General features: G+C 40.2%; 8 protein-coding genes and 1 long non-coding RNA gene across 13 annotated transcripts in view; 2 read left to right on the top strand and 7 right to left on the bottom strand.

Moving 5' to 3' along the window:
* slc25a23b (solute carrier family 25 member 23b) overlaps nt 1–6,479 on the bottom strand; it is an 11,710-nt gene extending 5,231 nt beyond the window's left edge. Inside the window, exons 1-5 of the mRNA XM_053648765.1 lie at nt 5,764–6,479; nt 1,292–1,415; nt 819–906; nt 568–679; nt 327–485 (exon numbers count right to left, since the gene is read on the bottom strand). Of these exons, the coding sequence (XP_053504740.1) occupies nt 327–485; nt 568–679; nt 819–906; nt 1,292–1,415; nt 5,764–5,964 (684 nt within the window). The 5' untranslated portion in view covers nt 5,965–6,479. The remainder of the gene's footprint in view (nt 1–326; nt 486–567; nt 680–818; nt 907–1,291; nt 1,416–5,763) is intronic.
* Nucleotides 6,480–29,002: 22,523 nt separating this feature from the next.
* Nucleotides 29,003–37,529, bottom strand: LOC128622332 (uncharacterized). Its single transcript, XR_008388381.1, has 3 exons — nt 37,261–37,529; nt 33,184–33,319; nt 29,003–31,107 (listed from the first exon to the last, which is right to left on the bottom strand). It is a non-coding gene; the product is annotated as an uncharacterized LOC128622332 (long non-coding RNA).
* Nucleotides 37,530–43,226: 5,697 nt separating this feature from the next.
* Nucleotides 43,227–46,135, bottom strand: timm29 (translocase of inner mitochondrial membrane 29). Its single transcript, XM_053648746.1, has 2 exons — nt 45,660–46,135; nt 43,227–44,100 (listed from the first exon to the last, which is right to left on the bottom strand). Exons 1-2 carry the CDS (start codon nt 45,748–45,750, stop codon nt 43,439–43,441), a joined length of 753 nt encoding a protein of 250 aa, XP_053504721.1. The 5' UTR covers nt 45,751–46,135; the 3' UTR covers nt 43,227–43,438.
* A 157-nt stretch (nt 46,136–46,292) lies between these two features.
* Nucleotides 46,293–56,873, top strand: yipf2 (Yip1 domain family, member 2). Of its 3 annotated transcripts, none has more exons than XM_053648716.1 (9): nt 46,297–46,506; nt 46,700–46,757; nt 51,403–51,557; nt 51,633–51,713; nt 51,796–51,883; nt 52,004–52,120; nt 53,066–53,232; nt 55,308–55,490; nt 55,898–56,873. In XM_053648716.1, exons 2-9 carry the CDS (start codon nt 46,733–46,735, stop codon nt 55,985–55,987), a joined length of 906 nt encoding a protein of 301 aa, XP_053504691.1. In that variant the 5' UTR covers nt 46,297–46,506; nt 46,700–46,732; the 3' UTR covers nt 55,988–56,873. The 3 variants fall into 3 exon arrangements, with proteins under 3 accessions (XP_053504708.1, XP_053504691.1, XP_053504699.1); XM_053648724.1 differs by having other exon boundaries at nt 46,297–46,510; XM_053648733.1 differs by lacking the exons at nt 55,308–55,490; nt 55,898–56,873 and having other exon boundaries at nt 46,293–46,506; nt 53,066–54,077.
* A 1,260-nt stretch (nt 56,874–58,133) lies between these two features.
* carm1 (coactivator-associated arginine methyltransferase 1) lies at nt 58,134–76,242 on the bottom strand. Of its 2 annotated transcripts, none has more exons than XM_053648702.1 (16): nt 75,496–76,242; nt 70,320–70,445; nt 69,349–69,455; nt 68,406–68,510; nt 67,317–67,427; nt 67,028–67,205; nt 66,847–66,937; nt 65,040–65,121; nt 60,837–60,922; nt 60,616–60,705; nt 60,378–60,515; nt 60,193–60,282; nt 59,938–60,050; nt 59,705–59,785; nt 58,917–58,985; nt 58,134–58,726 (listed from the first exon to the last, which is right to left on the bottom strand). In XM_053648702.1, exons 1-16 carry the CDS (start codon nt 75,635–75,637, stop codon nt 58,590–58,592), a joined length of 1,746 nt encoding a protein of 581 aa, XP_053504677.1. In that variant the 5' UTR covers nt 75,638–76,242; the 3' UTR covers nt 58,134–58,589. The 2 variants fall into 2 exon arrangements, with proteins under 2 accessions (XP_053504677.1, XP_053504668.1); XM_053648693.1 differs by having other exon boundaries at nt 59,687–59,785; nt 75,496–75,908.
* Nucleotides 76,243–79,238: 2,996 nt separating this feature from the next.
* Nucleotides 79,239–86,929, bottom strand: si:dkey-204f11.64 (uncharacterized protein LOC100537752 homolog). The gene is made up of 3 exons (XM_053648680.1): nt 86,745–86,929; nt 82,465–82,591; nt 79,239–82,289 (listed from the first exon to the last, which is right to left on the bottom strand). Exons 1-2 carry the CDS (start codon nt 86,844–86,846, stop codon nt 82,466–82,468), a joined length of 228 nt encoding a protein of 75 aa, XP_053504655.1. The 5' UTR covers nt 86,847–86,929; the 3' UTR covers nt 79,239–82,289; nt 82,465.
* A 3,410-nt stretch (nt 86,930–90,339) lies between these two features.
* On the top strand, nt 90,340–98,617 carry clpp (caseinolytic mitochondrial matrix peptidase proteolytic subunit). The gene is made up of 7 exons (XM_053648667.1): nt 90,340–90,437; nt 90,679–90,780; nt 95,086–95,157; nt 95,265–95,361; nt 96,610–96,797; nt 96,882–96,987; nt 98,113–98,617. The coding sequence occupies exons 1-7, from the start codon at nt 90,426–90,428 to the stop codon at nt 98,337–98,339; spliced, it is 804 nt and encodes a 267-aa protein (XP_053504642.1). The 5' UTR covers nt 90,340–90,425; the 3' UTR covers nt 98,340–98,617.
* aldh3b1 (aldehyde dehydrogenase 3 family, member B1) lies at nt 98,613–108,419 on the bottom strand. Of its 2 annotated transcripts, XM_053648655.1 has the most exons (11): nt 108,088–108,155; nt 105,118–105,169; nt 104,842–105,014; nt 104,648–104,758; nt 104,298–104,418; nt 103,027–103,112; nt 102,679–102,760; nt 102,152–102,544; nt 101,698–101,864; nt 99,513–99,612; nt 98,613–99,176 (listed from the first exon to the last, which is right to left on the bottom strand). In XM_053648655.1, exons 3-11 carry the CDS (start codon nt 105,001–105,003, stop codon nt 98,977–98,979), a joined length of 1,422 nt encoding a protein of 473 aa, XP_053504630.1. In that variant the 5' UTR covers nt 105,004–105,014; nt 105,118–105,169; nt 108,088–108,155; the 3' UTR covers nt 98,613–98,976. The 2 variants fall into 2 exon arrangements, with proteins under 2 accessions (XP_053504630.1, XP_053504621.1); XM_053648646.1 differs by lacking the exon at nt 105,118–105,169 and having other exon boundaries at nt 108,088–108,419.
* An 11,918-nt stretch (nt 108,420–120,337) lies between these two features.
* gna13b (guanine nucleotide binding protein (G protein), alpha 13b) overlaps nt 120,338–131,042 on the bottom strand; it is a 29,745-nt gene continuing 19,040 nt past the window's right edge. Inside the window, exons 3-4 of the mRNA XM_053648609.1 lie at nt 130,356–130,406; nt 120,338–120,976 (exon numbers count right to left, since the gene is read on the bottom strand). Of these exons, the coding sequence (XP_053504584.1) occupies nt 120,404–120,976; nt 130,356–130,406 (624 nt within the window). The 3' untranslated portion in view covers nt 120,338–120,403. The remainder of the gene's footprint in view (nt 120,977–130,355; nt 130,407–131,042) is intronic.

Raw genomic sequence — 131,042 nt, 5'->3', positions numbered from 1 at the left:
AAAAGAAAACATGATTAACAGGAAACCTTAAAAGAAAAAAAAAACTAGAAAGTGCTGAAAGAAATTTGACAAAATAATCTTTACTTGAAGGAAAACATTGTGTCTGTGCAATGGAGCAGTTCTTGTTCATTGTCTGATCAATTGCTATTATTGACAAATTATCCAAACCAAAAGGAATGAACATAATTCACTTGAACATAATTAGTCAAAAGATTAGAGTATGCATAATGGGCCAAAACATGTTCATTCTCTCATCACATTTTACTATTGGTAAACTCACCAAAGCAATAGTAAGAAAGAACTGCGACCAAATGATCTGTTTTTACCTGTAGGAAAACCTTAATTCTGTCTAGCGGAGCAGTTCCAGTTCTGGATACAGCTCCTGCAATTGCGCCTGAAACTAACTGCCTCCAGACCAATCCTGCCCTCCGCTCCCGTTCAGAAAATTCATCTGGCACTGTCAGGTGTTCTCCAATATCAAGCATCTACAGCAACATGTATCAAAGTATTTTTCTTTGCCAAGAAGGATTAAAACAACAAATGATCTTGCACTTTTGAGAAACTAACCAAAGAGTGTTTCCAAAAGTGGGCAATTTCCTCCATTTTGTGGAATGGATTGAACAGGAAATGATCTCGCCATTCATTCCAGTTGATGGTCATTGAGCCATCTCTGTCCATACTGAAAATCAAGCAAACAAAACAAAGAGCGAAAATAGATTTGCCAGCGATCATAAAAACTCATCACAACTCAGATCTGTGATGAGAGATTGTTCATTACTAAAAAGATAGGATTTGTGGGTTTTTTCTTAATCACAAACCTTTGCAGTATCCTGGAGGCCTGCTCAATTGACACTTTAACACCCAGACTTTGCAAAGACTGCTGGATATCTCCTACATCTATATGACCTAAATAATGGCAAATCAGATCAACAATGTTGCACATCAAATACTATATAAAGAATATCATAGTGTATCAATGATTAAACTGCTCATCCATCAAATTAACCAAAATATTCAAGGTTTTCTTATTTGTTTGATCATTTAGGACTTTCCTCTGGGAGCATCCGGTCTACTTCTGGAAACCAGTGTCTTCTTATTATTTATCAGATCATTTGATATGGTCAAATAAACTATCAGTATCAGAATATTGCACAACATAGCTTTTGATGTCTGATATCTATGTGCCACTTTAACATTATACTTCATTATTCAGGGAAACTATACAAAGACAGTAGATAAGATTAGTGTCTAAAGTGTTTTTATTTTCCTTTGTATGAACAGCATTACAAACCATCATTGTTGTTGTCCAGACTGTGGAACATGAGTCTGAGCTCTTTCTCTTGGGTGCGCAAATACTGGGTGAATTCTTCAAAATCCAATTGTCCATCAAGATTGGTATCACTCACACGCACTATCTGCAGGAATGAGAGGCATCAGTCAGGGATGAGTGAGAAGTAAGGGTGAGGCAAGACAAAAGAAGCTTTGAAGGAAGAAGAAGCAGGACTGAAAGGCGTATGTGATATGCATATGGTGTTTTGTAAAGGACAAAGGGCTAGGCATAGTTTGACATCAGTTGTTTGAAAATATCAGCAGTATTTATATTATATAGTTAATTAGGTTTAAATTGGAATTTATATTGGCTTTTAAGCTCCTTTAATTTGTACATTTTAATATTGTATTAAAATGCTGTATTTGCACATCAACATTCATTCATAAGCAGAAATGTACCAGGAACCGGACCGAAAACATGGATGCCATAACTCATAATTCAGCCATTGTTTAAAGAAAAAAACTGTTTAATGAGTATCAAAATCAAAATTCATTTAACATGTATTCAACCGCTGTCATATAATTTAATATAAGGCCGTTTCATTATTTAATGTATGAAAGAGGAAAAGTGTATAAAAGTGGCAGACTATGAACTATGATAAGCAGCTTTCTCTTTGCAGCAGTTACCCAAGCACATTGTGCACTAGTGTTAATCTCTCCTTTTGCATTACAGCACATGACTAACACAGTCACAACCTGACAGCATGGCCACAATGTTGACACAGACGTTACCCATTTCCATCAGAGACAAACAGTCTCCAAATGATGTCCTGCAGTGAACGAGCATCCTATCTGGGGTGAACTCTCCCACCCTGTACCCGGTGTTCACAGGACAGGCTCCCGATGCCCTATGACCCTGCCCAAGATAAAGTGGTTACTGAAAGTGAATGAATGAATATAGACAATCTGTTGGTTTCTATGAACTATGTTTCTATGTTATTTGTATGTGTGTATTTAGGGTAACTTTGTATTAGCATTACACAGAGGACTAGCACTGTGGTATTCTTAAAAACGATTGAAGTATTCCTGTTTGTTTCTTTGCAGAGTACAAATAGCTAAGTCCTCATTGTATGACCTTCACGTCAAGTGTATAGCCTATAACAGTTCAACACACTTGTCCTCTGGTCATTCCCATCAACCCAAGTGACCCAGGTCGCTTGGCAGTCCACTCAGTTGTACAGCCATAGTTAGATATGTAACCTATCGTTCTATTTCCTTCTGTACTGGACAACCCCCCAGGGTGGTTTCCTTTGGAACTAGTGAAGGCCATATACCCCATTTGTTTTGTAACATCCTGATAGATGCACCTCATCAGACAATAATGAACAGCACTCATAAATTATTTACGTACCATACTGTGACAGGTTAGGGTGTGGTGTAGCAGGAGTATGCAGCGGGAGTGTGGGGGAGTTTGTAAATTAATGTGGCACACTGTCTGTACACCGTAAAAGCGATCTGCACCAGTGTTCATCATCCGCAAATGGACAGGTTAGTGGAGTGCTTTATCAAATGCTTAAGAACATGATTCTTAAGTTTGCGTACAAACGTAGCCAAAATTGGAACAAATGGTTTGAAAGCCCCATTATTTGTAGTCCGGGAGGTTCCCCAGGCCTTCATGGAGGTTTCCCCTTTTTAACTATAATATCGATTATATGGGCAGAAGCCCCGTAGAGTGTTGCACATGATTAAAAAAAAACTGGGAGGAAAGTCCAACACCTAGTAAAAATGAGATTCAATATATCTTGGACCTGCGAGTAAAACTCCACATATCATCACGAATAGGCCCAAAAACAGAGCAACACATTCAGTAACAGCTGATAATAAACATTCAGTAATAGCTGAACTCAACTCAACTCAACTGAGCTGCTGGAAAGCTGCCAATATTCCAAGAAGTCCACTGTGTCCTTGAGCTGCATAGCGTCACACATACATTTATTGAAAATGAAAATCACTCAAAGTGTTCACACTGGTCCATATTGGTGATCACACAGCTCTGACACATTTCAGATAAATATTGCTCACCATTGAGAATGAGAATCACTCGAGGTTCTGATACTGGGAAAATGTGCAGGTGTAAAATGATGTCTAAATGTAATCTGTTGCCTCACATATTTAGTTTGTGTCTCAGACAGAAGGAGAAAATCATTGAGCATGAGTGGCCTTTCCAGGTACCAGCAGTAGATGGTCCAGAGTGTTTTCACCGCTCAAATTTGTCTTATCATTTGTGTTTAGCAACCTGAGTGATTTGCAACACCCTGTTTTTAAGACTCATATAGCCCGAAGTGCTTTCTCTGTGATAACTGTGCCCAGTGCATCTATGTGCCATTGTGGTCAGTATGCATGTACTTTTATCAGATAGCAGCTTCAGTGCACTCAAATATACATAAGTGCATGTGAGGCAGCTGCACTAAGCTCCCCTGAGCTCTGCACTTAATTGCAATGTTGCATTTCGGTCCTTGCGTGTGGCCCATGCTCTCTGCCAGCTTCTCTAATTTGGGTTTGAATGCATGAAGTCACTCGCGCTTCATTTTCCACTGATGGTCCAAGTCTTCTGTCCATTTCTGTTCCTGCCACAGTAGTATTGCATAGGAGCTTACCTTTTTCTGCCTAGTGGGATCTGCAGCCATACCTGCTGCTCGCGTCACTCAGCAGCATCAGAGGAATGTAAAGAACAGCCAGCAGTATTTCTATTGCCCGTGAAGCGCAATTTTGCGAGCTGTTATCAGCATTGTGCTGTAGTTAGGGCAATGCTCTGTAAGTGCTTGTCAAAGATGCTCTATTCCCAAACAATTTGGGCATTAATCATGTCCATCATCCAATTCCATTTTGGCTGGGGAGAACAAACAGCTCGCCATCCTGCCCTGAAATACAGGAGGTCGTGAAAGTTGACAAAGCTTAACAATTTACAATCAATCATGGACTTAATTTAAGTTTATAGAGCCCACACTTCTAACAAGCCAACTCAAACAATGGGCCATATGTATTCTAATTACACAGTCAACTGTGGCAAAATAAAATCAAATACTAGAGTTATCGTCACCCAAGGTACATCCACACACTCTCGGCTGATGGCGCAGATTTAACAGTAACAGGATTAGATTTATTAGCATAAAACAGGATTAAAGTGCTATACTCAGCATCTTTAAATCCACTTCCTCACTTCTTTGACAGAAAGGAGCATGGCGACGAGCATGACGTACTGTAGTGGAGACCGTTTATAGGCTACCCACATGGGGTCATGGTCATAAATTGACAATTTTGATACTGGTTCTCTGCAAGGAAACAAACAAACTAGGAAAGTGAAAGAAAGTACAACCAAGCAAGTTGTATCAAAGGACTCAAGTGACTCAGACAAGGAAAACTGCCTTGTGTGCACAAGCATTTTCTCCAAAATAGCGCCAATAGAGCTATGGCAGAGTACATTATCCAGGACATTGTTACAACTGTGAATCTAATTCTAACAGGCAAATCAATTATACAGTTACTGTTTAAAATGTTCAAGTGAAATTTACACTTAAATCGGGTCTCAGATTGTGGGAGAACCGCATGTGAAATACACATTAAAGCTATGGTTGTTTGAACCTAAACAGAACTGGTGAGTTGAAACAAGTGAGCATAAACTCGAGCAGTGCTACTTCAGATACTGTTAATGTTAGTGTTACTTAACAAGCTATTTAACCGACATGTTTCCTCATTGAAAACAAGTTTTAAACGATGTGTCGCTTATAATATCCTTCCCCATATTATCTGTGGAAGACGAACAATTCTCTCCTTGTGTTTGAGGATTATTTACCACCTAATTGTCTAATTGTAAAATGAGTTCAATTGCATAACATTGGTTGTTCTATGTGTGTTGGGAAAATAAAAACACAACGTATATAAAACGATTACAGTAATCCCTGTTCTTGCGTAATAATGTGTATGAGGTTGGTATAAATGTGAGAAAATGAAAGGATAGAGAGAACATCTTCAAGGCAAGCTGGCAGCATGGCAGTGGTAGTGTTACTGCACAGCAGGATCGAACCTGAAACCTTAACAGTTTCACACCACTAGAACATTAGACAGTAGATCTCTGAATTATTCAGAAATCTGAGCTTGTGTTTGGGTTGCAAGTTGAGAAGTTACACATGCTCTCATCCTTCTGTTATCCAAAATAGCTTCAGGCTATTTCTAGTCTACAATCACACTACTGCTTTAAACAGATTACCTGTGGGGCCACCCCTCGACCCAGTTTTTAGTGTTAGCTAGTTCATATAAACAGAACTAGACTTTGCTGCATCCCCCCTAACACATATTTTGTTTTTTTGTTGTTGTTGTTGTTGTTTTTTTTGTTTTTTTTTTGCTGATTCCTTCGAGTCAATTAACAGGTTAATTGGCAGCCGGAAGTCTCAGCCTGGTCTTGGGTCCCGTGTTAAAAGTCTGAAGATGGCTCACCTCGTCCACGTCACTGCGGACGACCCCCCATGCTGCGAGTCCACTGCGAAGTTCGTTAATATCTATCCTCCCGTCTTTATTCCCATCGAGCTGGTCGAACAACTCAGCCCATCGCTTCTCCCGCTCAGTTTCTGAAGCGCTGTCATCTTGACAACGAGCCCGGGTCCAAGCGAAAGGCAGCCGAACCCTCGCCTCTCCCATGTGAAACACTTGAGCTTTCTCAAGTAATAGGATTTATTACCGAACCAGGGGAAATTTCGACTGCACTGATCCAAACTCTGTTTACCTGATGCCTGGTGCACGGGAATGCTCCTGTACTGTAACTCTGCTCCGATTATACGAGCTTTAATCCTGTACCCGGTCCAGTGTACACTACATGCCCCATGTAATATTAATCCCCGTATCACTTGCACTGATTCTCCTACAGAAGCGGAGGTGAGTTTACCGCAGAGACTATATGATGATGAGAGATCGCTGCATTATTGCCAGCCGGGTCTGAAGAGCGGATCCCTGACACTCAGCCATAGAGACTGTTAAAACGTAAAGATTTCTCTTCGGCTGAAACCAGTAAACGAAACCGACGTTACTGAGTCTGTTTAATCTCGTTATCTCTCATCTCCCTCCGTCCTCTGTCTTGCGCAGTGGAGTGAGTACTCTCTCCCTCTCATTCTCTCTCTCTCTCATTCTCTCTCCCTCTCATTCTCTCTCTCTCTCATTCTCTCTCTCTCTCTCTCATTCTCTCTGTCTCTCTCTCTCATTCTCTCTCTCTCTCTCTCTCTCTCTCTCTCTCTCTCAGAGCGACCTGAGGGTCGGGATTAAAAATAAGATTTCCTTATTAGTGGTGCTTGCAAATCATTTTATTGTTCTCTTGCATAGCCTACTTATAATAATAATAATAATAATAATAATAATAATAATAATAATAATTAGTAGTAGTAGTAGTAGTAGTACACCAAAATAGACCCATGAATGAGGTGTCAAATCGACCGCCTTATTGAGGAAAGGTGTGCTATGACTTTTCTGCCTAGCTTTAAAAGTATTGGCACCCTATCTGTCCAGCCCTAAAAGTATTGGCACCCTACACGGCCAGCTCTAAAAGTATTGGCACCCTATCTGTCCAGCCCTATAAGTATTGGTGCCCTATCTGTCCAGCTCTAAACGTATTGGTGCCCTATCTGTCCAGCTCTAAAAGTATTGGCACCCTATCTGTCCAGCTCTAAAAGTATTGGTGCCCTATCTCTCCACCTCTAAAAGTATTGGTGCCCTATCTGTCCAGCTCTAAGCGTATTGGCACCCTATCTGTCCAGCTCTAAAAATATTGGTACCCTAGCTGTCCAGCTCTAAAAGTATGGGTGCCCTACATGGACAGCTCTAAAAGTATTGGCACCTTCTCTGTCCAGCTCTAAAACTAATGACCCCCGACACAGTCAGCTCTAAAAGTATTGGTGCCCTACACATCCAGCTCTAAAAGTATTAGTGAAACTGCACGTCCAGCTCTAAACGTATTGGTGCCCTATCTGTCAAGCTCTAAATGTATTGGCACCCTATCTGTCCAGGTCTAAAAGTATTGGCGCCCTATCTGTCCAGCTCTAAACATATTGACGCCCTATCTGTCCAGCTCTAAAAGTATTGGTGCCCTACATGGCCAGCTCTAAAAGTATTGGCGCCTTCTCTGTCCAGCTCTAAAACTATTGGCGCCTTCTCTGTCCAGCTCTAAAACTATTGACCCCTACACGGCCAGCTCTAAAAGTATCGGGAAGTACACGTGTACCTGCTCTCCCCTTATACAGTTGTGGAAGAGTAATAATATATAATCTCACTATCCAGTATCACCCAAAAGAGAATGGGTTCCAGTTTAAGTCTGGTTCCTCTCACAGGTTGTTCCTCATGTTGTCTGCTCTGGCTTGGTCATTAGGGATCTAAACATTTCTGTAAAGCTGCTTTGTGACAGTGTCTATTGTTAAAGGTGGTATACAAATACAGTGGACTTGAACTGTGTTGAATTGAATTGTTAGGTGTACCTGTAAAAAAAAAAAAAAAAAAATTTTTAAAAATTAAAAAAAAAAAAAAAAACAAGGTATATAAATAAACCATAGTTACATTTTAGAGTAAAGATTTACTCCATGCATGTTTAGGTAAAATATGTTTCACAGGGTATCATGTAAGTGACAATCAATGAAAAGGAAAGATAAAGTTTGGTACATTTTATTCTGAGAGTGTAACATTCAGCTGTATGCCTAGTTTGTACCCTGTCTCAGATGTCAGCTGTTAAGGTGTATAAATAAATGGAAAACGCAGAATAGTTCAGTGCACTGGTTGTTATTATTAGACTGCACATGGATTAGCAGATGTAGATCTACAGTGTAGTGACGAAGTACAACTGATTGGAAACAAATGAATCAGCGCTCATGGCATTGGACAAGATTAGAAGGGGAAGCCGTGAGAAGGAGTACTGTATGAGACACTGCACTGAACTAGGAGCATTAATAGAGTGCCTGAACAAATGATTTTGTGTTATTTCAAATTAATGTTTTGACTCAGTATGTTACAGTATGTTATAATACAACCAAAGCACAGGGTATGGCAGATAGTTGAGACGTAACTGTATTATCCACACAACAGTGGGTGGATTAACAGCAATTAACGTAATAATGAAGTGGTAATTCAGAGACTGTAGTTGAGAAGCAATGAATGACATAATCTGCAAAGACAGTCCATGTACCACCAGTGTCAACTCCATATACCTGACATTACACACTGCAGTCAGTTTAGTGGAAAGAGAAATATGATTAAACCCCAGATATAGCGATTAAATACACAAGGGTATATGTCAGTCTTTGCCACATTTTTAGTTAGTACAAAAACAATAGCAATAATGGTATGTGTAAGCTCCTGTGTTAAATTATATGGATGTAACTCTACTCCCAATTTGAAATAGAAAAACACCTATTTACTACTGAAAATATCATGAACCATTTGCAGGATGTAGGCAGATACATTAAAGACAGCCAAAAAGAGAAGAATTATGTAAGCATATCTCAGAGGGTTCACCAAAAAATGCAAATAACTTTTGCATTGAAATAACAGAAAGGATAGGGTACATTTTGAACAACTGCAATGAGGACCTTTGCAACCAATCAGATGTGACATGTGACTGTGAAACCTGGGTCATATGATACAGTTTCAAGGATCACAAACATGCTTCTAAGTAACAATGGGCCTCATTTCTCAATCTTTTAATAAAGTTGTGTGTACCTTCAAACTAACTGTGTACAAATATATAAGTGAAACTATATTATATATATATATATATATATAAAAGCCAGATTCAAGAATGGACCAAACTTGGACATGGATATCAATGGCACAGGATCTTTCTGTTGGCTGAATTAGTGCTGTCCCTAGGCACCTTATATGCTGCTTAATAATCTGTGTGTTTCTCTCTCTCTCTCTCTCTCTCTCTCTTTCTCTCTCTTAGTGATCCTGACCCCTTCTGCTCTCTGGACCTGCCTAATCCATCCTGATGCCCTACTTCAAGTTGAAGTTCTCATCACCTGAAAACCATTCGCTATATGGTATTTGCTAAAGCTCTATTCCATGATTGCTTTAGGGCTGAAATCACCACAAACAGTTTTGCACTCAAGTCTCCATCAGTTGAAAACTTCAACAAAATAGAATTCACGTGTAAACTACTGTATATTGAATTTAATGGTTACAAAAATTCCCTTTCTGACTATGTAGTATACAGAGCTATAGAAGGGAAATATTTATAATTGCACTATTCATTATCACCCACATGAGGATGGGTTCCCTTTTGAGTCTGGCTCCTCTCAAGATCTCTTCCTCAGGGAGTTTTCCCTTGCTACCATTACCTCAGGCTTGCTCATTAGGGATTAATTAATAAATGTAAAATTTATATCTTGAATTTATATATTTCAATGAAGCTGCTTTGTAACAATGTCCATTGTTAAATGGGCTTATACAAATACAATTGAATTGAATTGAATTCGCTGCTGCAGAGGATGGCCTCACATGAACAGCCTAACGATCAATGAGATTACCGTGGATGGTACCACTTAAAAAAGATGGCTTAGGACTGCAATTGCTATGAACAGCTTTGTACTCAAGTCTCCATCATTGAACAGCTGATAACTTCAACAAAATAGACTTCATGTGAAAACTATAATGAATTCAGAAATAACTGATGCTTATATTCATAAGTTCCTGGTTACATAATTGCACTTTTTGACTATATAGTATACAGTTCTGAAGACAAGACATGGCTCAAGCAGCAGTATGTTTTAAGGGTCTTGGGTTGTGTACATAACGCAATTTTTTTTTCAGTCAATCACCGACATTGGATAGGAACAGTTATACTGTCTCAATCTTTAGTCAAATCTTATTTATTTATTTAGTTAGTTAGTTAGTTGTTTAACTGTTCCTAATTTCCTCTCTTCGTGTATTCATGTTGCTCCATGTTTGCCTGGCTTGCTAGCTCAAGTCTTCATTTGTCTATGTTAATTAGGCTGAGCCTTCTTTGTTCTTTGTGTACTTGTGACCCCATGAGTTTGCCCTTAACTCCTAGATATTCAAAATCACATTTTTGGTAGGCAAATTTAGAAGGCAAAATTGTGAAACACCAAAATATTGAAACATTCAGATATCTAGACAGGATTAAACTTAGATGTTTCATCATCTCCACACTGTAAAAGCGGATAAGTTCATTTAACTCAAAACATTTGAGGAAACTAATTACCTCAAAATTTTTAAGTTGATAAATCAATTTCTTTAAGCCAAATACACTTAAATATAACAAGTTTGAGTAGAATTTTTGTTATATTTAAGTGTATTTGGCTTAGACAAATTGATTTATCAACTTAAAAATTTTGAGGTAATTAGTTTCCTCACATGTTTTGAGTTAAATTAACTATCCGGTTTTACAGTGCAGGATTTGAGATTTGGGATATTCTGCTACCCTGTATTCTCACTTATCTGTCTGAACATCATATTAGCAACATATTTATGAGTACATTTTCATTAGGTTGCCTAGAAGAACACTTACCATATTGGTTATACAAAGAATCTTAAAACAGCTCATTTGGAAGTTGATATAGTGTTGGAAATGGCTATAGAATCAGTAGCACTACTGCTACTGCAGATCTGTAGTTGTATCACTCAGGCAACTCACAGCAATACACCGCTCTAAAATATAGCCCTCCAGCCCAATATCCAATGGGTCATAGAATTTTACTCTATGGTCTTGGCTAGGTTTGTAAGTGTAGTTGCAAGCACTCACGGTTCTTATAAAAGCCCAAAAGAATAAGTATTTGAGAGGGTGCCAAGTATGTGCAGACAATTGCACTGAGTTTTTGGCATGTTACACCAGACTGTGTGCAGATTGTGTTAGTGTTACATTCATTGTTGTATGATTGATTGTACTACCTGCAGCTGACAACAGAAAGAAAAGAAAAGCTTAAGAAGCCTTTCAAAAGCTATTACAGTTTTGTAGTGTATTTTATCTGGGGTTGGAAAACATCCACACAAACAATATAATCCTCTGGAATTTTCTAACACTTCAGTTTTTGAAGTCTGGCATTATTTTTGGTTTTAACAAACAGACCTAGCATTTAGCAAATGCTTTAAATATAAGTAAAACAAAAGTAAGCTACAGTCTTGTAGATATGTTTAGACAAATTACTTTCTTGATTAAATATTTAATTTGTTTGCATTTATTCATATATTTAACACAACACAGGTTTATTAAAAAATATTTGTTAAATATGTGTTCGCCACAAGTATTGGCACCACTATGAATTCATATGAGAAAAATATAATTGAAGTATATTCCCATTGATATTTTACAGGAACAGGATATTGTTCAAGGATGACTTACTGTTTCACAGGGGTATAAATATGAGGTAACTCATAGGTCAAATTCCCTTAGTCATTCATAACAATGGGTAAGACCAAGGAATATAGCTGTGATGTGTGGCAAAAGGTTGTTAAGCTTCACAAGATGGGAAGTGGCTATAAGAAAATAGCACAAACATTGAAAATGCTGTTGTTTGGAAAGGTTTCTAGAAACAATCCTCTACTCTCATCCAAAAACAAACTCAAGCATCTTCAATTTGCCAGACACTACTGGAACTTCAAATGGGATCGGGTTCTATGGTCAGATGAAACCAAAATAGAGCTTTTTGGCTAAATATGGTTAAATATGGTGGTGGCTCTTTAATGTTTTGTTTTTCTGCCAGAGGACCTGGACATTTTGTTAGGATGCATGTCATGACTCTATCAAATATCAACAGATATTAAATGAAAACCTGACTGCCGCTGCCAGAAAGCTTAAAATGGGCCGTGGTTGGATCTTCTAGCAGGACAATGATCTAAAATATACATCAAAATCAACACAAAAATGGTTTACTGACCACAAAATCAAGGTCCTGCCACGGCCATCCCAGTCCCCTGACTTGAAACCCATAGAAAACCTGTGGGGTGAACTGAAGAGGAGAGTCCACCAGCGTGGAGCTTGAAATTTAAAGGATCTGGAGAGATTCTGTATGGAGGAATGGTCCCTTGCTATGTATTCTCCAATCTCAGTGAGAGTGAAAAAAAGTGAGTGAAAAAAATTGCTGACATTGTTTAGTTTGTCAGTAGGTACAGTAATTAATGTTCATAGAAATGCAGATTAGTTTAGGGCTCCCAAGTGACACAACGGAAAATCGCTTGCCACATTGTCGGAAGATCACGAATCCCAATGATGCCATAACCATCCATGGCCAATGGACACTTCCGCATTCTTCTTAATACACTTCCTGCATTTCCAGTTCATTCACTCACAGTGGTGGTGTTTCACAGTCTGTGTCTGCAGGAGCTCCTGAAGATTAAGGTTAATGTTGTTCGTCAGATATATAAGAATACTTACTCCCCAGAAATGTGAGAGCCACACTATTTCACAATGGTAATGCTAATGCAACTAGTGCACTGGCCGTGATTTCTGGGTGGGAGGGATGGCATACTCTCTCTCCCCTGTCAATCACTGTGACGCTAGCCAGGGCCAGGCATTTGTTAGCTCATATGCTGAAGAGAGCAGATAGTGCTGCCCTGTGACATAGCATGAGCAACAGTATGAAAATATGTGTTTGGCTGGCTTCACGTGTCTCAGAGGATGTACATGTTAACCTTCACACACCCCGGTGCCAGGCGGGTGAGTGTACTGGACCCCCTGCTTGTATTGTTCAACACATAGAGCTGTGTTGCCGGAATCCCTGACCTTCAATAAAAAGAAGCAAATTATTACAAATCTTTTATGCCATTATGTCAAATTTTACCAGTGATTTCAAATCGGTTTCAAGAAATGGATAACTTGAAGTGTGTGTGTGTGAGAGCAAGAGAGAGAGAGAGAGAGAGAGAGAGAGAGAGAGAGAGATCAAGAGGTAGAGAAAGATAAGATACCAGTATATGTTATACATCAGTTTCCCATTTTGTTTGTTAATATAATCTGTTAAGAAGAAGACTTGATCCGAGTTCCTCTTGGTCCTCAGTGGTGATCCCAAAATGCTCTAAAGGCATTTTCACAAGCAAAGGACAATACTACAATCCCCCAATGTTTTGGCCTAAGTCACAGATATTTTCAACACACTACTCCTACATTCTCTATGAAATTCCACTCGCTTAGCTTCCAACATGCATTGTGGATTTGACCATAAATAAATAAGTTAAATTCATGGCACATTGCAAGTGTTGCAACAGAAAAACCATGCTTTCTGGGTGGGGGGATGGCATACTCTGTCTCTCCTATCAATCACAGCGACCATAGACAATTATAGGTGTCTGTAAGCTCATGCATGCAGAAGGAAGTGGATAGCGCTTTCCCCTGCGGGTGTTACACAGCCCTGTCATGCAGTTCAAAAAGATGCATTCGGCTGGCATTCGTCTCAGGGGAAGCACACGATAGCCTTCATCCTCCCTGATTGGTAGCTGTGGTATGATAGGTATGAGAACTAATTCCCATTCTAACTTCACTCACTTTGAAAAAGTGCTGTGTATTTTCCTGATTTCTTCTGTTTTGTGTATCTCTCATACTAAATAGTTTCAGAAATTAAAACAAAATCTAAGATAAAACAAAGGCAACCTGAGTAAACATAAAATACAAATTTTAAATGATAATGTTATTTACTGAAGCAAAAAAAGTTATCCAATACCAACTGGGCCTGTGTGAAAATATATTTGCCCCCGTAGTTACTAATAACCTATACTATTACTGCAAACCCTGTTCAATCAAATTAACACTTAAATAGAACTTTTTCAACAGCAGGAAGTTGGTTAAAAGGTCTTATCCAGTAACACAGTATGCCAAAACTGAAAGAAATTCCAGAAATGATGAGGAAGAAGGTGATTGAAATTCATCAGTCTGGGAAGGGTTACTGAAAGGAATTCTCTTATATCATGTACTCTCTTATATTATGAACTGCTATTAAGACACTTAGATATGGGGAATACTGGGTTATAGCTTCTGTTTGTGTGTCTCTGTGCTATCAAATACCTATGATGAATGTATTCATTTAATTACCTCTTTGAATAAGCTGATCAACTGCCATCCTTTATTATGGCATGTATTTTCTGTGCCTTGAGGGGACTTATTTTCGTATTGTGCTGTGTGTTTTGTCTAAATCTGTCCAGCACCTGCACAAGCACAAACCTGCCTACTAAGTAATGCTGTTATCAATATGTATAAATACTCCTGTTCTAGACGAAATAAAGGGGAAGTCTCTGTGAACTGCAATGTGTCAGTGTGTGTTCATTTAGACTCCTCCAGGCGAGCCTGAACACTCTGTGGTAATTCACACTTTCTCGTACATAGCACAGAACTAAGAATTAATAGTGAAATATAAGGCTGAAAGGGCTGACGGAGGTCTGAAAGACATAAATCTGAGATTTGAAGATCTCTAACAGTTACAAAACTATTTCAAAGACTCTGGGACTCCAAAGAACCACAGTGAGAGTCATTATCACCAATTGGAAAAAAAAAACTCAGCACAGTAGTGAACCTTCCCAGAAGTGGCCAACCTTCAAAAATTCCTCCAAGAGCACAGCAACGGCTCATCCAGGAAGTCACAAAAGAGTCAAGGACACTATCAAAGGACCAACAGGCCTCTCTTGCATCGATAAAGGCTCATGACTCCACTATCAGAAAGACACTGGGCAAAAATGGCATCCATGAAAGAGTGGTGAGGTGAAAACCACTGCTAACCCAGAAGAACATTAAGGCTCATCTGAATTTTGCCAAAACGCACCTTAATGATCCTCAAACCTTTTGGGAGAATGTTCTGTGGACTGATGAGTCGAAAGTGGAATTGTTTGGAAGACAGGGGTCCCGTTACATCTAGCGAAAACCAAACACAGAATTTCATCATACCTACAGTCAAGCATGGTGGTGGGAGTGTGATGGTGTGGGGATGCTTTGCTGCTTCGGGGCCTGGACAACTTGCAATAATTGAGGGAAACATGAATTCTGTGCTCTACCAGAAAATCCTAAAGGAGAATATCCGGTTTTCAGTTCGTAAGTTGAAGCTCAAGTGCAACTGGATTATGCAGCAAGACAATGATCCAAAATATAGGAATAAGTCCTAGTCCAAGAAGTAAGTGAAAGACTGATCTCCAGTTATCAGAAGTGTTTGTTTGCAGTTATTGCTGCTAAAGGTGGCACAACCAGATTTTAAGTTTAAGGGGGCAATTAGTTTTTCACATGAGTGATAGGTGTTGGATAGCTTTTTTTTCTTCAATAAAAAAACTGTATTGTGTGTTTGCTCAGGTTGCCTTTATTTTATGTTGTATTTCATTTGAAGATCTAAAATTATTTAGTATGAGATATACACAAAACAGAATAAATCTAAACTTTTTCACAGCACTGTACCTGTGAATCACCTTGTGAACCAAAATATAATCCAGCAAAATGCATTTATCATTAAGGAAAACATTGGGACAAATATGAATGTGAAGGGATGGCTAGAACATATGTTACTTTATTTATTTATTTATTTATTTATTTATTTATTTAGCTGATGGTCCATTTATTAATATGTCCACTAGAGAGTGACAACTTTATACTGCTCTTTGGCTAGCCATCTCATATACAATCTATGCATGCTACAATTTTCAAGGGCCCACCTAATCTTACCGAAGGTCGCCAAACTTTGTAAGGTTTTGTATTGGCATAAATATTTTACACAAACATAAAACAGTTTTAAGCTAAACCTTAAAGGTCATGCCATGTGATTTGGGTCTAATGCACATGGTGTAAAGAAGAAAGGACCTCTTGTTTTTGGTGAAGAAACTGGGTCAGCTGGGTATACTGATGTATGGTGTATGTCAGAGAAAAGAGAAGAGCTTTGTAGGGGGAGGGGTTGAAATACATCATCTGCATCCAAATCAATAGACCTGTGAGAATACGACAGGGATATAGAGAGACATAGAAAATGGTAGCTTTACTGCATGTGTAATGTATTCACATTTCTGTACATAGACATTTATGATATTCTAGTGTCAATTTGAAGACAATTTATTTTTAAAATTGCATGTCTTACTTTAATCTAGCAAATAATATCATTTAAATAACCACACACACACACACACACACACACACACACACACACACACACACATACACACACACACACATATATATATATATATATATATATATATATATATATATATATATATATATATATATATATAAAATTATTTTTATTTTTTTAATTCAGTTGGAATAACTGAAGGTGAGGTACCCATAGCAATAGAATAAAGTAATGCAGTAATGGATTTCTGTATCCTGTATGACATTTATTCATTCTATGCATGTTCTCCTTGTGTCTGCATGTATTTGCTCTGCTTTATTTCTGTTACATTTTTATTTATATAAAGCTTTTAACAGTTGACATTGTAACAAACCAGCTGTGCAGAAATCTCTGGTGAATTTCCACCCTCCAAAAATATGACATGTAGGTGTATTGGCTACACTAAATTGCCCCTAGTTGCCCCTAGAATGAGGTATGAAATTCTGAACGTGTGTGTGCATGGGCACTGCGATGGACTGACATCCCACCCAGGGTGTATTCCTGCTTCACGCCCATTTTTTTCCCCAGATCCACCACAACCCTGACCAGGATAAAGCAGTTACTGAAAATTAATGAATGAAATAATTCATTCATTCATTCAATAATTAATATGCTAGAGAAACATTTGTATCCTTTTTTAAAAGCCCGTTCTGCTTTTCATTCAGCATGCTTCCTGAATTGGAAAAGGTTTTAAAAAGCCTAAAGGCAATAGTTAGACAGGGCTATTCAGGAGCATCTGGTAGGAAATTAGGGGTTGTTGATTGTGACAGCACTCCAGTGCTCTTCTAACTGCACCACTGAGACCCAGTTCTTCAAATAATTTCTATGTACATGTAATTATTAAGTCTTGCCAGGAGGTGGCAGAAATGAACCGACATCCAGACATTCTCTGGGAAAGAGATCAAGACCAAACAAACCATTAACTTGACTTGTAACCTTCACTGTTAACTTTAATATTTTGCATGCTGATATAGTAATCTATCAAACAGGACTTGTTGCCTGGCTTGTCTGACAAAATTACAGTCGTTGCTTGGCCTGATAGACCACACGTGATATCTGACCCAGATCCATGTCCCAGTGCCCTAGGCAAGCACAAATTCACCAAGATGCTCATCCTGTTCTCACGCAAAGGGGTTGAGAGTTTGTATGTGTTTGTGTTTACGCATGTGGGAAAAAGAATGGGGGATAAATAAAGTGTGTGATTGTGCGTGTGTGTGTGTGTGTGTGTGTGTGAGAGAGAGAGAGAGAGAGAGAGAGAGAGAGAGAGATAACTAGAAAGTAGATGTGATGACAGTGACACATAGGTGGTTTCTTGTCTTGTCTGTCAGGTAGTAATGCTTGATCTTCTTTGTGTCTCCAGTCTGTTTGCCTTGAACATCAGCCAATTTCAGTTCCTTCTGTCTGCTCACCAGCATTGTGGTTTCTGGATAAAGCGATACAAACATGTATATTACACACAAACATGCAATAGGAGTAAACACATGGTGTAATGTACAGTATATGTATTTTATATAGTGTATGTATTTTATAAAATACACTACAATTATCCTGTCAACCAGTCATGTGGCAGCAGTACAAGCTTATGCAGATATAAGTAAAGAGCTTCAGTTAAATTCACATCAAACATCATAAAAGGGGAAATGTGAGGTCAGTGGTTTTGATTGTGGCATGGTTGTTGGTGCCAGGCGGGCTGGTTTGAGTATTTCAGATACTGTTGATCTCCTGGGATTTTCATGTACAACAGTCTCTATATATTACACAGAGTGGTCAGAAAAACAAAAAAACAGTGAGTGGCAGTTCTGTCAGTGTAAATGGCTTGTAAATGAGAGAGGTCGTAGGAAAATTGTCAGATTGTTTTGAGCTGACAGGAAGAATGCTGCAAAACAACTGCCACTCTTTATAAATGTGGGGAGCAGAAACACATCGCATAACATATAACATTGTGACACTTTTTCAGGTTTGACCAAAAATGAGGAGACAGGAGGAAGGCTTGGGACAACTCAAACTTAAATGGCTGAAGTGCCAAATACCAAGATGTGATCTGTGTGTTGGCATCCTTTATGCAGTGCAGCCACTGGAGTGGGGTGTGGTCCGAACAGAGCGTGAAGGTCTGTCAAAATAGATATTATCTGAGGGCTAGGACTGCCAAATTCATGGCCAGCATTCTTTATCATGCTGTACTTGCTCTCTTGCACTGTGAGTTTGATCTGATGTACAGCATGGGGTGCTACTCCACCTCCATCACCTGGGACAACACAGCCCCCAGCCCCCAGAAGAATGTATTTGTGGTCTGCCACAGGTGCATCTTTCACTTTTATAGAAGCCTGTTGGCACAGCTCCATCTGGCACTGGATTGGACTGGACAGGACCTGGCACTCCCTTTTTAGTGAGATCATTCAGTGGGTTGGTGACATCTGAATAATTAGGAACAAACCTACAATAATAGCTAGCCAGCCTCAGAAAATGTCTCCGCTCCGTTTTGGTCTTGGGTCTCTGGCAGACCGCAATCACTGCTGTCTTATCAATTTGCCGTTGGCCCAAATGGAATAAATGGAATGTACAATACTTCCACCCGTCCAATTGTACACTTCTTTGGTTAGTCCCACCCATCTCAAGGATCTCAGGACAGACCTCAGATGCTGAACATGTCACTGCCAGTCATTACTATACAGTATCTCACAAAAGTGAGTACACCCCTCACATTTTTGTAAACATTTGATTATATCTTTTCATGTGACAACACTGAAGAAATGACACTTTGCTACAATGTAAAGTAGTGAGTGTACAGCTTGTGTAACAGTGTAAATTTGCTGTCCCCTCAAAATAACTCAACACACAGCCATTAATGTCTAAACCGCTGGCAACAAAAGTGAGTACACCCCTAAGTGAAAATGTACAAATTGGGCCCAAAGTGTCAACATTTTGTGTGGCCACCATTATTTTCCAGCCCTGCCTTAACTCTCTTGGGCATGGAGTTCACCAGAGCTTCACAGGTTGCCATTGGAGTTCTCTTCCACTCCTCCATAACGACATCACGGAGCTGGTGGATGTTAGAGAGCTTGTGCTCCTCCACCTTCCGTTTGAGGATGCACCACAAGAAGTGCTAAGAAGTCTCCATCACTGAACAGCTGACTCAAAACTATAATAAATTCATGAATTCAAAAATGACTCTGATTATCATATTCATAAGTTGCTCATAAGCTCATAAGTTCCTGCTCACACAATTGCACTTTTTGACCATGTAGTATACAGTTATAGAAGGGAAATTATTTACAATCGCACTCACCAGTGTCACTCAAACTAGGATGGGTTCCCTTTTGAGTCTGGTTCCTCTCAAAGTTTCTTCCTCATGTTGTCTTTTCCTTGCCACCATCGCCTCTGGCTTGCTCATTAGGGATAAATTTCCATGGGAACCACCTCTCTCCATGGTTTAAAGAGACTGAGGTGGTATATCTGCTGCACCCTGCTTCTATCCATTTGCTTTACCTCATAGGCAATGACTCACTGTGAGACCTTGGAGGGCTCTTGCCACTTGGCAAGGGTCAATTCTCATGTTTTTGCTATACACTGAAGACATACAGACAGATGAATATGAGACGATAGATCAGAATTTCAGCTTTAATTTTCTGATATTTAAATCTATGATGTGTTAAACAACTTAGAACATGGCATGTTTATGAAAACCATGAAAAAATATTGGAACAGGTGACTGACAGGTGTTTCAAGTTGACCAGGTGTGTCCTGTTAGATTGACTGTTTAAATAGATAACAGCTCTGAATATCTACTTTTTCTTTTTGCATTTGTTGTTAAAAAAGGATAAACCAACATGAAGACCAGAAAGCTGTCTATGGGAGGAAAGGAAGCTATTTTGAAGCCGAGAAAAGAGGGGAAATTAGCATCAGGCATAGCCAATACACAAATGTCCGAATAATTTTTTAAGGGTTTGAGTAAACTGCTTGACCATCTAAAAATCTGGTACAAATCAATTAAGAGGAACAACTCACAAAAGATGCATAGCATAAACGTGATGCCCTGATCACTCAGGATCTCTTTCGGGATCCCAACCTGGGAGATAATAAAGAGGGGATTCGCAGCACTGTGTGCTGAGATGTTGCAAAGAGACAAGGTTTTGGGGTATAGCATTGTGTAATCCACCAGGACTAACACAAAGTGATGCCCTCATGCAGTCCGTTCCAGTGGCCTGACAACATGCCGCACACGACCGGCGAACATCGCTACAAACGTCTGGCCAATAGAAACGGGCTATGAGACATTTCAGTGTTTTGTCCTGACCTAAATCCTCTGCCTTAGGATTAAGTTGAGCCACGTGAAATGACATTTCCCCATGGCTCTTTGGGACCAATAACTGGGTTGTTTTTTCTTTTGTTTAAGTGCCCTGCATCAATCTATAATAACCATGAAATAGGGGAAGGAGAGCATACGTTGGGATGAACCAACTGATTACTTTCACTTGGTTGAAGGTGTGCCTGAGGGTTTTATCTTGTATCTGCTAGAAGGGGAACCCAGCAAAGGGATTTCCCTTGAGGGGTGAGGTGCTAAGGCCCTCCATGTCTTTCTTATGTGGTGCTGATGTTAGTTTTCCTATTTTGTGAGTGATTACCGCTTTGTATTTGCATTGCAGAACCACCAGTTTTTGTTTTTTTCTATTTTACTTGGTTTAATTACTACAGCCATATTTGTGTCATGACACACAACAAATTTGGGTTGTACAGCTGTTTACGGAAACCTCAATACCTCAGCTCAGGCTGGTCCTAGCTCATTGGAACAACAACTGATCTCTAGAGCACATTGCAAGGTACATGGGCATGCATAAACTGTGTGCATTATTGTTCCTTAGACATAGAACTTAAGTCCAAATATAATGCTCAAAATTCCACTTTTAGTGTCCATTTATAATGAGAAGGGTTATAACCAAAATTTGTTTTCTGCCAGGACACAATGATGTCCATCGTGGTTAAATGAAGTCAGATGTTTTTAAATGGTGGTTTTGCAATGCCAATCACTAAAAAAGCAACCAACTTTAAAATTTTTTGGACCACTTGAAATGGACTGACCCCCCCACAGACAATGTTGTGCACATCCCACACCATGCTACATTGTTGCCGGACCCATCCACACACATTCCCCTCAACAATATCTGAAATGCAGGCCAAAATCAGTGGATGGGTGAGGCGATCCACTGCTATGGTGAGGACTATTTTATGGGTTTGTCCCCAAAATTGAATGACAGCTACTACTGCATATTTGTGCACATCCCCAAACAAGCCCAGTTTGCTGTACCCAGTGCCTCAGTTTGAACCAAGGAATTGGTGAATTGAGATTTGTCACCGGTATGTGGTACATCCCATTTTGATCAGGGGAGGCTTGTGGTGCGTTGGGGACTCAGACCAACGGCCCCACATTTGTCATATGGCATTGGTCCTGGAAATGCCTGGGTTCCTCGCAATGCCAGCACACCGTACCAGGCCTTATTCCCACACTTATGACCCCAGAGTCATCAACTTGAGGTTGGGAAGAGACAGAAACAGGAGGAGAGGGAGGGGTAGAGAAAACGTGTTTCGAGGACTGGTTTTGGGGGAAATGGCCCCCATTTCCATGGCACAAGGATTGGGGTATGGCAGGAGAAAAAGGGGAAGAGAGAGAGAGAGAGAGAGAGGAAGGCCAGCTCACCTGCCCCCAGATATGCCACCAAGTGGTCCTCAGCCAATTGGACTACCTCTTCTAGCAAAAACGGACAGTGGAACTGAACACATTCCGCCATCCCCTCCAGTAGCCAGGCAGTGAACTGCTCCAGCATTACTAGTTTGACTACTTCTTTGGCTGTTGAATGTTTTTATTGTGGAACATCTGTACTAGTTACTTCCTGTTACTCTTGTTATAATAACAGTAAACAGTCCTTCCCTCACCACCCTCTCATTTTCCCTCTTTCATGATGTTAATAAGGCAAAAAAAATGAAGATTGTCATGTTACAGAGAAACCACAAAACCCTCCATCCTGAAGACTTTCCCATGGCAAAAAAATAGAGCTTTACCTCTGCTGACACTGGAGACTCCTTTCAAAAATGCTAAGTAAACATTTTCTCACAGAAAGCTTCACCATATCAGCAGTTACTCAGCTTTTTAAAATCTGTCTACATGGAGTTTCTGCCATACAAGTTCTTGTGTAGTTTGTTACTGTAGACATGATAATGTGTTAGAATGAACACAATTCAAGCATATCAGAATGTGATTTTTTTTTTCCCCCTGCTCATTTTGAAGTGACAGAAATAAAATTAAATAAAGTATTTAGATGTCTTCAGTATTATTTGCAAATTAAAAAATCTAAATACTGCTTAACTAATAAGTATTCACTCCCTCAGTGTCAGTTAAGATTTAAGTTGTCTTTGATGTGTCTTTATAAGCTTTGCACATTTTGATTTTAGCATTTTCTTCATTTCTTTCTCCATTTCTCATTGCAAATTTCTCAAACTCTGTCAGATTAGGTGGACAGCAATTTTCAGTCATGTTACAGATTTTCAGTTCAATTTAAGTCTGACTCAGCCATTCCAAAACACCAACCTTCTTCTTCTTCTCCACCCAAGTCTTTCCTTTGTAGTTTTTGCCCTGTGCGTTGGCTCATTGTCCTCTTGGAACATACTTTCACCCGAAATGCAGATGACTGGCTTACTGGAACAGGTTCTCCCCAACAATGTTCTTATATTCGACTCCATCCATGTTTCCTGTGATGGCAACAAGCTTTGCAGTTCCTCCTGCTGAAAAGCAAGAGCATGATGCTACCACCAATTGCTTGATCATAGGAATAGTTTTGCTTGGGTGTTGGGCTGTATTTGGTTTGTGCCAAACATTGTGAAAAGCTGATGATATTGTTGATAGCTGCACAGGTTCTCCTGAGTTTGGCCTGATCCTGATAGTGTCTGGGTTGTGCCATATTTTTTTCTGCTTTGCTAATGGATTTCACAGTGCTCCTAAAAAGATTGAAAGCTTTGCTGGTGTTTTAATAACGTTCTCCATCTTTTTTCCTCCTAACAAATTCATCTAAAAGTTTCACAGGCAATTCTTTGGTCCTCATTACAGCAGGACTGATATGATCTGATTTTAACTGTTAGGCCTCCCAAAGTCAGAGGTATTTATTGTGCAAGCATACAACAGGGCACAAGTGGATTTAAAAATGAACACAGGAGTACCTTGTTTAACATATTTAGTGTGAGAATACTACTCCTGATTTAGATTGCTAAAAGAAAGAGGGAAAAATACAATTATTTTATTTCTGTAGAGAGGTACTTCAAAATGAGCAGAAAAATACTTTCAATACTTTCAAATACTCTCAAACACTCATACTTTCCAGAGGCACTATACTGTATATATCTAAAGAGGAAATAACATGATTGAAATATATAAATTAAGACACTATAATTCTGTTCCTTATCCAACACTGACTTCATATTAACAACTCTAGTCTATGTGACTATGACGATCCCAGTCTCAAGATCAATAGTAAATTCACTTTTAGTCCTTAGACTAAATCCATAGTGTAATCCATAGCCTATCTATTAATCAAAATTGAATAGCAACCCTAATGTTTATATATTTATATAAAATGATTCATTATATTCATTATTGATGTGAATGGTCATTGCCAAATTGCCAATCACAAATTTGTTACATACATTATCTCTGGATTTCTGTCAAGATTTTCTTGATGCTGATGTTAATGGTGACCTCCAGTACACAGATTAAAGCCGTTTTCATTCATAAATTCATTCCTACATGGACTTAGTAATGTGGCCTTTCACTTTAAAGTAATGAATGCAGTGTTGAATGGGTAAAGCTCTGCAGTTTTTATGTCATCTCTTGTTTCATTATCAAATGAATGAATTTCTGTAACTGTTCACTGATATTTCCAGGATTAGATATGCTCATTACCAGTCAATAATAGATAATAATTTATTGCTTATAGAAAGAAGTCATCTTTGATCATGGCACCACAAGCTAACCTTTTACGGATTTTACAAAATACTAACTTTTATCAGGAAGGTAAGTCATGAAGGAAATGATTACATATAAAATTACACACTTTTAGTACTTATAAATATAGCCAAGAAGAAAGTTTAAAATGAAGAACAAAGAAGTGCTAGGGTAAGTGAAAAATGGTGATCAGTGATTGATCGTTGGAAAACATGGTGATCAGTGATTGGTCACTGGGAACGATGTGATCAGAGATCGGTCACTGGGAACAATGGTGATCAGTGATTGGTTACTGGGAACAATGGTGATCAGTGATTGGTCACTAGGAACAATGGTGATCAGTGATTGATCATTGGAAAACATGGTGATCAGTGATTGGTCACTAAGAACGATGTGATCAGAGATCAGTCATTATGAACAATGGTGATCAGTGATTGGTCACTGGGAACAGTGTGATCAGAGATCAGTCATTATGAACAATGGTGATCAGTGATTGGTCACTGGGAACAGTGTGATCAGAGATAGGTCACTGGGAACAATGGTGATCAGTGATTGGTCACTGGGAACAATGTGATCAGAGATCGATCACTGGGAACAATGGTGATCGGTGATTGGTCACTGGGAACAATGTGATCAGAGATCGGTCACTGGGAACAATGGTGATCAGTGATTGGTCACTGGGAACAATGGTGATCAGTGATTGATCTTTGGAAAACATGGTGATCAGTGATTGGTCACTGGGAACGATGTGATCAGAGATCAGTCATTGTGAACAATGGTGATCAGTGATTGGTCACTGGGAACAATGTGATCAGAGATTGGTCATCAGCTTGCACAAGTGCAACTCGCTCTGGCTTTACACACTGGTGGCAAGTCAAGTAACTCTCTCTCCACTTCTTAAAAGCTCTGCTCAAAAAGATTTGTTGCTAGGCTCTTTTTAAAAAAAAATAAAATCACTGAATGGGTCTAAAGGTGACCAAATCAAGTGACAAAATAGCATTGTTTATTTTAAAATATGTTAAAAATATCATATTTTAATACATTTTGAGAAAATATGTGTTTGCTTAAAACACTGTAAGCTGTTTTTCTTATTGAGATTTACAACAGTGGACTGATACCCAATAATATACAGCATGTACAGTAAGATGTAACATGTAGTAAGATGATTAGGTATTTCTGATACTAATTTGCATAAATATCCACCATTAAAGGCTATAAATTCATAATTTCAAATAAATCCTTAGTATAAGCACGCCTGCAGTTGACTGTATTCTGGACACTATTTGCCCTACAGATATTCTATGGACATTATCTGTATGGGGATTTGAATTTCCTCCAACCTCCCAAAAACTGATCGACTATTTGATCAGCTACTTTAAATTGCCCCAAGGTGTGAATGTGTGTATGAATGTGTGTGTAGATAGAGCTTGCAATGGACTAGCATCCCTTTCACTGTGTATTTCTACATCATAACGGTTCTGGGTGCATGCAGCCCTGACCAGGATAAAGTCGATAATGTGGTTAGTGAAGATGGGTGAATGGAATAATAAATAAATTAATGAAAATTGATGGATCATATCACCTTATGTGAGCTGGGTGTTTCATGATTAAACACAACTGATGAATTTATTAAAAAGTTTAATGAAAATTTAGCATAAGATTTAGATCGATCTTACTTACATATTTGTTTATTCCAGGGGTTTAATAATGTATTGAGTAAAGACACACTGTATGGGGTACACAGCATTTACCCTGAAAATGTGTTTATGATGTTGGAATTTAAGGTATTATGGTATTTAAGTCATTGTCAAGAATTTCAGCATCTCTTACTCACTCACTTTCAGTAATCGTTTTATCCTGGTCAGGGATCCAGAGGATCGGTAGTACACTGGGCACGAGTCAGGAATACACTCTCACAGAACATCATGCGCGTGCACACACACACACACACACACACACACACACACACACACACACAAACACCTACGGAAACCAGTCCACCAACTGGCATGATTTTGTGATATGGGAAACCAGAGAAGCTTAAAGAAAACCACAGACATGGGGAGAACATGCATAGAAACTCCAATACCCAAAGCTCAGGATCAAACCAGGGAACCTGGAGCTATGAGACAGCAATATTACCCACTGTACCACCATGCCACCCAATTAACACCGCAGTAATAAAAATACGTTCACATAACAGCTCAAATATATATATATATATATAGTCCTGGCAGGCTGTTTTTCACTGTTTTCAATCATCCCTGATTGAGCCCTGACTAATCAGAATAAACAAAAACTTTGGAATGCCTGTAGCTAACTGAATATAACCTAAAATAAACACCAGGAGTGAGAACATCTAGCATATAAAAATGAAGCATTCCTGATAACAGAACAAAACCTTCACACTTAACACTTACATCCAGGATCCATGCTTTTTTTTTAATCAGCAGGAGAACTACACACTGTATAATTTTCTCTTGGGGATATACAGTGGATATAAAAAGTCTACCCCCACCCCCTCCTGTTAAAATTGCAGGTTTTTGTGATGTAAAAAAAAATGCAGCCAAGCAAATTCAAGTAAAAACAAGTGTAAAAAAAAAAACAACAAAAAAAAAAAAACAACAAAACACAACTTCAGGTAAGCATCTACCAAATTAGAACATATTGATTCAGCAAATGTATTCCACTCCTTCTTGTAATAATGCCCCAAATCTATCAGATTGTGAGGGCATTTCCTGTGCACAGCCCTCTCAAATCATTCCACAGGTTTTCAATAGGATTTAGATGTGGGCGGTTACTGGGCCATTCCAAAAGTTTGATCTTTTTCTGAAGCCATTCCCTTGTGGATTTTGATTTGTGCTTTGAGTCATTGTGCTGGAAGGTGAACATTTTCTTCATCTTCAGCTGTATAACAACAGTCTGTAGATTTTGTGCCAAAAACAGATTAGTATTTGAAGCTATTCATGATTCCCTCTATCTTGCCTAGAGAGAAGCAGCCTCATAGCTGGCACCATCACCATGCTTCACCATGGGTATATTGTTCTTAGGGTGAAAAGTCTTGTTTTTATGGCAAACATAACTTAACAAAATGTACGCACTTTTTTATTTTTTATTTTGTGAAAGGGCTTCCATCTAGCCATCTACTCCAAAGCCCAGACATGTAAAGAAAAAAACAAAAAAACGAGAGATTGTTGTCACATTCAGGGAGTGACCAGTACTTGCCAGCAGCAAATTTAATGTTGCCATAGGTCTCTTAGCAGCCTCGCTGATAAGTTTCCTTCCTGTTCTTGGTAATGCTATTGATCCCAAGCAATACCTTTCAACAGTAAGATGCTGGACATGCTTTGTAATTTCCTTGAGGATGATGGCTTCAGCAGTCAGATGAAACCAAGATGATGTCAGTAAAATCCTACAGAAACAGCTATTATTTATTTGGGGTTAATGTGAACCACTTCATTGATGACAGATGTATGATTATTTCTTTTGAAAATGAGTTTGAATGTGATTAGTAATTTCTGAGCAGTCACATGCCCCATTATATGCCCCCCCCCCCCCCCATTAAAACCTTTCTATTTGTTTTTCACTTTAATTTTGTTGGGTGCTATATCACATTAAAGGTGGAAAATGATCTGACATGATTTATCTTGGTTTCATGTTTCACATCATAAAAACCTGGGATTTTAACAGGGGTGGTTAGGCTTTTTACATCCACTGTAAATGTTTGTCTTTCCATACGTTAGGTCTGTCTTCCCTTTTATGAAAGACATGGAATGTTTAATTTTTGTGATAATAATAGGGGAAGGTGACACAGACAGCAGGACTTATTACAGAGAGAGGCTTTATGGCAACAGTAATATTCTATACCAGATAGCCGCAGGTAAACACCTGCACTGTTTATGACAGTGTTTAATCTTGCCAGGGACTACGACACTTCAAAGAAGGAAGGGGAAGATTAGAACAAGAAGATATTTATGTTTAGAAACTCAACTTGAGGTCGGTTTTATCTTGATCAACATCGTGCTGCCAGCATGGAGACCATAAAAGCAGTAGACTTCAAACGATGAAATAACTAAATGAAAAAAGAGCCACCAGTGAACACGCAGTCATAATTATACTCAAAAAGAGACAACCTGATGTTATGATCTTTTAAAAAAAAAAGTGCTGATGCAAGCAACCATGTGATATTTGAACCAATCACAGACAAGGAGATAGGAGGTTTCAAACCACTAGCATATTGCTTGATGTTTTGCTTTTTTATTTATTTATTACAAAAGCTAGCTTCTCTTCTGCTTCTTCTGCCTAGTTACTGATACAACACTGAATGGTTTGTGAAAATTCTGTTTTATACCACAGAACTGTTGCATTCACAAGTTTAATTGGTCAGAAGGTGTTGATTTATTTTGTAGAACAGCAACTCTGAAAGTTCTGACTGTAATTTGAGTGAATTTTTATATCATTTTTATATTAACGTGCTCATTCTAATACATTATTGGTTCTATGGTAACAACTCTCTCACAGGGACTTATATGGCAGATTCTCTACATAATAAAATAATGAATAAAACTGCGTTGTTATTAAACAAGAAAAACATATAATCATTGCTACGTTGATGTTTTTTGTAAGGAAACGTTTATTTTAACATTTACAGAAGGACTCTCAAATATGTTGTACAGACAACATGTAAATATTGTAAAGATCAGTAAGTTTGCTGCAACAGGAGACTCTTCAGGATAGAGGAATTTGCACTTTTTGGTTTATTGGTAACATGACATTTTTTGTCTTATTGAATTAAGATAATTGAATTAATCACACCACCACATTATGGATTATTTTTCCTATGAAAAGCATGCCCTATTGTGTTTTATTCCTTACTTAACAAACATTCATCAAAATTTTTCTGTCTACCTTGGAACTGTAATTCTGTGATTTTAAGATGTTAAGCAATAAAGCTTTGAGATCCGATTCGGTCATTACAGGCAGCACATAGAGTAAAAGCACTCTACTATTTTTTATTACATATGCATTTACAGTATTTACAATACTTTATTTCAAGTGATAAACCATTTCACTTAATTCAACTTACAGTAGTGCTTGAAAGTTGTGAACCCTTTATAATTTAAAACAAAATATTTCTGCATAGATATGACCTAAAACATAATCAGATATTTACACACGTCCTAAAAGTAAATAAAGAGAACCCAGTTAAACAAATGAGACAAAAATATTATACAAATCATAATGCTACCACCACCATGTTTCACAGATGGGATAAGGATCTTATGCTGGAATGCAGTGTTTGTCTTTGCTCCAAACATAACGCTTCTCATTTAAACCAAAAATTCTATTTTGGTCTCATGTTAGACATTAATATTCGGCAATGTGAGAGAGGCCTTTAGTTGCTTAAAAGTTACTCTGGGTTCCTTTGTGACCTCAAGGACTATTACACATCTTGCTCTTGGAGTGATCTTTGTTGGTTGAGCACTCCTGGGGAGGGTAACAATGGTCTTGTATTTTCTCCATTTACATACAATCTGTCTGACTGTAGAGTGGTGGAGTCAAAACTCTTTAGAGATGGTTTTGTAAGCTTTTCCATCCTGATGAGCATCAACAACTCTTTTTCTGAGGTCCTTATAAATCTCCTTGGTTCATGCCACAATACACGTCCACAAACACGTGTTGTGAAGATCAGACTCTGATAGATCCCTGTTCTTTAAATAAAACATGGTGCTCACTCACACCTGATTGTCATTCCACTGGTTCACATACTTTTGCCACTCACAGATATGTAATATTGGATCATTTTCCTTAATAAATAAATGACCAAGTATACTATTTTTGTCTCGTTTGTTCAACTGGGTTCTCTTTGTCTACTTTTAGGACTTGTGTGAAAATCTGATGTTGTTTTAGGCATAAAACATCATAGGCATTGGCAAGATATGTTACTCATTAAGAGTGTTACATGTATTATAATTCCTATGGCATTATACCTCTTGTAGTTTATCTTTTAGTATTGTACATAGGCTGTAACTGTACTGTATACCATAACTGACCAATGGCTGACTAATAAGCTGGGCTTGTGAGAAAATAGTTGTAGCACACTACATTAAATTGTAAATCTTTTTGCATGCTGGGAAATGGGTATGCTAAATATCTTTTCTCTTTGCTTTGATGTATGTTACACTTGAGTGTAATGTTGAGTGTTATAGTGATAGTAAAAATGACTAGACCCTGATGATTTCTTTCTACTTTCTTCTTCTAATCATGGTTATTAATGATGTAAGAACTAAAGGTTGTATATAAAGTTCAGCTAACTGGCTGTTTGTTCAGTATAAAAATGTAGTCTAATAATAAATTCCTTTATAACATATTGGCATTTACTGAAGATCATTAAGGGCAGCACAATGGCACAGCAGGTACTTTTGCAGCTCCTGACAGTTCCAGGGCCCTGAGTTCAATCCTGAGCTCTGGTTACTGTCTGCGTGGAGTTTTGCATGTTCTCCCTGTGTTTCCCTGGATTTCCTCCAGGTTCTCCAGCTTTCTCCCACTGTCTGAAAAAAAACATACCAGACACATGCTACACTAAATTGACCATAAGTGTAAATGTGTGTGTGTGTGTGTGTGTGTGTGTGTGTGTGTGTGTTCATGGTGCCTGTGATGGACTGGCCTCCCATCCAGGGTGAGTTCTCTTGCCTTGTGCCTGATGTTCCCATGGTGGGCTCCAGATTTGTCACGACCCTGAACAGGAAATAATAAATTAAACAATAGTATTAGCACTGGAATGTAGAGATGATCTAACCATATTAAAACAAAATTAATCTGTGTATAGTTGGTTTGTGTTCCCTCTTTAGAAAAAAAAAAGTTGTATGATATTGTACTCCCACTAAAATATGATGTTCGTTTACTTATATTATTGTAATATATTCTGCAAACACAACCCTCTCAGAATACTCTGAGTTGACTTAGTTCAGTATACAGCTTTATATTGAACTCTCCTGTTATAGTTACAGTAATGTTTTTATTTTATTTTTTTTCTGTTAGTGTACATTTTTCTGAACTTGGTTTACTAATGTTTGGAACATTCCTTGGTAACTTACCATATGTTGTTTGAATAACAAAGTTTTCCTGTTGTTTCTGTTGCAATGAAACTCTTTGTGTAAACTCTGTTGATGTACCACACACACAATATGGCACTGATTTTACAATTACATTGTATAGATTTTATCTTGTTTGCTATATATGGGCAATTATGTCAGTGGGATTTTGCATTGAATACATATCTGATTGAACAAATACTCCTAGCTATGTTATTTGCAAGTATTAAAAAACATCAAGCTCATTTTTTCCCCACCATAAAAGTTACATCATATGTATGGTTTTATAAATATTAAGTTACTGATCCATAGATCCTAACAAAGGTCCTAATTTGGCCAGTGATAATATACGTTTGTTTGGATATAACTGAACATGCGTCAGATATTTGACAGAAACAAATGCAGATAGTTGTTGCTGATGTGTGTTTTCCAGCCACCATGTGGTTTTCCCCATTGTGAGCTATCAGTCAGCATTGTTTTATGTTCAGTTGACCCGTAGCAGACTGGCTGCGGGCAGTGTAAAGATACACTAGTTTACTGTGTTGAGTCTCCACGTGTGTGCGTGTGTGTCCCCGTGCGAATCCCTCTACCCACAACCATCTCACTGGTCATCACAAACTGCTAATCATTCACTACACAATAATACTGCCATCCATTTCAGTATTTTGGCTAGAAAAAAAGCCTTTTTGGGCTGGACAATATGATGATTTAATATCAAAATATTTCTGAGATATTGAGACATCTTTTTTTATTGCATTTTAAATGTTTTTTTTGTTTGTTTGTTTGTTTAATGATTGCATGAGAAGCAGTTGATTTATTTTTTAAACCTTTTTGTAATGAGTCTGTAAATTGTTAAAATGTAATAAATTTTTCCTCCTTGTTAAATAATTATGTTTTTATAAATTAAGTGTGCTAGTGAACCTATGTATACACACAGTTACAATCAAAATGATTCAACCACATTGCCAATCAGGTTTATTGTCAAAATTTACAGACTTTCAGCTGTTTGCAACAAACAAATCAAACAAAAACAATTGAAATAGTTCAACACAATGAATGCTTCAAGTGGTTTCCCAGAATTCAACTGAAAATGCAACTTATAATGATTTCTCCAGTTTCAAAAGTATTCAACTCCTTCATGGCAAGCATCTTTAGTACTTAGTAGAGCACCCTTTTGCTGTTATGACCTGCTGCAAACAAGATTCATAGCCAGACACCAGCTTCCTGAGGAATCTTAGCCCTTTCCTCATGAGCAATGGCCTCCAGTTCAGTAATATTCTTGTAATATTATATTAATTAAAAAGAGAAATCCTTCACCTATGATCTCACTTCACAAGTCTTACAGCTCGTGTGCAAATCAGTCACTCCGAAACGATTTCATCTTTGTTTATTTTCTGGAGCGCTTGTGCTGTTGGTGGAGTTTTAGAAATCGTTCTAATTTTGGTTAGTCGCTGACCTATGTAACTATATGGAGTGGCAGAGATGATTAGTGGTTAGAATTTGCAGGAGGTGATTCCAAGGGTGCGGTCTTGTTGCTTACTTTGGATAGTGGTTCACCAAACCAGGCATGTACTTTTTGTGAAAACTCTTCTCGTTGTAGAAAATGACTGTCTGTGTATTTGGTAAAGCTTATTCTACTCTAATCATTGAGCTAGGCTAGATATGGGGTTGGAGCAAAGAAAAAAGAAAGAAGACAAGAAAAGAGACAGCAGTTCCTTACTTGGTCTTTTAATTCAGAATTAGTAGATCAAGGACATCTCCAGAACCAAAGACAGAGGTGGGGTCTTGCGCTTTGAACCTTTATTATAGATGAATTTAGTGATGGTCTAAAGAGGCTTCCTCCTAGGATTTAGGCTCTGATCAGTTCAAGAGAAAAAGAAGAATACATCTGTAGACTTCCCACAAACAAAGTGTTTGGAAACCAGTGAGAGTAAGAGAGAGTAAAAAATTTATTTGAGACCAATTTAATGTCAACTAAAATGCAGTGGAATAGTAATTCATTCATTCATTCATCTTCAGTAACTGCTTTTATCTGGGTCAGGGTTGTGGTGGATCCGGAGTCTATCCAGGGAACACTGGGCGCAAAGCACGAATACTAATATATTTTTGGGTGGCCAAATGTGTAGTTAAGTCTGTACCTCCAGCTATAACAGCTAGTACATACAGTAAAGTCTGTGTATCTTTCAAGTATAGGAACTGTTACTGTCAGATTGCAGTAATATAAACACACTTGCTATGTAAGAGTAAGCTCTGTCTATGTTTCTTCGTAATAATTACAGATGATATCCTCCCCAAAATCAAAATACCCCCTGGCTTAGCTTGAGCCAAATCAGTTCTTTCCCTGAAATCCCCCTGTAATTGTGTAATAAGCCATACACATACTGCCATGCCCAGTGGAGCATAATTGAGTGTGGCAAATACTGGAACGTCTTACATCATTCGAAACTGGACAGACAGTAACTTTGTCTCGCAATACCTTAATGTGCACTGTGTGAATGTGATTATTGTTTAAGCATTCCCATTGTGTCGGTAATTGGCTAAGGAGCTTGTTTTCCCCCTTTGTTTCTGTATTTCCGGCTTGCTTTTACTCTCACACTCGAAGACCGTGTGAGTGGCTTTGGCAAAGCCCAGAGTTGTAGGGCTTCTTTCATTAAAAACCTGCACTTCATGGCCTCCATGGCTATAGGCCTGCTTACATCTCATCCTCTCCACAGGGTTCCTTGAGCACTTAATTAGTTGCATTCATCACTGCTGTCTTACAGAGTGTCCAGTATTGAGCAGAGGTACTAAATACATATAAATTTGTTTGCCTAAGTTGTATACAACACTTGCATGACTTTGTTTACCAATTCCACTAAGCACAGAACCTACAGTCTCAGAACTAAAGGTAACAAACTGTACATTTCTTTGTTGCTGGGGTGGAGTTGCCTGTGTGCATGTGGTGTACCTTTAATTAGCCCAATTACAGTATGTACGTTAAATTATTTTTCAAGGTACACACTAAAGGTACCCCAGCAATAATGAAAGCTCCAGTGTGGTTCCTTTTCTTCTGACAGTGTAGATCTGAGTACCTGTGTGATAATGGTACCGCTGTATGTAGGAGTTCTTCGGTGGTTGTGGCATGGTCACATCATTTGAACACAGCAGACTATGTTAATCTAACAACAATAGCAACAATAGAGGAGGTTTGTGGTCTGATGTACCTTTTATTTAGCATTTGTTGAAGAAAACTAAAGCGTCCAACCAAACAGAACTTTCCGGGTTTTCCATCGTGCTCTATGGCATCCCTTAAAGTACTGTCTTATCAGTGATGTTGAAACTCTTACTTTGGGCATCACAGTTCAGGCAGATCAGAGGGACTGACTGTTATATTTTGGCACCTCCAAAGTTGATCAGTCTTGTGTAAGATCAAGCAGAGAAATTCTTCACCAAAGCACATTTTCCAACTCACAACAAAAAAAAGACAAGAAATTCAAACATCTAGTTTAGGTTTCCTGATCACTTTATTATTTATTGTTGTCCTACTTTTTTGGCCGATGTACAGTGAAACAATATATGAACAAATATAGATCAGTTGTACTTCTCATAAGCATTAAATCATTAAAAAAGTGTGATGAGCTGGAACAAAAGAGCACAGTTCTCATTCATTGTCCGGCGAGTCATCCTGAAGAAACAAAAACCCACCGACAGCAATGAATGTGAATCGGGACCAGAAGCAAAAAGCAAGGATAGAGTGTCTCTCGCGTCATCTGTGATTGCCGTCAGGGATGCTCGGGCAGCATTCTTAGCCGGATTGGCAGCCTCTTGCCCATCTTATGCATGAGGCACATAAGGCCTGCGTGGTAGGTGTGAGCTCGAGAAGCAGTGTACACTCAACACTCGATGGTTTCTCTCATTTGAAAACTCACCGACAGCGTTGAATGTTCACCACGACTCGGCTAACTTTGACTTTCTCCTAAGAATTTGCGCTGATGCAATATTATGCATGGGTTACACAACAGCCTCAATTATATTATTTAAAGAATGTTACAAGGATGCACTTATTATTATTACTATTATTATTACTACTACATTATCACAACACATCAGGCCCACCAGCAAGGTTCAAGAGCATGATGCAAAACATCCGGTGCTATCTTGTGCGGTGTGGTCATATGTAGAGTGACCAAGTGCTGCAAGAACCATAAGCACTCTGGCATCTATTATCTGATCATGGGGGAAGGGAGCAGAGCAGGGGCCAGGGGTTGAGCGGGAAAACGAGAAGGGGGCACTCAGTTAGCTAGAGAGGACAAAAATGGAAAGGGGGTGGAGGAAAGGAATAGGGAGCTGAAGGAGCATGCATGTCTGTCTGGGCAAGGAAGGCGGGGGGGGTGGGCATTGATCGATTCCAGGCTTTGCATTTCCAGACACAATGATTGGCAAAGGTCAAAGGGTTTCATTTCCTATGAAAGAGGGTCTGTCTGGTAGTGACCATCCGTTTTTCTTTCTGCAGGTTCAGAGTGGTCGGAATACACACACACACACACACACACACACACACACACACGCACACACACAGGGAAGTGTTAAAAGAAATGTACACATCACATTTGTAAAATCTTCTATCATTATGCCCAGGATAATAAATTTCTGCTCTTGGCTCACTAACTAGCTAGTTGTGAAGTAAGTAGCATGAGCAGCTACACGATGGTGTTTGTTCAGCCGTTGCAGTGGCTGAGCATACAAGGTGCAGAAATATGGGGGGGAAGGGACTCAAAGGAAGAATAAGCCTACCGAGACAGACCCACCCCCCCCCCCCAACACCCACCCACCCACACACACACACACACCCACACACACACACACACCTGGGACTTGAACTCATGACCCTGTGATGAATAAGTTCAAGGAGGGCATAGCCATTTTTGAGGATGGCTTGAACTTGTATACATTTCCCAAAAGGAACATTTAGAAATTGCATGCATATGAGATGAGATGTTAATCTAACTGGCTAGTCCTATTCTAGATGAGACAGAAAGCAAAGAAAAAGTTGCATGTAGTGTAAATGTCAAACCAGACCTTGGAGAGTAGTTTCACTCTGGATGAACGACAGTTATTGACAAAGATGTCTGTGCTTATGTGATCAGTGACTGGTGATGGCCCCCACCCCCCCCAAAAGAAACCCTCCCTCCCCACCCACCCTCATCGTCTGGGTTATGTCTACCTGCCCCAGACGAGATCAATACTTTAATCCAATTGCTGTTCACTTACACAGGGGCTGACACCACCTCCTCAGCCCGGCATGTGTATGTGTACATGCATACAATCACACACACACACACACACACACACACAAAATAGTGCCGAAGCCATAAGAAGCGAGTCTCTGAAATTTACAATACACTGAAAAATGTGAAAAGTGCACTGAACATTGTAAGTCATGTAGAATGTTGTTGAGTACAGATGAGTCCCAGATATGTCCACAAGCTGCTAAGTAGCATAGGAACACATGCAGAAACAAGGCTCATGCATGCCTTTGCGGATAACATCAAATTAGCCTCTGTTCGCAGTATTGTCTGAACACATAAGCAACTCTTGTCATCAACGTCACATCAAATTTGTGTCCGGTTTGGAAACACCGCCTCTGGGCATGACAATGCATCCCGACGTAAAATCTGCTGGGGCTCCCAATACAGGATATATATTCTCAATAAATGACAAGAGTTTCTATTCTATACAAAGAGCAGTAATATGTAAGGAAGAAGAAGGGGGGAAAAAAAAGCACAAGAAGAAAATGTATGAGGTAAAATGTACTTACCCCAGCCCCTGTGAGATGTATACACCCAGTCTGACTTCTGCTCTCTTGTTCTCTCTCTCTCTCTCTCTGTACGTCGAGTTGTCGTTCCAACCCTGCATTCCTCCATCTCAGCATATCCCTCCCTTTTCCTCCTCTCTCGCTGGGTCCCTCTTTCTACTATTTTAAAACTCTGCCCCCTCGTCGCTTCCCTTCCCACTTTTAAACGTCACCATATTTTTCTGATCCCACGTCTCATACTCTTCTTTCCACTCGTACCGAGGCTTTTGACCTATGTGGTCTCGTCCTTCCTGTAGCAAACTTAACTGTAAGACTGTCTGGTGTTTCCATGCATGTGTGTGTGTATGTGTGTGTGTGTGAGAGAGAGAGAGAGGGAGGAAGGCAGAGAAAGAAGGGGGGAGGAAGGGTAGTGCAAACCAGGACACGCAGGCTGTGTCAGTTTGAATGAAAATTGTGAAAGCTCTGCTTCTCTCTCCTCCCTCCCTCTCTCTCGCTCTCTTCCCTCCCCCTTTTCTGACACCCTCTTCCCCACCCTACTCTCTCTCGTTCTCTCTGTCTGTATGCATGCTCAGTCTCCCATCGTCAAAAATTCTCACACACCACACAGACATTTATATTTATACCTCCCTGTTTCTCACTAACTATCCTCTGTGCTCTCAATAACACACACACACACATTTTCCTCCCACTGTGCAGCAGACATTTAACCCTTTCATTTCTGAGCCAAAACCCTAACTATTTTAAGCAGCCTAGTGTAACACCTCCTACCCCAAAAAAGAAAATGGTGAACGCACACTGGTTTGCTTCTCTTATATCAAAAACCAATTTTTGCTTGCTTGCTTTTTTGTATTACGGAGAATTCACCTGAAGTTACGCAAAGCGTTTCCAACGTCTTTACAGTCCAATGTTGGACCTGCTTTTCCACACACATATGTAAATATACTGTGGGGGTTTTATTTTTGTGTGTTTCCCATTTTTCACTGTGTATGGTGTGGTAGAAAGTAGAGAATCAATGAGGTCAAACCCATGGCCAGACCACCCCCCTCCCTAAACTCAATATTATCCCCAGTGACCTCTGACCCACCTTCTACGGTAGCGTCTGAGCCTTTCTGACCACTCATTAGCCTCTACCTCTGCTGCAGTCGCCACTACATCCAGCTAGCACCGGCTACTGAGACATATTTGACAGAGTGGCAGTCAATAGTCAATAGGGCAAAGGCAGCAGGAGGTGGGGGAGAGAAGCTTCGTGCAGGATGAAAGAAAGCATGGAGGAACATTGTTGAAAGCAGGTGGGGTAAGTCTCACAAAGAAAGCAGCTTTTATTACTAACGACATACTGGCAATGTGACTAATTATAACTGGAAGCCTGAATTACTGATAAGCAGTTTTGAGATGATGTGTGAAATAATAAGTGACATGAAGAAGAAAAAAAAAAAAAAAAAAAAAAAAAAAAAAAAAAGAGTGGAGAGTTTAATCAGTGCATCCCCCGTTTCTGGCCTAGTGCTCTTTGCTGCAGCGTTATCTCAGATCAGTCAGACTGAAGGAAATGAAGCAAGTTAGGGACAGCATTTAAAAGGGCTGTGATTGAGCTGTGTGCTTTCCAGAGTGATGGGTGCTGCAGAGAGGTCTTGTCCATTTCCACATTATGCGATAAGACAGATACAAGCGCCGGAGGTCTGCAGCTTCCTTTGACCAGCTAAAAAAAATATTTAGTTATTAGATAATAGCTTTCTCATTTGGGTGAACAGTAGGAGTGCTTTAATTCTACAACCCCAATTCTGTAAAACAGTATGGGACAGTATGGAAAACGCTAATAAAAACAAAGTCGACTGATTTGTAAATGTATTTGGACTTGTAGTTAAACAAAAAACTTATAAAGACAAGGTATTTGATGTTTTACTTAATCAACTGCATAGTTTTTTTTTTTTTAAGGTAAATGTTTATTTTGAAATTGATGAATGGAACACGTTCCAAAAAAAGTTGGGACAGGGGCAATTTAGGACTAATAGTGATGTGACAAGTTGATATAAGAAGGTGATGTGAAACAGGTGAGGCAATCGTCTAATCATAGTATATAAGGAGTTTGCAAAAAAGGCCTAGTCCTACAACAGCAAGGATGGGTCGAGGCTCGCCAATCTGCCAACAGATGAGTCAGCGAATAATTCAACACTTTGAAAACAACATTCCCCAAAGACAAATCAGTAGGATTTTGGCCATTTCACCTTCTACTGTGCACAATATAATTAAAAGGTTCAAGGAATCCAGGCAAGTCTCTGTGCATAAAGGGCAAGGGTGAAAACCACTTCTGAATGAGCGTGACCTCTGATCCATCAGACGTCACTGTCTTAAAAACCGTCATGAGTCTGTAATGGATATCCTGACATGGGCTCGGGAATACTTTGGTAAACCTTTGTCACTCAACACCATTCGCCGCTGCATCCACAGATGCAAGTTAAGGCTTTACTATGCAAAGCAGAAGCCATACATCAACACTGTCCAGAAACACCACTGACTTCTCTTGGCTCAGTCTCATCTGAGATGGACAGTAGCACAGTGGAATTGTGTTTTGTGGTCCGACGAGTCAACATTTCAAATAGTTTTTGACAAAACAGCCGTCGTGTTCTCCGGGCCAAAGAGGAAAAGGACCATCCAAGTCAGGACCAAAAGCCAGCGTCTGTCATGGCATGGGTAACTTGCACATCTGTGAGGGCACCATTAATGCAGAAAGATATGTACACATTTTGGAGCAACATATGCTGCCATCCAGAGCAGAACAACGCCAAACCACATTCTGGCGGATAACAAGCGCATGGTTGCGTAAGCAGAGAGTGCAGGTGCTACCATGGCCTGACTGCAGTCCTGACCAGTCTACGGTTGAGAATTTGTGGCGCATTATGAAGTGCAATATAAGGCAACGAAGGCCTCGTAGAGTTGCACAGCTGAAGAAATGCATAATAGATGAATGGGGAAAATTCCGCTTACTAAACTTAACCAACTGGTGTCTTCACTCACTTAATAAGTGTTATTAAAAGAAAAGATGATGTTACACAGCGGTAAACAGTCGACTGTCCCAACTTTTTTGGTGTATTGCAGTCATCAGATTTGAAAGGAATGTATATTTTCAAAAAGAAATTAAATTCACAAAGTAATGTGTTCATAATGTGTTTCCAATATAGTACAGGGTGAATTGAATGTTTGAGCTCGTGATGTTCACTGAACAACAGATGATACTTCACAAAGACACTTTCTAAATGTGCATTAATGACATCACTGGGCACATTATAGTGAGTTTCTTGCCATCCCTAAAGTGGGATAAGGTTACAAGGAGTCAGGGAAAGCCTTAGGCGTGTGCTACCGCCAGATAACATGTATCCCACTGCGGGGGGGGGGGGGGGGTTTGGGGGGTTAACACACAAGGCAATATGGATGCTCCAGCAAGCCTGAGAAACATGTTTCTAGATCAGGGGGAAAAAAATCGAGGGATCGAGGGGAAAAAAAAAAATCAGTATTTGAAAACAATAGCTGCTAAGAAATGCTAACACTGACTGATATAATGTGAACAGAAACAGGCACAAATAAGATGAGAGACTGCCTATTCATGCGCATGCACCCTGATTAAATAGTGCACACTTTCCATAACCTCAGTATGCATTCTTCACGGCAGGATCAGGATGTATAATATTCTTTCCGGGAGATCGGATAGTGATTAGAAATAAGAGCCAACACAGCATGAGGGGCCACAGGATCAATACCCGCCATTTGAAAAGCAGTGTGGGTGTGTGAGCGAGCAGAAATGGTGGAAGCTGCACAAAGACTAATGTACAGGCAGAAGATTTCTCCTGGAAATCTACGAGAATCCTTTCGACCGAAAGGAATCCAATTGAAAGCATAATTAAACCTGTGACTTTTTAGTGAAAAGAATAAAGAAAATGCACCTGCGTTAATGCAAAGGAAATAGCGTTTCCCTTTGAGGATAAGAACATGCCTTTGACTGCTTTACTGCAGGACTGCAACACACACTGACCATTTTATCACATAAACCTATCATACAGATACAGTTAGGGTTTACGTACACCTAAAGACATACAAAAGCAATTTTTCCACAACTCCACACATTTCATGTTACCATTCACTTCCTGTGTTAAGTTAATTAAGGCATCTACTTTATTTCCATTAGAGGTCATTTCAAACTAACAACTTATTTGCTAGATCAGATTTTCAGTGGGTCAGAAGTTAACATACACTTTGTTAGTATGGAGTGGCATTGTCTTTGAAATGCTTAAACTTGAAGCAAATGCATGGGGTAGCCTTCCATAAGCTGTTCACAACAGAATTTTTGCTCATCCCTCCTTGCTCAAACACGCTTTTTCATTTCGGTCCACAAATATTTCTATGGGATTCAGGACAGGGCTTTGTGACGGTCACTCCAATACTTTTTCTTCGTTGTCTAAGTCATTTTGTTATAACTTTAGGAGTATGCTTAGGATGATTGTCCTGCTGGAAGTGATGCTGCCACCCCCGTGTTTCACAGTTTCACACATGGCATTCCATCTCACTAAAACCTCACCCTTTTTCCTCCATACATAGCGCTGACCATTTAGCTGAAACAGTTAAATTTGTGTTTCATCTGACCAGGGAGTACACCTCCAAAAGGCTGGTGATCACCTGAGAAGTTCAGTCTGGCTTTTTTTAATGCTGGTCTCCAAGTAGGGGATTCTTCCTTGCAGAACAGCCTTTCAGACCATGGCAATGTAGTACTCTTGCCTCAAACTTCACCAGTTCTTGTTGATGTTGTTGTCTTGGGATTCACTTGAATCTTTTGGAACAAAGTTCATTTATCCCTGAGAGTTCATTTGTGCTTCTTTCCTGAATGCTGGAGTGTTTATGTGGGCCCAAGAAATGATATATTTGAATATAATTGTTTGTGCAGATGCTTGTGGTGCCTTAAGTTGTTTGGAAATTGCTCCTAATGAGGAACCAGATTTGTGAGGGTCCACAATGTTTTTCAGATGTCTTGGCTGAGTTGCATGGTAGTAAGGGAAAGAAGGCACCAGCTCTAAAAGTAGGCCTTTTTTTAACAGCTACATGTGCAGTCCCAATCAACTACTCCTACTTTCTTTTTTTTAATACAATTGGCCGATCAGAAGCTTTTAAAAGTCATTACATCAATTTCTGGAATATTCTAGACTGTTCTAGGCTGAGTGTCAGCTTGGTGTATGTAAACATTTGCTACATTAGAATTTTGATTTAGTGAATTTAAGCTGAAATAATTCTGTCTCTAATCTATTATTTTAACATCACCTCTGATGTGAACAAAGTAGATAACTGACTTGCCAAACAAAAAGTATAGTAACATGAAATGAGTAGAGTTTAAAAATGGCAAAGAAAGTGACATGGAGGTAACTTGTTAGTGTGTTTGGCACAGTTGATGTGGTTTTTAAATAACATTTACACTTACTGGTCATTTTATTAGACACACCTATTATGTTGGTCCATCTTGTTTGTGTACCGGTTATAACCCTCTGGTCACGGTTGGTGTTAAACTTCCTCTAGGTCTTTCTTAGCTCTATACAAATCCCAGCGCGCGCGTGCACACACAAAATCTATACAGTAGCAGAACCGATATGTTGACTAGTTTTCTAAACATGACCAACTTGGTTTATAAGGAAGGACTTTTTTTTTGGTACCTGGACCTTTTTAATTTCACTTGAATACCCCTGCACTATAATGTCTGTCACACTATGCTGAGAATATTCCACCAGCCAAATCATTGATGGATGGGGTAGAAGGGGGCTGTTGAACCAGGCTCAGCAAAAGACTTACCAGTCAATCAGTGTATTCCTTTAGAATAAATAAATAAAAAGGTATTCAATGAGTGAAGATCAATGTGGGTGTATCTAATGAACTGAATGTAGAATGTGGCACTTTTATAAAAAAATAAATAAATAAATAAAAAAGCACAACAGATAGCAAGTTGGTCAACGTTTTAAAAGTTTCATTTTCTCAGAAGATATCATCGTAATATGTGATAGGCAGCCTTACGTTTTGCTCCAGCACCACAATAAATAGGAGAGTTCAGAAATGTCCTTCCAGGCCGATACACACAAATTCATTTGTTCATACATGACATGTCCACAGATCTAAATCAGCAATTGTTCTTTATCACAACACATAAACCATATTAAATGTCCTGTTTTGTACTGATCTCTTTTCCTTCCCCTGTTACCTCCCCACTTTTCTTCCTACTGTCCATGTCTTCTTCTCCCTCCATCACCAGTGCCTTCCAGGACTCCTGGTGCAGTCTCTCATTTCTTTCGGTCTCCTGTGCTGTAGGGGCTGCTGTGGCCAGCAGGGAGGGTGGGAGATGCTTGAACTCCTCTTCATTTATATCATAGTTCTCCATTTTATTTTCCAACACCCACCAGCGCCCAGCGAAGCCTACGTCCAGCACACGTTCACGCAACTGCGCCCACGGCACAGAAAGCGCAGAGCACCGTGCCTCATACAGGCTGGTCTCGGGGTCGTAGTCCGCCACATAGGCCAACGAGATGATGCCCAGGCTGACGTATCGCAAACGGCCCTCGTTACGCAGCTTGGCCAAGCTCTGCACATGTCCATCCGACGTGCCACTACGGATCCACGGAGAGAGGAGGGCGAGCTGGTTGGAGGTCTCTAGTATTCTAGACTGGAAGGATGTGTCGTCTGGATTGGTGTAGTAACAGCCATACGCACCTCCAAGCAAGGCCACATAAAGGCTGGCTTTGAAAGGGCGCTCATATGCTCCAACAAATATTTCACGACAAGCTTCCTTATAGTCACTCAGAAGACTGCGGCACCACACACCTGCCAGACAAATTTAGTTAGGTTTAACAGATTAGAATTGACATTTTAATTGACATATGGTCATTCAGGCACTCTGTAATGGACTAGCTTATAGCCCCCACTAAGAGACTTCAGAAGCTTGATTTGATTCCATCACATTGACGGATTTCCTTTTGAAACAGGGTGTCAGAGTTATGGCGAGCTGGAGTGCTTGACTGATTTGCGCAACAGCCAACAGAGTTCGAGAGGTCACACCCCCAGGTTAGTAAAACAGCTCTCCTGACACATAATAACCAACTTGCACAAATTTCACCATCTTCCAAATGAATAAACTCCAACCATTTATTCTCTGCCAAAGGTAACAGTGTTCTGGAAGATGCACAGCTAAACACACACTGACGAACCATGTTCATTGCTACAGGATTGCACCAAAGTTTGTGGGGTGTGTTTTTTTTTTGGTGATTGTTGCAGCCAAAAAAAGCTTGATTTTGCGGCGGCTTCTTTTAAAAAAATTTGCAATGCCATTCCAGAGTTTTTTGAGAGTTTTGCAGAAAACTACTTGAACTGGTGAAATTTCAATCGCACGAAATTGTTTTGCACGCGCTGTTGTAGTGATGTTTGTTGGTAAACGAGACCTTTTTAGCTGTACTCGTGTCCTACGCACGGGAATCAAAGAGGCATTTGGCTGAACGCGTGTCGTGATGACGTCTCGGCCCAAATCTGCGATAATTTTGAAAAATCACAAGCTCCTCCGAATATCGTAGTATATTTTGGGTTAATTTCTGCGATCGCAAAAAATCCTGGAGAGACGCTACTGTAGAGCAAGACCTGGACATACACTTTATAGAGAGCATTTAATTGGATGAAAACAAGATAACGTGATATAGCCCCTCCCCATCTGCTACGTAAGAAAAGCTGCGACCGTTGAGCGTATGAAGTGTCCATCATTCCACACTTCGTTGTTTTTTGTTCAGTTGAACGAGTGCATCATCCGGAATTTAAAGTGCACTTTATTTATTTATTTATTTGTTTATTCATTTATTTATTTTTGGGGGGGGGGGGGGGGTATGTTCAATGTGAACACACTAATCACACTATTTATATTACAAAATGGCGTAGAATAGTGCAGAAGTGTGCGATTTGGGACGCACCTAATAATGTAATAAGCTATCAATTTTTTTTTTGTTATTTTTCTAGATATACTACTGTTTTGTTGTCCAAAACAATATGGGACAGGTACTACAAAACAAAAACAAAAGAGTATTGAAACACCAATTTTGATTTAAGGTGCACTTTAAACACTAAAAGATGACCTGTTCTAGCGGATAAGTGCCACTTTTGATCATACTGAACAATTATAAGATGGACATTTAGTTACTTCAGAATTCATTTCATTGTGTTAAGCAACATTTAAGATGAGAATAAAGTAAATACTTGTGTATGATAGTGACACACTGTGACACACAGACAGGGAGACAGGAGAAAAACAAATACACCAATATGTACACGGTTAAAATAAAGAAAAAAATATATATATATGTGAAAATAAAACTCGTTATACCACGAGCTAATAAACTAACCTGCACGACTGTTCCACAGTCTCTCCCATCTCGTACCCTTGCTGGTGGCAGCAACAGCAGCAGTAGAGCACCATCTCCTCAAAGCAGCCATGTTAGCGTCTGAAGCACAGCGCGCGTGCGGGATAAGAGCCAAAATGCCACCTAATGGACATACAGAGCACTACGTAGGGCACAGATGACATTTATTTCACAGGACACATAGTGCGCATACAGAGGGAGTACAAACGCGTTTGAGATTCAACCATTACTTAGGGTCGTGAGTTACACTGAACCGGAAGAACTATTTTACCAACAGTTTCTTGTTGGTAAAACACATCAAAGCTCTAATATTGGAAAGGAATAAAAAGTAATACTTTGCCACAGTGAAATGTCATTGTTTTAACAAATTAAAAAATTTATATAATTACTTTTTTTTTAATTGTTTTTTTTTTTTAAATTGTCAATACGCGGATAATATTCAGATAAACATAATTTATTTCCCAGAAATCCGTGGATATTATTTTGGAACTATTGTAATTAGATACATTTATATATTTTTAAAAAAACACATACGTGTATAAAACATTATTAGAAACATTAATTACGTTATGTTGTCCTGTGTATAAAAAGCGCACGCGCTTAGCTCAGGTTATGGTCACGTGACCGTATTTTGATTATCCAGGAACTGTATGAGTGAGTAGATGACGTGGAGCACGCGCAGGATCCGTTTTAAACCCCATGTTATTGGAATATGAGTGCTTGGGTATAGCTGTTATATTTCCTGTAGTGGACGAGAGGATTGACACTCAGTAACGAGCTGTTGTTAAAGGTCGAGAGGACTGAGAGGACTGACTGCTCCGCTTGTCAGGTTGGTGAGTGTTTATACAGAAGGGAAATATTCGTCTTTAGGTCAGTTTGGATTGATGAAGCTGTCCTGTGGGAAGATCAGTGTTTATGTTCGTGTAGCTGTTTTGCTCAAATGATCCGTTCAGGATAGTTTATTGTACAGGCTGTTGAGTTATCACTGTACTAACACTGCCTCTGACATGTTTTCTTCACAGTCACTGCTTAACATCTCACTCTGATCTCACAACATGGCTGATGAACTGAAGTTTCAAGGTGGGTGGTGGATTAGTTACAGTGGCTGAGAAATGCTCATGGCCAAAAAATACAACAGGATACACTATATCGCCAAAAGTTTGTGGACACATGACCATCACATCCATATGTTGGCCTTCCCTAAACTGTTGGTGCAAAGTTGGACAGATGTGCTTGTGTGCTGTACAATTACAGTTCCCCTTCACTAAATTCAGAGGCCCAGACCTGTTCCAGCGTGACACAAACCAAGCTCGACGAAGAAAGACATGGTTTGCCAAGGACGGAGTGGAAGAGCTCAAGTGGCCTGCAGAGAGCCCCGACCTCAACCCTACTGAACACCTCTGGGATGAATCTGAATGCAGACCGCACCCCAGGTCTACTTGCCTGATGTCGGTGTCGGACCTCGATAATACTCTTGTGGCTGAACACAAACCCTCACAGCCACGCTCCAAAATCTACTGGAAAGACTTCCCAGAAGAGCAGAGATTGTTATAACCTCAAAGGGGGACTAAATCTGGTTGCTCAAAAAGCACATGAGTGAAATGGTCAGGTGTCCATAAACTTTTGACCATATAGTATACAATCTGGATATCAGACTGTGTGTTTGGCATATTGCTGGATTTGCTAACAGCTTTACACTAAAAAAAATAGGTTCGAAATGAGAAGAGACTGTCAGGGAAGAGCAAGTATTACATGATTCTATCTATCTATCTATCTATCTATCTAACCATCTATCTATCGTAACTGTTTATCCTGGTCACAGTGCATCCTATCCTGGGAACACTGGGTACAAGACAGGAGAATTTGCGCTGAATGGGACACCAGTTCATTGCATGGCACCGTGCACTTAGAGTGGGGTTCAAAAGTCTGAGACCACTTTGAAAATCTAGGAATCTTTTTCATTTAAACTTGGAAATAAGCAGAAGGTTTTCAGCATTTTGAAATATGTATAACAAAGAACATTAGTGTTCAATATCTTAAATATTTCATATTCAAGATTCTGCACTGTACTCTTTCCCTATTTAAATGTAAGCAAATTTGTGATTTTGACCATCTTAACCCGTGTGCATCAATTAAAAAAGTAGTTACACATAGGTCCATAGAGGATAAAAATTGTCATAAAAATATTATATATTAATTTTTCTTTCCACTTACATTGATATAGATTTTTTAAAAAAAAAAAAAAAAACTCTTTTTTTTTTTACTAGCATCACTTCTGATCATAATGACCAAACCTTAATTCATGAGACAACAATGCTGTGAGGCACTGCGCAACCATACAATAACGATTCGGTCACTGTCAAATTTGCTCAGGTCTTCATGCCTGCCCATCTCTCCCACAACCGACACATCGACTGAGAACCAACCGTTCGCTTACCGTCTAATATATCCCGGACCTTGACATGCGCCGTTGTTATTCGCTTCATCTCAGAGTTATCATAATGTTTTGGCTCACCGGTGAATATCAAATAAAAGAGGGTTGCCCTTAGTCTTCAGTACTTTATAAGAACAATGCACTGAAATACCATTTTCACCCGTGTTGACTACTCTGATGTAAAAACAAATCTTGTATGCACTTCACGTACGGAGAATGTTTTGGTGATAGCATTTATCTATAATGGTATAGTATGATGTTAATATGTTGTGTACTGATCTCACTTTGTGCTTTTTTGGGCCAATACTTGATATTAGTATTATTAGATATTGATAATCAGTACAGGATCAGCAGGGATGCAAACTCTCTGCATGCTTCTGATAGCTAAATTACATGAGGCCTCTGTGATTTAAGACAAGTCGTATTCTCTGTTTATGTGCAAGGTCTGAGTCGTGTCAGTCAGCATACCTCATTTATGGCATAAATAACAACAGTGGATTGAATTAGAAAATGTCAGTACATCATATCCAGTCTGATAGTGATCTCCCAGCCCTGATGGTGATACTCGGTATTGGATTGGTTAAGCCCTAATAAATGTCAGTTTTCATCTCATCACTGTATAACTATAATACTGGTATACGCTACCAGTCAGAAATTTGGATATGCTCGATATATTTGGTTAGATTTTTATTTGTATAGCACTTTTAAGAATGGACATTGTCACAAAGCAGCAAGGAATATAGTCATGTGAAAAAAATAAGTACAACCCATGGAAATTGTTGTTTTTTTTTGACATATTTGGACAAGTAAACATTTGATCCTCTTTGAAACAGTGCCTATTAATAAAGGTGATGCATTCTGTCAAATGACACGTAAAATTGACATTGTTTAGTAATGTTCACAATTTAAATGAACAAAAACAGATCATTGTTTTCATAGAATCATAGATTGATTTGTTTTTTGTTCATTTAAATTGTGAACATTACTAAAAAAATGTCAATTTTGTGTCAAAGTAAGTACACCCCTACATTTATCATACCTTCAAATCCATAAAATTAAAATCAGGTGTTGAAGATCGGGTGTCAGTGATTAGAACCTGCTTAGGGAGTGCAGGTGGAACCGGTCTTTTTTATACCCCTCTCATATCTAATGTCTGGTGTTCCCTTTGTTATTGAGGTGTGTGGTGTCATCATGCCAAGATCTAAAGAGTTCTGTAAGGCCTTCAGGAAAAAAAAGGTTGTGGATGCCTATGAGTCTGGCAAGGGATTTAAAAAGATTTCAAAATACATCATTTCACTGTAAGGAAAATCATCTACAAGTGACGCAGATTTCAAACGACTGCCACTTAGTCCAGGACTGACTGTCCCAGCAAATTCAGCCCGAGAGCAGACCGTCTGATGCAAAAAGAACTCTCCAAAAACCCCAAAAATTTCATCACAGGATCTGATAGTAAGTCTTGCAACTGTTTGTGTCAAAGTGCATTGCACAAATTTGACCTGCATGGGAGGTGTGCCAGGAAAAAGCCTTTGCAAGACTAGAGTTTGCCAATGAGCATATAGGCAAAGATCAGGCCTTTTGGAATAATGTGCTCTGGACAGATGAATGAAAGATTGAGTTGTTTGGCCACAGTAACAGCAGACATGTTTGGCGCAGATCAAAGACAGCTTTTCAGGAGAAGCACCTCATACCAACTGTGAAGTACAGTGGTGGTAATATGGTTTTGGGTTGCTTTGCTGCCTCAGGGACTGGACAGCTTGGATTCATTGATTCAACTATGAATTCTGCATCATATCAAAGAGCACTTGAAGATAATGTGAGGCCATCTGTCTGAAAGTTGAAGTTGAACCCAAAGTGGACCTTTCAACAAGATAATGATCGTAAACACATTAGCAAATCCACCAAGGAATGGCTCAAAAAGAAGAAATGGAGGGTTATGGAATGGCCTAGTAATGGCCTGGAATGGATTTGAATCCCATTGGAATGTTGTGGGGGGGATTTGAAACGGGCAGTACATGCAAGAAAACCCTCAAACATCTTGAAACTGAAAGAATATTGCATGGAAGAGTGGTCAAAAAAATCCCAGCAAGCCTGGTGGACAATAATGCAAAACGACTACAAGAAGTTATCTTTGCTAAAGGGGGCAATACTAGCTTCTGAGGCCAAGGGTGTACTTACTTTTTCCACGGTAGTATATCACATCTATTGATATTTCTGTTGAATACATTTATTTAAAAAAAAAAAAGGCTAATTTTTCTTGTGGTCTTCTTCAAGTATATCAACTTCATTAATAGCACTGTTTCAAAGCTGATCAAATGCCTCAAACACCACACGAGTATTTTTCAATACTCGGCCAGCAGTATCAATACTTCATGCCTGTCTTACATTGCACACATTTGTCCTGCAGAGTACGCACAGATTACATTCAAATACAGTATTGTGAGATACCACCAACTCCGTGATGTCGTCATGGAGGAGTAGAAGAGGACTCCAGTGGCAACCTGTGAAGCTCTGGTGAACTCCATGCCCAAGAGGGTTAAGGCAGTGCTGGAAAATAATGGTGGCCACACAAAATATTGATAGTTTAGGCCCAATTTAGACATTTTCACTTAGGGGTGTACTCACTTTTGTTGCCAGCGGTTTAGACATTAATGGCTGTGTGTTGAGTTATTTTGAGGGGACAGCAAATTTACACTATTACACAAGCTGTACACTCACTACTTTACATTGTAGCAAAGTGTCATTTCTTCAGTGTTGTCACATTAAAAGATATAATCAAATATTTACAAAAATGTGAGGGGTGTACTCACTTTTGTGAGATACTGTATATACACACAATCTTTGCACACTGCACGCCACAAAGATCGGTCGGCCACAAGCGTCTCGAGGTCCTTTTGGAGCCGGTAAATCAAATGTAAATCAAAACTTCTTAAAATCAGTTTTTACATAAAAGTAAATTGTTCCCCAAACAAGAAGTTTTCATGTAGAACTTACGAGGAGCTCAGTTTGTTTGAGATATTCAAGAAAAGCCTCCTGGGAGAAGCGACCTCATGAAGCTTGTCGAGAAGATGCCGGTTCAAAGCTTCGTCAGGAATACTGTTAAGAATTTAAAATGCAAAAACGGACATTTGAACAGTTTTCTTGGTCACTGCATAAATCCATGTCTGTCATTTCATAGACTCTTATGTCTTCAGAGTGGAAAATAGTAAAAACGAAGAAAACCCTTGTATGATCAGGTATGACTGGTAGTGTAGCTCTAAACCTCCTTTTCATGTATGTTCTATACCCGTGCAGAGTTCGAGGAGGCTACAGATCTCCTGTCTAGTGACCCGGGTGCCTCCACAATCAGCATCTCCACTCCTGGAACCGCTGGTGCAGCTGCTGCCTCTTCCACAGCGGTCAGACTGAACCTGTCAGATGATGAGGAGAACCAGCAGGAGAGCTCTGGGGTGCGTTTACCATCATAATCACCATCCGTCAAAAGAGCTGGCTCATGATTGCTTATTGTAATGTTTTAATTGCAGTTACTCGGAAGTGAGAAGAAAAGCAGTGGCTTCTGGACATTTGAATACTATCAGTCTTTTTTCAATGTAGATACTGTGCAGGTATGGATCATTGGGATACTCGAATATATTTACCATTGTAATTTATGAATTACTCAACCAGTTGTTTCCTTACTTGCATTAGGTGTTGGACAGGATCAAAGGGTCAGTGATACCTTTACCAGGACGAAATTTCGTCAAACATCACATTCGCAGTAACCCAGATTTATATGGTAAGGAGCGCTTCTTGTTCTCCTCTGTGACTTTTTCAAGCATTTCTAAACATTTCCAGCCAAAAATGGCAGATACTCATGAAATATTAATTGCACGTGTAATGCTTTCTCTACTCACAGGGCCATTCTGGATATGTGTGTCTCTTGTTTTTTCTGTGGCCATTAGTGGGAACCTCTCTACCTTTCTGACTCAGAAGGGTGACCCTCAATATCACTATAGACCACAGTTCCACACAGGTACAATAGCTATCAGATGGAAAAGTATCCCACGCATGTAAAATAATTTAATGAATGAGGAGTAACACTTTGGGACGTGCTGTTATTTGAAAAGAACACCACCACACCGTCCTTGATTGTTATTATTATTATTTTCCTATAGCAGAATGACCTGTCGTGTTTTATTGTTTACATCCCAACAATTCGCCAACAGCTGTTCATTCACCAGCCGCCCTCTCTCTCTCTCTCTCTCTCTGTCTCTCATAGTTAATAAGGCAAAAATGTACTGTTTGTTACAAAGCTCTGACACTGGAGTCTCCTTTGAAAAATGTTGAATGAACAACTCCTCAGAGAAAACGTAACCAACTCAGCGATTCTGTTGACTGAATCAGATTCAGTAAGCTCACTTGGTGACTCCAACAGTGTGGTGGTTTTAATTAACTTTAACATTCATTTCTTCATAACGAAGATGGATCTGTGAGAGTCCAGTGCGATTTTTGAAGCAAGAGGTGTTTTCAAGAATAAAACTGAATTTGTCCACTATTACGGGAATTTAAAAAAAAAAAAAAAAAAAAAAATGACTCCCCGACTCATTTCCTCTCTTCAGAACAATTCGATTAAATACTAGATTTCAGACAGACTGCCTAAATTAAAATTCCAGAGGAGCGTGTGTGTTTAATTAGCCACTAATCCGAGGCTATAGTAAAAGGTATACTCTGTATCCAGTGGGTGAAATCTATAAAATAATAAATTACACAGAAGAAAATTGTTTAAAGCTCTCCTATTAACTGATCCACTTCAATTTAAAGCCAGGGACGATCAATCAAGCTATTAGATGCCTCTGTATTTTTTTTTTTTTCTATATCTGGCTCACATTAAGAACAGATTCAAAATAAGACCATGTTACCCTGTAAGGTACTGAATCTGCACCTTGTTTTGTTTTGTTTTGTTTTGAATTTCTAACAGTGACCATTGCAGCAGTTGCTGTGTTCCTGTACGCATGGCTCGTACCGCTGGGTGTGTGGGGCTTCATGACTTGGCGACAGAGCGCCTCACGACAGATGAGCGCTTATTCTTTTCTGGAGACAGTGTGTGTCTATGGCTATTCACTCTTCATTTACATTCCTACTTCGGTAAGTTTGACTATTAGAGCCTCTAAAACCGCACTTGGAAACTTTGCCTGTATGTGTGGTGGCCTGCGAAAACCCTTCCCGGTTTTTTTCAAAATTTTGACATTTGTCAAATATATAGATCTCAAACTACAGGCTTTCCTGAAGTGAAATGTGCTTCCCTTCCTGTTCCAATTCCTCTGAAAGACTCCCTACCTACCTCTACATTTGTCACCTAATCTACTTACGAAAAAACTTCGAAGAATTACGTGGTGTAAGGGATTTTGCGACCGCAGAAATGAACGCAAAATCAAAGAAACTTAGCAATATTCGGAGGATCTAGCAATTTTTTAAAAATTACCGCAGATTTTCGGCAGATCTGGGCCAAGACGTGTCACGTGACGTCAATATCACAACACGCATTCGGACAAAGCCTGCTTCAATTCATGAGTACAGCTAAAAGGTCTAATTTACCAACAAACACCACTGCGAAAGACCGTGCAAAACAATTTCGTGCAATTGCAATTTCGGCAGTTCAAGTAGTTTTCCGTAAAAAAAATAAATCACAAATTGAAAAAAATTCAGCAAAATCTAGCATTTTTTGTCGCAACAATCACAAAAAAAGCAACTAATGACATCCTGTGTGGACTGGTTAGCACTTTGATTATCAGCATCATCCATACGAGTCTGTCCTGAGGTAAAAAATCACTCACGGCATTTAAACACGAGCCTCGTCATCGTGTCTTCGCTACACCGATCTCTGCTCATACTAACATTGTGATGCAGAAATAATCGCTGATGAATCCAGTCAGTTCTGTTATGTTGATTAAATTTCTCGTTGTCTATAAATCAGTACGTTTATACGGACAACAATAATCCGATATTAACCCGATTAAGACAATACTCTGATTAATAAACTAGCATGTAAACAGCAATTATTGATGACCTTAATCCAGCTAAAGTCATACTTGAAGTAAACAGAAATGGAATTAAGACATGGAGTATTCCTGTTTTAGTCACATTATGGAAGTGCATTACAGACATGTACACACCTTAATCACTCTAACGTCGTGTGGGAGTTTTCACCGCATTTTGTGACAGGACACGTACACACACGGCAGAGCTCAACCGTTTGACGGCGAACAAGAGAGCACGGCTGCGTCCGAAACCGCGTACTTACCTACCGTATAGTAGGGTAAATACATGTATACATGGTAAGAACATGCTTTGGGAAGCAGTCGTCTATTTGCACATACAGCATGACAGATAATTAACTGCACTTGAAGCATTCATAAAAATTTTAAATAAAAACACCCAAAACTGTACACGGTACCATAACAAAGAGGAACTGTATGTCGATACGTGAAATTCTGGAGGGACGGCGTGGCGTGGGGACGCAATATCGTGTGCTGTTAATCGAACTATGTCCTATAACATGTAAAACAAGAACATGAAAGGAATATTCTAAAAGCAACTCATGTAAACACCTTAATCACAATATTGTCTTATTGCTTATTATGCTGTCCATGTAAACGTAGTCAGTGTCTTTCATTAGCTCGTTTAAACATTCTTAAAACTTTGTGTGCTGCCATTTTGACGGGCGCTTATCTGATCACCAAGTGAATTGATTAAGCCTCCATCCATTTTGCTTGCCATGGCTATAGTTATCCAAAAAACTGATTCAAGTCAAGTCAGTAAAACACGTAATTCACACGGTTTTTAGACATCTTCAGGTAGACTGACTGCGTTACCGCTGCGTTAGTTCAACTGTGACGTTCACAGGGTTAAAAATGAGCCTGAACAAAATAATTTCCGTGTCATTTTGATAAAAATAAATGTGTATATTCATAAAGTAGTGATGTCAAGGTATACTATTCCTCGTATTATATTATTTGTTTTGGCCATTTTGGGCTGTTTTTCTGAATTCAGCCACAGAGACATAGCCAGTGGGTTTTCCCAGACCATCACACATGTGCTTGCTTTTTGTTTTGTTTTGTTTAAATAAACTGTACAGTGGAGCTCACTTCTTTGTGAACATGACAAAACGACTTGCTGTGGAACCTGTACCTGAACCGTTTCCCCATTTATCCTGTTTTAAGATCTTATGGACTGTTTCATATGAATGGCTGCAGTGGCTCTTGATTCTGATCGCCATGTTAGTCTCTGGCTCCGTGTTGGTCATCACCTTTTGGCCAGCGGTCCGTGATGACACCAGAGTGACTGCTTTCTCCGTTATGGCAGCCATCGTGCTGCTCCATGCTCTGCTGGCCATCGGCTGCAAGGTGGTTTGCTCATTTATAGGAAACTACTCATATAACATACAGGACTACTTGCATTGATTCAAAGTTATGAATTATAACAATAACCTGTGGAATTTAGGGATGAAGATTAGACTGGAGAATGACCAAAGTGAAGTTCTGGGTCTTACATACTATCTGTGCCCAGTAATGTTTCACTTTAAACTGAACGGTGTAGTGTGTTAATGCAAAACGCAGGTTGGTCATATTCCTGTGTTCAGGATTATACATTAGAAGTCAGTCTGGAAGTCGTTTTAGACTCGGACTTTATTTCACTTAACTTGCCTTCTGAAACCTGCATTCTGGCTCAGACGAGATCTGTTTTCACTTCATGTATAAACACTCACCAGCACCCATCTTCGTTGTAACATATTTGATCTTCTCTTTTTCAGTTGTACTTCTTCCCAGCAGCAGCGCAAATACAACCATCCAGCTCTGTACAGAATCATACGGCCGTGACCAATCAAAGCAAACCAAACTAACCAGCCCAATGAGCTCGGGTTAGGGGGAAAACCCCCTTTTTGTTAATGCACTACTGATTTAACAGCTCATAAGCAATATGGTGATGGATATAACTTCAGCAGCTGTGGACTCGAATTTCTTCGGGGAACCGGAAATAATTTTTTTTTTTTTTTTTTACTCGGATGGTAAAGTATTATGCATATAGAGCTGGGAGATTTCTACTGCTCTATACTTGGATGAAGAGGTTGGGAAACATGATATTCTCTGTTATTATAAATATAATATAATATGAACTCGTGAATTTGCTGTTCTTTTTGAAGTATATGGAAATTATTGCTGTTCTAGCAGACGCCTTTGTTGGGGGGGGGGGGCGGATTCTAGGCTTGTGTTGTTAACAAGAAATGTCATTTTGGAAGAAGGCTCAAATGTGAGAGAACTATGATTGAAATGTATTATACGTCGGTAACTCCTGACCTAAACGCTCCAACCCAACCAGGATACGAGCTCTGATATCTATAATGTGCTGAAATCAAAAAAAGTGGTTACTCTTGGGTAGTTATGATTACATTGGTGTTTGGCCTTTTTTTTTTTGTTCATTTAGAAAACTTTGTCATTGCAGGAAAAAAAAAAGATCTTTTTGGGGCTGGTTCTGAATGTTCTGTTCAGGTTCCTTGCTCATTTTTAAGGGTCAGTAACGTTATCATGACAAGGTAAACCATGGAGTGGAATGTGGCATTAGCTTTGGAACCCTAGTATTATTTTGTTTATTTTTTCATTCTAAACAGTTTCACACTTATTCAGATCTAGGAATGAGTGCCTTTAAATTTCATACTTTTGTGTTTTTTTTTTTTTTTGTTTGTTTTTTTTAAGACCTGCTTTGGCTCAAATAAAGTCTCTACCATGTGATTGCTTGTGGTGCAAATCAGGGCTGCGAAAATGAACACCCAGCTAAACAGCTTACAAATACACTACTGCCGAAATCCATGAAGGGAAATGTTGAGAGATTATGGGTAGCATTTAACAGGATTATCAAAATGTGCCCTGTGGGAAAAACACTACTAGGGGGTGAGAACAATTTGAAACTGCTCTGTTAACATAAATGTAAATAACCAGATGTACAGTGTTTGGCCTCTTTTACCCAAGAAGCAAGACTTTATAGGGAACTCTCCATCAACATTTAATTTGCATGTTTTTTTTTCTTTCCTTTTTTTGTGTGTCTGTTGCTTTTCTTGTGAATTGAGGGGAGGGGGGGGGCAAAAAAAAGGGGGGCTTAATTCTACAAACTAACAGGACTTTCTCCTCAACAAAAGTTTCTAAATCAAATCAAAGGCTGAACAGAAAGGAAAAAATATATATAAATGGGTGACCGGAAGCAATGCATACCTTTTCAAAAGTCTTTCTTCTAGGCAATGCCCAGCATGGGGAGGTAGGATATGTGGGGACAGGGAAAAGGGGGAAGGATCAGGGGTCAGAGAGGTTTGATAGGTGACCTTTGATTACATTTGCAGAAAAAAAAAAAAAAAAAAATATGACACACACACACAGGTCAAACAGAAGGGTTTGGGGGATGTAAACTAGGATCCTGCTGATCCAAAGAATTGTCCTGCTGCAGTGGCCGATGGGTGTGTGTGCAGAGCCTGACGTCCGGTTCATCAGTCCCCCTTCCTTAACTAATGCCACGTGGAATCCATTGCAGAATTCCAGCATTGTGCCTAGAAGGCTGGAGAGTGGGTGTGGATGTAGACCTCTGGAACAGGAGAGTCCTCAAATGCTCATTAGCTCAATATATGGTTAGTTTTTGCTAACCTCACTGTGCAGATCTCGAGGGGAAACAGCTAGCTGTGCACATCTGGGGCTGAACTATGTTTTAAAAAAAAAAAGTTGCTCCAGAATGGAATGAGCTACAAGACTATCTATCTAGACTATGTTTACTACAGGCAATGATAGTTCCTGAAAGTTCCTGGAAGCCAGAGAGGAAATCCAGCTGCATTGCAAATGTTTAGAAAGGTCAAGGTGGCTGAGACTAGATTTATGCCAATAGTTGATATTGTTGAATAGTTTGACATGGATGCAGAGAAAGCGGAACAAAATAGAAAAGAAAAAAAAAAAAGACGACCCAGGAACAGCAAGACAGCCCTGCCATAAATCTCAGGTTCATTACAAACGGTCCATCACTGACTTTTCATTGAGTGTCTCTTGTATGAACGTACATCTGATAAGTATTTACTTTTTTTTTTTTTCTTCTTTTTTTTTTTTTTTTTTAAAACTGTTCTGCAAAGAACATTCCGTCAAATCCCAAAGCTCAAGACAGTCCACTGCCTCCTTGTGGTTGATCCTGGAACTGCACTACTGTGAAGGAGGAGGAGAGTGACGGCATCACACCTCCAGCTGTCCGAGACAGCGCGAAGGCTGGCATTGTGGGGGGGACGGGGACGGAAATAGACAGAGAAAAAGGTTTTATATATATTTATATATGAATATACATCAAGAGGAGAGAAAGAGAGAGCGAGATGGGGGGAGGTGACAGTCAGATGCTGCAGCACTGGATTTGGTAATCTGGTTTAGGCTGTGGTCAGTTTGGGAGGCTGGACATGCAAAGGGGAGGGGAAGCAGGGAGGCGCCTTAGCTCCCATAATGCATTGTGTTGCTGGGGATGGCCATGGGTGAGGCCATTGAGATGGCAGGACCTCCCATGGTGAACTGGTTAGTGACGGGATAGTGGGTGCTGCTGCTGGTCGGACCCTGCTGGGTTGTAGCTCCTGTGGAGGGGGGGGGGGGGAACAGAATGCAACAATAATCTCACTATTACCATAACAATTAACCACTGTTCTGGTCAGTGGAAATGCTATGGCTAAACAGGAACCGTTGGCACCTTCAAAATAGAACAGTATGTAAGGATAATGTACGCAGCAGATCTGTTCAGAGAGTTCAGAAAAAGAACAAACGTACCCTGGACAATTCCTGTGCTCATGATTGAGCCCATTCTGGAGTGAGTATGGTTCACAATCCCCGTGTTCACTGTGAAAAGAGACAAACATACACTTGAGGCCTCCCTTTAAAAAAAGGGTTGGGGGTTTTTTGTGTGTTTTTTTTTTTTTTTTTTTTAGATAAATAGTGCATGGAGACTAATCTAGGCCTCATTTCCATACATCTATAAATAATAACAGCATAAACAAGATAAAGGAGGATAAATGCACCATAATGCACTACTTGTCATAAAACTACAAGGGACTTTATAATTGTTTTGTTGTCCCAGAAGTGCCAACAAGAAAATCTTAGCAGCTAGAAAAGAAAACCAGAAACTATTTGACTAGAAGCCTTTTTATTGCGGCAAAGCAATAAATAAATAAATAAATAGGCATGACAATTTTTTTACTTAACTTTAACTAACATTTCCTCCATTTTTTTTTAACAACCAAAGAGACCAGGTCCTACCCACTTGGGTTCTATTGGCTTGCAATTTCATGAATTCTTAGCTTTTCTACTGGACAAATCTGAGTTTGGTCTGAATGCTGCTTTTTTCCTGATAAATCAGCGTAGTTTTCAAGTGCTGCCCGTACCCCATAGAAAGGAATCAAAAAAGTGTAAATGCTCTGTTATGGCTAAGACATAGATGTTGGCACCTCTGCAATCCATAACGGATGTCTGACTGTCTGTGGGATTTTAAGGTGTGTGTGTGTGCGCACGTGTGTGTATGTAGTGTGCGTGCATATCCGTACGTGCATGCGTGTCTGTACCAAGGGGGATGAGGTTGTTGTGGGAAACTGTAGAGCCACTGCCACCAATGACAGTGCTGAGGTCATAAGCTGTCGGCATTCCTGAGAAAAAGACAAGACAGTAAAACACGGAAAAATAGAAATGGATAAGGGACCAAATAAAATAAAAAGAAAGAGTCTGCAAAGTCATGATCTGGAGTGCAAACATTACCTACATGTTAAGCACAGTGGGCTTCACACAAATCAGAATTTACCTGATACAGCCATGCCTTGACTCATGCTATAGGCCCCCCCAGTGTTCCACATGTTCTCAGAGGGTGAGGTGTAGTGTGAGCCAGGAGGAGGGTTAGGAGTGGTGCCTGTGTACCTATACAAACATACAGAACACACAAAGATGAGATGATGTTTCCTGCTTCAAGAGGTCTGTTTAAACCCGCTTATAAACATACACGAGTCGTGAACATACCTCAATCAGCAATAAACATCCACTTAAAATGACGCCAACTCACCTGAAAAAGGGGTTCTTCAGGTCCAGGAGGTTGCTGGACTTGGAGCCAGTCTGGTCAACTTGAGCAACAATACTGATGTCATAGCTTTGCCTAGACCAAGGAAATGTTGTTAATTAAACTCTAAAATAAACCTACTTCCTGGGAAATGGGGAACTAGGAGTAAATGTTAAATAAAGTGTTGCAACCTCTTGTTGGCGATGAGCAAGGCCGTGCCTGACATGGTGTCTCCTGCTTTGGCAAAGAGTGGCGACTGCAGCAGACAGCGCACCTGATACCAATGAGTCAGGGGCTCAGTGGGTGCCGTGGAGAGCCACACGGTCATCCTGCATGCAGAAAGAACATAAAATGGCAAAAAAAAATTCCAGGCTGCACTCAGTTTGTTCGAACAAGCCTTAGAGAAATGTTATAGCACACAGAACTTACACAGATCCCATAAACGCAACATCAAACCAGAAAGCCAGGCCATGCACCAACCCCGAGTGCATCATGTGGAATTTAAAGGGGATCTCTATCCTGGACGGGAAGGAAAAAACAGAAAAGAAAAAAAAAACATCATTCAAGAACCCATTTACGCCTCGAGTATGAAACCAAGTGACATAATTGAATGATAAACCAGTACAAAATCTGCATTATAAACACCATACTTATAAAGGTCTTCCTCTTTAGCTTCTAAAAAGTTCACTGTGTATTTCACAGATTTGGCCATCAAGATTCGGATGTCAAACGTGTCCTGAAAAAAAAAAAAAAAAAACACAAGAAAACAAAGCACTAAGCATTACACAGAATATAAGGAGCAAGAAGTGCAAAGGTGCTGACGGTTACAGCTCGTAAACTTTTGCTCCTAGTAAATTGAATACAATTTGATTTATTTAGCGCTTTTAACCAAGGAAATTGTCACAATGTGGCTTCACAGAAAGCTAGATCCCTAACGAGCAAGCCAAAAAACTGAGACGACATGAGGAAGAAACATAGACTCAAAAAGAGTACCCACCCTCTTCTGTGAGATGATGAGTCATCACACTTCCACAACAGTATGCTAAAAAAATCCAACAGTACTGTGTTCAAAGTATCTTCACTGAATCAGAATCGGCTTTATTGGTTTATTTAGGAAAATAACAAAAAAAGACAGTACATTAGTGCAGGATGTGCAAAAGTGGTCCAGTGGAAATGCTCACAGTTGAAGTAGGAAGAGTATGTGTGCGTTAATGTAACATATGAAACAACAATGTGGGGTTGTTTGTTAATGTAACGTGTAAATGTCCATGGAGGTGGATAAGAGACCATGGTGGGTCCTGGATATTGTTAATGAGGCCAGTTGCCGATGGAAAGAAACTGTTGTGGCGTGAGGTTTTGTTCTTGATGGACCGCAGCCTCCTCCTGGAGGTGAGTGCCTCAAAAAGTTTGAGTCCAGAATGAGAGGTCACAGCCACAGTTTTAACTGCCTGCTTCAGGGTCCTGGAAGTGTACAGGTCATGAAGGTGTGGCAGATTGCAGCCAATCACCTTCTCAGCAGAGTGAATGTCATGCTGCAGTCTGTCCTTGTCCTTGGCAGTGGCAGCAGCGTACCAGATGGTGATGGAGGAGGTGAGTATGGACTCAATGATGGAGGTGTAGAAGTGCACCATCATTGTCTTTGATGGGTTGAACTTCGTCAGCTGCCGCAGGAAGTACACCCTCTGGTGTACAGTTCCTACTTGAGGTCCTGGGTGATTATGGTTCACTGGAAGCGGAAGGAGTCCACATTATTGACTGGGTTGTCACACAGGATGATGGGGGCAGGTGGAGCTGGGTTCTTCCTGAAGTCTACCACCATCTCCACTGTTTTCACAGCGTTGAGCTCCAGGTTGTTCTGACTGCACCCGGTCACCAGATGGTCAATCTCCCACCTGTAGGCAGACTCATCCCTCTCAGAGAGGAGCCCAATGAGGGTGGTGTTGTCCGCAAACTTCAGCAGTTTGATGGACTAGTGACTGGAGGTGCAGCTGTTGGTGTAGAGAGAGAAGAGTAGAGGAGAAAGAACACAGCCTTGGGGGGGAACCAGTACTAATGGTCTGGGAGTCAGAGACATGTTTTCCCAGTCTCACATGCTGCCTCCTGTCAGACAGGAAGTCTTTGATCCACCTGCAGGTGGAATCAGGCACACTCGGCTGGGAGAGCTTGTCCTGTAGCAGAGCCGGGATGACTGTTTTGAAAGCACAGCTGAAATCCACAAACAGGATCCTGGTAGGTTCCATAGGTTCCTGAGGAGTCCAGGTGCTGGAGGATGAAGAGGAGGGCCATGTTAACTGCATCATCTACAGACCTATTGGCTCTGTAGGCAAACTGCAGAGGGTCCAAGAGAGGGTCTGTGATGGATTTGTGGTGGGGCAGCATGAGGCACTCAAAGGACTTCATTACCACAGATGTCAGAGCGACAGGTCTGTAGTCATTAAGTCCTGTGATCCTGGGGGTTTTTTGGGACAGGGATGATAGTGGAGGTCTTGAAGCAGGTTGGCACATGGCATATCAGTGCCAGACAGACAGCTGATCAGCACAGTACTTCAGGGTGGATGGAGAGACAGTCTGGTCCAGCTGCTTTACGGGGGTTCTGTCTCTTTAAGACTCTGTTAACATCACTCTCCAGGATGGAGAGAGTTGTACTTGTGGTGGAGAAGGAAAGGGTAGGAGCCATTGAGTTGTGCAGCTGTGGAGAGGCCCAAGCCCCTTCTGTGCTGGAGGTGGTGAAGCTGGTGGGCTGGGGCTGAAGCTGATGGCTGGTGTCAGGACTGTCCCATTGTCTTTCAAAGCAACAGTAAAACTTGTTCAGGCTGTTGGCCAGACACAAGTCACTAGCAGAGTGGGGGGCTTTAGGTTTGCAGTTTGTGATTTGTCTGAGCCCTTTCCAGATAGAAAGAGCATCATTGGCTGATAACTGCTGTTTCTCAGTACAGCGGTTTAGTTCCCTCATCGCCTTGCTAAACTTGTACTTTGATTCTTTAAACCCGATTCTGTCCCCACTCTTAAAGGCAACTTCTTTCTCCAGCCTTAGCTGTCTGTGAACCAGGGTTCATCATTGTTGTAACTCATCCTGCTGCATGACGGTACACAGCTATTCTCACAGAAGCTTATGTATGATGTCACAGCCTCCGTGTATTCATTCACACTGTTGGTAGCGATCCTGAATACATCCCAGTCAGTACAGTCCAAGCTTGCCTGAAGATCCTCCACAGCCTCCCTGGTCCACTGCTTCGATGTCCTCACATCAAGTTTGGAGAGCTTTCATTTCTGCTTGTATGCAGGAATCAGATGGACCATGACGTGGTCAGAGTGTCCCAGTGCAGCTCGTGGGACGACATGATAAGAACTGCTTACTGTTGTGTAACAGTGACCCAGAAAGTTCTTTTCTCTGGGTGGGCATTTAATAGACTGTCTGTATTTGGGAAGCACATGTGTGAGATTACCTTTGTTAAAGTCACTAAGGACAATAACAAATGTGTCTGGGTATGTGCGCTCCACACACAGTATCTGCTCGGCAAGCATACGTTGCACCTCCTGTACGCTGGCTTGCACGTATGTGACCCATATAGGCATACAAAGAAAAGCTAACCATTCAGCACATTAAACTAATTCAGTAATAATTCAGCTTAGCTGTAATTATGAATGCATCTGAAACTGAATTCTGAATTAAACTCGATGTTGAGCAGTGGTGTCGCAGTGATTAAAGGCTCTGGGTTACTGATCAGAAGGTCAGGAGTTCAAGCCCCAGCACTGCCAAGCTCCCACTGTTGGGCCCTTGGGCAAGGCCCTTAACCCTCAACTGCTCAGTTGTATAAAATGAGATAAATGTAAGTCACTCTGGATAAGGGCGTCTGCCAAACGCCATAAATGTAAATGTAAAAATGTTGAGCTGCGTAAAAGATGATCTAGTTTTTCCCATTTAATGATGTAGGCATATAATCAAGTCAATCTTAATCCATTCACATTTATATATGATCAATTGCATGTCAGGAAATGCGAATGCCAGGTCAAATAAAATGGCTTGTTATAACCTATTTGGAAATGATTAATAAAACACCGTAAACATCTTAAATGACTTAAATTCCCCAACAGTGATGCAGCAGAGCAGTATACGTTTCTCTCAGGTGCGATAATATTAAAGGTACATTATGTAAGATTAGTACATGTCTTTTTTTCAAGATCAGGTCTCTGGATAAGTAGGTAAGGAGTTACATATTTGAATGTGTGTCTGGAAACCCACACCCTGATTCCCACCCATGATAACAAAGCTCCGCCCCTAGGATCTACAGTGGCCCGCAGAGTGTCTACACTATGACTAATGAGAGGCCCATCCAATTATAAACAAGATCGGAAGTCAGTTTTCCAAATGGGTTTTTTCAGCCACATAATACTTTTGTCCTGAGGTCATGCATTAAACCACTGTTGTTGTTTTTTTTAAATCATGATTTCCATATTTTGCAGGTTATTTCTTTTAGAAATAGAAGAAAATCAATTATTGCACCTGTAAGATGACACTGTTGTACACAAATTGTACAGCTGATTTCCTCTAATCTGTAAAAATATGTTTTAAATAAGTCTAAATAAATAGATTAATTTAAGCCTGTAATTCTTAAAACCAGAGTCAAAATGTCAGGCTCCCAAATACATCGTCCCATCGCCCAGGTCTAGTTCCTGTGACAACGCAGCAGCCGCTCCTACAGCAACACTGCTGAGAATGAGCATATGCCCGCATATGCGTACACCCACACACACTCCCTGTTCCAACTCTTCCGCCACCCATCATGCCTACATCTACAACTCGTATAATGCACATGCACACCCAGTCATAACATTTATAATACTCTGTTTACCACAATCGGCTGTCTGAAGTACTCGTCTACGGCAGCTCCCCTCAGTGCAGACAGATCCACCCCATGGAAAGATGGCTGGTACCTTAAAAAAAAAAAAAAAAACACCCACCACACACACACACACAGAATTTGAGAGAAAAAAAGTCTCCATTAATTGAATCCTAACCTCTTGGGCCACAATCTACCGATGCTTTTGCTGCATTTTCCTGCCCAGAGCACATCACACCCTTTTCTCTTGACTTTAATCTGCTGCCTCATTGATCCTGATGCTGTGTGCACTGTTCTCTATATTTGTTGTCCTGTGCTGCACTTGTCAATCTACTTTGTATGTTTGTATATTGCTTGTATTGTGTAGTGGTGGCTCAGTGGTTAAAGGCTCTGGGTTCTGATCCTAAGGTCAGGAGTTCAAGCCCCAGCACTGCCAAGCTCCCACTGTAGGGCCCTTGAGCAAGGCCCTTAACCTTCAACTGCTCAGTTGTATAAAAGAGATAAATGTAAGTCGCTCTGGATAAGAACGTCTGCCAAACGCCATAAATGTAATGTAATGTGCAAACTTGCGCTTTATGCAGCCCTGTGTTCAGAGCCTTGTTAATGCCTATAAGTACATTCGCATACACAAACTGTAATCAGATTTCTTTCCCCCAGTGCTGCTAAAAGTAGTGAAATCTAGCGAGTTTCCAGTATTGAAGTAGCGACACATCGTTTTATTTTATTATTAACCATACACAATACATCATGTTGAAATCTCTTGTCCCGACTCGAGGTCACTGGATGCTGGCTTTCATTGTGGGCTAATTGCACACACTAATAAAGTCCTTCCAGCTCGCTCAGAGACAAGCCTTCTGAAGAAGTAGATATTTCGTTGTACATGCATAGATGTAGAAAAACAAAGGATTATCAGATAGGTGGGTGTGTACTGCTGAATACTGGGCTAAAAAGCGGGTGTCGATCAGATTTCCGGAAATCTGATGTAGGATATCGTATTGTGCTGTTTACCTTCAATAATCTATTAACTGCCAAAAGTGGATGGTTTTAAGGTTTCTTTTACACCTGTTAGCCCACAGTCAGAATTTCTGTTCGTATCAATATACTATAAACATGCTTATAAAGCATCCGAGCGTATGCCATTTCTGCAGCACTACAGCTCTGACATTCGGCTGTTTGTGCCTCGCAGCTCAGTTTAGCAGTTTACACCTACAAACCATAATGCACAGCGTGTTCAAATCACTTCATGCAGTCGGGTCAATTCAGAGTCAAACCAGTTTTCTCTTCGAACAGGGCTGACACTACCTCACTCAGATGCTATAAGACTAGCTGGTTTGTTCTGAACCCCCGAGTGTGATGGCTGTATTCTTGCTTGCTTTAACCAAGCAAGGAGGAAAACGCACCAGGGCTCAAGTTTCAGAAAATCACAGAGTAACGTCAAGCGCTTATCACCTGACCAATCAGTGGTAGCTCAGGCAGCACGCAAAAAAGAGCCATAATTGAGAGTTGAGCGCCAGTGGAAACAGACTGGTTAATGAGCATTTATACACAGCTGTATTACATGACAAATTAGAGATTTCAATATTGCACTGTATCTAGCCATAACAACTTTGCTAGTGTTATGATGTTCATGGATGTCTGAGGTCAGTCACATATTAGGGTTAAGTGCAGCTGCACTGTAGTACAGTATTGTAGCGTACAGGAATATCTCTCAAGTTAAGGCAAATACCCTCTCTAGGATAAGCCTTAGGATAAATGCTGAGAAATCACACTCTATGCTGTACCATGATTCAGATTTATGATGTCCACTAAAAATGCTCACCAGAAGTTGGCTTTGGTGAACTGCTCCATGTAAAGCTGCTCGTCTGTAAAAGGAGCGAGGTGGACATCGCCAATGGTGGGGAACATTTTACCTTAAAATGCAAATCGAAAACAACATGTCAGCAATTTACAGGAAACAGTCCAACACCCTGAGCCTGAAAACACACACCCTCACTACTAACCATTCGGTTTTAGGAATTTCTTGGCATGCAAGTAGCTCTCCAGCATCCTCTCATTAAACAGCATGTAGCCCATGGGCTCGGAGATGATGATGTCCACCTGCTCAGGTAGGGTGACCTCCTCCACCTTTCCTGGGATTACTATCACACGCTCGGTCAACCTGTTACTGTTCACCAAAACCTACACAGCACACACAGACACTCACATCCATTAAATGCTTGCATGAAGATACTGAGTTACTGTGTTAAAATGACATACAGACTGAACAGAAGAGTGTGTAAAGAGTTGCACCTCTGCGTGCTGAGCCATGGTGCTGGCTTCCACAGCATACACCTTACGTGCACCAGCCTGAGCTGCGAAAAATGACAGGATCCCTGAGCCACATCCTACATCCAACACCACCTACAGATAGAGGATCAGAGGGTCGGGGGGAAGGGGGGGTTTGAACAGCAGGGTAAAATGGCTGCATCCAAATCACAAGATTAATCCAGTATTAAAGCTTTCATTCCTCCTGTGGAAATAAGCAGGGATTTCAGAACACTGGTTCTTTTGTGAACACGCACCACAGAGAACTTCATCACGTTCATAACTGAAAAGTGGCATTTTAAAGAACAATGGCTGCAGGTCTAATGCAATTTTTCAGCACGAACAGCAGCTCGGCATCAACGCGGAACAAAATGTAGTACACCAAGAAAGATATTTACAGAAGAGGCAACAGAGTAAATAGAGATTGCGTTAGAGAACATCAGCGGAGCCATTTAAGTAAATTAAAGTAATGTGGCCGCCACACCTCAACGGCAAACTAATGTTCAGTCAGTGCTGCTTGGCAAGAAAAACGGGATGTGCGTTTCCAAAAGGAAATAATCTCAAACTTCAGCTTCGCCTCAGAGAAAGAAAGGAAGAATATGTATAGTACAAAATCACAAGCAGAGACGATCATTATTATTCAGCAAATCATAACTTTGAAATAATCTACAAAACAAGGTTTGAACAGAGTCTATATGCTAAGTAGTTCAAGCTAAACTAATACTAGAAAAGTGTCATGATTAGGCTGGAATTAGATTTTTGCTCTCACAGGATTTGTCCCTCAGCTTGCAGGATGTATTTTTTGTTTTCCGCACCATTCTGTGTATATTCTGAAATATGCAAAGCAGCAGCCCATTTGGTACCAAAAACCATGCCATGGTTAAAGTCACAGAGATCACATTTCACCCCCATTCTGATATTTGATGTGAACATTACCTGAACCTGTATCGGCATAATACTGCCACGTGATTGGCGGATTAGAGAACTGAATGAACGTGCAGGTGTTCCTAATAAAGTGGACAGTGAGTGTGCATGAGCATATTAGGAAGAACAGTGCAAACTGTGGAAAAACACCTTGTCCTTGAAGTCGGTATGGTTCTGGAGAATGGCCCGTTGATAAGTTCCAGTTCGAACATAGTCCTGCATCATGTTCTGCTGCTGAGAGAGGTAGCCATAGAACTGCAGGACAACAGAAAATGGAGGAAAGGGACATTTTAGTACACTTTTTAATACTGGTCACAGCAGCACGTGTAAAAGAACACCTTTCTACTTGAAGCATAATGCTAGGGTTTATCAAATAAAAAATGTAGAAAAACACAGAACCATGTACAGTTTTCAATTCAATTCAATTTTATTTGTATAGCGCTTTTTACAATAGACATTGTCTCAAAGCAGCTTTACAGAAATATCAACATGGTATACAGATATTAAAGGTGTGAATTTATCCCAACTGAGCAAGCCACTGAGTGGCGACGGTGGCAAGGAAAAACTCCCTAAGATGTTTTAAGAGGAAGAAACCTTGAGAGGAACCCGACTCAGAAGGGAACCCGACTCAGAAGGGAACCCATCCTCATCTGGGTAACAACAGATAGTGTGAAAAAGTTCATTATGGATTTATATGAAGTCTGTATGGCCAGTTTTAATAAACAAAATATGACAATCATGTTCTCGTATAAATTTTACTTTTTTTTTTTTTTTTTAATCTTCTGAGTGTTTAAGTTCACCTGGGAATCTTTGTTAGGATATGCATCATGGACTCCATAAAGTACCGTAAGCAAATCTGTCTGCCTCTACCAAAGCTACAATTGGGTCACGGTTGACTCTTAAAGCAAGATATCTTTTTGATAAGGCTTTGTTTTATTCAGCTGAACTGCAGAGTTTCAGTGTAATTAGCCAGAAAGACATTTTTTCATTACCCGTTCTTATCAAGGGTGCCAGGAATTCTGGAGTTTACGCTAAAGCACATAATCACACGCCCACAAACCCACAGTCTCCCGAACACCGGGCATGAACACACCTGAAAGTACTGTACAGCCGATGACTCTTCCGTCCTCTCGCTGAATACCGAGTGCTCGTTCAAATGGCCACGGCAGTTCTTCAGCAGATTGTAGAACGAGGAGAAATCTGCAATTGACCGAAGCAGCAGCAGCAAGGTTAAGAGACACCGACAACTGCAAACACACCATACGGCCTAATGTTTGTGGACACCTGACTATCAAACCCGTATGTCCTTGTACAATATCCCATTCTGGATTTAGTCCAGCCCTTTCGCGGTTATAATTAGCGGCACTCTTCTGGGAAGGCTTTGGAGCGTGGCTTTTTTTCCCCCGATTTTGTGATAATGCATTAGTGAGGTCAGGGACTGAAGGTTGGGTGAGGAGGTCTGGGGTGCAGTCAGCTTTCCAGTTCATCCCAAAGGTGGTCAGTGGGCTTGAAGTCAGGGCTATGTACAGGACACTCGAGTTCTTCCACACCAACCTTGGCAGACCATGTCTTAACGGAGCTTGTTTTCAGCACAAGGGTATTGCCGTCCTGGAACAGGTTTGGGCTCCTTAGATCCAGTGAAAGGAATTCATAATGTCAAAGCATACAAAGACATCCTATACAACGGTGTGCTTCAAATGATGAACAGTTTGGGGAGAAAACTGTTACACACATGGGTGTGATGGTCAGATGTCCACAAACATTTGGCCATATAGAGTATATTTTATTCCTAGTTTTAACAGCACCTGGATAAACTAACTGCAGTTTGATGCAAGTTACAGAGCTTCACATTAAACCTACTCAGATCAAGTCACTATTCAAGTATGCTTATAGCTGTAATTACTAACAATAGCTGACTGCATTGTTGCGTACTCACACGTATGCATTCTAATGCGACATTTCTAGTGGGTTGATCATTTCCACAGAAAGCTTCAGGAACACACACTTTTTTTCTCTCTTTGTTTTTTGGGCTGTGTGTAGGCCAGCAGATTGAGAGAGGGTTACCTGTGGGGGAGGCAAACTGCAGAAGCACACTGTTACAGCCCAGCGTTAAGATGAAGGACTGCTTCCCCACACGACTGCACTCTGTCTCCCGTGACACCGAACACTTAAACACGCTCGCCTCCTCATCTGCAGAAAGAACATACATTACACTGTCAAAACATAGCCGTTATATTATGTCAGGGGCCAAACTCTCCCAGACCAGGCACTGTGTCACTAACCCCTTAGCCAGCCCAGCAATCTATCACACACTTTTTTAAAACTTCGCACACACTCATATTCATACGCCTAATTCTCAGACACTCATCTCCCTGGTCCCTCGCTCGATTCGTACCAGTTTTCCAATAATGTAAGCTTTGGTTTAAAATGCGCTTCAAGAAAATAAAACATAATCAGATGCTTGAGTTAAAAAAAAAAAAAAAAAAGACAGATTCGTAGCTGATCCAGGATTAAACCTGATGCTAAACCAGATTACCTAATGCTATTGATAGCACACATCAACATACTGATCCAAGTCCTGTACTTTAAAAGGCACGGGTAGATGCACGTCTGGACAAGGACGGCTTTGAGATCTCAAAACCGCTTCTGAAATGTGTGATTAAAAATAAAAACTTGACACTGAGTAATTATTTAAAATCAGGTTTTGGTAGGAGTGTGAATTAGTAAATGTTTTCAAAAGACAATTACTGCGCCCAAAAAAACACACAACCGCACACACAAAGGTAAGTGTTAACAGCTTTATTTCTGCCAGAGATTTCCACTTCTGCATTTAAAGCACATCATGTGTATCTATTTCTCAATTTCAAACCCAATCTGCTAACAGTTTTATAGTTGCAGCTGAAAGCAAAACTAAACCTAAAAAATTTTTTTTAATGCCTGCAGAGTTGCTTTATTTGGTGTCTGCGTATTACTTAGCTACAAAGCATGCATCAACGTGGACAAAATCACTCCCTCAGACACTCAAAACAAGCGGAAACCATGTCTGGGGTTTTTGGTTCACAGTTCTGTCGTTAATAATGCTCTCCTACTATAAATAAATCACTAGCCAGATGCAATATCTTATGTGCAATGCAAGAACAGAACACCGTAGCCACAATGTTGGTTAACAACTTGCTGACTTTGTGTTGAAGCCACATACATACACAATGTGCTACATTACAAACTAGAAGCGGATATTAATCATTTCCCTTCATCTGTATTAATGCACTTTAAAAGGTGCAATAGTCGATTTTATTTTTACTTACTTATACGTACAAATAACCAAGAAAGATATGTAGAATGTGACTAAACAAAATAATGCATTTAATTGTGGCCTTAAGTGTATTAAGTTGCATAGAAAACCTGTTGGGGAAAACCAGCTGCTTGTTCGTGTTTGGATGTGCCTCCTGTCCGTCATTTTATAGACACTATACAGGCCAATGCAGATCTGGGGGCGGGGTTTCATGAATATGGGTGCCAATCATTCACATGTCAAGCCCACCCAACTGTTAGGGACTTAATCTTGAAGAAGAAGAAAGGAAGAAAAAAAAAAAAAGACTAATCTTACCAGATGTACCTTTAACTAGCTAACCAGCTCACCATATGTTGCTACCTTATGTAAGCTACCGCTTTTTCAGCCTAGTCAGTTCCTGAGCAGCCAAAACGTGACACTGGAATTTTTACTTGCCTGGTGGTCTAGCTAATGAATTTATCATTTGTCCATTTGTTCTTAGAGAGGCCATCTGTTTTAGAGACACAGAACCGGTAGTAAGGAAAAAAAAAAAATCTCAGACACAAAGGTGTTCGTTCAACTATTCAAGAAACGTCACTTTGTCAATGAAATCACAGGTTTACATTAACGCGCTCGTTATAACGGGTTATCATTTCTATAGTAATAGCTCATTCACAGGAACTTGTACGTCAGATGATCTACAGCTAATAATAATAATAAAAAGAGAGAGAGACTCAAAGAGGCAGGTGATAGAACTTTGTAGTGGCAGGTTTGTAGGTTCTGTAATGCAAGTGAGTCATTAATAATTAATACATTTTGTAATTGCTGTCATTTAGGCTGTGGTGTGATTGGGAAAGAATCAACTTTGGGATGGGAAAAGTAACTCCACTTTGCGTCTGGCTTCATCACACCACCTTGCCCTTGACCATTCTCCTAGAAGAGCACATCCAAGCATTTTATTCCTTACTGAATCGGATCAGATTAAGAGTTACCAATCGGAGTTGAGGATTCCCAACTATCACTATAGTAGGTACAGACTAACAGCCAATTGAAAACCAGGATGCAGAACCACGATACTTTCCCGAAATTACCTCATTGATATGGACAGGATTCAACTGACATGGGGTAATTACCTATTTCACAGGCACTTCTCTGTGACTTTGTTTCTATCCGGATCAGCTGTGTTGATGTTTTTCTTTGTCCTCCACTAAGAAAATCGTGGCCAAATTACCCCCCCAATCAAAGTCAGTGGTCTTCTGATCATTTTATAATTTATGTTGTGAATTAAGTGTAATCACATGGTGCGTGTGATGCAAACATCCCGGTTCATAGTTAATAAGCCCTATTCATACTGGATAAGTTTATATCAGACCTACGTCCGTAGTAAAAAATAAATAAATAAATAAATAATAATAATTTAATTTTTCTTTTTTTTTTTAAAGTGCCTCCTCTGTGATGCAACTCTCGCATCCGGACAGCAATAAAATGAGCACAGGAGAAGTGTATTTCTAGCTTATTGCATTTTCTACACACCAGGACGTTCGTAGAAAAGTAAAGAAGAGACACTGACGTGTGACATTTGTGGGCGAATCAAGGATTCAGCAACTATTTTAAAACAATTTTAAACACAAGGCATACGAGAAGCATCCGTTTTTCACTATGTTGGGGAGGGTCACTGAGCGTCAACTCTAAAACAAACATGATGGTGGATGACGTTGTAGTTGCAGTTGTGCCTACTGTCCTTTTTGACAGCTCTGTTAAAGATCAACGTACACTTTGATCAGACAAATGGCGAGTTTGGCGAAAAACAGTGGGTAATCCGACATGCGATTTTCTTAGAGGATGGAGAAAAACGCCGACATGGCCAACACGGATGGAAATAAAATCATAGAGGAGCGCATGTGAAACAGGAAATTACCCCAGAACGCCATGTAAACTGAATCCTGTCCAGATAAGGTTACACAACCTACTAGAAACTAGAGGTCAACCAACTGATCGGTTCTGCTGATTAATCGGCACAGATAAAAATTCTAACCGACAGCGTTTCCCGGGTTGCGTCCGTCACTGGAGCGGCTGAGAAGGGTCCGCTGTTAGTATACAGGACGAGGGTGGCCTCCAGAAGCAAAATAAAAACTAACTATCACTAACAAATTTTGTCGTGTTATTTGAAGTATTTAAGTCATTTTGGACGTCTCTATTTTTATTTGTCATTCGGACTGTTACTTTTTGGTTCAGTTTGGATGTACATCTTTTATCTATTTTCATATTTACTAACAGTGTTATATATATATATATATATTTTTTTTTTCATTTTAAACCATATAGTACATTTTCAAGGTACAGCCAGTAGCGTTTATTTTTATAATAAAGTTCGGCAACATTTTACTTTAAGTGCTAGGTTTTCATTCAGTATCGACTTTAAAAACTCTCTGTGGATTAATCTGTTATGGGCAGGTAGGTACTGGCCGACTTAGTTATTGGGAAAAATAACTATCGGTCAACCTCTACTATTCCTAAACTATTCCTTTGGTAATTTTTATTGTTGTCCGGATGTGAGAGTTTAACACTGACTGAGGAGACGTGTTTAACAAAGAAAGAAAAAAGTTATTACAGAGGACGGTCTGGTAAACTAATCCGGTCCGAATAGGGCTACTGGTGCTTTTTAACTCGCCAGTGTGTTCTGGGAAGGAAAAACAGACTTCAGTTGTGATACTGTGGTGCAGATGTTAGAGGTTAAACATTAAATCTTGGTCACTGCACCATTTTCTCACTCTCTTCTTCTCAGGAGCATCAGTTGGTGTGAACAAAGCGGCTGTGCTGAATGAACAGGCGGCCGGAGGGAGGCGGAGAGCCGCTATTGTTCCGTACAGAACAAAGATGAATACCTAAACACTGCAGGGAAGGAAACACACAGCCAGCTTGCTCAACTCAAGCAGCAGAAGTAACGCTAAACTCTTTTCTACTACGTGAGAAGTCTTTAATAACCGCCGGTGCGCTGCGCGTGAGGGCACGAGCGCCATCAATCAAGCTTCAAAACAAAACACCAGTCGGCAGGCAGGCGCGTGATTAGCTGGAGCGCTGTCAGTGAATATGAACACAAAGCCCGCACCTAAACACAAGAAAATACCCACCATTCTTTTAAAGTCGTTTATTTATTTACGCGCTTTAAAAGCAAAACACCAGCAAACACGTCAGGATAACTTTCTAACTAGGCGCGAATCTACATCAAAAAGCTAGCTAGCTGCGTTTTTTTTTTTTTTTTACCACCATACCCGTATCCCGATAAACCCCGCCTCCTGAAGGAGGGCCTTGCTGCTGATATCTCACTTCCAGCGCTTTGATTGGCTCGTACAGCGCGCCCTGACGGAAGCATCCGCTCATGTCGGCCAATCGCAGAGCAAAAGGCGTGATTTGTCGGAAAACAGGTGGGAGGAAAATACGTGTATAGATAGCTACCGCTACCTAGCCGGTCAAGAACTTGCAGTATTGTTGTCCAAGACAAAGTTAACCCCAAGTTGCGGTTTTGATCAGTGTTACTCAAAATACATTACTTCAGGCTTAATTTGGATGTAAACTGAACTTTTGAGACTTTGACAGTGAATATTAGTCAGCTAACTATAAGCAGCGTAATAAATAGCTAGCCCAGTTTATTACACTGTAAGTGACCCGGAGGAGAGCTAGAGCAGGAGCGTGGCGTGATAGGTAAATAAACACAAGCGTGTCTAATAGCGTCGCGCGCGCACACACACAGTGTAGAATCCGAAACAGTAGCCGAGTCGGTGTTAAATGCCGGTAGGTGCCCTTCAGCAGGCAGTAACACGTGTAGTCAGGCTAAGCAGGGGAAGAATAGGAGCAGCGCGGCGGTGTTCCCACTCGCCTGGAGCTGTTAGCACGCTAGGCTAACGTGGCTAGCTAAGGCCGGCCCGGACACAAAGGCTAAAAAAAAAAAAAAACCAGCCATGTACTCACTGTTCGAGAGGTTTAGAAGCGCCGCGTCCGGCGTGGCCTTCACCTCCAGCCGCAAGGGCTGCTGCTCGGAATGCCGCTGGATGTCTCCGTTGGCGTCCCCAATAGAGAGGAGCCGCACGCCGGGAAACACGGACACCGCCATCTTCGAGCTCGCGCAGAGTGACAGCAGCTCGGAGCAGCGCGCCACATCCAACCGCGCGGAGAAAACGGGCCTGGCTCACTACTGCCCCCTAACGACCACACCACAGCATCTACACCAGTACACTATAAGCCAGGGGTTCCCAAACTTTTCCAGGGCAAGGCCCCTAAAATGGCATTAGCATTTGACCGAGGCCCCCCTTTTGCAAGATGTCTTTAAAACACATTAAAAATACAGACTTCTGAATATATCCCCCTTTTTTATTATTAATAATTACATCTTACATTATATTAGGAATTGATTGTGTGTGTAGTTATCTGAGAGTGAGAATTTATTTTTCACACCAAATTGTTGAGGCCCCCGGGCACCCACTTGTGGCCCCCACTTTGAAAACCACTGCTATAAGCCACTTTTCCACCACACGGTTCGACTCGGCTCGCTATACTTTTCTGAGCTTGTTTTTCCACTGCAGTTTGGTGCCGCCGCCTTCACCTCACCTTCACACAGGAATAATGTTGTACTATCGAAGCCCTATATAAATACACGATCAGGCCATATTCCAAATGCCTTTCCTCTTCACTGAACATGGACCCTATTAAGGATGTAAAATAACGGCATTCTATGACGTACATAGTGCTCGATATGACTAGGTTAAGCCTAGTTCACACTACACGACTTTCAGCGCTGTGTACGCAGATCGCTGTGCTGTTCAGGCTACACGACTTGCTGTCTTGTAATCAGGAGTCTTGAAGTTGTTATAGTGTTCACACTACGTGATCGCTCGGTGACAGGGGGTCACACACGACACCATCACACAACGACTCTATCTGGTGTCCAAACTACACTTTGTCACGGAAACAAACACGCAAACTGACACGGATATATGATGCGAAACAGGAGTTATTTGAAGATGTAGGACAGAAACAAGTGGTGTGAGCTGTTTGTGCAATGATTTGTGCTGAAGAAACCCCAAAAAGGAAAAGACAAATAAATTATCTAATTTTAGCAGGTTTCCCTTCCTCACGGTGACCTCACCCCATGCCTTGCTCTCTCATTGGCTGGAGCTCGTCGCCGCAATCACTGCCAGTAACAACACTTTTCACACCACAGGATGTGGAGTCGCCCGACAGCTCCAGATATTCAGCATGCCGAATATCTGTCTGGCGTCGGCGATGAGTCAGCGAGCCTCTTTGATGCGTCTTTGAGTACTTCACACATAACGATCGACTGCCGATTGGCAAGCACCAATTGCTCGGAAAGCTAGAAAGCCCCCAAAAAGCGAGCAGAGTCGAGTCGTACCGTGCAGTGGAAAAGTGCCATTACAGAACTTAGACTGTTTTTACACTTGAGTCCTCTTGAAAAGAAGCGCACTCGGACCCCTTGGAGTGGACCAAGAGGTGAACCAAGTGAAAAAGGACCCAGTCCCCTTACGTTCACACTGTCCACCGTCTCTGAAAGAGGACTCGGATCCTTAGCAGTAATTGTTGCTTTTTGGGTCCTAGTCCTCTTGCAATGCTGTGCCTTGTGGGAACAGCAATACTGTGCAAGATGGCTGACCCTAAACATCTGCTAATTTTCACGTACAACATGTTTTTAAAATTACAAAAGAGAAATAGAGGGCTTATTGACATATTGACAAGGATGACATATTTTTTTAGGCCAACCCGGAAGTTAGCGTCGCCCCGGTTCCCTCAACAAAAAGCCTGTAGGATTTTTCCATTGGCTTTTGGATTATTGCAGAAAATATGCTCGGTGTCCAGTAAAAGCTTATGATTCTTACACATTTTGTTCATCAAGATAATCTTCACAAATGAACACAACTTTTATGAATTTTGAAGCCTAAATACAATCGCCAGAATTAAAAAGCTGAAGTTAGGCTATTAACAAATCACACCACGGTCGCATGACTTCAACGTCACCACCAATACGCTTCCGATAGAATTTATAACACCACAATTTGAAGGAAAAAAAAACACTACATTTGGAAAATACTATGAATTCATAAATCTACGTTGGAAAGTTTGATTCATAATAGTTTGTAAGAGCGTGAGTGTAAACACAGCCAGGCTGTAGTAGATGAGTTTTCCTGTTTGTTCTGATGACTTTTAATGTCCCTTACAGCCTCCGTAGTCCCATTTAGCCACTTGCTAGCAACCATCTTTTTCAAGACACGTAAAAGCTTTAAAAAATCACAAGTGAGGTATTACTGATGTATTTTATGCCGTAGAATGAAACATGAGAATATCTCGAGTTTGTGTTAACCACAGACATTATTTCAGGCATTTAACCAAAAACCCATTAAAAAAACCCACTGACTTCGGGTTGACGGAATCGGAAGTGCTAAAATGCTAACTCGTTTCAGGGCTTTGGCTGAATGTGTGTTGTGACAACGTCACATGGCATGTCTTGGCCCATGTCTGCAGAAAATCTGCAGTAATTTTGAAAAAGTATATTCCTCAGAGTTTGCCTGATTTTGAGTTCATTTCTGCAACGCAGCAAAACAGGCCCAAACCGTGGTACTATCACCGCCAAGTGTCACAGATGGGATAAGGTTCTTATGCTGGAATGCAGTGTTTTCCTTTCTCCAAACATAACCCTTCTAATTAAAACCAAAAATTCGATTTTGGTCTCATCTGTCCACAAAACATTTTTCCAATAGCCTTCTGGCTTGTGATCTTTAGCAAACTGCAGATGGGCAGCAATGTTCTTTTTGGAGAGCAGTGGCTTTCTCCTCACAACCCTGCCATGCACACCATTGTTGATCAGTGTTCTCCTGATGGTGGACATGACCATTAACATTAGCCAATGTGAGAGAGGCCTTTAGTTGGTTAGAAGTTTCCCTGGGTTCGTCTGTGACCTCATGGATTATTACACATCTTGCTCTTGGAGTGATCTTTGTTGGTTGATCACTCCTGGGAAGGTTAACAATGATCTTTAATTTCCTCCATTTGTACACAATCTGCCTGACTGTGGATTTGTGGAGTCCAAACTCTTTAGAAATGGTTTTGTCATTTTTTCCAGCCTGATGCGCATCAACACCTCTTTTTCTCTCTGAAAGCTCCTTTGTTCATGCTATGAATCACTTCCAAAAATGTGTTGAAGATCAGACTTTGATAGAGCCCTGTTCTTTAAACAAAACAGGGTGCTCACTCACACCTGACTGGCATCCTATGGATTGAAATCACCTGACTCTAATCCCACCTTCAAATTAACTGCCATTCACATATGTAATGTACTATGTAATATTATACCATTTTCCTCAATAAATAAAAGATGGCAGCTTAGCGGTTAGCACGTTTGCCTCACACCTCCGGAGTTGGGGGTTCGATTCCCACCACGGCCCTGTGTGTGCGAAGTTTGCATGTTCTCCCATGGTTTCCTCTGGGTACTCCGGTTTCCTCCCCCAGTCTAAATTGGCACGTCTGTAGTGTATGCATGCGTGTGTGAGTGTGTATGTGATTGTGTCCTGCGATGGATTGGCAACCCGTCCAGGATGTACCCCCCCTTCTGCCCCATGCTCCCTGGGATAGGCTCTAGGTTCACCACAACCCAGAAGGATAAGCGGTATAGACAATGAATGGATGGAAATAATTGACCAAGTATAAAATTTTTATCTCATTTGTTTAATTGGGTTCTCTCTACTGTAAGCATTTATTTAGAAAATTCTATATATCTATATATCACAAACTTTCAAGCACCACTGTCTTTAGGAATGGCAACTCAGGGATATTTACAACCATGTATACAGGAATATTCCAATCCCTGTGCACATATAAACATTGTATTCGGAATATGGCCGTAGCCAGAACATAGAACAGATGACTTTGTGCAATGCAACTTCTTGGTAACATGACATGTTGCAGGGGTTTTTTTTTTGTCTTATTAACTTTAAGAGAGAGAGAAAATAAGAGATGCTGGTGAGGGAACTGTTTAAAACACTTTGGGATGTGGCGTTATTGGAAAATAATCAACTTCAGTATTATAATGTCCAAAAAAAAAATCACACCATGCTGTCGCTGATTATTTTCCTATAACAGCACACCACCTTATGTTTAATTCCTTGCTGAATGTCAAAGACAGTATAATTAAATATACATTAACATGTCATTATGAAATAACTTTATTGGACATTTCCATTAACAGTACATAGAAACCAAGTATATTTTTTAAGGCACCGATGGGCTGACAGAATTCATTTTAAAAGATGTTGGTAAAATATTCATTCCTTATGTAAAATGTATTCTGGAAAAAAAAAAAATACTAACATAGAATTGCTTGTTTTCATTCTTCACATAATTTTATAGTGCTGTGAAAAAGTATTTGTCCTCATCCTGATTTCTTCTGTTTTTGTGTATATCTCATACTAAATAGTTTTAGATCTTCAAATGAAATACAACATAACACAATACAGTTTTTATTTTTAATCATTTATTTATTTTTATTGAAACACCCATGTGAAAAACTAATTACCCCCTTAAAATTAAAATCTGGTTGTGCCACTTTTAGCAGCAATAACTGAAACCAAACGCTTCCGATAACTGGAGATCAGACTTCCACTTACTTCTAGGACTAGAACTTACTCCTATGTTTTGGATCATTGTTTTGATCCATTATCGAGTTGCATATGAGTTTCAATTTACGACCTGAAGACCGAACATTCTCCTTTAGGGTTTTCTGGTAGAGGGCAGCATTCATGTTTCCCTCAATTATTGCAAGTTGCCCAGACCCTGAAGCAGCAAAGCATCCCCACACCATCACACTCCCACCACCATGCTTGAACGTAGGTATGATGTTCTTTTTGTTGAATTCAGTGTTTGGTTTATGCAAGATGTAACGGGACCCCTGTTTTCCAACCAGTTCCACTTTCGACTCCTCAGTCCACAGAACATTCTCCCAAAAGGTTTGAGGATCATCAAGTTGTGTTTTGGCAAAATTCAGACGAGCCTTAATGTAATTCTGGGTTAGCAGTAGTTTTCACCTCACCACTCTTCCATGGACACCATTTTACTCAGTGTCTTTCTGATAGTGGAGTCATGAACAGTGACCTTATTGATGCAAGAGAGGGCTGTAGGTGCTTTGATGGTGTCCTTGGCTCTTTTGTGACTTGCTGGATGAGTCCTTGATGTACTCTTGGAGGAATTTTGGAAGGTTAGCCACTTCTGGGAAGGTTCACTACTGTGCCAAGTTTTTTCCATTTGGAGATAATGACTCTCACTGTGGTTCTTTGGAGTCCCAGAGCCTTTGAAATAGCTTTATAACCCTTCCCAGACTAATGTATTTCAAATCACCTTCTTCCTCATCATTTCTGGAATCTTTTTCAATTTTGTCATAGTGTGTTACTGGGTAAGAGCTTTTAACCAACTTCATGCTGAAGAAAAAGTTTTATTTAAGTGCTGATTTGATTGAACAGTGTTTGCAGTAATCAGGCCTGGTTGCGTCTAGTCCAGCTGAACCCTATTATGAATGCACTTTCATAGATTTTTGGAATTAGTAATTATGGGGAAAATACATTTTCACACAGGCCCAGAGTTGGTATTGGATAACTGTTGTTTCAATAAATAACATCATTTAAAAACTGTATTTTGTGTTTACTCGGGTTTCCTTTGTTTTAGCTTAGATTTTGTTTTATTTTCTGATACAATATAGTATGAAATACACAAAAACTGAAGAAAATCAATCAAAAAGAATCAAATACTTTTTCACAGCACTGTATACTTTACATATGCTTGCACAATTTGAACAAAATGTGTTATGATTAGAAAATACTCACAGCAGTAACTTTTTATAATGCATCATTATGAAAACTTTCAATCAGTAGGTCATCATATTTGAAATTGAGCTGCTTGTTATTGTTATGCATTGTATTACACATGAGAATGTAAAGTGGTCACAATCATATTTATTGTGTGGTTTTGGCACAGTAAGAGTCATGGAGTCCTTGAGCCTTCCAAACACTAATAACCTAATCTAAACAAAAGACGTGTATTCATAACTTTATATCTGCCGTTGCTCATGATTCAGTATAAACAACTAGTTCCTCAAGTTTGGTCAAGATACCAACTATATCTCATACTACACTACAGTTTATGTTGCGGTTTGGAAACAATCAGTGTAAAAGCAACCGCACCCATTTAGTCAAATGATATCCAAGAAATTATTGTTGCAGAAAGAAAAAAAAAAGAAGACGCAAAATACTATATATGCATTCTTATTTGACCTGAAAAGCTCGTTATGTTTCATGCTTATGTTTTACCAGACTGTATACATGACATCCCAATAAATTTCCACCTCTTTGGTGGAAATATTCATTCATTTTGCATCTTGGTGAAAAGTAAATGCAATCCAAGGACATGCAGACCCCCCAAAAAAAGCAAAAGAAAGATTAGTGTTTTAAAACCAAGGGCCTGAGAATTATTTGTTACAGCCTTTATTTCTAATGTAAGTAAACAATACATAAAATCCTCTCGTTTAAGGTCTAATTACAGGACAAAGCATAAGAACGACAGTTTAAAATATATAGCTATATAGCTTCTTGCGAAAACAATAAAGAGGTTGGTGGAAATGTAAAAGCAGTGTTGGTCCAGCTGCATTGTTCACTTATAAAGTGAATGAAGAGCGAGTAGTAAGACGTGTTTTTAACACCTCGTCCTTTCATCTATTGTTCAGAGAGAGAGAGAGAGAGAGAGAGAGAGAGAGAGAGAGAGAGAGAGAGAGAGAGAGAGATAGAGAGAGACAGAAGATGAATCAGATATAGATAATTTACCAGGAACAGTTGAATTTGCACATTCGAGTATATTCATGCATATTATAAAAACACAGAATGAATCTACCTCAGAAAAGCGCACAGGATTTGGGAGGCCGGAATGGATTATCACTGGATGGAACCCCGACAAGCAATGGGTCCTTATGGGCATTTTGCAAGCAGAATGTCTTCAGATCAGCCGCAGCTTGTGAAACCTGATGTTAACAAAGAGCGACAGGACAAACTTTTACACCCTCATTGATTCTGAGTGGAAGAGAGAAAAAAAATAAACCAAACATACCTCTATATTACAAATTATCTGGCGGGGAGGAACATGATATGAGAGGATTTGGGCAGAAGGCATTGATTAGTTTTCTATAACAGCAATTCTGACAATACTGTCAGCTCAAAACAACAAATTACAGGTTTAAATTAAGATGTTAATTCTAATGGGGGGGGGGGGGGGGCACGGTGTCTTAGTGGTTAGTACTGTTGCCTCACAGCTCCGGGTACTCCGATTTCCTCCCCAAGTCCAAAGACATGCGTTGTAGGTTGATTGGTAATTCCAAATTGTCCGCAGTGCATGAATGTGTGTGTGATTCAGTCCGTACAGGATTTCAGTTTTTTTGTTTGTGTTTTTTGCAACTGCACAAAATTTTTTGCATCTTTCACACTGATGTTTGTAGGTAAATGAGACATTTGAGCTGTAGTAAAATGTTCCTCGCACATGAATTATAGAAGGCTTTAGCTCAATATGCGTTGTGATGATGTCATATGATGTGAAATATGAAATCTGTGGTAATTTTGAAAAATTGCAAGCTCCTCCCAATATTGTAGAGTTTGCTTGATTTTGCATTCATTTCTGCGATCATAAAATCTCAAAGTCCTGGACAGATTGATCGGGGCTTAATATAGTCCCCCTTCTGAATTTGGAGAAGTGTTTCCTCACATTTGTCCAGAACATTCCTCTTCCAGCAGAAACAGCCATGTTGAATAGCACAATCACAAAATCCCAGAGGGACTAGTGAGTGTGCTCTGCGATGGGTTGGCACCCCTTCCAGGGTGTCCCCTGCCCTGTGCCCAGAGTTCCCTTGGATAGGCTCTGGGCTCCCCTGTAACCCTGTGTAGGATAACCGGTATGGAAGACAGATGGAAGGATGGATGGATTCTAATATGGTATCGCTTTTATAGTAGCGGCCAATTTACAGAAAGTCATATATTGGGCACGCCACATAATCTAAGGATTAAATACATGTTATTTGACAAAGAAAACTTATACATAATTGTTGATATGGTAAAGCTTTCTGTAAGGAAATGTTTATTTAACGTTTATCAAAGAAGTCTCAACTTGAACTGATTTGCGACTGTCAGTACGTTTTCCAACATGGCAAGCAGCTAAACAGGAACGAACTTGTGCCACAGTTGTTCCGCAACATTAAATCCAAGTATAAAAAAAAAAGTCATTTATTAATCAATGTAAGAAATCTTAAATCTTTGGCAAACGCCTCTGGTACAAGAGGAATAAAACATTTCAGGATATGCTGGAAAAATAATCTAATTTTTTCTCCCTTCTAGACCTGACTGAAAAAGGCAGTGTATTCAAGTTATAATATAGATTTAAAAAAAAAAAAAAAAAAAAAAAAGAATGGGTAAAGATTTTCTAAGCAATCTGGTAAAGTTTTAACAAGTATGTAGGTCAGGAGGAATTGGAAAGGGGACCTCTAGTTACAATGTTGAAGTGTGTATACATACAAGCATGGGCAAAACTAGCTACAAGGAGACCAAGGTCCAGACCGCTGTAGTTTCAAAAGGTTTTTTTTTTTTTAACCTCCCATGTAGCTTCCAATCTCCCATTGTCAAATTCAATATGGACACAAAGATATCCTCATAATGTGATGGGGGATGGTAGCTTATTAGTGGTTTGTAAAATACAAACTACTTGTACAGAAAATCTGCTTGCTAAGCGCAGTAATGCTAGCTGATGTATCACATGTTAGCTGTCGGACACATGGTGTTTTCTTTCCAGTAATTAGTCTGGGGAAGTGGACATTTTTAAATGCTTAAAGTAAAAAACGCTTAACGTGGATCAATTTAGTAAAACAGTGACCAGGGAAAAACATTTCTCTCATCATAAACTATCTACTGCCAAGACAACGGCAATAAAGACAAAATCTTTACGTTAAGTGTTTTCTCCACCATAGAAAACGCTTAATGTGGCTTAATGTATTAAGACAGTGATATTAAATGACCAAATTCAGGGTATACCTTATTGATGATGCATACTATATACAGGCAAGAAGATGAACCCAGAATATGCAAACGTTTCACGTTCAGCGTTTTCCCATAGAAACCAGTTATAAAGAAAACAATTAACATGGCTTACTGGACTAAGACCGTGATATTGGAGGACCAAATTCAGTACACACCTTATTAATAAAAGCATACAATGTACAGGCAAGCAGGTCAGGATATGAACATATTTCATGTTAAACGTTTTGTATGGGGGAGAAAACGCTGAACGTGAAAATTTGTGTGTTGCGTACATATTCTGAACTCACCTGCATATAGTACGCTTTATTAATAAGGTGTGTAGTGAATTTGGTCCTCCAATATCACTGTCCTTATATTATATTATATTATATTATATTATATAATATAATATAATATAATATATAATATAATATATATATATATATATATATATATATACACACACACACACACACACACACACACACACACAGTATCTCACAAAAGTGAGTACACCCCTCATCTTTTCATGTGACAACACTGAAGAAATGACACTTTGCTACAATGTAAAGTAGTGAGTGTACAGCTTGTGTAACAGTGTAAATTTGCTGTCCCGTCAAAATAACTCAACACATAGCCATTAATGTCTAAACCGCTGGCAACAAAAGTGAGTACACCCTAAGTGAAAATGTCCAATGTGCTTTACTTGAGAGGATGTGAATATTATCTGTACTTCGCCTCTCATCCTGAACATGTCGCCATCTTTCCTGTTTTGAATTTTGAAAACGGTTTTATTTCTTAAACATGTTTCAAGTTGTTAATGAATTTCACTGTTGCACATTTACAATGTTTTTATTTATTTACATTAATGTGCAGTGTGCAGTTTGTGCTTACCTTGTGTGCATTGTATGCACATATTTATGATTTCTAAAAGTAGTAAAAAGAAGTAAAAAGTAATTAAACATTATTGTGTGTGCCCTATTGCTAATGTAAACGTGTATTTCAATAACATAGCTAAGTAGGAGGATTTCAGTTACCAGCATTTATATTAAAATATGGATTTCATGTCTGGAACTAACATTTTAAATGAAATATTGATAACTAATCGATATTGAATCGAAGCCAAAATCAAATCAAAACCATATAAATAATCAAAATCACCAAATTTAGTCAAACATAGAGTTCTCCTGAATTAGCAATGGATGTGGAGCGCATTCAGCACTGTGGAATAAAGTGACAGTTCATTGATGTTGATTTTGAAGTCATCAGAGAATGTTGCTATTGCATTCAGAAAGTAAACCTTTTTCACTAATATATTTTAGCTGGGCTGGTTTTTTTGGTTTCCCCAACAGGAATGTTCACATAAACATCTCTGAACAAACTACAGTGTTTGGGATAACCTCAATCTCCTTGTTTTCTTCATGTTGTTCTGAGGACATTCCAAGTTTTTTTTTCCCCCTCCACTTTTATATACATATTTTCTTTGAAATAAAAATGACATATCTAGATATATAAACTCTGCTCTTGCTCAGAGAAGCCCGAGCTGTGGATGCTTGTGGTTTGTGGAAGCTCACAGCCATGTCATGGTCACAAGCTTACAATCAACAAAGAGCTTCTCTGTTCCTGAGGAGGAAATACCCGGATGTTCGCTTAACACCCCTCCAGTTACTACTAATAAACATGTTTGTGGAGAATAGCGGTTTAGTGAAAAACACACAAAACTAAAATTCATATTTTTTAAAAAAAATAATAAAATTGAAAAATTATATATACATATATATATTATTACTGTTGAGGTTATGTGACAGCTGGTATCTTCACTCCAGTGAAGTAGCTGACAGGATGATTAAAAACTTGGAGGACAGGTGTATGTAACTGCAGCATGAAACAATTAGCTTATACTTGTACTAAAAACGCAGATACGACCGCGTTGTGTCTATCAGCATCAATGCGAGGCTGAAGAAAACAAAATGCTATAATAAAGTCATATATACTTGGAGTTTTTACATTAGTTTCAGGCTCTTAATCGTGAAACAAGTTTGTCCAGTCACACCCTCACAACCAGTTCATTTCCTCACTTGTACCGAGTTAGTGTACAGGTTTGTTTCCGGATCCTACCTTGATTCTGTGGACGCTTGCTTCAAGCCGTAGCTGTTTCACAGCTTTCTGGGCAAGAAGCAGGTTACTGCTGCTGGCGCTGTTGTTTGACATTTCATTCATATGGCTGTTCCGAAGAGACAGGGATTGGAAAGAGACGGCCAGTGGTGCTGACTGACTCCACAGCGACCCCCTACGTTCTGTCTCAGTTCAACAGTTTACACGAAAACGCAACATGTGATGGGTCTGGTTTTCAAAAAGTTCACTCTTCGTACAGTACTGAGCAGGAGGATCACACATGTGACATGTATAAAATATAATACCAACCTTCCTGTAGGTTTAATCTCTAAGCAAAATCTAACACAGCTGTTTTAGGTGATCTTCTAAGAACTTCTGAGGGAGATGATTAGATGGTCAGGTGGGCATGATTATGGTTGGAGCTAAAAAAAAAAAAAATCTTCAAGAAGGAAGATCTGATCTCCAGGAGTAGAGTTGGTGATCATTGCAATTTTGCATTCAAGTGTCCTTCAGTGAACAGTGAACAGTGGAACATCCATCCATCCATCCATCTTCTATACTGCTTTATCCTTTTCAGGGTCATGGGGAAACCTGGAGCCTATCCCAGGGAGCATCGGGCACAAGGCGGGGTACATCCTGGACAGGGTGCCAATCCATCACACACACACATTCACACACTATGGATGCCAATCATGCATGTCTTTGGACTGGTTGGAACCGGAGTACTGGAGAAACCCTCGCAGCATGGAGAGAACATGCAAACGCCGCACACACAGGGCCACAGTGGGAATCGAACCCACGACCCTGGAGGTGTGAGGCGAACGTGCTAACCACCATGCTTAGTCTGTTCCAACAGTGGAAACAATGTCCATTGTGAAAAGTGCTATACAAATCAAATTGAATTGAATTGCTGTAGGATGTTATTGATGTTTGGAATCTTATTGGAACGCTACTTGTATTTTATTGGAAATAACGTCTTGTTATTGGAAAGCTACTGGAAATTACAGAGGCTACTTTGGGAGGTTTAAACTATTAAAATATTTTATTTAAAATGTTTCTATTTTCTCTCTCTATATATATATTTTTTAAGTTCGAGTATTTTATCGTATTACTATAAATCTTAAGAAACCATCCTGTAAACATCTTAAACGGCTGCCATTTTTAAAAATCCTGTAGAAATTGTCCTATGGGATGTTTATATCTTGTCCTATAAGACAATTCCTAGAGGAATCTTATAGGAATGGCTCCAAGATATGACAGAAAGTCTCATTCAAATCCTGTACAAGTTTCTTATTGGAATCCTTTAGGAGTTTTTGACAGTGGTTTGTGTTCATTTATCCACAAGAACATTAGTGAGGTCAGGCACTGATGTTGGGTGAGGAGTCCTGGGATGCAGTCAGCATTCCAATTTGTCCCAGAGGTGTTCAGTGGGGTTGAGGTCAGGGATCAGTGTAGGACACTTGAGTTCTTCCACTCTAATCTTGGCAATCCATGGGTGCTTCTCGATACTCAAACTGATGCTTCCTCATTCCCTTGCTCCTCCGTCCTCCAGCCTGTGACCCGGAAATCGATCGAAGTCAACCATCTTGAAGGACATGTCAATTCTCTAATTGCACCGTGAGGAAACAAGGAATGAGTTGTGAGGAAGCTTCCAGAGGACCTAGGAGCGAGGATACACAGGTGTATCCTATGTGGAAGTGTTTCTTGTCAAAAAAAAACTGACGCATGTATAACTTCCCCTCCTCCTTTACATCTACCACAATCTCAAACAAAAAGTCATTTTATGATGTGATGTGATTTCGTGTGAAATATGATTAAATAATAATGTGCTTAAAATGAGTATTGTAATTAATTGATCCTTGCGTGTTTGGATATGCAAAGCTGCACAAAAGATGCGATAAATTACGTATTGTTCATTCATTCATTGTTGCATAACCCAGACATTTCACATAATATCAGTGCATTTAGCTTTATTAAGAATGTTGTTATTAACCAAGCTCTAACAGCATAACGGCAGATCCCTGAAGCGCAGTGAGGTCATCCAGCTGAGCACAGTCATCATTAATTGACATCGATTAGAAGTGACGCTTGAGAGAGCGAGGATATTACATTCGACTTGCTTCGATTCTTCTCTCCTCGCATCTCATCCTTGCATCCTTCCCACACATCCCAAAGGAGTGGAGCTAAGACGCAAGGAAGGGAAATGAGGATGCACAAATAAGAAATGAGAAGCACCATCTGAATGTGGCTGTGGCTCAGGTGGTAGAGCAGGTTTTCCACTAATTGTAGGGTTGACGGTTCGAGAACTTGTAACGGTTCGGGAAATTGTAATGCTAAAGCATACAAAGATATCCTGTACAATTGTGTGCTTTTGACTTTGTGGCAATAAGTTTGGGGAAGGATCACAGATGACTGTCATGGTCAGGTGTCCACATCCTTTTGGCCATATTGTGTATTTTATAACAGCTACAAACAGTCATTCCCTCAGCAATCTCTCTCTCTCTCTCTCTCTCTCTCTCTCTCTCTCTCTCTCTCAATGTTAATAAGTCAAAAAGAACCCACAGTTTTTCATGTTAATTTTTCATGAAACCACAAGCTCCTATGTCTGAAAATGTAAAGGAACAGATAATGTTTAACTCTGACTGTTACAAAGTGCTGACACTTTCATAAATGTTAAATAAATGTCTCCTTACAGAAGTCTTAATCAATTTGATTTAAACATTTTTACTGGGTAAATAACAAAATCAGGTTTGTTTTTTTTGTATTAGCTTTAGATGATGTGTGGCCACTAAGTCCCCGTGTTAGTTGTTACTATAGTAATGGTAATGAATTAGAAAGAGCACACTGTATGTAATAATCCTGTTATTTTAAAGACAGCCAGCACTATTGTCAGTGCGACTGTTATAGAAAATGAATCAACACCTTCTGTTCAATCCGATTCGATAAAAAAATTTACATTTACACAAGTAAGTGTTACTACTCAATAGTACATTAGAATACAATTACTTTGTTTATTCAGTTGAGGACACAGTGTTATTTATTTGTTTACTATTCATGCAAAAACAACTTACAGGAAGCTGTACAATCAAGTACAAAGTAACAACAAAAATGGTAAAATATATATATATATATATATATATATATATATATATATATATATATATATATATATATATATATATATATTAAACCAAACATTTATAAGGTTATACATTGAGAGTAATTTTTGGCATTTTCAACGATTTTTTTGTGCACCATAGACATAAGAATTATAATCTATCACAAAATTGACAGTAGAGGGTTCTTGCGTATAATTTTGAGTTTATGTATAAATAATAAATCAATTAACAACGTACTGAGTCCGAGAATTTGTGTTTTAATACAGAAAATGAAAACATTGAAAGTGTTTGAGGACACGGTGTCACGTGGTGCTGCACTTCCTCCACTGTTTGACGTTAGCGTTGCACCACGTGGACTCGTTCATTTCTTAGAACGTGCACAGGCGACGCAGGATACGCGCGGCGGCCATCTCGCGTACGCGTATACGTACGCGTAGTTAAACTAGCATTAATGCCATCTAGCGCTCAAGATTTTAACTTTGCATCGTCACGTGCCAGGTCAAAAGAATTACATCCGGGGCAGGTGGTTGGGTCAAACGGACAGGTTTTGCACTTTATAAACATCATGTTATTACGAGTAAGTATAAACTTATTATGAATATCTGAGTTTGTACGAATACATAATCGCTTATGTGTTTGTGTTGTCGTGTAGCATCAACGCTATAACGCGATACGCGTTTTAACGACCGACTGAACAGCAGTTAGAAGTCATTAGAGCTGCAACTCGAAACATTTATACAGGCATTATTATTATTATTATTACTATTATTAATATTATTATTAAAACTGTGACCCTGAAATCTCCCTGTGTTTTTCAGAGGGTGTTGCACTGTAGTGTATCTGCACTGAAGAGCACGCGGTCATTTCATCTCAGCGCGCAGTGGAGAAATCCTCTCATTCCCATCGTTGTGGAACAGACAGTAAGTCTGTTTCAGTCCACTCACACTGAAATGTCTGCTTAAATGTCTTAAAAGTTTGATTTGTACAGCGGTTTATTATCGACACAAAGCAGCTTTACAGAATGTAAATGTAGATCCCAAATGAACCACCCAGGGGCTACGGTGCCAAGGAAAAACTCCCCGAGAAGACGTGAGGAAGACAACCTTGACAGGAAGTCATCCTCTTCCGGGTGACACCTGGAAGTGTGTTGAGATGATGCTCAGGGTCTTAGTAATTACAGCAGCAGTTTTTAGGTACACGTCTGCAGTATTCTGGTAGGATTATAAAAAGAGAAAAGTTTGTTTAGGGTATCTACATGGAATCCTGCACAACAGTGATGCCAAAAGCGAATCGCAGGGGGGGGGGAAGTGAAGAATGCGTTAAACAAATGTAGGTCATTAGAAGGATGAATCAGGCAGGAGTGAGGGGTGAGAGGAGCCACAGCAGTAGAAGTGTCGGGATCTAGCACTGGCATCGCGTCAAGAATGAGGACTTTCCCCCCACAAGTCAGGTCATTCTTCATGTGAAAAAATAAGTACACCCCATGGAAATTGTTGGCGCTTTTTTTGTTGACATATTTGGACAAGCAAACATTTGCTCATCTTTGAAACAGTGCCTCAGTGATTAACAAAACCACAAGGAAAATTAGCTTTTTGAATCATTTATTCAACAGTAATGTCAATAGATGCGATATTCTTCAGTGGAAAAAGTACACCCTTGGCCTCAGAAGCTAGTATTGCTCCCTTTAGAAGAAATAATTTCCTGTAGGTGTTTTGCATTATTGTCCACCAGGCTTGCTGGGATTTTTGACCACTCTTCCATGCAATATTCTTTCAGTTGCAAGATGTTTGAGGGTTTTCTTGCATGTACTGCCCGTTTCAAATCCCCCCCACAACATTCACTGTGATTCAAATCCCGGCTTTGACTCGGCCATTGCATAACCCGCCATTTCTTTTTGAGCCATTCCTTGGTGGATTTGCTAGTGTGCTTACGATCATTATCCTGTTGAAAAGGTTCCAATTTTTGGACAGATGGTCTCACATTATCTTCAAGCACTCTTTGATTTGATGCAGAATTCATAGTTGAATCAATGAATGCAAGCTGTTCAGTCCCTGAGGCAGCAAAGCAACCCCAAACCATAACATTTCCACCACTGTGCTTCACAGTTGGTATTAGGGCTGCACCTGACGATTATTTTCATAATCGATTAGTTGACTGATTATTTTTTCGATTAATCGGACGGGGGCAAACTTCCAGTACCATTTTTTCATTTATTTAAAATAAATAGTGTTACAAATATAAATGTAAGACTAAAACTTTACACAACTGTTTGTCCAATTATATAAGACAGTAAAGAACCCAATACACACACACACACCAGAATATATATTAATAATTTAGGACTGTAGTTAATTCAGTGCTTTTTTTTTTGCATCTATAAAAAGTAATACATAAATACATATATAATATTACATATATAATATATTATATATATATATGTGTGTATGTATGTATGTGTGTGTATGTGTGTGTGTGTATATATATATATATATATATATATATATATATATATATATATATATATATATATATATATATAATATGCATTACTTTTTATGGATGCACAAAAAGCACAGAATTCTACAGTCCTAGGAATCCCTGGTTGATTGGTATAACCTGTCATTCCCCAGGGATTGGTACAAATACCAGGTTCAATTACATTTTATTGTTGGTGTGACATATAATTTGACTCTCTGAATTATCTTTTGTTTATTTTATCAATTAATGCGACACTTGAACTTGTCTACCACTCATAGGTTTTTGCAAATTATCATTTCATTTGTAATATATTTTGATACATTTAACAAAAAATATCCAATATTATGTAAAAACTTTCCTACGGACCCCCTGCAATTACACCACTGACCACTAGGGGTCGGCGGAAACGCTGCACTAGACGGTAGAGTGCACAGTGTATAGTGTATAGGACGTCATTTGGGACACAACTTTATTATTTACTCTCCGGAGCGTGTTTTCGGAACAGAAGTAACTATTGAGTAAACGCAGACCGACTAATCGATAACGACATTCGTTGACAACGATTTTCATAATCGATTATTATTGATTAGTTGTTGCAGCTCTAGTTGGTATGAGGTGCTTCTCCTAAAAAGCTCTTTGGTCAGTGCCAAACATGTCTGCTGTTACTGTGGCCAAACAACTCAATCTTTGATTCATCTGTCCAGAGCACATTATTCCAAAAGGCCTGATCTTTGCCTATATGCTCATTGGCAAACTGCTGTCTTGCTTTGCAAGACAGCAGTTTGCCAATGAGCATATAGGCAAAGAGTTAGTCGCAGGGCCTTTTCCTGGCACGCCTCCCATGCAGGTCAAATTTGTGCAATGCACTTTGACACAAACGGTTGCAAGACTTACTAGCAGGTCCTGTGTCTAAATTTTGGGGTTTTTGGTGAATTCTTTTTGCATCAGACGGTCTGCTCTCGGGCTGAATTTGCTGGGACAGTCAGTCCTGGACTAAGTGGCAGTCGTTTGAAATCTGCGTCACTTGTAGATGATTTTCCTTACAGTGGAATGATGTATTTTTAAATCTTCTTAAATCCCTTGCCAGACTCATAGGCATCCACAACCTTTTTTCTGAAGGCCTTACAGAACTCTTTAGATCTTGGCATGATGACACCACACACCTCAATAACAAAGAGAACACCAGACATTAGATATGAGAGGGGTATAAAAAAGACCGGTTCCACCTGCACTCCCTAAGCAGGTTCTAATCACTGACACCCGATCTTCAACACCTGATTTTAATTTTGTGGTGTGATAAATTTGAAGGTGGGATAAATGTGGGGTGTACTTATTTTTTCCATGTGACTGATCTGGGTTTTTTTTTGGGGGGGGGGGGGGTTAATTTAAATTGTGAAAATTACTACAAAATGTCAGTTTTATGTGCCATTTAATAGTGTATCACCTTTATAAATAGGCACGGTTTCAAAGAGGTTCAAATGCTTGCTTGTCCAAATATGTCAAAAAAGCCAACAACAACTTCAATACTTATTTTTTCACGACATAGAACATAGCACATTTTGTATCAGATCACCCGATTTGTAGGTGAGCAGAAATATTGGAACATGTGACTGACAGATGTTTCTTGTTACCCAGCTGTGTCCTGTTAAATTGATTGTTTAAACAGTAAATAGCTCTGAACGTCTACTCTTGGGTTTAGCCTTCAGTTTCACCTCTGAAGACTGCGTTTGTTGTTAAAACATGAAGATCAGAGCGTTGTCTATGGGAGAAAAGCAAGCCATTTTGAAGCTGAAAAAAGAGGGAAAATCTATCAGAGACATTGCAAAAAATTGGGTGTAGCCAATACAACAATTTGGAATGTCCTGAAAAAGAAAGATAGCAAGACAATAATCCAAAGCACACTGCCAACACAACAAAGGACTTTATCAGGGAGAAAAAGTGGAAGATTTTAGACTGGCCAAGTCAATCACCAGACCTTAACCCAGTTCAGCAGCATTTCACCTCCTGAAGAAGAGACTGAATGGGAAACCCTCCCTGAAACAAACAACAACTGATTAGAAACTGTGGTAAAAGCCTGGAGAAGCATCACAGAAGAAGAAACCAACAATTTGGTGGTGTCAATGAGTCACAGGATTGATACCGTTACTGTAAGCAAGGGATATGCAACCAAATATTAAGTGTTGTTATATTGTTATGTTGTTATGTTATATATAAATATTAAATACAAAATGTTTTATGTTTAACACATCTAGATGTAAATACGAGGAAATAAAAGCTGAAATCCTAAACACTCATCTCATATCCTTCTTTTGATCTCAAACCCAAATGTTTTTGGTGTATAGCACAAACAAATCAATTGGCCTCGATGTTCCAATAGTTTTGGAGGGGACTGTATTCATGCTGAAATATTTGTGATGTTCTGATTTGTTGTGATGAACTGTTTGAGCAGAGTTTACAGATGAGGAGGTGATCCACGTGGACAGATTAAGAGATTAAAGCACCGCTGCATCACTCTCATTAGACATTTAGAGATGTAGTGAGGGATAATGCTGCATTCAGCTACAGGATGTAACTCGTAATTCCCAACCTCCATCAAGGAAAAAACAAAGAAAACACCCCTTCAAATCTGGGGAAACCCAGGATGGCCTCCTCAACTCACTATGAGTTCTGCCGTATATACAAGTATTTGCTTTAGATCAGTCGGATTTCTTTTAGATCAAGCATCAACTCTTTCCTTCATTTCTCAGGGCCGAGGGGAACGTGCATACGATATCTACTCGCGCCTTTTGAGGGAGAGAATCATCTGTGTAATGGGTCCAGTAAGTATCTCCAAACATTACATGAGTCTAAGGAAGATTCTCATTTTTAAAAAAAACAAACTCTCCTGATCCCATTTGTCCACTCTCTTTTCTGTCCCCGCTTTTAGATCGATGACTCGGTGGCAAGTCTGGTGATCGCACAGCTGCTTTTCCTTCAGTCAGAGAGCAACAACAAGCCTATTCACATGTACATCAACAGTCCTGGTAAGACACTTTGGTCATCAGTATATGTACAATCGAGTGCAAAAGTTTGCGTACCCGAATGATAAAACCAAGATCGTTCCCCGTTCTTCACATTGTGAAATTTGGACATTTCCTCCTATATCAAATTTTGAAAATGGTGTGATTTCCTGAACTGAAATACAGTTCTCTTTTGCACATCAAGTTCAAGCATTATTCAGTCTGGTTTAGCTCCAGAATTGGAAGAAGAAAAACAAATTAAGACACCAAAACACTTCTTTTCTAAAGGCTCTAACTGCTCTATATTGATTTAATTAGCATTTCATTTGACATTTAACGTTACCCCTGTAATACAGAATATGTATGTAATATATATGACCCACTCACTTAAGCAAAGAGTATAAGCTTGTGATGGAAAGCAATCACTCTGTTCAGCATCATCATCCATATCAGTCTCTCTAGTCTCTTCTCGTGAGGTAAAATTCAGTCACAGTATTTGACAAACAGGAGCCTCAGCTTTGCTCTTCATTTGGCTGATCACTGTTATATTAAATAAACACAGATTAATTTAGCAGATTTTGTTCCGTCAGCTAAATTTGTCCGCTTCCATCTCTACAGTGTAAATAATGTTGCGTGTGTGTCGTAGATCATTTCACAGCTAGTATTTAGACCATTTAGGAACTCATTTCGCTATGGCACATGACCAACAACTTGATCAAAGCGTTCATGAAGAAAATACACTTAGCTAGCAAGCTAATAAATAAAACAGCTTTAAGTAGACACTTATTTAAACTCCAAAATTAGAAGTATATTTACTGTTCCCCCACCATTCATAAACCATGGGGATGCAAACTTTTGCTCTCAGCTGCTGAATAAGTCATTTGGATAGATGGACCATTTCATCAAAGAAAACCAAAAAAGGGGACCTGGATTTGAATATTTAATTCTGCTCAAATTCTGGTTTTCCAGGAACACATCAGTAATTCTTGCATCCTTTTATGTTCTGTAAGCGTCCTTGCGTGCGTCAGAGATTCTCGTTAGCGCAGTTGTCTCAAGAACGATTGAGATGAACTGATTACATTTTGGAATTGAGCCAAACAGGGCCGAGGTCACAGCAAGGTCAAATATCTGTAATAGTTTGGGGTTGTTTTTTTTTTTCAATATCTTCCTTCCTGTTTGAAATGTATGTTAAGGCAAATTAGAAACAAGAAGAACTAGACCTGTTTGCCTTGTGTTCTACTTGTTTATTTAATTTCTCTCATTTACATGTAGGTGGTGTGGTTACAGCAGGGCTGGCAATCTATGACACTATGCAGTACATCCTCAACCCGATCTCTACATGGTGTGTAGGCCAGGCTGCTAGCATGGGCAGCTTACTGCTGGCTGCGGGCACTGCGGGTATGAGGCACTCGCTGCCCAACGCACGCATAATGGTGCACCAGCCTTCTGGAGGGGCCAGGGTATGAAAAACAATGGGACTCGTACAGTGTTTTAATTGTTTGTTTTTGGGAGCATCTTAAAACTTTCTGATTGATTGATTTCAGGGTCAAGCAACAGACATCGCCATCCAGGCCGAGGAGATTCTCAAGCTTAAGAGACAGATTAACAACATCTACAGTAAACATACAGGGCAACCTCTGGAAACTATAGGTACTGTTTTTGTGAAGAAGGCTTGTAGCATATCACGCTGTATATTGAAAAGAAAAATATATATCCCGATGCCTATGAAGTGTACAGAGAAAGTTACTGCTTAGGACAGTATTTACTGTGCTTTGCACTTTTTTCCCCCACTTTTCCATGTTTGTTTGTTTTTAATTGTGAAACAAAGGTTAATTAACCAAAAAGAAGACACTTGTTGGTTGCATAGGTATTTATCCCCCTGATACAACCACTTTGGCTACAATTACAAGTCTTCTGGAGTATGCCTCAATTAGCTTTGCACATCTGGATCCCGATATTTTTTGCCCATTTTGACAAAATTGCTCAGCCTCTGTCAGATTAGATAGAGACTGTTGGTGAACAGCAATTTTCAAGTCTTTCCACTGATTCTTAACCGTATCGAGGTCTGAGTTTTAACCGGGCCACTCGATCATCCAGTGTAGCTTTGGCAGTATGTGCCATTGTTCTGTTATGTCACGAGTTATGCCACAGTCTCAACTCTCTTGCAAACGGGAACAGGTTTTCTTTTAGGATTCCCCTGTATATGACTCAATCCAACTTCCCTCTCAATCCTGACAAGTTTTCCAGTGCCCGATGAGAAGCATGACCACAACATGATGCTACCACCTTGTGCTTCACTGTGGGGATGCTGTGTTGAGTATTCCAGCAAACGTAGCACTTTGTGCCAAGGCCAAAAATTTAAAAGGTTTGGTGGGTCTCCAACAGGGGAGTTTTTTTTTGTTTGTTTGTTTGTTTTTCCTTTTCAGTAATGGCTTTCTTCTCTCCAGTCTTCCATAGTTTACATATAATCCCAAGGAGAAACATTTTCAGTTCCAGGTTTTTACACTACAAAAGTGGAAAAGTTCAAGGGGGTGAATACTTATCCAAAGCACTGTGTTGATCTTTTATTCATTAGTAAGTTGAGACATGCGAGTAGACCTATGTTCTAGTGAGAGGCCAGATTCAAGCTGCACTGTGCTTCGTGAGTTCTGCTGAAAAAGTCTTGATGTCATGACTTACTCTTACTAGTCATTCACTAATGTTCCTGAATGATTAAGCACTTTCAGACACATTTACCTGATAGCTTTGCCTTGGACATTTGTTCTTCCTCCACAGAGAGCGTGATGGAGAGAGACCGATACATGAGTCCTATGGAGGCGCAAGACTTTGGGATCATTGACAGGGTCCTGGTCCACCCTCCCCAGGCTGGGCAAGATGAGCCAGAGCTGGTCCAGAAGCAACCAACCACCTCAGCCAGCCCCTCTACCCCCTCCGAACCCTCAGTCTCAGAATTGGCCCAGTCTGGGGCCAGTCCACCTTCTTCTTACAAACCTGAACCGTGACGTGGCGTACCGGTCAGTGATTGGGCTCAGCCACTGGTACTGTCTGTCTGATATACAAATGTGAGCCTGTGTTGTGTGTATCACACTGTACTGATCAAGCCTCAGCCTGGGACAGTAAATACTGACAACATGAAGTCAAACCATTATGGACAAGTACAAGTCCCACTTGTAAGCTTGTAAAGTCCCATAACACTATGGGACTTTATCTTACTCATATGTGATGTACAAAAAGCCTTGTGATTTTTACCAATCAGGATCACCAATAAAAACAACTTGACATGTATAGGGTTTTATTTTGAAAGATAGTTGAAAAGTATAAACACACAAGGACACAAATGCAAATTCATGTACTTTTGACTGATTATTTACATGATGCTATATGTAACATTAGTTTGAATACATGTAACATTTACTTTTAATTGGGACACTGTAATGCAGGGTGCGTAACCCTTGAAAGACTGTTATCTAATAGAAAGTAAATAAGGGAAGAAAGAAGAAAAGTGTCATTTGAATTCCACAGAGTGCAGCACACAAAGAGTGCATAGCTTTTATTTCTTGAATGCTTTTTGTTTGCTTGGTTTCCTTCCATTGACCAAGCAAGAAAATAAGTTACTGTTAAAACCAAACAGGACCAGAGTCACATGACACTGCACCCTCCCCAGCCCTTCTTTTTGAGTTGCGTGGCCCAGCGCAGCCAGCCCAGGTTCGACTCTTGGTATGGGGGATAACGTAACGCGCCGATGCGCTCGAGTCCCCAGCCTCGCAGCATACACGCACGTCTGTGGCTGAACGTCTCAAAGCCCCAGCGGCCGTGATAGCTGCCCATCCCACTTGCACCTGAACATGCCAGTTGGGATTAAGGTTAACAAAAGATCTTTAGTATGCCTTGTATACATAAGTCATATCCTATCTGAGTCATTACCTATTCATTACCTTTTATATGTTTTTTTTTTTTTTTTTTAAGTAGAAGAAATTATTCAGCAAACGGGAAGAAACTTTTTATGTGGTTCAATTTATATAGCTAATAATTTTGATACATATACTGAATATTTTAATTCACATTTACAATTGTAAAGAGATCTAAAGAGATGACCTGTGTCTATGGGAATCCAAAACATATGGATAAATACAGCACAATTGATACACTGTGGTCTATGACAGTTGCACACTTACCAACTCCTCCAAAAGGCAAACCAGGAAGTGTCATGTGAACTATTCCGTCATTTGAACAAAACCCTCCGCTGGTGGTTTGCTCCAATACGGTATTCACCACCTGGGAACAAATTGTTGATTATGTCGAAGTTGATTATTGTCCAGTAACATCATGCCCAAATTGTTTTATTCCTCTTACACCACAAAAATTTGCCACGCAAAATTCTTTCTTTCTTTTAAATCAATTTGTAGTTACATTTTAGATAGTGGAACTTCCTCGAAGCAACTTGGTTCCTATTAACACATTATAGCAGTTATAATAAGTCATTCCTTCACCTCCTCTCCACTCTTTACTGAGAAACAGCAAACACTGAAAAAGTGCTGACACTGGAGACTCCTTCCATAAATGTTAAACGTCTCCTTCGAGAAAATTTCGCAATATCAACGATTATACATTTTTCCTTGTTAAATAACATTTCACAATTACACTTTGTGGAGGGTACACGTGTAATTCCCTGTGTAAGTTACTCTAGAAATAATAACGTATATAGCGATGACGCATTAGATCGAGCGTATTAATATGAACTCGTGATTTGGTCTGCAGCTGGAAATACTGTTATAGAAAAATGATCGTCATCTGACCAATCAGATTTGAGAATTCAGTAATGCCGTGGTATAAGTACACATACTGTACACATACAGTTCAGGCCAGAAGTTCACATACACTGAGGGTAAAGACATTCGAACTCAACGTTTCACAACTCAGTCAACTTTATTTCAAGAAGAAATCATGTCAAAATAATCTCTAAAAGAGAGATTCGTTTCAGCTTTTATTTACAAGATCAGATTTTGAATGGGTCACTCATTTGGTGGCATTGCCAAGCTTCTCACAATACTTGGCCAGACGTTTTGCTCATTCCTCAAATCATACTTTTTAAGTCCAGTGCCCAAAATGTTCTATGTTATTCAGGTCAGGGCTTTGTGATGGCCAAAACGTTCACTTTGTTGTCTTTAAATCATTTTGTTACAACTTTGGAGGTATGTCAATGATCATTGTCCTGCTGGAAGTCCCAGTTGCGACCAGGTTTTAGACTTTCTAGCTTGATGTCTTGCGTCACTATTTCTAGATGATCCTCCTTCCTCGTGATACCTTTTGTTTGGGAAGTGCACCAGTCCCTGTTCCAATAAAACACCCCAGAACTTGATGCTGCTGCCACCTCCATGCTTCATCATTGAGATGTTGTTCTTTTGGAATAAAAGCTACCCTTTTTATGCCGTACAAAGTGCTGATGATTATGTTCCATTTTGTTTCATGTGACCAGAGAGTACTCCTCCAAAAGGATGCTGATCACCTGCAAATTTTCAGTCTGGCTTTAGAGTGAGGGATTCTTCCTTGCACAACAGCCTTTCAAGGCATGACGATGTAGTACTCTTTTAATGGTGGATGTACATACTTTGGTACCTGATGCCTCCAAACTCCTTTCACCAGTTTCTTTGTTGTCGTCTTTGGGTTCAGTTCAACCTTTTGGACCAAAATATGTGGCTCTTTCCTGAACGATGCAGTGTCAGTGTGGTCCCAAAGTTTGTATATTTCGTTCATACAGATGCATGGAAACCTTTGAGCCATTGGAATTTTGATATAGTGAATCGAGTGTTTTTAAACGACCTCTGATGTGAACAAAGTAGATGCCCCCATTTGCTTTGCCAAATGAAATCTATCATAACATGTTTGGAGTTGTGAAAAAATGAGATTGAATATTTTTAGCCCAGGTGTATGTAAACATTTGACTTCGATTGTACACAGTTTCCAGTTTATACATGTGGCTTATATTTACATTCACTGGCTATTTTATCAGGTACTCTTTCCATATAGGTACAATATGCACAATTTATCAGCAGATATTATTTAGGTTGTGGATCATTCTTTCCATGGCAGGGGCACTAACATGGTGTGTGCATGATCATGCACAGCTAAGATTTTCATCTCAGCGCCACTGCTGGTTTAAGCAATAAATGGGCGGTTATGCATCTGTATCTATTGTATACCTACAAAAGTGCACATGTATGATATCTAATAATGGTAGGTATAAGATACCTTTCTCTAATAATCTGGCAACTGGGTGTATATCTGTGTAATAAGGTGAATTTCCCTTCTTTTTTCAGCTCATATTCAGTCAAAAGGTCTGGAAGTGTCCTGGCTTCCTACCTGAGACTGATCAGAAAAAACATAGAGTGCCAGTGGCTTCTCTCTCTCGTTGATGAAACGGATGCCTTGCTCTAGAGACTCCACAGTGATGATGGGAAGAATGGGGCCAAAAATTTCCTCTTGCATTAGAGCGTCTGATTCTGGCAAGTCCACAGTCACTGTTGGAGCTGGAGACAGGAAGAGAGGAGGATGATAAGACAGATCAGCAATAAAATTGCAGTACGAATCTAGCCGGGCTTTTTTTTTTTCTATTTCATTTTCCTATTATTAGCTTTTAGGTTTCCATTGCTACCGTCTACTTTTTGAAGTACCTCACGTCCTTTGCAAATAAGGGTCTGCCTCAATCAGTTTTCTGAGATTCATACAAATAAAATCAATAAACCATGACTGCAAACAAAACGGTATAAATTAGAGAAATGATTATTTCCACACTCCCCAGCTCATACTTTCTCACCGATGTATTTGTCCTCTTTCACACCTTCTCCTCCTATAACCACCTTTCCTTGAGACTTTTCCAGGAGCTCCATGAGTCTGTTCCAGTGTCTATCAGTGACAATTCGGCCGTAGTCTGGGCTCTCCTGAATCTGAGGCCCATAGAAGCTCTGCAAGGCTTCTATAATCATGGGAATTAGTGCATCTCGCATCTCTGCTGTGCACAGAACATAATCTGGTGCCACACAGCTCTGCCCTGCATTGAAAAACTTGGCCCATACAAGCCTCTTTGCGGCAGTCTTGATGTCTACGCGGCCGTAAATGAGGCATGGGCATTTCCCACCCAGCTCCAGAGTGACTGGGGTGAGGTGCACTGCGGCTGCCTGCAGGATCTTTCGTGCCACCGCCTGAGAGCCTGATCGAAAGTCAAGGGGATTTAAGGAAAATGAGAAAGGAGTCACAATGTCAATGAATCAGTCTAACCAGTTTTTATAAAGACAAAAACAAACAAAAAAAAAAACCATCGGTCTTACAGTGGCTCACACCTACCTGTGTAGAAAATGTGATCAAATCTGTTCTGCAACAATAATTTGGTTTCCTCTGCTCCTCCACAAATAACAGCGAAGCATTCCTGACCGAGCAATTGAAAAAGTCCAGAGTCGTGGAACAAACATGAAAGTTGTACAGAGAGCTAAAGCATGTACTAAATGAAATGTTGCTCAATTGTCAGCAGAAGGTTGAGAAAGGCCAGTCTTGAGTTACTGCAATTTTATTCTATAAATAATTTTTTTTATCATTCAAAAGAGTCCTGGATAAACTAAAGTAAGTGCAGTGACTCATTAGTCATCTTTGGTAGTAAGCTTTAGTGTAAGAAATTCAAAAACAAAATGGCCTTACCTGAGACAGGTACTTTGGTATTAGCTCTGAGAGGAGTTGCTCGGTTGCTTGACTGATTTCTGAGGGCTTCAGAACAGCACAGTTGCCTACGCAATAAAATACAGTTATGCTCATGAATTTACATACGCCTTGCAGAATCTGCAAAATGTTAATAATTTAAAAAAAGAGGGATCATAAAAATTGCATTGTTTTTTTTTAGTCCTGCCCTGAATCAGGTATTTCACATTACAGATGTTTACATGTAGTCCACAAGACGCAATAATAACTGAATTTACACAAATGAACCAGTTCAAAAGTTTACATACGCTTGATTATTAATACTGTGTGTCGTTACCTGGATGATCAGTGACTGTGTTTATGTTTTGTGATAGTTTTCATGAGTCCCTTGTTTATCCTGAGCAGTTAAACTGCCCACTGTTCTGCAGAAAAATCCTCCAGGTCCTACACATTCTTTACTTTTCCAGCATCTTCTGTATATTTGACCCCTTTCCATCAGTGACTATATGATTAAGATCCATCTTTTCACACTGAGGACAACTGAGGGACTCGTACACGACTATTACAAAAGGTGCAAACATTCCCTGATGCTTAAGAAGGTAACATGATTGGGGGGGGTATAAACTTTCAAACAGGATGATTGGTGTAAATTGTTATTATTTCGTCTTCTTGGAAACATTTAAACATCTAATGTAACTTCTGAAGGGTGGTACTAAATGAAATTATATATATATATATATATATATATATATATATATATATATAAAATATTTAAACAATAATTTACACCGATCATCCTGTTCAGAAGTTTACACCCCCCTGGCTCTTAATATATCATGTTACCCTCTTGACCATCAGTCGTTGATCATCCAAGTAACGACACTCAGTATTAATAATCAAGCATATGTAAACTTATGAACTGGATCATTTGTGTAAATTCAGCTATTATTGCATCTTGTGGACTATATGTAAACATCTGTTATGTGAAACAGCTTATTCAGGGCAGAACTAAATAAATAAACAAAATGCAATTTTAATGATCCCTCTTTTTTTTAATTAACATTTTTGCAGATTCTGCAAGGGGTGTGTAAATTTATAAGCACTAGAGGGTTTTAACCCTTAAGTGCTAAGATCAATTTATAGGTCACTTTCTATACAAGCATCTGTTAAATTAATAAATGTAAATGTAATTTTCCCTTAAAAAAATATTTGAAAAGAGTTTCCCTTTATAATCTATACAACTTCTAGGGGGGAAAAAAACCCTGTATGTCTACCTGCAGCAATAGCACCAATCAATGGTGCTAAAATGAGCTGGAGAGGATAGTTCCATGCGCCGATGATCAAAACAACGCCTAATGGTTCTCTGCGTACAAAGCAGTCATCTAGTTTTGTTGCCTAAAATACAAGCAAAGAAAATGGGAGAGAGAGAGAAACACAGACATGTCGCTAATGTACTTAATGCTGTGCAATAACACCTGGAAAATATCTAACTTGGTCATGACGGAAGCATTTCACTATTGGTTTGGTTCTGTAGCTTTGGTGCTTGTTTGAACAGGAAAAAAAAAAAAGACAAAAGCAGAAGCAAAATCCATCACTCAAAAGTTACACCATGCACATTACTTACCAAGTTTTTGCCCACATAGCTCGGCTGCAACCAGGCTTCCAAGTTACAGATGGTATAACGAAGCTCGTTGGCCACCAAGTCGATTTCTGACATCACTGCTTCAAACTTGGGCTGCAGAAACATCCGAGATGATTATGGTGGACCTGAGCAGCCATTAGAAAGTGTATGCATGGTGTGTATGCGTGTGCATGTACCTTGGTGAGGTCTTTATGCAACGCCTCCAAGATCTGTGCCTCATTATCCTCTAGTAAAGACAGCAGAGCCTCCAGCTGAGTGAGACGGAAATGGAGGGGTACGGTCGTGCCGGACCGGAACGCAGCCCTAAGTCTCTCGATCACCTGCTTCTGACTTTCCATTTCAAGCACACCTTGGAAAGAGAAAACCAGTGGAAGACAAAGTGAGGTTGAACTTCCTAAACAATCTTGTGTTACGACCAGATCTCAGAATCTGTGAAACACAAAAGAACTCACTGCTACATCATGACACTTCAGCTTTGATGAGATTGATGTTAGCTTGCACTACCTACAACCAACAACAAAAAGGTTGTTGATACCTGACCATCACACCCATATCTGGTTCTTCTCCAAATCTGTTAGTCAAGTTTGAAGCACACAATTGTATAGGATATCCTCGTATGCTGTAGCATTACAGTTTCCCTTCACTGGGACTAAGGGGCCCAAACATGTTCCAGTATGACAATACCCCTGTGCACAATGCAAACTCCATGAAAACATGCTTTGTTAAGACTGGAGTGGAAGAACTGTCAAGCTGTCAAGTAACATAATTCTTTTTCGAAATGGTCCAGAGCTGTATCGATTCAAGCCAGAATATACAAAGAATTTCAGTGGCTTGCAGAAGAGGAAGAAGAGAGACTGAGCCAGACAGGAGAATGGAAACTGTATCTGGTTAAAGGCATCACTGACAACAGAGGCCCAAATCAACCCTGAGGTCTTTCAGCTGCATTGACACCGTGAGCCTGACTGTATCCTTGTCTGCCGAGGCCCGAGTCATGGCCTCGTAACCCTTCCATGTTTACGAATAATTTGACCCAGAGGTAGCGTCTATAAAGAAAAAGCAGTGGGCCTAAAACAGAACCTTGAGGAACACCAAACTTTTGTAAGATCTTGGAGATAAAGACTGGAGATGTGATGTTGGCCTATAGCTGGACAATTGACAGGGGTCGAGGTCAGGTTTTTTTAATCAGGGGTTTAATAACTGCTAGTTTAAATGACTTTACGTAGCCAGTACTAAGGGAAGAATTGAATATTTTTAGAAGGGGTTTCCCCGTGACCCTGAAGAGGATAAACGGTATAGAAGATGGATGGATGGATGGATGGATAGAAGGGGTTTGATTACTTCTGGAATAATCTGTTTGAAGAAACATGTAGGTAAGGGATCGAGTTTTTCAGAAGACCCCTACTTTGTTGTTACAACAGCCTCCACTCTTCTGGGAAGGCTTTCCACTAGATTTTGGAGTGTGGCTGTGGGGATTTGTGCTCGTTCATCCACAAGAGCTTTATTGAAGTTTGGTCTTGACATGGGGGCGAGGAGGAATGGGGGTGCAGTTGGTGTTCCAGTTCATCCTGAAGGTGTTCAGTGGGGTTGAGGGTCAGAGCTCAGTGCAGGACACTCAGGTTCTTCCTCACCAACTGTGGCAAACTATGCTGGTATGGACCTTGCGTTGTCATGCTGGAACGTGTTTGGGCTAGACTGCTTAGTTCCAGTGGAGAGTGATCTTAAAGCATACAAACACTGAAAAAAAATCTGATTTGAGATGTTCAAGTTTACGTGTCACAATGTACAACCTGACACAAAACGTATGCTGAATAACCAAGGATCGCTTACGTCCTCTCAGACACACTGCAAAACCTATGGGGATGTTTGGCCACAGAAGCTGCTTCTTCTTCTTCTTATCATTATTATTATTATTATTATTATTATTATGAGACTCCAAATACTAAACGCAACTCCTCCTAGAGCTTTCAAGTTACATGCACCAAACTAGCCACTGACCTTCAGCCTGTTCTGAAGTTTCAATCTGGGTTTTTGTTTGTTTGGTGGTTGTTGTTGTTGTTTTCACTCATTGCAAATTCCCAAAAACTCCCATAGACTTACGATGACGGAATGACCAGAGTCTGGTTCAGAATGTTCATGACTGAAACTCCAACTATCAAAACTCTCACACACCTGTGTGCACACAGCCTGAAGCCCCTCCTCTCTCCCTCTCACTCTGTCAGTGTACCTGTAACAGAGACTCTCACTTCATCTATCCATCTATCCCTCTGTCAGTGTACCTGTAACAGAGACTCTCACTTCATCTATCCATCTATCCCTCTGTCAGTGTACCTGTAACAGAGACTCTCACTTTATCTATCCATCTATCTATCTCTCTCTCCCTCTGTCAGTGTACCTGTAACAGAGACTCTCACTTCATCTATGTATCTCTCCCTCTGTCAGTGTACCTGTAACAGACTCTCAATTCATCTATCTATCGATCAATGCCACACTCTCTCCATCCATCTCTCTATCAATCTACCAGTAGTGCGTTCTCCACACTCTCTCTCTCGCTCCATATTTCTTTATCAATCTACCCTGCATATATTTCTGTATCACTCTCACTCCTACTAATAACACTCTCTCCATCTATCTACTTGTGTCACTCGCTCACTCCATCTGACGTTCTACTTGTCTCACTCTATTTGTCACCTATCTCTCTACCAGTAACCATTTATCTCTCTCTCTGTCAGTCGCCCTTTCTTTCTTTCAACTTCAAACCATTGAAGCTTATGAAATAGTTTCAAACTTTCAGACTGTCGTGACAAACTTTACCTACCCTGCTGAAGAAAACACAACAACAACAACAGAAACCATTAAGGTCCTTAATGGTATCCATTAAGGACCTATAATATAGTGATGGTTTTAATGGTTAGCTGATGGTTTGTAATGGTATTTGTAGTGGAAACCATTTGAATTTCTGTCATAGTTTCTATTGTTTGTTTGTTTTTTCAGCAGGGTATGTACTTCTTTTTGTAACAAACAAACAAACAAACAACAACAACAACAACAACAACAAATGAACTGGTTAAGTATAACCCTGTTAGTGGCTGTAACTTTCATGTAACATGGTGAAATGTCTGGTTCCAAGAAAGCTTTCACAAACACAGTGCTGTGATATTTCCCCTCTTTACAGAAAGCTTATCAAGACTTAAGCACATATCAAGGCTGGCTATCATCACATTCCCGGCCAGTAACCGTCTTCATGTGTAACTGTCTCTATAAAACGCTCTTGTCACAGCACCATGGTGATGTGAGCTACACTGTAAAGTTAGGCTTCACGCGCACCAGCAGCCGGAAACAGACGCGTTGTAGTCAAACAAGTTTTTTTTTTTTTTTTTTTAAACAAAACAAGCTTCATGAGGTGAAAAAGTATTCGTACTTACACTCGTCGTGACGCTTAGTCTAAAACTTTACCAAGTCTAGTTCGTGAAGCCTTCGTGAAATCAGTGCTCTGGAGCTGTGAAACCGCCGGTTTCAGTCTTGAGGTGTTTCCGGGTGTCAGTGTGTGAGGAGGAGGAGAAGAAGAAGAAGAGGGAAAAAAAAGAACAAGTTTGTCAAGTTTGTCACCCGAGCACAGAAGGAAGACACACAAATTCACTTAAAACACGACAAAACATTTCCCCTGTCCCAGAAAAACACACAGAGAACACGGTGCAGTCGTAGGTCTGTATCATGTAACGTGATCCTGAAAAAAGGTGCAGATTCATTACAGTAAACCGGAAATCTAAATATTTTCTTTTATTTCTTTTTATGTTGCAGCTAAATTTTACGTTGAGTCGGAAAACTTTCGGAAAACACTGTTTCTGGATTTTTGCTGAAAAAAAACAACCCCTTCATGTAATTTGTAATGGCTTTAATGGTTATAATGGGAATTGCATTGGATTTAATGGAAAGTGGAAAGTGTAATGTCTCTGTGGTAATTTAATGCCTTCTGGTTGCCTACGTTATGTCTAGTTGATACCATTAAGGACCAATAATATGGTAATGGTTATAATGGGAATTGTATTGGTTTTAACGGAAACTGTAATGGCCCCTGTGGGTCTCTACTGGTTTACTTATTTGTCGTCTTCTGTTGGTGGCATGTTATGTCTAGTGGATACCATTAAGGAACAATAATGGTAATGGTTTTCTTGGTTATAATGGGAATTGTATTGGTTTTAATGAAACTGTAACGGCCTCTTTGGGTCTCTACTGGTTTACTGATTCATCGTCTTCTGTTGGTGGCATGTTATGTCTAGGGGATACCATTAAGGACCAATAATATGGTAATGGTTATAATGGGAATTGTATTGGTTTTAACGAAAACTGTAATGGCCCCTGTGGGTCTCTACTGGTTTACTGATTTGTCGTCTTCTGTTGGTGGCATTTTATGTCTAGTGGATACCATTAAGGACCAATAATGGTAATGGTTTTCATGGTTAGCAGATGGTTTGTAATGGTATTTGTAGTGGAAACCATTAGAATTTCTGTGATGGTTTCTATACCTTGTCCAGGGTGTACCCCGCCTTGTGCCCGATGCTCCCTGAGATAGACTCCAGGTTCCCCGCGACCCTGAAGGATAAGTGGTATAGAAGATGGATGGATGGATGGTTTCTATTGGGGTTTTTTTTCCCCAGCAGGACTGTTTCCACCACGGGGGGGATAAATAGAAACAGTAATTGTGACTTTATATCTCACAATTTTGAGTTCATGTTCCACAGTTTTGACGTTATTTCTCACAATTACATCAAAAGTTTACATCTCACAATTCTGACTTTTTTTTGCTCGCAATTTAGACATCCACTTGACATTTAATTACAAAGAATGCACAGACAAAATCAATCATTCTCTGTAAATAGGCTATATATGCACTACACTCATCACCTAGTCAAGACAAGGAAAAGCAGACACTAGCGCATGCTCAACAATTCTGAAATTTGTTCTCAAATTTACAAGTTCACATCGCACAATTTGGACTTTATTTCTCACAATTACCAGTTTACTCACAATTCTGACTTTACCATGTACTCAATTCAATTCAATTCAATTTTATTTGTATAGCGCTTTTTACAATAGACATTGTCTCAAAGCAGCTTTACAGAAATATCAACATGGTATACAGATATTAAAGGTGCGAATTTATCCCAACTGAGCAAGCCACTGAGTGGCGACGGTGGCAAGGAAAAACTCCCTAAGATGTTTTAAGAGGAAGAAACCTTGAGAGGAACCCGACTCAGAAGGGAACCCATCCTCATCTGGGTAACAACAGATAGTGTGAAAAAGTTCATTATGGATTTATATGAAGTCTGTATGGCCTTAGGAGCAGCCGTAGTCCCAGCAGTCTGGAATTAGAGAAGATTTGAGCTCCATCCAGAGGCAGAAAGGATCTGGATCTCTAGTATCTCCATAAATTCATGTGGGGCTCGGCGAAAGGAGAGAGGGAGAAAAAAGATAATTATGACTGCGAAGTAGTAGAACAGAATCTAGTCAGGGTAGGCTTGAGTAAACAAATACGTTTTAAGCCTAGACTTAAACACTGAGACTGTGTCTGAGTCCCGAACACTAATAGGAAGACTGTTCCATAACTGTGGGGCTCTATAAGCGAAGGCTCTTCCCCCTGCTGTAGCCTTCACTATTCGAGGTACCGTCAAATAGCCTGCATCTTTTGATCTAAGTAGGCGTGGCGGATTATATAAAACCAAAAGGTCGCTTAGATATTGTGGCGCGAGACCATTTAGTGCTTTATAGGTTAATAAAAGTATTTTATAGTTAATGCGAGATTTCACTGGGAGGCAATGCAGTATTGATAATATCGGTGTGATATGGTCGTACCTTCTAGTTCTAGTTAGGACTTTAGCAGCTGCATTCTGGACTAACTGGAGCTTATTTATATTCCTACTGGAACATCCAGACAGTAAGGCATTACAGTAATCTAATCTAGAGGTGACGAATGCATGAACTAGTATTTCCGCATCATGTAGTGACAATATGTTTCTTATTTTAGAAATATTTCTGAGATGAAAGAAGGCTATCCTAGTAATATTATCTACATGAGCATCAAATGATAGGCTGGAGTCAATAATCACTCCAAGGTCTTTAACTGCTGCACATGATGAAACAGAAAGACCATCCAGAGTAACCATGTGATCAGAAAGATTACTTCTAGCTACACGTGGGCCTAATAAAAGTATTTCTGTTTTATCAGAATTAAGTAGAAGGAAGTTAGTTAACATCCAATGTCTAATGTCCTTTACACAATCCTCAGCTTTACTAAGCTTCTGTCTGTCCTCTGGCTTCGCTGAAACATACAACTGTGTATCATCAGCATAACAGTGGAAGCTAATTCCATGTTTACGAATAATTTGACCTAGGGGTAGCATATATAAAGTAAAGAGCAGTGGGCCTAAAACAGAACCCTGTGGAACTCCAAAAGTAACCTCAGTACGCATGGAGAATTCACCATTTACATCTACGAACTGATAACGATCGGTCAGATAAGACCTGAGCCAGGAGAGGACTGTTCCCTTAATACCAACAACATTTTCTAATCTATCAAGGAGAATAGTGTGATCTATAGTATCAAAAGCTGCACTAAGGTCGAGTAACACAAGCAGCGAGACACAACCCTGATCGTAGGTCAGTAGAAGGTCATTTACTACTTTAACTAATGCTGTCTCTGTGCTATGATGAGGTCTAAACCCTGACTGATACATTTCATGAATGTTATTCCTATCTAAGTACGAGCATAACTGCTTTGCTACAACCTTTTCTAAAATCTTAGAGATGAAGGGGAGATTTGATATTGGTCTATAGCTGGACAATTGAGACGGGTCAAGATCAGGTTTTTTAATCAAGGGTTTAATAACTGCTAATTTAAGTGATTTAGGTACATAGCCAGTGCTTAGGGAAGAATTGATTATATTTAGAAGTGGTTCAATTACTAGTATGTTGTAGATGTCCACTTAACACAGTACCAGAAATGGACTCGTAATTGTGAGAAAAAACTTCAGAATTGTCAGACGTTAACTCAAAACTGCTAGAAAAAAAGTCCGAATCGTGAGATATAAAGTCACAATTGTGAGAAATAAAGGAAACAGGCTTCCATATGATTTAGTCGCAGTTTGGATTTCTTTGGTAGAGTTGTGAGATACATTTTCACCCCCCCCCCCCCCCCAGCTTCCATGAGAGAGAGCGAGCGAGCTGATTCAGTTGTACCGATGATTTAAATGATATACTTTATTGTACGTCCCACATAATTTCACACCTACTTTTGCTTCTTTTATCATGTGCCAGATTTAAACAACACAAAAATGAATAATTTTTTAACAGGAGCCTTAACTAGAGACTGTTGTGTGTGAAAATCAACACATTGCCCAGCTGCCACATGATGGGATAATTGCTGACAGAGCAGGCATACAGGTGTTCCTAATAAAGTGGTCATATTAGAATAGTGTCAAATTATTTATAAATAAAAAAAACATGAGACATTATGGTTGCATATTCACTCCCATTGTTGTGAAACTGTTACATGATCTCAATATAACTACACCTGTTTGTTACAGAACATATACTATATGGTCAAAATAACATATGTTATGTTACATTTCCCATTCCAAATTTAGTCCCTCCTTTGCTGCTATAAAAACACTTCTCTCTTCTGGGAAAGCTTTCCACTAGATTTTGGAGCGTGGCTGTGGGGAATTGTGCTCATTCAGCTACAAGAGCTTTAGTAAAGTCAGGCGCTTATGTGGCGAGGAGGACTGGGGTGCAGACGGTGTTCCAGTTCATCCTAAAGGTGTTCAGTGGGGTTGAGGTCAGGGACACTCGAGTTCTTCCACACAAACCTTGGCAAACCATGTCTTCCTGGAGCTCGCTTTGTGCACAGGGGTATTGTCATGATGGAACAGGTTTGGGCCTCTTAGTTCCAGTGAAAGGAATTCATAATGTTAAAGCATACAAAGACATCCTATACAATTGTGTACTTCCAACTTTGTGGCAACAGTTTGGGGAAGGTCCACATACACATGCAGTCCTTCACCAAAAGTCAGTAACCAAGAAAGGAGGGGATTAATCAGAGAAGCAACCAAACCTGGGGAACTCTGAAAGAGCTGGAGAGACCCACAGCTCAGAGACGAGCAGCTGTTTATACGATAACCATAGCCTGGATACTCCGCAATACTGGGTGTTCTGCAAGCCTAGTGAGACATGAAATCCCGTTTGGAGTTTGCCAAAAGAGATGTCGGGGACTTGAGAATACCTTTCCTCGTTTCCCTGGTGAGAATATTTGAAATTTTGGCACAAAGCAGTACACTTGGCACAATCCCAAGACTGCTCATGACCCTGAGATCACCATCTCAACAGTGAAGCATGGTAGTGGCAGCATGATGTTGCGGGGATGCGTTTCATCAGCAGGGAGTCAAGTCAAGTTGCTTTCATTGTCATTTCAAACATATACAGCTGGTACAGTACACAGTGAAACGAAACAACGTTCCTCCAGGACCCTGGTGCTACAAAAAACAACACACTAACCACATGAGATGAAACGTAACTAAATAAGACCTACACATTCTACATAATGTGCATGTGCAAATGTACACAAACACCACAAGACAGTACAGTAGCTACTAAAATAGGACAATGGGCACAGTACGTGACCGTGTAGCTTCCATAAAAATAACAATCTAATAAAAAATGTTGTGAATATAAACATATGACAGTATTCGGTAGGTTAGCTTTAACTACATGTAGACATAGCAGTTATTGCAGTAGCAGCCAGGTAAAGAATAGAGTGGTGACAAGGAATTAAACATAATATTTTTATAAGTACAGTAACAGAAAAAATACAGGTAGTCAGTAGAGAAATGTGCAAAAATTGCAAGGAGAGTGGGATGGTTCAGTTCAGTATGAGTGAGTGTGCGTGTTTGTGCGAGTCCAGTCTCGGAGTATTGAAGAGTCTGGTGGCTTGGGGAAGAAGCTGTTACACAGTCTGGCCATGAGGACCCGAATGCTTTGGTACCTTTTTCCAGACAGCAGGAGAGTGAAGAGTTTGTGTGAGGGGTGAGTGGGGTCATCCACAATGCTGGTGGCTTTGTGGATGCAGCGTGTGGTGTAAATGTCTATAATGGAGGGAATAGAGACCCCAGTGATCTTCTCAGCTGTCCTCACTGTCCGCTGCAAGGTCTTGTGATCCGATACGGTGCAATTTCCAAATCAGGCAGTGATGCAGCTGCTCAGGATGCTCTCAATGGTTCCTCTGTAGAATGCAGTGAGGATGAGGGGCTTTTTTCAGCCTTCGCAGAAAATAGAGACGCTGCTGGGCTTTTGTAGTTAGGGAGCTGGTGTTGAGGGACCAGGTGAGGTTCTCAGTCAGGTGAACACCAAGGAATTTGGTGCTCTTGACGATCTCCACGGAGGAGGTCAGAGGTTCAAGCCCCAGCACAGCCAAGCTGCCAATGTTGGGCCCTTGAGGAAGGCCCTTAATCCTCTCTGCTCCAGGGGCGCTGTATCATAGCTGACCCCAACTTCCTAAAACAAGCTGGGATATGTGAAGAAAATAATTTCACTGTGCTGTAATGTACGTTGCAAATAAACTGTTCTTCTTTTGCTTTGTCCACATTGAGAGACAGGTTGTTGGCTCTGCACCAGTCTGTTAGTTACTGCACCTTCTCTCTGTATGCTGACTCGTTGTTCTTGCCGATGAGACCCACCACGATCATCGGTGTCATCGGTGAACTTGAGATGATTGGAGCTGTGCGTTGCTACACAGTAGAGTCAGCACCACCACCACCACCACCATCCTGATAAAGTCCTTTGTTCAATTGGCAGCATGTTTTGGATCAGTGTCTGTGAAGGTAGTTGGTGATGTCAATGATTGTTCTTTTTGGGGTCTTTCTTCACAGGGCTCACAATGATTGTCATCAGCTGTTGTTGTATTCATTCTGTCGATTGCTGTTGCTATGCCCAATGCTTGTACAATGCCTCTGATTGATTTTCCTCAGCTTCAAAATGACTTGCTTTTCTCCCATACACAGCTCTCTGATCTTCATGTTGGTTTATCCTTTTTAACAAACGCAGTCTTCACAAGTGAAACTGACAGCTAAACCCTAGAGATGTTCAGAGCTATTTATTGTTTAAAACACTCCATCTAACAGGACACAGCTGAGTAACAAGAAACACCCGTCAGTCACACCTTCCATTATTTTTGCTCACCTACAAATTGGGTGGTCGGATACAAAATGTGCTATGTTCCATGTCATTTAACACATCTACATGTGAATACCAGGACATAAAAGCTGAAGTTGAACTCTTCTTCTTATATACATCTTTTGATCTCACACCCAAAAGGTCTTCAGTCTACAGCAAAAATAAAAAATGAATTGGCCTTGCCGTTCCAATAGTTTCAGAGGGGACTGTATTGCACCTTCAACATATGATGCGAATCAAATATTAAAATCCCAGTTAAGTCCATTTCAATTGGCGGTTTTATCAGAAAAAGTCAAAGTGGTGTACATTGATAGACAAAAGGCGGCACAGATCAAATCATCTCTAGCTCCGAATAAATCAAACCACGTGAACACGTAACTGATGTTGGCATGTAGTTTATTGACAGGCTGAAAAGGAGTGAGGAAGCAGAGATTATTAAACTGTACATGGAGGGCAGGGTCACCGTTCTGCAGCTTGGAACCTGTTTAGTAAGATTACAGCATCATGAGTCAGGAAATGTAACGTTTAAAACATCTACATACAAAATTACAATCAAAACAAAACAAAAAAAAGGCACTAAATTAGATTTAGTCTTTTGTGCAGGTTGCATAATTCTACATCATAAACATCCTGGATTCTTCCGGGAAACATTTCTGATTAGTCCTTTTTTCTTTCTCTTTTTTTTTTTTTTTTCCTAAGAAAACAAAAACCCATTTTGTGGATAACATTTTCACACACTGCAGCACATTTGCATAATAACCATGGCATTGTCAGTGGAAAAGTTTAACACCTAAACACACACACACACACTGGCACTCAGGCACAGATATACGAGTGAATTACAGTAGTGCGTCTGTGTGTTGAATACAGCGTTAGCCTCGAGACCCACTGCCTTGACACTCAATACAATATAAACATAGACACTAGCTAAGGTTTGTGCATGCACAAGAACGCGTTATGATGGGTGCATTATCCGTTCCTCAGGAAGCTGAAATTTCACACACTCGCACTTCAGAATTATGAGACCATGAAGGCGTTTCACAGATAACGAACACGCGCACAAAAAAAAAAAAAAAAAAAACAGCAGAGGCATGTTCAGTTAGCAGCAAACTTACTTTCCGAAACTAATTTAAACCCGAGGCTCTCTGAAGGCATTTGCCCATAATTGTTCGTTTTCAATATTAGCGGCACAAACTTTCGGTTCACGCTGAAGACCTAATCTTTTAGGCAAATTTTCTCGAACGCAATCGTGTGACATCATGAAATGTACAATACTTCCATAAAAAATTTTTTAAAAAATGTAAAAAGAAAGTTTAATTGGCACATGCTCACTTTTGAGAAGAACAGTGAGGGACGTTTTACACCTTAAACAGCGAGAGGCTTTCTTTCCGTTATTGCTTCGGCGTGGAAGACATCTGTCGTACACATCTTTGTGTCTTACAATACTGTAACGATGTAAACCATGACAGCAAGTGAGGCAGTTATTGCACTGTTAAACACTGTGGCACATGCCTGCTCTCGATACTTCATTCGTCTAATTTATCACGTCCTTCACTGACTGATCTCGTATCGCACTGCTAATGGTGTGTTACGCAGAAAAAAACATTTGCTCAAGCTTGGATGTTGAAAGCGTCTTGATATTTAGGGAGCTGAGATATATATGAAACCTGGAACTTGCGGTAAATGCGAGCATACTGACTATGATCTGGAGCGCTGCCAGCTTCAGTTTGTTGGAAGTTTGTTTCCGAATTAAATTAGAGCGTGATTCTGAAAGGTCAGAGACGCTAAGACACTCGTGTTTGGTCCATTGGTGAACCTTAAACGGTCAAAAAAAACAACCAAAAAAAAAAAAAAAAAAAAAGAACCCCACCTCATACTTGAAACACGTTCTCACTTAATACAGTCTTAGCTCGACTTCCACAGTCGAAAGCACGTGTGAACGAACGAGCGTGATGTAAATCAGACAAATTCGGACACTTCAGAAGAAGGCGGCTTTACAAGCTTTTGTGGACTTGCGATAATTAAAAACATCACGCCACGGGACGACCCTGACCTCAGCGAGAAGGTAAAACCGGTCTTTCAGGATCCTGTGGTGCCGACATCTAGCTTCCACACTCGCACGGACCGGGGAATAGCAGCAACACTGGAAAAACCAAACGACGACATCAGTCACCACACAAACTGGAGATCAAGCGGATTTACGGAGACCAATCTGAGCTGTGATATGCTCTGAGAATCCGTTATCTGAACTTGTCTAAATATCATCGCTGTTTGTTACGAGGTTGAAGCTTGTTTTTTGGTGCTCAGAGTTTAAGAGTATTGAACAAGTTCAAGATTTCATTGCTTGGCACCAAACGCTTTGTACAGCACAATTATCCTTTTTATGGGAATGTAATAATGGCACGTGCCTGAGCTGAGATTAGTGCATTTTTTAAAACCATGATGCCTGTTTTAGCCATTAAAGTGCACCAACATCACTCAGCCTCGTCTCTCGAGTATTTAACCGCCGTTTGGAGCGTGCATGCGTGTGTGTGTGTGTGTGTGTGTGGAGAGATGAACAAAAGCAGAGAATCAAAGAGATTAACTGGAATACTGAATAACTGAGACCGTAATACAATGCACACCGACCCTTTTCCGGAAGATCTTCCTTCCTGAAGACTTTAGCTCCAACCATAATCGTACCCACATGACCGTCTAATCGTCGCCTTAAGAAGTTCTTGATCCGCTAAAACACGCGTTTTAGATTCTGGTTGGAGATGAAACAAGCAGGAAGGCAGATCTCAAAGACCAGGGTTGGTGAGCACTGCGGCAAGACACACACACACACAGGCATTGAGCGAAACGCATTAAAGAAGAGCGAGACGAGCAAAATCGACGCCTTCTGTATCGGGTCATCCTGGGTTACACCTGGACAAAGTCACAAACACGACCGGAACTACTTGTGGTGATGGCGCATGATCGAGCGTGCGACCGGATGGACAATCTGGAGGCCACGGGCGCTGCCGTTCGAGTTGTAGTCGGGTTTTGACGGCAGGTTAAGGCGGTTGTTGTGATGAGAATAATAAGTGTAATATCGACGCATGCCTGCGCTGAGCTGGGGTTTAAAACTGAACGTCTTTGGGCGTGAGCCTGGACTTCAGAAGGCAGGAGGCTCTGTAAAAACAATAAATGTTTGAACAATAACGTTTTAATAAGTGGTACCTTTCAAAATCATGGCACTTGGGAACAAATCAATAGTTTGATTATTAAAAGCATTAAATTAATTACATCTTATAAAAACACAAACCCTGGGAGTCACACTGGTGATGTGTAAAGAGGAGGAAGAACGTATGTGGGCAGATGTGGACGATGTGATCTCACGCTGTATTACAATACACAGAGTATGATGTAGAGATCTTCAGTACTGTTACTCCGGCGTTATTACAATAACAAGAGCAGGAGATTAGAATCTAGTATTTTAGCAGTTGTCTAATTGGAAATTTTATCATCATCGCACACAATCCTAGTGTCAAAAAGAAAAACGTATGACCAAAAATAAAAAGATTTTAAAAAATAAAATGAAAGAAAAATTTCCAACCACTGATGGACAGAATGTATCAGTTACTGAAGGTTACTTACACACACACACACACACACACACACACACACACACACACAGCTCATTCGGTCTCCATGCACACAAGTGGTTAACATAATTCAGCCCTGAGTTTGTCTCACACACTGCATCACTTCCTTACAGTTCGAGTGGTCTTAACACATGTCCGTGCGTGCGTGCGTGCGTGCGTAACTGAGCTTTTCTCGCCAGTTACGATGAACCGTAACCAATAGGAACCGCAGACATGCACCGACAATCAGTTAGCACACGCTATATCGGTATTATGGTGAATAAGATGATTTCGCCAACAGGCTCGTTATTGCTGCACGTAATTTAAACCGGTATGTTTGCTGTTTGGTAATTGGGTCATACAATTAAAAGTTGAACTTGGGGGTCAAGTCAACAAAAAGGGCAGCTTATTGCTCGGAAAAGAAAAGATTAAAAAAAAAACAACACAAAAACAACATTTTAAAACCTGCAGGACAGGATCATCGCTGTGGAGTGACACTTGTTTTAGAGAAGAAGGGAGAGAGGGGAAAAAAAAAAAAAAAAAAAAACACTGAATATTGTGATAATATCATAAATGACAACAGCACATGCCTATTAAGTGGAATCCATCAGTAAACACAACATATCCATTTATAAAACAGCAAAATTAAAAGGAAAAAAACTGCACAGATTAGGAACTACAGTGAATTAAAGGCAGAGGCTCAGAAACACGGCTTCCTATTACAATGTTAGTACAATCGCATGGGTTTAGTTTTAAAAACAAAAGAAAAAGAAAAAAAAAAAAAAAGGCTGGGGACCAGAGAAGGTTCTCGGACCATACTCTTACACCCTCTCACACACTCTCCACCTGTTCTAACTGTTACACACACACACACACACACACACACACTACGCTGCTCTCGCCACGTCACCTTGTTTTGTAACAGCTTTTCATGACGACCTGACATAACACACACTCTCTTCAGATGAGACACACTTACTCGAGTGAATGAAGACATAACCACGTAAGAGCACACTCGCATCTCTCACACACACTAGACAGGGAAGCCATTTTCAGTGAGGCTTGACACACACCAGGTAAAAGTAAGGCAGATCATTCACACTCACACTTCAGAGACTTGTGTTAAGAGGTTAAGAGTGAAGCTCAAACAGCTCCTCATGGTGGACTGAAATAAGGCAGTGTACGACCACACACACACACACACACACACACACACACACGTCCCGATTTTGCAGCGCGTCAGGCTTCCCTGGTTTCATGAAGGCGGAGCGAAAGTTAAGGAGCCCAATCTGTCAATCAAGTGACATTACCTAACGGTTTACCAAGAACTAGATGTCAGGACGCTATTTTACAGTCAGACCGCCAACACTGGAGAGGCGGTTAATGTTCGCTCAGTGCTACAGATACATAGATACATACAGATGCATAGCATAGGTTAGCTTAGCAAATGTTGCTCAAGTATTACATTGTGTAATTAAAGTCAGGATTTGATGCTAAGTGGCGTGAACTTAAGCTCCAGCTGTGCTCACTCAAAATCAGGACCTGCTTCAGAGTCAAATTCAGGCATACAGGTTATAATAAAAGGTTAGAAAAGGTGCATACAATCACACACACACACACACACACAGAGTTGCTGTTCAGTTGAGTGACTTTAAAGGCAGTTAGAAGCACAGGATCGCTCATGCTTTCCTCAGACAGATACTCTTCTGAGTGATGCTGAACCTGTGCGTATGCTCTCTCATACACACTCTCACACACGAATTAAGACTTGCTCTGTGACTTGCCCTCGCCCGACCCCCCCCCCCCATCCCCCGCGCACCTTCCCTCCCCCTCTCTCCCCCACACCCCCAAAAGTCAGGTTTAGTGGTCCAGGCTTGGACGCGAGCAGTGGAAGCTGAGGGAAGAGTTCAGATCACTGCAGCATGAGCTGCTTGAGATTGTCGTGTAAGATGGTGTCCTTGACGTCTCGGAAGACGAGGCGAATGTTCTCAGTGTTGATGGCCGTGGTGAAGTGGTGGTAGAGCGGCTTGTTCTGCTGCTCGCGGCGCTGGTTGCGGAAGCACGTCACGAGGAACTTCTGCACGTCGTCCAGGCTGTGTGGATCGCCTTCGTACTCGGGGAAGAAGTCCTTGATGGACACGATCTTGACTTTCTCCTCCAGCAGGTCGGTCTTGTTCAGGAACAGGATGATGGAGACGTTGCTGAACACGCGGTTGTTGATGATGGTGCCGAAAATGTTGAGCGACTCCGTGAGCCGGTTGGTCAGCCGGTCCTCCATCAGCACCTGGTCGAACTCGCTCGACGATACCAGGAACAGGATGGAGGTGACGCTGTCGAAGCACTCGAACCAGCGGCGCCGCTCAGAGCGCTGGCCGCCCACGTCCACCATCTTGAAAGGGACGTTCTTGATCTCAAAGTCGTACTCGTGGATGCCTTTGGTGGGCCTGCGCGCCAGTAAGATATCCTGCTGACTCGGCAGATAGTCCTGTGGACATAAAGGAGAACAATAATTCACGACTGTATTTTCTGGACTATACGTCACGCCTCATTAAACTCCGTTTACTTTAACGTAGCGGGCATTTTTATTTTCTTGAAGGTACCACTAACGTTTTTGGTGTAACCCAGGTTAGTTTTTGTCCTGTTCAGTTCTCACATTTTCTTTTAAACAGATAACGTTCACTTATACGGAAGCCCATTTCGGCCAAAACTAATTTAAAAAGGTAACTGCAACTTTATATCTTTTTTTTTTTTTTAGTTAAAGTCTCACGATTCAGACATTTTTTCCCCCCCTCACGAAAGAGAGTTCATGTCACAATTTTGATTTTATTCTTCACAATTTTGAATAAATATATCACAATTCTTACTTTTTTTCCCTCCTCACATCCTCTCGCAATTCTGGTATTTCGAGTACTGCGTCAAGTGGACGCCCAAATTGCAAGCTATATATATATATATATATATATATATATATATATATATATATATATATATATATATATATATATATATATATAAAAAATAGAAAGTTCAAATTGTGAGATGTAAACCCATAATCGTGAGAAATAAAGTCAGAGTTGTGAGATTTTAACTCGTAATTGTGATAAAAGTCAGAACTGTGATACACTTACTCAAAATTGCGATGAATAAAGTCAGAATTGCGAGATGTTAACTCGCAAATTGCGAGACACAAATTCACAATTACCTTTATTTTTTTTCTTCCCTGTGGCAGAAAGGGCTTCCGTACATTTCTGCTATATAAATAACTTAACACCGTTTTCTACTTTGTAAAAATTTCTTTGTTGCATCTTTTTTACATCTTGGTATCCATGCCACCAGATGGCGCACAAGCGCAACTTGACAGTCTGTAAAATCGATGTGAAGGGTCTTTGCTTCCCCTCAGCGAGGAGACCTGCATCAGAAATTGTGGACATCAAATGTAGAGCAAGTCAAATAGAAATAAAACTCATCTAAACTATTTTTTTATTTAAAAAAAATAGTTTTTCATCTAAACTACTCTTATTTCCTGCTTGGAAAATGTTTCGCCAATTTCATTCAACCAGGCCACAACAGCACTGGATAAATCATTTCATTCACTGCTCCCATTTTAACTTAAAAGTCGACCAAAATCAAACAAACTAAATGCAAATAACACACAAACTGTAATGTAAATATATGTAAAACACAGGAAAAACGATTCGAATACTGAGACAGGAGATAACGTGCTAGACCTCAGGATCTTACACGTCCGTATCACCGTGCTGTCGTATTTGAATGAGATAGTAACTTCCAGAAAGGATGAGGTCACACATCAGATAAAGCCCTTCATGCTCACTGTGTGGAAGTCTACAGTGTGTAGGAGGATATGGAGCACCGCATGAGGTAATGCGCCACAGAAAAATACTCGCGCTCTCTCTCTCTCTCACACACACACACACACACACACACCATAAACACACACACATTCGACTACCGGCTGAAAGGAAATCCTGAACGCACACAGATGCACTTTCACTTTCTGAATGAGAGGGGTGGGAATTAGTCAGGGGCTTTCAGACACATTTTGATAAAAGATTCCTATTACACTTCCTGGGGTGGGGGGTGTTACACAGCTCTTCTGTGGAAGTGTGATAAAGTCCGCTGGTGCTACCTGCAAACAGCGGCAGGTATTCTTTACTGTGCTGCGGAGACGCCTCACCGACAAGGCTTGAAAAGCAGCAGCTACAATAATATTTATATTTTGCTAGTTAGCAATAGTTCTCATTAATAAGGGATTAATAATGCATTAATAAAGGAAGCAGAAATAGTAGGAAGGAGAAATGGTGTATTATTAGGCTCTGGGTTACTGATCAGAAGGTCAGGGACTGCCAAGCTGCCACTGTTGGGCCCTTGAGCAAGGCCCTTAACCCTCTCTGCTCCAGGGGCGCTGTATCATGGCTGACCCTGCGCTCTGACCCCAACTTCCTGACATGCTGGGGTATGCGAAGAAAAGGAAAAAAAAAAGAAAAAGAATTTCATTGTGCTGTAATGTATATATGACCAATGAAGACTATCATTATCCTCTCTTGATAACGTGTTTAACGTAGCACAGGGTTTGGGACCTCAAATTCGGAAAAGATCACCTGTCGTTCGTGTACGAGGATATACCTGCCTAGTAAAAATAGTTCTACTGACCAACAGCAAGTTTACACCTGAACTGGTGTGTGTAGGACAGCACGAGTTTCAGAACGAGTGGCATGAGCTAGAGAACTCTAAAATATCCACATACACACACATCAGACTAGGGTCTTGATACCGTAAACACATCGTACGATACTATACCAGCTGAAGTATCACGATACCAGGCAATATTATGTTAACTCATAATTCAAATCGGCAAAATGAACCGAATTTACAGAAATACAGCGATATAAATGAACACAGACAAACCAGCTTTTCATCTCGATGCGTTATTAATGAGAATGAATAACTGGCGGTTGGAAAAACTTCAGAACAATCATACGGTCGCCAAGCAACTAATTCAGCATGCCACATAGTTCATCTATTGTCCGTTAGAGCAATGAAATCATGTGAATGGAAATTGTCCTTGGAGTACTAAGAAAGAACACAACATTAGGAATAAATTCCTCAATTTGGAAATTAACTCAAAAATAAATTTATAAAAATCATAAAATGAATAAAATCATAAAATTAAAAAATAGTATAAAAAGAAAAAAAAAGCTGAATGATTGCTGCTGTGTGTTACTCGGTTGGTTTTTTCTTCCCAATGAAATATTTGGGAAAAAGAAAAAAATGTTCAGCAGGAATGAAACTGGAGATTGTTTGTTTGAACTGAAATAATAAAAAAAATAAAATAAAATAAATTATAAAATTGTGAACGCTAGCTCGCTTACTACCAAACACAGGGTTTCATGGTCCGTACAGATGCTTCATACTTAAATTCCAGGACTTTCAAGTACTTTACAAGCACTGATTTTGTTTTCAAGAACTCTACAAGGGATGTGCTGTATTCACACATTGTATTTTAATACAGCCGAATTCCTAATAAAGCTGTTCTCATTCACATATTTTTCTGTTTCTGTTCCCAGACAACGGAACGAGATGTCTGAAATGCGGACCGTTCAGAGACTACACGTTAACCGGCAGTCACGCCCAAGCCGCTGCTCTGCACTGCTCAAGGGCCTGTTCACATCGGGACAGTTTTCACAGCACGGTTTTTTGTGTTCACGCTCAGGCGTTAAACATGGGGCTTAACATGGTTAAACATTCACTCCCTGAAAGTAGATGGCGCTTATTGAAAAGCAGAAATACCCCGGTACACAAGGTGGCACTGCACAGCTTTGTTTAACACCCGCTAATCACGGAGAAGAAAAAGAGAGCGCCGGTTTTTACGGCTTTAAGCTGTTCACACACTTTTTGCGAACTCGCTAAAGCACGTACGCACTTTTGTGAAACGCAAGGTATTTGGTGATTAGGCCACTGTTTGTGAATGTAAAAACATCTGCAAAGTTTCAAAAATCAAAGCGCAGGACAAACTGAGTTATTGACTCACAAAAGGAGCCGATTCTGAACAGCTGAAACGAGTCGTTAGTGATTCCAGACTAACTTCCTGTACTAACCTACGTAGGTTTGTAACAAAAAACCCCCTCTGGTCTTCATCGGCTGCTCGCTGACAGCGGTAGACCAATCACAACAGACTGGGACATCTGACCAATCAGAGCAGAGTATGCTCTCTGAAAGGAGGAGTTTAGAATGAATCCTTTAGAACGGATCATTGAACGAGTCATTTGTGACACAGGGTGGAAAAAGGTAACGCTGCAGTTTAAATTATGAGCACGTTAAAGTGTTTTTTTGTCCTCGGATGCATGTAAATCTATCGTATTAGACCTCGAAAACAAAATTAGGCACGTTTCAAAACCATAATAGAAGCTAAATCCTTAAAGATCTGAACCCATGAACCCGTGCTTTCAAAAGGACACCGTGTTTATGTGTGTAGGCAGAAGGATTTATTAGCAGTGAGCATTTTATTTCAGGTCTGTCACTTATGCACCATGACTAAAATGGTGGGTGCTGGCATCTTCGTCTTTTTTTTCAGGCTTCTTCTTTGTACTTGAGCGCCAACAAGTCGTACTTTTATGGAACCGCAGCGGCTCTGGGCGTGTGAACAAAAGCGCGAATCTCATTGGTCGGCCGGGTTTTGACACAGCGTGTCCAAAAAAAAACCAAAAAAACAAACGAAGCCCTCGACGTAAAATAATTTGACGCTTTGACACCAAGCGTTTTACGCCTGGGTGTGAACACTGACAGCCATTGGGGCATTAAAACACCCGTTTTTTATGCTGCAAAAATCATGCCCGTGTGAACAAGGCTTAAGTCCTGACCACGACATCCTCGGACAAAACCACCACACACACACACACACACACACACACACACACACACACTAAAGACAACGGCTATGCTGTGATTTCAGTTACACTTACATATAAAGTGATCACTCAGAGAGAAAGTTAGACATGAATGAATGGCAAAGAGGAGCAGCACACTGGCTGAACAGAGTAGTTGAGGAGAGATTTGTTTGTGTGTGCATGTGTATGTGTGTGCGGGGGGGGGGGGGGGATGTCCTGCTTGCACCTGTGCGAGTTATTTATCCTCCTAATATCCAACACTAGGGTTGAGTGGCTCAAGAAATAATAGCCGGTGTTGGAGATGCTCAAATGGAAAACACACACAAACAAACAGGCACAAACAATGTGATGCCCTGTCCGTGTGCGTTTCCACTCTGGGCATCTGTAACACACGCCACTGAATAAATATCAGAAAAAGCGTTAGGCTTTGAGTAGACTTTAAGGGAAGAAGGAGAAAAAAAAAAAAAAAAAAAAAAAAAGGTGTGTGTGTGTGTGTGTGTGTGTGAGAGAGAGAGCGAGCGCAAGTGAGTGAGAGGAGCTTCATGGGTGTGAGACACTTGGAAATTCTGTGCATGCTGTGTGATCACAATGGAAACACATACAGAGTTCACATAATCACCTCTTGAACTTTTCAGCTAGAAATAGGACACACACACACACACACACACACACACACACCTCCGTTTGCTTAATGTAGCAGCCATTTTTGTTTGCCTTTTAATGGTACCACTAACATTTGGTGCAACTTCATTTAGTTTAGGTCCTGTACATTTCTCAAGCCGTGTTTGATCAGACAATGTTCATTTCTGTTAGATAATCACGTGAACATTCAGCGTTTTCTACCGTTTCTTTTTACAGTTCATTATACTACACTCTTGTCCAGCAGGCAGGGTTTTTTTTTTTTTTTTTTTAAAAAGCAGGGGCTTTCACCAGTGGAAGACACCGAAAATGTAGATACACAGGGAAAAAACCCCTGATGATGCAGTCGGTCACCCAGCTAACCAGAAACGTAACGTACGAGCCGAATTAGCACTCATCTACATTTAGTTATTAAACATAAAACCGTTTCTATAGTAACAATGACGCGCCGCATAACCCAAGCCTAATCATAAATATCTTTCGGCACAGTAGCGGTAATGAAGTGGTTGTTAGTGGTAAGTGTGGATCCGTAACGCAGTTCGTGAGCATTCTCTTGTGTTTAAAATACACCGCTGTGACGTTCCTCTTCGGTTCAATAACTGTTTTCAGCTTCGACTCAGGAACCACGCACTTCCTCTCCGAGCGAGAGCGTGTAAACGGGGCTGTGTTGGGCCACGTCGAGTTGAGCGCCTGCGTCACCGAGATCTGAGGCAACACTGCTGACGACAGAACAGGCCCGAGCGGAAGTGTCATAAACTGAAGCGTTAGTAGCTGAGCCGGAGTTTATGAGCACTGAGCAGTCTGAATATTTAAGCATTACCTGAATGGTACGTTAATCGCATGATGGAGCCAGTTTTACTAGCTGTATTAATGAACGCGGAGAGAACACTGCTGCAAACATCTGAGTGTTTGAGAGGGTATGCAAGTACAGAGACACATTAACACGTCATGTAATGGAAGAGAACGTTGTTGCCGTGAACAAACTCCTTTTTCTTCGTTCATTATTCCTTGTATAATTTATACTACATGATTTCATTTACGGCGCACGGAGGCTTAGCGGATAGCAAGTTCGCCTCGCACCTCCAGGGTTGCGGGTTCGATTCACGATGCTGCCCTATGTGTGCGGAGCTTGCGTGTTCTTCCCGTGCTGCAGGGGTTTCCTCTGGGTCCAAAGACATGCATGGTAGACTGATTGGCGTGTCCAAAGTGTCCGTAGTGCATGAATGAGTGTGTATGTGATTGTGCCCTGTGATGTCCAGGGTGTACCCCGGCTTTCATTTGCGCCTCTCTAAGACTGTTTGGAGCGTTTGTTCCGGAACCTGGTGCATTTTCTCCCTTGATTCGGTTCGTTTAAAGCAGGGGTATCCAATCTGATCCAGAAAGGGCCGGTGTGGGTGCAGGTTTTAATTCCAAACAAGCAGAAGCCACACCTCAATCTATTGAAAGCCAAATTTAACTCATTACACAGGTGGAATCAGATGTGGTTCCTGCTTAATTGGAATGAAAACCTGCACACACATCGGCGCTTTCCGGATCAGATTGGACACCCCTGGCTTAGACGTATACGGACACAGCGATCGCGCTTGGATCCGCACCCAAACAGTCAGTCATTGCAAATGAATTCTGGAGCGGTTCGCTTTTGGCGAGAAAGCAATCCGACCCAACGGACCAACCTGTATACGCGATGCTGAACGGGAGCTGCGTTAAGCCAAAAAAACGCATTTGTTTTGCTAAAGTCTCGCAACATGAATTGCGGTTTAACTTAGACTGAAGACAAGGTAAAATGCGTCATTGAAATTTGGTCTGAAGAACATATTTCTGAACAACTTTTCTGAAAAACGAATAATAAAAAAAAACACAGGTTTACAAGGTGTTTAGCGAGCGTCTCAATGAGGTGGGCTTTAACCACTCTGTGGAACATATAAATTAGATCAATAATAATAACTACAGCTAAAAAGAAAGCCAGAATAAGCTCACAGAGCTGCTGTCTATCCATCTGGATGGACGACCGCTGTGGGCAGAAGCCAGGAACATAAACAGGAGCACTCTGACCAATGAGAGGACAGTTCACTCACATGTGACTTGCATAAACACATTTGTCGGCGCTTTGAAAATGTTGCCTTGCGAGGGCGAACCGAGCCGAGGAGAAAACTTAAGTACCCGTTTCGGAACAAAGCACAGATCTACAGGTCTGAAAACGCCATGACGTGCTTCCTATAAAAACAACTTGAAAATAAAATGGAACGAGGTCTGCTGGAAAAGCTTACTTTTCAAGTTTAGGTCGTTTGTTTAAATGGGTTCTCTTGATCTACTTTAAAGACGTGTGGAAATCCGAACGTTTTAGGTCCTAGTTATGCAGAAATATATACATTTCTAAAGGGCTCACAAGCATTCAAGCACCACTGTAACTAAGTTAATGACTGAGTTTGGTCCGTTATTCAGTGGATAACTTCACTTGGAAACTATAGTCTTAAAACTAAAAGCTCTAATGGAATAAAAATAAATAAATAAAAATGATTGACACTCATTGCCGAGTACTGTTGGACTCGAGCGTGAGGAGTAATGACTCATAAATCACACTTATCCGGCGTCACCCACAAGAGGATGGAGTCCCTTCTCAGTCTAGTTACTCTCAAGGTTTTTCCCCCCCTCATGTCGTGTTAAGAAATGTCCTCGCCCCTGTCGCCTCTGGCTTGCTCATTAATTCAATTCAATTCAATTTTATTTGTATAGCGCTTTTTACAATAGACATTGTCTCAAAGCAGCTTTACAGAAATATCAACATGGTATACAGATATTAAAGGTGTGAATTTGTCCCAACTGAGCAAGCCACTGAGTGGCGACGGTGGCAAGGAAAAACTCCCCAAGATGTTTTAAGAGGAAGAAACCTTGAGAGGAACCCGACTCAGAAGGGAACCCATCCTCATCTGGGTAACAACAGATAGTGTGAAAAAGTTCATTATGGATTTATATGAAGTCTGTATGGCCTTAGGAGCAGCCGTAGTCCCAGCAGTCTGGAATTAGAGAAGATTTGAGCTCCATCCAGAGGCAGAAAGGATCTGGATCTCTAGTATCTCCATAACATATCATTAGGGATCTAAATCTTAAAGCTGCGTTGTGACAATATCCGTTTTTTTTTTTTTTTTTTTAAGTGCGATATAAATACTGCTGGATTGCACTGAACGAGCAAACTAGCTTGCTGAAAGTCATTAAATTATATTTAGCCACCACGTTTTTTTTGCCTGAGAATTATACAGACTTTGCTCCATTTTCATACAACAGTGTGAGAGCAGAGTGTGTGTGTTCACTAGGGGGTATGTAGTACACAAGACTTTCACTTCCCCACGAGTGGTGTCAGAGAAGCAGCCAATCACCGATACACAGGATCCAGAGGAATCGCTGTCCTGACGCATACCCTTCGTCTGTGTAGGACTACAGCTGCGTCCCGAACCGCATATTTCTGCACTATTTTGCAGTATAGTGCGAGTAGTGTGTTCGCACTGACAATTCCAACAAGATGTGTGCTTCAAGTACTTGTAGTAGTGTGGAATGTTGGACACTTTATGCACTGGACGGTTGCAGCTTTGCTTACGCATCAGAAGAGGGGAGGGGCTACAAGTTGCTGACACCGGCTCAAATTTGCTCGTAAAAGGCAACATTGACAAACAGTCAGTCTTGTACAGGATTTTGTTTTGTGATTGTCTCAGCCAAAAAAAAATATATATATATAAAATTGGGGTATTTTTTGTGGAGAACTACTTGAATTGGTGAAATCTCAACTGCGCAAAATTGTTTCTCACGTCCTTTCGCAGTGATGTTTGGTGTGAAACGAGACCTTTTAGCTGTACTCATGATCGACGCACGTGAATCGAAGAGGGCTTCGGCTGAACGTGCACTGCGATGATGTCACGTGACGCGTCTTGGCCTGAATCTACAGAAAAAATCTGTGGTCATTTTTCAAAATCGCAAGATCCCGCGAAGACTACAGAATGTCCTGGATTTCACGTTCATTTCTGTGGTCGCACAATCCCGGAGGGACTGAACAGTAAACTGAAGAAATTCCTTTTCGTTGACTCCGAGAAGGTTAGCGGCGTCACATTATGTGCGTTCAACGCCATTCGTCGTCGACGACTGGTAAACAGCTTATACCTCCGGTTAGTAAAAAAAAACCTGCTAGTGTTCAAGTGAAGGCGATACTTCTAAAACTCATAAACTAGACGGTAGAGTACATATGCATAGAGTAAGTGCACAGTGTATAGCACATCATTTTCGACGTAACTTTAGTGTACGTGTGTGTGTTCTAAGTAAAATTATGCTTACCGGCATTCCAAGTTTTTCCAAGTTATCCAAGAAATATTTCACCGATTCACCCTGAAGAAGAAGCAGAAAAAAAACAACAACTTTATTTTCATTAGATTAGTAGTCTTGAAACACAAACACCAGTACTATAAAACGATGTTTTTGAAGTGGCATACATAGACAGCAAAATGTGTTTGCAGGTACAACCCGGACTATATTAAGTACGCTTTTACCGCTACCGTGAACGAAAAACCACAGTGTGTCGAGTGTTGGTAATTGACAGTTGGGCCATGGATGACTGCCGTTCAAAAGAAACATGGGTCACAGAGGGCGAAAGGTTGAGAAACCCTGATCTAAGAAACTGCTTTCATGCATAGAACGGTGTGAAGAAAAAGGGAAGAAAAAAAAAAAACATCCGGTGAGCGGCAGTTATGTGAGCGTTGTTGAGGAGAGATTTCAAAGGAGACTTCCGAGACTGATTGAAGCTTACAAAGGCTACGGTAACTCAGATAAGCACTCTTTACAAACATGCTGAGCAGAAAAGCATCTCAGAACACACAGACAGGGAACTGACCCCTGACCACAGAAAGGTTTAGATACGGCACCCAAGTGTTTTTGTGGCGTGTCTTAAGACAAATGAACGTTTAAAAAAAAAAAAAAAAAAAAGGCATTTAGGAGATACATCAGATTGAATGTAAAAATAACAGT

Source organism: Ictalurus furcatus, chromosome 2 (genome assembly GCF_023375685.1).
Source record: "Ictalurus furcatus strain D&B chromosome 2, Billie_1.0, whole genome shotgun sequence".
In the NCBI taxonomy this organism is placed as follows: domain Eukaryota; kingdom Metazoa; phylum Chordata; class Actinopteri; order Siluriformes; family Ictaluridae; genus Ictalurus; species Ictalurus furcatus.
The sequence above is the reverse complement of the archived record's forward strand: the minus strand, read 5'-3'. Positions and strand labels throughout refer to the sequence as shown.

What these genes read in the sequence shown, in the direction of transcription:
- timm29 (XM_053648746.1), bottom strand. Translation starts at nt 45,750, where the DNA reads ATGGCTGCTTTGAGGAGATGGTGCTCTACTGCTGCTGTTGCTGCCACC. An exon ending in ACTGTGGAACAGTCGTGCAG is followed by an intron (nt 44,101 to 45,659) that starts GTTAGTTTATTA and finishes TTTGTCTGGCAG; the next exon opens with GTGTGTGGTGCCGCAGTCTT.
- carm1 (XM_053648693.1), bottom strand. Translation starts at nt 75,637, where the DNA reads ATGGCGGTGTCCGTGTTTCCCGGCGTGCGGCTCCTCTCTATTGGGGAC. An exon ending in TTCACCAAAGCCAACTTCTG is followed by an intron (nt 65,122 to 66,846) that starts GTGAGCATTTTT and finishes TTTTTTTTTAAG; the next exon opens with GTACCAGCCATCTTTCCATG. An exon ending in ACTTCAGACAGCCGATTGTG is followed by an intron (nt 60,923 to 65,039) that starts GTAAACAGAGTA and finishes TTTTTTTTTCAG; the next exon opens with GACACGTTTGACATCCGAAT.
- aldh3b1 (XM_053648646.1), bottom strand. Translation starts at nt 105,003, where the DNA reads ATGGAAAGTCAGAAGCAGGTGATCGAGAGACTTAGGGCTGCGTTCCGG. An exon ending in TGCATAAAGACCTCACCAAG is followed by an intron (nt 104,759 to 104,841) that starts GTACATGCACAC and finishes ATGTTTCTGCAG; the next exon opens with CCCAAGTTTGAAGCAGTGAT. An exon ending in TACCAAAGTACCTGTCTCAG is followed by an intron (nt 102,761 to 103,026) that starts GTAAGGCCATTT and finishes TTGCTCGGTCAG; the next exon opens with GAATGCTTCGCTGTTATTTG.
- yipf2 (XM_053648716.1), top strand. Translation starts at nt 46,733, where the DNA reads ATGGCTGATGAACTGAAGTTTCAAG. An exon ending in TGATGAACTGAAGTTTCAAG is followed by an intron (nt 46,758 to 51,402) that starts GTGGGTGGTGGA and finishes ATACCCGTGCAG; the next exon opens with AGTTCGAGGAGGCTACAGAT. An exon ending in CAGTAACCCAGATTTATATG is followed by an intron (nt 51,884 to 52,003) that starts GTAAGGAGCGCT and finishes CTCTACTCACAG; the next exon opens with GGCCATTCTGGATATGTGTG.
- clpp (XM_053648667.1), top strand. An exon ending in CCATCGTTGTGGAACAGACA is followed by an intron (nt 90,781 to 95,085) that starts GTAAGTCTGTTT and finishes TTCATTTCTCAG; the next exon opens with GGCCGAGGGGAACGTGCATA. An exon ending in TCATCTGTGTAATGGGTCCA is followed by an intron (nt 95,158 to 95,264) that starts GTAAGTATCTCC and finishes CCCCGCTTTTAG; the next exon opens with ATCGATGACTCGGTGGCAAG.
- si:dkey-204f11.64 (XM_053648680.1), bottom strand. Translation starts at nt 86,846, where the DNA reads ATGAATGAAATGTCAAACAACAGCGCCAGCAGCAGTAACCTGCTTCTT. An exon ending in CAAGCGTCCACAGAATCAAG is followed by an intron (nt 82,592 to 86,744) that starts GTAGGATCCGGA and finishes TGTTAACATCAG; the next exon opens with GTTTCACAAGCTGCGGCTGA.